The sequence below is a fragment of the Martes martes genome, assembly GCF_963455335.1.
Source record: "Martes martes genome assembly, chromosome: 2".
Classification (NCBI taxonomy): domain Eukaryota; kingdom Metazoa; phylum Chordata; class Mammalia; order Carnivora; family Mustelidae; genus Martes; species Martes martes.
Genome location: NC_137889.1, coordinates 177752239 through 177874134, shown reverse-complemented (window position 1 = coordinate 177874134; position 121896 = coordinate 177752239). Strand labels below are relative to the sequence as shown.

General features: G+C 36.8%; 1 protein-coding gene across 2 annotated transcripts; it reads left to right on the top strand.

Moving 5' to 3' along the window:
- The first annotated feature begins 6423 nt into the window (after positions 1-6423).
- On the top strand, positions 6424-73021 carry GABRA4 (gamma-aminobutyric acid type A receptor subunit alpha4). 2 transcript variants are annotated; one of them, XM_080796394.1, is made up of 9 exons: positions 6424-6687; positions 7096-7214; positions 22026-22093; positions 23107-23327; positions 23504-23586; positions 26156-26299; positions 27145-27297; positions 33759-34018; positions 72381-73021. In XM_080796394.1, the coding sequence occupies exons 1-9, from the start codon at positions 6602-6604 to the stop codon at positions 72897-72899; spliced, it is 1653 nt and encodes a 550-aa protein (XP_080652520.1). In that variant the 5' UTR covers positions 6424-6601; the 3' UTR covers positions 72900-73021. The 2 variants fall into 2 exon arrangements, with proteins under 2 accessions (XP_080652520.1, XP_080652521.1); XM_080796395.1 differs by lacking the exon at positions 72381-73021 and adding an exon at positions 34451-34709 and having other exon boundaries at positions 6457-6687.
- Positions 73022-121896: the final 48875 nt, after the last annotated feature.

The window sequence follows — 121896 nt, the reverse complement described above, 5'->3', positions numbered from 1 at the left end:
AGTTCCTTTGACTCTCTTTTAAAATTACATTTAATGCCACTCCATGCAGTAGCCACCAGATGGTAATGAAGAGCAGTCTGGCTTCATAGTCTTCTGAGGACCAAATATATCACCACTGTGTCCCGCGGAGCTTCACGGGTTTGTATGGAAAATTCAGTTCCAAACATTGTGTTGGTCTCATAGCAGGCCACTGTGATATTTCGACAATTTACTTTGTGCGAACCTTATTCGTGTGTTAAGTTCTGTATTAAGGATTTTAAAGTACTAAAAAAGACATGTAGATACATTATATACTGTTCTTTAAAGGTTTTTGCTTTTCTTTATGTTTTTTTAAAAAAAGGTTTCTGTTATTTAAAAAATTTGAAAGGCCAGAATATTTGTGTCTACAATTAGTGAAAATTAATATATTTTTAGGCTTACTTTTTTCTTCTGTTTATTAACATATTTGAAGCAGGAATCTCTTTATATCACTAGTAAAAAAATTGATAAAATTAAAGTGTCCAATGTAAATATATGAAACAAAATTACATGAAATATACAATATGTTTTACATCTTTGCCTTTTGGGCTTATTTAATTGCTAAATATGTTAACTCTCTATCATTTTTTCCCACACTTATAAAGCAAATGTGATATTTCTTCAAAGGCTAAGCGTTTAAAAAAAAAAGAGTTTAAAAGTGGTTTATTTTAATCATTGTACTGCATATAACTTGCTTTTTTTTTGCTATATTGTTTTGTAGTCTTCAAAATTTCTATAATAAGCATGCATTATTTGGCTGATTAAAAAATCAAAACAATAAGTTTTAATACAGTGATTAATTTAGAACTGAAATTATGGCTCATGTATGTTCAACATTTATAAATGTTTACATGTCATGAGTCTTTACTTGTGTCACAAAAATCTAAAAAGCATCCTAAAAGCAATAATGACAATAAGTTGTAACATATGATTCAGGATTCTATTATAATTTCATACCACTTTTTTCAGAAGAATTCAATCTCATTTGAAAGGCAAGAAAACTTTTAACTTATTACTTAAATAATTGAAGTAGCCAATTCCCTTTCCCTATTCCATTCCTCTTTCTTCCTCTCCAGCAATACTATTCCATTACCTTTAATTTGGTGTTTATTTTTTCATGTGGGTTACATATCACTGCATATATACCCATAAACAATGTACAATATTTTTCATGTTTTAAATTTTATATGGATAATATTTTACTGAAGCTATTATTCTGCCCCTTGCTTATTTTGTCTTACATTCTTGACATATACTTGATTTCCTTAATTTTAATTACTTCATAGTACCCCATTTATGCCATAATACAGTATATCCATTTCCCTGTTAAAGGACAATTAATTTGTTACAGTTTTCCACTATTACAAATAATATGTTTTCAGTTGCCTCCTTGCAAATATGTTTAAGGGGCTATAATACAGGCATGAGATGGCTTGATCATAGGGCATAATCAGGTTCAACTTTAATAATTGCCAAATGGCTTTCCAAGTTAGTTTTACGAGTCCTGTATAACTCTTGAAACAAAACAACATAGATAGAAAAAGATAAATACTGAATGAACTCACTGATACGTGGAATCTAAAAAAAGTTGAACTCATAGAAACAGAATAGATAGGTTGTTGCCAGGGGCTGAAGGTGGGAGAAATGGGTGATGTTGACCAAAAGGTATAAACTGTCAATTGTTTGTAAGATGAATAAGTCCCAGAGATTTAAAGTATAGCATGTTGGCTGTAATCAACAATTCTGTATTATGTACTTGAATTTTGCTAAAAAAGTAGATCTTTTTTTGTTGTTATTTGTTCTTATTTATTTATATGACAGAGAGAGAGCAAGAGCACAAGCAGGGGGAGCAGGAGAGAGAGAAGCAGGCTCCCCCTGAGCAGGGAGCCCATGGTGGGGGGGGGCTCGATCTCAGGACCCTCAGATCAGGGCCTGAGCCAAAGATAGAAGATTAATGTGGAGACTGAGTCACCCAGGTGCCTCAAGAGAGTAGCTCTTAAATGTTTTCACCACACATACAAAAGAAGGTAACCATGTGAGGTGATTGATGTATTAACTAATATTACTGTGGTGATCACTTCAGAATGTATGTATATGTCAAATAAAACAACAACAACAACAAAATTACATTTTATTTAAATAATTCTCCAGGGAAATAGAATAAAATCTTGACCTCCTTAATTTTTGGTCCATCATGAACAAATCACTTAACATATTTAATCTTCAGTTTATTTATAAAAAGAGAAAAATAATATCTAACCATAAATATTTCTTCTGAAGATTCAAATGAAAATAACTATTAATAAAGGATAATTGCTAATATTATACTAAAGATTATTATCATCATTGTCGTCATTATTACTACTGATATAAGCATGTCAAAAATGCCTTTATGGTTTAAGGAATTTTAAAACTCATTGCATGTATATTACTTTAATTTTGTTTTAAATATAGCTGAAGGAAGATCATCACAGTTATGTACGAAATTGTGCCTCCCCTCCCAACCAAAATCTTAAGTTGAAGTCATAACTCCCAGAACCTCAGAATGTGACCGTATTTGGAAATAGGGATTTTTAAAATGTCATTAAGTTATAATGAGGTTTTTAGGATGACCCCTGACCCAATGACTGCTGTCCTTATGAGGAAACTTGAACACAATCATGCATGCATACAGAGAAAAGACCATGAGAAGGCAGTGAGAAGATGGCCATCAATTTGCCTAGGAGACAGGTCTCAGATAAAGCAACCCAGCTGACACCCTGATCCTGGACTTCAAGCCTCCAGTGTGAGAAAATTAACTTAGGGTATTTAAGGGGGAAAAATACATATGTGTGTGTATATATACATACATATATATTTATATTTATATTTAAGGGGGAAAATATATATGTGTGTGTGTGTGTGTGTATATATATATTTATATTTATCATAAGATAGACACTTGGCAGCAAATTTAACAAGTTTAATTTGGAGCACTATTGGTAACCATAAATTTCCCTTCCTAAGCATTACTATTAGATGCTGAAAAAAAAAATCTGTCACTTGATGGTAGTATTCAGTTACTTGTAGAGCATAGGGAATAACATGGAGGACATTAGGAGAAGGAGAGGAAAAGTGAATTGGGGTAAATTGGAGGGGGAGACAAACCATGAGAGACTGTGGACTCTGAGAAACAAACTGAGGGTTTTGGAGGGGAGGGATGGGGGTTGGGTGAGCCTGGTGGTGGGTATTAAGGAGGGCACGTATTGTATGGAGCTGTGGGTGTGGTGCATAAACAATGAATCGTGGAACACTGAAAAAATAAGATAAAATAAAAAATATATATATAAAGAAAATACACACATGTACACAAATACAATTAAAGGAAATAATTACTAGAAACAAAGAAAAACAGGTTGAATTATTTCAAATTCGTTTTCTTGCCACCCCAAACTTTTGTGTATCAAGCTAGCTGGAGGTTTGATAAATTGACAATAAATGCCTTCAGTAAGTGCCTTGATGGGAGACTCAAGATCTATGTAATCATCTATGGAAACTGGCAATGAATAAGGTTATCAAACAGGATAGAGATTTTTTTTTACACTTTAGTTACAAATGTTTTTCACCTGTTTGATTGATTGTGCTATTATCTATGTCATCTTTTATATTAAACCATTAGTGTGTACTACAGTTGTCCATAGCCTTTGAAAATCTGATGAAAATTATGAAAAGCCTCACAGAAAAGTGTGCATTGTTCCCTGAATATAAAGTTTGATATTAATTTTTAGGGCATTTCATAGGCACGTGAACTCTGAAGTGCCCACCCTAAGACTTTAGGAGCAGGGAAATCTATGTTATTTGCTTCTCCCCATAGCAGAGATGAGGCTTTGTGATGAGTTTAGAATATGTGGCTGGCTTAACATAATGATGTTTGGGGGTTGTGCGCTTGAACCCAGTTCAAAGTCTATTAAACATAGCAATGAAAGACTTCTATTAACTTTAAATAAGGAAGCAATAGGTATAATTTAATACATTCATATTTCTGTACCGTTATATACGGGCAATCAGAAGAATTCACTGTCAATCTGAGTCATAATGGATGGAAGTTTATACAAAAAATAATAGCATACTTGATAACATTGGTAACCTCAGTAAGTGGTAATTTTTTTATGTTGGAGTTATGTTACATTCATAGTTACAAAAATACATTTTTGTTAAAGATTTCAGACGGCAACACCCAACGTATAACTTCTTTAAGTAATATGAAGGATGACATCATTGAAAAGCTGTGAAATAAAGTAAAATGATATGGCTCCACTATTATCTTCAGTTGACCTTGAGTACTATACACCAGTTAACAAAAATATAATTGGAAGTACCTACACTGAAGGGTGGAATCTTCTTTTTATATCTTTGAAGGTATTAGTTTCACATATTTAAAATTAGAATTTTAAAAATAACTTATCTTTGACAATATAAAACCTCTTTTCCCAAAGCCATTAATTTTTTGAGATACACACACACACACACATTTAGATGTATATATTATATATACATATATATTGGGATGTATATATTATATATACATTTATAATATTTTAAATGGATATTGTAAGAAAAATAGAAAATTCTGGTTTGGGTCTTAGAAAGTATAGGAAAGCATTAATAATGGGTTTAATAATATAATGTGATATAATCATAATAATACGATGTATTATCAGCCTTTCTGTAGAGACTCTATGGAAACAAATGTTCTCCTGGCATATATGGGAGTACACTAATATTTTCACTTTTTTTTTCCCCAAGAGAGTAAGCTTGAATTTCATCCAAATTAATTAAGATGGATTTGGAAGTAAGCAATTCATTAATTTGTTTAATTGTTCATTCAATAAATATTTATTATCTTTATACTATGTGCCATGTAGTTTAATAAGAGAAAAAATAAATACTGATAAATAATAATTACCCAGTCCAGACCCTCAAAGGATCGTTTAGAGAAGAATGATATGTATGGAATTAAGAAGAAGTATAACAGACACTATGAAGGAAACAGTACAGAATATCATGGAAGTGCATACCTCTCCTATTACTTCCGGCAATCAGAAAAGCTTCCCCTTTATGAAGAAAATTTTAATCAGGATATTGAAACAAACAAAAATAAACAAACAAAATCCTAAAATTCCCTTGGTTTGATTGTTCTCATATCAAATCAGCACACCAGTCAACAAAATTTGAAAAACTATCAAAGTTCTAAACAGAAATAGTTATTGGTGGTGATAGTTTCCGGGGAACTAACTTAATTACTTAGGTCATTGGTCCATCACGTGCAACTTCCCAAGTGCATCCCTATTAATGTGAAAGACACCTTTCCCCCCGGGAATCAATAATTAACGTTTTAAAAAGGTCTGTTGAAAGTGCTTATCTCTGTTCAACAACACGCTAAAGATGTAGTGCTTAGTGTCCCCTTTCAAGTCATTAGTGAACTGAGAGGTATTCCCCCCCATTTTACCTTCCCAACCCTCCCCTACCCCAAACACACCTCACATTTTGTCTTTCTTCTGTCTCTCTTTCCCCAGCCATCCTTCCCTCCTTCCCAGAGTGGTCAACCTTTGGAAATCAGTGAGCTCCATTATAAAAGAAGAGCATCAAGTGTCACAAAACGAGAAAGTGATTTAGACCAGATGATCCCTGTCTTCACCTTTCTTTTCTTCTCCAGCAATGGATGCAGCAGCGAAGCTGGGAGTGTGTAAGCCAGGTAGGAGCACCCACAGTAAAGGAATTCGGTATTTTTACAGCAACAGCTTGGCAGATGTGTTGACCCCAGATGAAGCTCCAGGCCACTTTCTCGGTTTCTCACTTTCCCAGGGAATCGCAACCCCTCTTACCAGGAAGAATCCTCTTTGCTTTCCTGTTCCCCCTCCCCAAATTACCTGAAAGGGAGAGTCCCAAAGTTTGTTTCTGTCCATACTTGATCCCTGGTCCTCACCATGGTCTCCCATCCTCATGCCCAGCCGTTCCAGTCATCCAGCTCCTTCTCCACCTCCAGCCTCGAAAATGGGTACAAAGCAGGGCCTGGAACAACCAGCCTAAGGAGAGAGAGAAGCTTCATTGGTGAATTCCAAATCCCAGCAGGAAGGGGGGTGGGGAGTCAGGAGGGAAAAAGTGGAGGCAAAGCAATGCTGCGGGCAGGGACCCATTTGGGGTTGGGGATGGCAGTCGTGAGGAGGGGCGGAAAACCGGAGTTAAAGGTTGGAAAGAACTTGCTCAGCCTTTCGGTGCAAGCGCGCCAATGTTAACCTCGGAAGCTTCCCGGTGCGGGCACGAAAGGGTGTTGAGCGGTATACATAGCTCTCCATACACATTGGGAGCTCAGCGAGAAAAGGAGGGGGCGATGGCAGGCAGGTTCCGCCTCCCCCTGGCCCGCGTGCACACACGCGCCCACCGCGGCTCGGGCTGGCTGAGCGCGGGCGAGTGTGAGCGCGGGCGAGTGTGAGCGCGAGTGTGCGCACGCCGCGGAGAGCCTCTGCCCTCGCCTCGCACCCTGCTCAGGGCATCTTGAGAGCCTGGAAACGTGAACAGGCTTAAAGTATGGCATGTTGCAAAGATGGTTTCTGCCAAGAAGGTACCCGCGATCGCTACGTCCTCCCGGGTCAGTTTCGCCCTCCTGCACTTCCTGTGCCTGGCGGCTTGGTGAGTTCCCTGGGGTCCTGAGGCGCAGGGGTGGAGAGGTGGCCAGCTCCGGGCCCCCGCTGGCCGCCGCCCCTCCCAGGGCAAAGCAGACCCTCCGGTCTCGACTGTAAGGTCAGGGGCCACAGCTGGGCTTTTCTGTGCCCAAGTGGACGCGGAAAGCAGAAGGGGCACCGGGTGCAAGAAGAGTGTGGGTTTGGGGGTGCGTGTGTACTGGGTGCGCCTTTCTTGACCATTTCTCTGTCCCCCATCCTTCAGATCTGCCTCTTTCAGCTTGGGGCAAGAGACTCTTTCCCTAGAAGATAAACCTGTTTCCACCTGTTCTGTGATCGATTCTTAAAACAACCCCTTCTGCCGTTTTTTTTTTTTTTTTTTTTTTCTTCCTTTTTCCCCCACCCCTTGCGTTTGCAGTTTGAACGAATCCCCAGGACAGAACCAAAAGGAGGAGAAATTATGCCCGGAAAATTTTACCCGCATCCTGGACAGCTTACTCGATGGTTATGACAACAGGCTGCGTCCTGGATTTGGGGGTATGAACGATTTCAAACGCTCACGTGTGTCCTGTCTGTCCCTCTCTCGGTCTGCCTGTCTGTGTATCATTAGGTATGCCTCGAGTGGAAAAATGAAAAATCTCTCTCTCAGTCTCTCTCTGTCTCTCCCTCCCTCCCCACCCCCCTTCCCCTTGATGAGACCTCTGACAAGAAGACCGCCCCCACCAGTACTTTCCCATCTCCCTGCCGCCTCAGAAGCTTTGCCTCTCCCCCACACTAATTACCTTCCGGGACCTAACTGCTGGGTGGGGGAGGTTGGAGGGAAAGAGTCAAAAATGGGAACTTGGGGCTCGGCTGCCCAGCTGCGCTGCACCCTGAGAATGGACTTCCCCTGCACCTGGCCACTTTGCTCAGAGCAGGTTGCACTTGAGGCAACTGATCCCAAGTCCCTTGTCCTCCCACGTGGTATCTGTCCCTCTGCCAAAACCTCACCACCGTGTTCTACCTAGGACATGAATCTGGGGCACGAAGCTACCCGCTCTGCTAGAGAACCCAGTCCTTTGCTGTTCTCCTCCACAGTGGGATGAATTTTTACTTTATTTGGGGAGATGGCATTTACTTCCCTCCTAAGACTTTGGAGTCAGAGGTGTTTCAGCTTTATTTCTTCCTTAAGTATTTATAATGACTATAATAGAGGCACATCTATTAACTGTACTGTTGCTCTCTTGCATGTTCATATTCTGTTCGCTTATATAATGAGAATCTATGTGGCAAGCATTGTGCTAGGCACTGTGTTCGCAGAATCTCAAGATATAATTCTGACCCCCAAACACCCGTTCAGTCCCTCAGTCCCCAGTTCAGAGAGAACATATGACTTTACTCCAAGTGTCAGCTCAGGTCTTCTGACCACCAAGTCCCTGTTCTTTCCAATTGCACGGAGCTAGTTATGCACTGGGAAGTGAGCTGAAGAAGAAACAAGCTCTATCTTAAAGGAACCTCTTAGTAGTAGTAGCAGTAATAAAAGTAATAACCACTAATATTGTATTTATTTATTTGAATTTTCATATATACCAGGCATTTTATAGGCATTACTGAGAGTAAGTTCTTACTATCCCCATTTTACAGATGAAGAAATTGAGGCTTGGGAAGTTAAGTAACCAGTTCAAGTTCACAGCTGGTAAGTGGCATGGGTAGGATGTGAACCCAGGTCAGGTTGTATATTTAAGAGACAAACCCATGAAGACTGAGAGGATATCAGAGGCTATGTGGCAAGCATCACATGATATTAGCAGCACAGGGCACATTAAGCTTCCTGACTTGAGTGTGTGGAGAAAGTGAAAGGGAGCAGGACATTCCTGTGATAGAGGACAGAATTAGACATGGTCTCAGGTTTGAAAGAATTATCAGAAGTAAAATAGAATTGGAGAGAGCGGAGCTGGATGATTTTTTGGAGTCTGATGAGTCTGGTTCTTCTCATTTAACAAACGAGGACACTGAAGATTAGAAATGGAAAGTGATTTATACAGGGACACAGAGCATATTAATGGTTGGCTGGAATCAGATCTTCTGATCCCAAACTTTTTTTCTGGATTTTATTGAGAAGGTTATAGGGGGTCGTTGAGGATATTAATTGAGTTTTTGCATGTTGACAGTGATGGATCTGGATGAGAAGGATGAAAGATTCTCCTAGTTCTTCTCACATTGCCTCTCCAGGAGTAGGATATTCAGCCCTGCTTTTGCCGTCATGCAAATCTGAAAAGAGCCTTCCTTGCAGAAGTGAATCATTTATCAATGCACAATCTTTCACAAGTGACTGGGAAATTATCACTTTATATCCAAAAAAGAATTTTGTGGGGAATATTTCAGATGATATGATATCACTGAAGACTATATTATATCAATAAAAGAAGTTTTATCGGCCCATAAAGGTTTTAAAACATGACATTTTAAGTAAGGAAAAAAAATAACAGAAATACCAAATCACATGAGTTTAAGTATTTATTAGAGAATTGATGTGCCTGAACATAAAGTGAAAAATTATAACTGAAATAATATGGTTTTATTATTAAATGGCGGAAGTTGAAATAATATCTGCCCAATTGGTTATAATACAAGTATAACTCAAAAAGAAGGAACCTATCGTAGATGTGTCCCTTACACCAACCACCTTGTCCTGTAATATTGTGTAGACAATAAAATGAATGAAATCAATCTATGTAAGCCATTGCTAGATTCTGGCTAGCTACAGTATTGCTGAACTGTCTCAAGGGCATTATTAGTCATCTCACTTGTCACTGCCAAGTGATCTGCATTACCCACCTGGAGATACTTTCATAGCTTTATGGGAAGAGGTTGAATTCACCTTACTTCAAGTGTTAGCAGTTACTTAATGATTAAAAATTTTACTATATTGCACAATTTTTTTGGCTGTGCTCATAAATATTTGGGTAAATGTGATTAATTTTTTTTGGAAATGGGTCATTCTCTGTAAAGGCATAGCATACCAAATGTGACAGGGGAATCGTAATTCTCACCTGCCCAAACCATGTAATCTGTTTACAGGATGTTGTAAATGAGCATCACCGAAAATAATAAGAAAATACTCATTCTTAGCACAGACTCTTGGATACTGCAAGTTTGGTCCCTTCTTTGACATTTCAGTACTTTGTGGAAAGTTTGGCATTTTAAAAATAAAATGAAAACAATTCAGACTTTGGTCAGTTTGCTATAAATACAGATTTACTTCCTGGTCCCTTTAATCCTACTTCTGCTCTTTGTAGAGCATTTACTTTATATCTGTTTATACAACTTAGCTGTGTTCCATTTAAAATAAAGCTAAAAGCAAAGATTTGAATTGAAATTGGATGGTTTGTGATTGTTCAGTAGGCCGGCAGGGGTTGGAATAGATTTGGAAACTAAATTACATATTTTTAACTCAGCGGCACAGCTTGCAACAGGGAAGTAAAAGGAACTGAAATCGTTCTCTTCTTTTCATCCCTCCAGGGTCTCCTCTCCCTTGTCTCCCACATTCTCCCATTGGAGAAGAAAAGGGGAAAAGGTGAGAAGAGAAGGAAGGAGGCATGGTGAGAGAAACCAGATTGGGACTTTTGAAGGGGTGTAGTTCTTCTGGCCTCTGACAAATCAGTCTGCTGTCATCTTGGAGTAGCTTGCACCGCTTAGAAGTGGCATGCAAGTGTACCCTTCCATAAAGGAGCTAGAAAGTCATTCCCCTAAGCTCTTAGCTGCTTTCAGCACTGCTCTGCGCCATCTTAAAAATGCATAGCTAAGGTATTAACCTCCAGGGGATAGCTTAGGAAGCCAGCCCCTAACCACTTACATATATTGAAGGATTACACGACCATTGTACATTTCAGTCTTTTGAGGCACATGATCTGGAGTAATAAATACTTCGACTAACGATAATTGCCTTGGATCATCTTCCACAACCTCCCTGAAATGGGAACAGACCATCAGGTCAGTTTTGCAAGGTTGCTCGCTAGCCTAGCTGGACTTCACGTTAGTGAGGTCCTCTACAGTTTGGAAACCTTTTTGCATACAATATTTAATGAGATTCTCATAACAACACAAAGAGGTAAGCAGGGTGGGCATCCTCCCTATGTTAGAGGGGAGGCTGGGAAGAGTTCCAATGAATTGCTCAAGAACCCTAAAACTACTAATGGACCACCAACAGACCAGGCAGCTGGTCTATTGCTACATCCACTTCTAAAGCTTTCTTACATCCTTCTGCTTACCAAGAGTGAAATTTTCATTAACATACCTTCTTGCTCCTAAGTAGGTTATTAAAATAAGCAAAACTGCATTTTCCCCAAAGGAGCGAAATGAGAACTTTTATTCTAAAGCTTTAATAACATTTTAAAATGGAAAAGCAAATATGGAGAAGTATATATACTTAGGTAAATTTGGAATAATTTCCCCCACACAAATAAAAATATTCTTGCAATGTTTTCAAATGATCTGTATCCTAGCCAAAAGGCACTAACCATGTGCTAGCCTTACTAATTGAATGTCTACAGAGAATAGACTTTTAAAAATATGTAGACAAAAAGAACACCTCAAATCCCCAGGGCAGCAGAAAAATAAAGCTTAATTCTCTTTTGATTTGTCACTGTCATTTAACATCCATTTGTTGAACCAATAGATATTGAGATCACTATGTATCAGGAACAATGTGAGGTCATAAAGGTATTATTCTGAATCAGGCACAGGCTCTTGTGAACTTTAGAGCTAAACGGTGTAGAGAGATAAAAATAACAAAGAAACAAATAACAAAATATTAAAGATAATGCTGTGGAACAGTCTAAAAGCATGCTAAGATAGAGAATTAACTGGGTAAGGGATCTTTTTCAGATACATTTTCAGATGGTGAAGAGTAATTTGTAAGTTGAGCCCTAAAGGTGGTGGATATGGAAAAGGTAAGCAAAATCTGTTCTCAGGCAGGAAAGAAAGAAAGAAAGAAAGAGAAGGAGTGTAAGGATTCTAAGGTAGATGATAAGTTAGTGTGATTCAGACAGTGAAGGGAGTTTGGTGAAAGGAATTCCGGGAAGGTAGTAACAAAACAAGAAAAAGAATCTCACAGGTCTAGCTCCTTGTGGTAAGCAGAGGCCAGAGCAGGCAAGGCTCTTTGTAAAAAAGAGTTTTCATCCTTTTTTAGTGAACCTGGAAGCCACTGGAGTTTTTTCGGTGGAGGGAATGACCTGATATGACTCAGACTGTAATGTGATCCCTTTGGCTGCTGCATAATAAAAAGAAAAACTTAGATACAGAGGTTGGGCAGTATTGGAACAAGGAGACCAACAAAGAAGTTTTTTCTGGGGTTTGGGGGGAGGTTCTTTTCGTTAAGTTAATGGTGGCTTGGTATACAGCAGTAGATAGTAAAGATAGATTTAAGTGGAAAAATTGAGGTACATTTTGGAGGTATAATTCAACAGATAATTGGAGATGGATTTCATATGGGTGGTAAAGGAGAGGGAGAAGTAAAAAAATGACTCCTGGATTTTTATTTTGAGAAAGTGGGTAGAGGATGGTGCTTTTTAAATTAGGGAGGAGGGAAGGAGGAAGAAGAGAGGTGGGGGTGAAATCAAGAAATCAGGTGCAGATATGTGATGAATGTTAGAATAAATATGTGGAGTCCTGTGGTTGTACATATTTGGATATCACACAAGAGTTTTAACTGCAGATACACAAGAGTGTCACCAGCATACAACACTGTGAGAATAGATCCCGAAACAAGAGTATAGAAAGGGCAAGGAGACCAGAACCAAGCCTCAAAGAACACTAACAATTGAGGAAGGGCAGAAAACCTAGAATTGTCAGAGGAGGATGACTGTGATATAGGTGGGCACTCAGAGCCTGTGAAATTCTAGAAGTAAAGAGAATGGAATGTCTCAGGGAGGAAGGATGAGAAGCCTCTCAAATTCTTTTAAGATTAAGTAAGATAAGGCTAAACACATGGACATGTTTCATTTCATTCACTTTTCATCAACTCCTTATTAATCATATGATATGTGTCAGGCACTGTTCTAGGATGGCACCGAGAAATGCATTCGCAAACAAAAGAAATGCAGTTCCCTGCCTTCACAATTTAGTGAAAGAGACAGAAAATGAGCAACAGAAATAAGTAAAATATAGTGTCCGAAGTCGATAACTGCTATGGAATATTAAAAAGCAGGGGAAGGGCTGTAGTTTTAATGAAAGTAGTAGGAAAAACTTCAATGAGAAGGTGATATTTTGAACAATGATCTTAAGTGGGTAAAAGAAGAAGCCCCATTTGGGTTAGAAGAAACACTATGTGTGAAACCACCAAGCATGCAAGTTAAAGTTGCCGTAGTCATGTTTAACAGGACTGAGGAGTAAGAAGGGGGTGGTATGATACAAAAATGAGGTTGTGTAAAGCTTTGCAAGCTGATAAATACTTTGGTGTTACTTTGAGTCAGATCACAAGTGATTAGAGGGATTCCAACAGGGGCAAGTCCTAAACTGCCCAATTTTCAAAGACTCACGTTGGTTGCTGTAGTGACAAAAGCTGCTTAGGGTCAAGGGCAAATGCATAGATGTTTTCATTATTAACTAGGTGAGAGATGATGGATGTATTGAGCAAGCCAGAGGCATGAAGCTTGTAAAGTGGGAAGAAATGATCTGGTTCTGGCTAGGTTTCAAAGCGTTGGTCCACTAATGACAGCTAGAATGTATAGTGTAAGAAAAAAGGAGGTGTCTGACACCAAAGTTTTTGACTTGAACACCTAAAAAATAGAGTTGCCAACACTGTGGCAGAAGCAGATGAGGGGTGTGAATGAACAATTTGTATGTGGATATGTTAAGTCAAGATGCCTATTGGACATTAAGTGAAGATGAATCTGGAAAGCAGGATGATTGGTATGTCAATATATATGGTACTTAAAGCCATAAGACTATATGGACCATCAAGAGATTAAGGATGAGGGGTGCCTGGGTGGCTCAGTGGGTTAAAGCCTCTGCTATCGACTCAGGTCATGATCCCAGGGCCCTGGGATCAAGCCCCGCATCGGGCTCTCTGCTCAGCTGGGAGCCTGCTTCCCTTCCTCTCTCTCTCTGCCTGCCTCTGCCTACTTGTGATCTCTGTCTGTCAAATAAATCTTAAAAAGAGAGAGAGAGAGAGAGAGATTAAGGATGATATGGAAGAGGCACAGGTATAGAATTCTGAAGTCTCCAGTGTTAAGAGGTGGGGAGTTCACAAGAAACTCTGTCCCAAGAAGACTGAGGAGGGGGGCCTTTGACATAGGAGGAAAATGTCAGAGTATGCACACTGGATGGTGAGTAAAAAGAGGAGGTGTGATTGATCATTTACTTCTTCTTCTTCTTCTTCTTCTTTTTTTTTTTGATCATTCACTTCTTAATGCTCCTGATAGATTGAGAAAGAACAGAACATAAAATTGTTCACTGCTTTTAGCAATATCTAGCTCTTCACTGATTTTGACAGAGCAGCTTCAGTGGTGTGGTGGATGTAAAAATCTGATTGGGGGGGATGGGAGGAGCCTCTGGATATTTGAACAGGGGAGCAGAGAAATGGGGTGGTTAAGTGGAGGGAGAAGTTGGATCAAAAGAGCTTCTTTAAAAATGGGAGAAATTAAATTATTTTTTTAAGTCCATGGAAACAATGCTGTAGATAGGGAAAACTAGATACTGATGAAAGGAAGTTAAGTGACTCCGGAGCATGAAAACCAGGTTACAAAAGATGACAGAGTAAAAAGAAAGGGAAGAACTCGAGGCAGTGTGTGTGGATTTTTTTTTTTTTTCTGGAAATTCAAAATGTGAAGGGGAAGAGAAAGAGGGAAGGTTGCCTTCTTTTAAGATTAGAAATATCAGAATACATCTGTGTACTACTGGTATAATCTAGTAGGGGATAATGTAATATCACAGTGGAGGGAAGGGATAACCAAAAGAAAGACGCCCTTGAGATGATAAGAGACTACAGAACCCAGAACACAAATTTACTTTGTTATTTACTTGGTATAGCAAAAAAGATGTACCACCACTATCGTATATTTGCATTTTCTTTAGGGCAAGGGTATTTGGTGTTTCCCCAAAAAGGCACTGTAAAATCTAGATATAGGCTATTAGTAACTTTATGGAGACGTAAATAATATTTCACTGGGCTGTTTGTTTTCTTTTAGGTGAAAAATACATCAACGTTCATTTTATTATTTTCTAGGCCTTTTAATTGTGCTTCTTTTTAAAAGCTTCTTGTATACAGAACTGGTTTCTGAATTAAGAATACTTGTTTAACAATTACTCTCATTATCTGTCCGTATGTGACCTTCTTTTGATCTGCCCACCCATCCACTCTGTCATTCATTGTACTGTCATAAACACAGAGGTTCAGTCATTGTACTGCACAACGGTGACAACTTTCATCCTGCTAGGGAGTCTCCCTCATCCTCTCCTCCTGTCTGCCCCAACCACAGTTTCCACCATTCTGAGTCCTTTTTAAATTATTTCATAGTTTTCCTTTGAATATTACTTTAACTCAACTTTTATTTAAATTTCAACTACAAAAATTTAGTGGTTTTGAACGTGTTCTATATTAGCTTTTGGTGTGTTGGTTTCCCCCCCGCCCCCCACTTAATCATGTATTGCTAAGATTCTTTCTTGCTGTTGCATATTGCTATAGATCATTCATTGGACTGCTGTGTGATATTTCCACTTCATAGGAACCAGTTTATTCATCTTCTCTGTTGGCAGTAGGCATTTTGCTTATTTCCAAGATTGTGTTGCTGTGAATATTCTGGCCCAAATTTCCTGCTGTAAATGTGCAAAAGTTTCTTTTGCATATATATCCAGGAATGGATTTTTCTGGATCTTCATGTAAGTGGGAGTTCAACTTGATGAGATAATGCCAAACTGTTTTCTGTGGTGGTTTTACAAATTCAAACTCTCATTTACAATGAATATGAGATTCAGGATCCACAAAACCTTCAACCATATACATATACATACATATACATACATATATATGTATGTGTATGTGCATATATATATACATATATATACACATATATTTATACTTGAAATGGCATTGGATTGTGAAATAATTAGAATTTTCTGATTTTGAATATGGTCTAACATCTTTCAAACCTTTATTGCCTGTAAGAATTTTCCTTCTGTGAAGAGCATTTTCGTCTTTTGCTCATATTTCATTGTTTTTTAAAATGTTCTTCTTATGTATTTAAGTACTTTAGTCATTTAAAAAGTTGACCTGGATTGATAGAAGGATCATAGGACATAGGAAGCACTAATCTTTAATGTCATCTAAGTAAAACTTGATAGCTCCGTTTTTCCTGTGTTATCAATGGATATCTCTTCTTTGTTTATTCTGTAAGAAGGCTAGCATTTCTGTATTTTTAGTGACAAACAAAATTAGTTATTTCTTTAAATATATCACTCAAGATTCCTTGTTGTTATTATATGTCCTAAGTACTTGATTTTTAGAAACACATCAGCTGTGTTTTGTAAGATGTAGCTGGATGCATGAACTTAGGTGGCTGAAAAACCAGAAATATGTCCTCAAGTGGGTAACTGGGGACACACTAGGAATAAAGATCGACATGTTTCAGTATTAGCAAAAGATCTGAGGTCTTTCTCCTAGTGTTACAGCAAATTGGATACTGTTATTGGTGGAAAAAATTAAATCGTTATACCCTTTGACCAAGTCTATACAGCTGAAGTAAAGTTAGCAGTGGAAAATCATCTGACACATTGTGAATTGTTTTTCTACTGCCCACCCAAGTTCGACTCATTAATAAGATGGGAATATTCCTCTGCATTTCATCTTGGTAGTTTTGGCTCTTTCTTTCAGACCCTACTGAAGATCACTTTGTTTGCCTTATAAAATGCCAACTATATTTTGGGGATTAAAAAACATTCCCCTATTACCAAAGAAGTAGGATTTTTAAAATAAAATATGTCTTTGATGTTATACAAATGCATATAACATTTATGAGAAGTCCTTCCAAGCCCCAAATTATCTGGTTTCTATGTAATTATGCTCTTAGTAAGGTTGATTTGAACGTCCTAAACGGTAGTGTTAGGGGAAGCGTCTCTAAGAATTATTCTTAATTACATAGCGACCATTATTCATAGAAAACTGATTTATTGGAAACCCATTACATTGTGGCCTGAGATTAGTTCTGGGAAAGGATACAAATATAAATAAGACACATTTTCTGCTTTAATCAGGAAATATTTTTAGCTTAACTAGTATAACAAATGAATCCAAGTAATTTTTCTTTTTGGGAAGTTTTAAATCACTGGTGGGATGATATTAAGAACACAGACATGTAGTTATTCACCACCTAGTATGTGCAAAGCACTGTGCTAGTTGAGAAGTTCAAAAGAGGATTAAGATTTCGTCTTTGTTGTTAAGGGAAGAAAGACCTAAACAGGCTATAATAAGATAAGAACAAAGGCATGGAAAGAGCTGCAAGAACATAGCTCAGAAATTAGGCATAAACAAAATTTAGGAAATTTAGATATGGCGTGTTATGTAATAGGACATTACATAAGCAATTAACTATTGATTTATTATTTAATTATATCATTAACATAGTAAAGCTAGTATGTACTTGGGAAATCAATACAAGGGGGTTATAATTCTGGCTCTGGCATATGATATTTAAACTCTGCGAGCTCAGTTTCCAGATCCATAAAATTCTCATGATAATATCACCCTTGGAGTGTGTTGTGAGAATTAAATGAAATAATGTATGGAAAGAGGCTAGTAGCCCTCCTGGCACATGGTAGGCCTTCAATAAATAGAATTATTATATCTCTGCTCTTTGCTCTTTGGGGAAAAATCCTTTTCCCTGTGAGCAGTGACACACCAGCATGCCCCGTGATCTGTTAACCTTCATCCTTGTTGCTGCATTCCTAGTGTAGGCCATCATCATTTCTCAACTGGGCTGGTATGGCAGCCTTTTATAAAAGCCCTTCCTCTACACTTGCTCCTCTATAATTTACTGTTCATACAATTGCCAGAGTGATTTTTTAAAGAATATAATTCAAATCATATAATTTCCTTACTTCAAACTCTTGATGACCTTCCAATGATTAAGGGATAAAAATCAAACTTCCTCATAGCCCAAGGCAGAGCTGAACTGAATATCAGAGGGAGAAAACTTTGGGAAAGAGCAGAAGAAAAGTGTTTCTTTTGTATTTCTGTATGCTTTTGCTAGGGAGGCCATTATAAAATGCCACAGACAGAGTAGCTTAAACAATAGCAATATCAAGGTGTCGGCAGGCATGGTTTTCTCTAAGTCTGCTCCTTTGTTGTGGATGGCTGTCTTCTGTCTTCACATGGTCTTTCTACTGTGTGGTTCTGTGTCCTAATCTCCTATTCTTTTAAGGGTACCGGTCACATTGGATTCGAGTCCATCCTAAAGACCTCATTTTAACCTAATTTCCTTTTTTAAAGACCCTAATTCCAAATACAGTCATATTCTGAGGTACTGGGTGTTAGGACTTCAACATATGAATTTGGGAAGAACATAATTCAGCCTATAACAACCTCTCCATGTGTGGCCTGTCACCAGGATTTCTACAAGTTCTTTTCCATGTAGTTTTAACAACTGTCACTAGAACATGTATTTTAAGTATGTTACTTAAAAGATGCTCCTTTAGGGGACACCTGGGTGGTTCAGTGGGTTAAGACTCTGCCTTCGGCTCAGGTCATGATCTCAGGGTCCTGAGATCGAGCCCCACATCCAGCTCTCTGCTCTGCGGAGAGCCTGCTTTCTCCCCTCTCTCTGCCTGCCTCTCTGCCTACTTGTGATCTCTCTCTCTCAGTCAAATAAATAAATAAAATCTTTTTTAAAAATGCCCTTTTAGAATATAGACTCAGGAGTAGGTCTCTGCCCACTGACTGGTTTTCATTCTGTTTATGTGACTTTCATTTCTTATCATTCTCTTCCTTACCTGTTTTGTGCCAGCTTCACTGGCCTCTTTTCTAGTCCCTGAACACAGTAAGGTCTCTCCTGACTCTGAGCTTTTACCCTGAAGTACTTTATGCTTGGAATGACAATTCCCTCTGTTCTTCCACTGGCTCATGTTTACCCTCCAGGTCTCAGTTTAAAAGTTTCCACTTTGAAGAGTGGCTCAAAAATCTAGGCTTTCCCAGCCTCTTACTCCATTACCAGCCTGTTTTGTACCTCTTATGAATAAAAAGATTCTTCCATTCAATTTATTTCTTTATTATTTACACTCAGACTCTTCTAATAGCATGTTAACTCCCCGAAGCAGGGAATTTATTTATTTATTTATTGTGTTTAAAGTTATTTTATGTTTCAAATTTTTATTTAAATTCTAGTTAGTTAACATGTAGTGTAATATTGGTTTTAGGAGTAGAATTTAGTGATTCATTACCTACATAGAACACCCAGTGAGATAGGGAACTCCTAAGTCTTGGTTACCACTCTAGCACCAGGGCCTAGTACAGAACCTGATACTCAGCAGGTGCTCACTCAGTGAATGTTTATTGAGTGAGTGTCCAAATGAAATCACTCTTCCAATCACATATTTTTAGAATCTCACTTAATCTCAAAGACCTATATGATCATGTAAAACAAATACTGAATAATGTCACAAACTAAACAATATGAAGATTGTAATTCCGGACATAAATATTTTTCCAAGAATCATTAAGAAAGTATTATATAAGAATTGGAAAATACCCATTATTATCATGGAATCACTGTACTACAAGCCTTAGCATAACCTCGCACACCTTAAAGTAAATTTGTAAGTAAAAATATCATTGTCCTAATTCCTTTCCTATACTTCCCTTACTCCCATTGAACACTTACAGTAATAATATTTTACAGGACATAATTGGGTAAATACTATTCTAGAAATCAGAAGAACACTGTCTGTAAACTAGAATAAAATGAACTGTATCGCCTAAGGAGTTGCTAGAAATGCAAATTGCCAGGCTCCACCTTAGACCTACTCAATCAGCAGGGCTAGGGTGGGGGCCCAGCATTGCTGCTTTAACAAACCTTTGGGTGATTCTGATCCAGTGAAAGTTTGAAAACTACTGCCCTAAATTCATCTTTAAAGTAATTTTTGGTTCTGAAATTCCAAACAAAGCAGAAGATCTTGAAGGAAGAGAGGAAAAAATGAAACAAGAGGAAATCAGAGAAGGAGACAAACCATAAGAGCCTCTTAATCTCAGAAAACAAACTGAGGCTTGTTGGAGGGGAGGGAGGTGGGAGGGATAGGGTGGCTGGGTGACGGTCACTGGGGAGGGTATATGCTATGGTGAGAGCTGAGAATTGTGTAAGACTGATGATTCACAGACCTGTACCCCTGAAAACAGTAATACATTGTATGTTAACAAAAAAATTAAAAAAAATATATATATATATGAATAAAAAAATAAAGTAACTTTTGAATTCTCAAGAATCTTATCAAACAAATGGTTCAGTTGTCAGGACATATGCAACCTTAATTATTTTAAGTAACTTACCTCTCTTTGCTCTTACTTGCAATAACTTAATGCTTTTAATAATTGTTTGTAAAAAACTAGCAGAGTGATTTGTCCTACTCTTGACCCCCTTTGAGTTAAAGCTCTGTCTTCTAAAGTTCAACACATATTGCCACCTTCTTGGATTGCCTATCTATTCCTGAAACATTTTGGTTTGATGTGTTTATTACTACCATATTTTTATTGTTATTTATAATTGCTCATTCAAATAAAGAGTCAATTAACTTCTCACACTTATTTTCTCTGTTTTCCAAAGGTGTTATTATTATTTTTTTTAATGAAAGCTCATGATGGATCAATTTAATCTATGACTTTTCTTTCAGTATAGTTACAAAGGATATATTTTTCTTAGGATACTTATTTAAGAAAGAATTTTCTCATTCTTCTCCAAACTATTTTTCTTCCTGCAGCTCAGTCTTTGTCCTATACAGTGAGAGATATTCTGATTCATTTTATGAGCACAAGTTTAAACCTAGGGCATTAAGCTATACCAACTACTCTTTCTCTCCCCCCGTCCCCGGCATAAATCCAACTGCCCAACCAGTATCCAAAGGAAATAATCCATCTTGATAACAGATGTTATTCTTTCCAGTATGGATTATCTAGCTTCTGGCCAAACAATGGTATAAACTATCATTTAAATGGTGTCCAAGAGGGCAACAATTTTTTTTCTTTTTATTAGTAATAAAAAAGTTATATACAATAACTATTATCATTATTGAGTGCATTATATTCTAGAGACTGGGACAAGTCATTTACATTTATAATTTCAGTTAATACTCATTAAAACCTTTACCTCTCAGGATTCATGGCTTGACTAAGATTGTATTTAAAAAATGTTAGAGCCAAATTTAAATTCCACAGTTCCTGATTTTAAGCACCATGCTAAACCCAGATTGTGGAAATCTTCCTTTGTCTAAAACCTGTGTCACCCCCATGGTCATGATGCCCCCACCTTTTTCTTCTGCCAAACACACCTATGTGTTTGTTTCTGAACCAGCCTTATTTAGGCCTAGGAAAGAATCTCAGTAGTGGCCATTATCAGAAGCAAAGAGAAACTACCACTTAATAAGTACTCTTGTAAGAGAGTCACTGTATTCAGGGTTTCGTATGAGAAATTTCATTTGATCCCTATCAACAGTCTTGCCTGTATCTGAAGTTGCTGCTTCTGAGAGGTTCAATAGCCTGCCCAAGATGAAATGGCTAGTAGGTGGCAAGAAGTGAATAGGTCTGACTTGTAGGAGAGTTTATCTTTGATCTCAGTCACCAGTGGATGGTCTACTGATTGTTAAAAGTGACCTGAATCATTTCTGTGCTTAAGTTATTTCCCAGAATTGTCAGCTCTCCAAAGATGCATCCCTTACAACTCTTACAGTTTGTCTCCTCACTCTCCTAGCTACATTTCCACTTTTTAACAGCTCAATGGCCAATCAGATGATAGACTATAAAAAATTACAAAGGCTGAAAGCTTTTTTTCCCCCTGCACTGCCTGTCATAACAGTACCCGGAGGAGATGTGTTTTTGAAGAAGCAAGGTTCCCCTAAGTAACTAGGGTGGTGTTTTTTGTTTGTTTGCTTGTTTGTTTTGCCTATAAATAAACACTGCTTTCTGGTTCTGTTGTTCTTTTGTCTACATTTTTTTTTCATTTTTGGAGAGATGCATCATCTCACTGAAAATTTAAGATGATATATGATATGATATGATGATATGATATGATAAGATGATATGATATGATATATCATATCTGTATTTACTCTTTATCCTCCTTGCCTATAAAATTGGTAATTTTTTTCACTCATTTACTTTATACCTACTAGGTCCTGTTACAGAAGTAAAAACTGATATATATGTCACCAGCTTTGGACCGGTCTCTGATGTTGAAATGGTAGGTACTTAGGAAATTTAATGTACCTCTTGAGGTTTGAAGAAAACATTCAGAAGAGAGGGCAATTTATATTTTAATATTTATTTTGTCATTAATCACACACAGCTAGCAAGTCAAAGAACCACCTAGTTTCAAAAGTTTATAAGGAGTAAGTCATTTAATTTGCATTTCGGCTCTAACATTTAACTATTTTTTGATTTAGAGTTATTCTCACAAAGAAAAGAACTTTCCTATTACTAGTCTCCATGGCACAACCTTTTATGTAGTAATTTTTTCCCTTAGAAAATTATTGAAGAGGAGAAAATTGAAGAGTGTAATTAGTTTTTGTATGAAACTATACTGTACCCCTAATCACGTTTAGTATTCCATGTTGGCCCAATTGCTCACTCCCTGCCCCCTCCCCAGCTCCTTCTCCTCCTGCCTCTCTCTTAGGCTTCAAGAAGTTAGAACACCAAACACTGATCAGGATGAATTCATCCATTCAGTTCTGCCTCTAATAGTAAATATATGCAGTTTAAAGGTCAGAGAGCCAGCTTGACCTTTCTTTCTTGACCTGAAGCTCTTAGGTTAACTTTAATAAATTCTGTTAATATGTAACTGGTTTTTAAAAGTTTTACTTTGTCTTAGAGATGCCTACAATTTTATGATGGATTATGCCATGATATTTGTTACATTTTTACTAATTTTGCTACCTGGTCTAAAGTACAACTGTAATTACCTGGTGCTGGCGGTTCTATTAAATTATGGTAATTAATCTTGAATGATTCATGTGTATGGTAATTTACTTATCTAATAAAGTAGAAGATTAAGGTATCAAGATGGACATAACATGCTTTAATTGCTGAGGATCTTTTAGCTCCATTGACTTAAGAAAATTTCTGCTCCTATTAATTTAGTTTTTATTTGGGTAGTTTTTTTTTTTTTTTTTGATGAGTGGGAAGGAGGCTAGAATTTAATGCATATTTATGTGTAGTCATCTGTGATTTGAATATGTCAAAAACTAATTTCCCTAGGAATACACAATGGATGTGTTCTTCAGACAGACATGGATTGACAAAAGACTAAAATATGATGGCCCCATTGAAATTTTGAGATTGAACAATATGATGGTAACAAAAGTATGGACCCCTGATACTTTCTTCAGGAATGGAAAGAAATCGGTTTCACATAATATGACAGCTCCAAATAAGCTTTTTAGAATTATGAGAAATGGCACTATTTTATACACAATGAGGTAGTCATTTTTTTTTCTTTTTCCTTCTTCCTTTTTAATCCTTTTTTCCTATTCTTTCCTCCTTCCCTTCCCCTCTTTTTCTGTTCTTCCTTCCTTCTTTCCATCCTTCTCATTTTAGGTGTCATAAAATCATTTGTAAAGTGAGAGTTAATTTTAATTGCATTTTTCCACTATAGACTCACCATAAGTGCAGAGTGTCCCATGAGATTGGTGGATTTCCCTATGGATGGTCATGCATGCCCTTTGAAATTTGGAAGTTGTAAGTTACAATACAAATATTGTTAGAATTTATTTTTATCTAATGCAAGCTGATATTTATATATGTGCATGATTTCCCATAATCCATTTCAATCATTGTTCATGATAACTCTCTAAGATTTGACTTTTAGGAGACTATTTCAACCTCATATCCAAAAACCAAAAACTGTTTGTACAGATGGCCTAGGCAGACTGACTCATAATAATAGTTTGGTAATCAGTGGTGAAATTTAGGGACCTCTGAAATCCATGTGTTGGTGGTGTAACGAAGAAAGTACAAAGGATTTTTAGTGGGGAGGGGAGCAAATGAACAACAGTGCCTGTTACAAGCAGACTTCTTTATGGCAGATTTGAAAAAGGGCCAGAGAAGATTCAGGGTTTCTTGAAACGACAAGGGTGAGAATAATATCAACAATGCTGTTAGTATCAAAGAAGCTGAAGCATAATGAAAGCATAGTAGGAGATGTGGTCTGATATATAGACAGAGCCAGGTAATATACCATGTTATAGACCACATTAAGGAGTTTGAATTCTATTGGAAATGCTATGGAAAGCCCCTGGAAGATTTTACTAGGGGATTTGACATTCTTTGACATTTTACAATTTCATTTCAGCTTTTTTATGGAGAATGGATTGTAGGGAGGTTAGAGTAGAAGCAGAGAAAAGTTGGAGGCTATTGCTCTCTCTAGTACCATCAAAGATGGCGGTGGCTTAGACAAGGATGGCGCTGGAGGAGAATCTGTGAGGTAGACGAATTGGGCATACTTTGAGGAGGTGAAGGCAAGAAGGTGAAATGAGTGGGGAGAAAAGAATATGGAATTCTTTTTCCCCAAGCTTCCTTCTCTGAGATGGCAGAAAAATGAGATTGCCTTTCCTAATGTCTGCCACAAATATTTGATTCAGTCAGAATCTACCACAAATAGGCGCTGGCTTTTATTATTGCTTCATATCCTTAGTGCACTGATTGTGAAACTGTTGCCTGCTATTACCATTGCTCATTGCTTAATAATGAGAACTGGCCGTCACCCTTCTTTTACAACCCCTAGTAATCACAGTATTCCAGCATTCAGTGAGCTAAGTTAATGCTAGAGAGAGTCATTTGCTCCCTGACCAGTGACTTAATGAGAGAAGATGAAGAAAAGAAAAGGACCATCTCCCTGGGAGCAGAATTAAAGCCCGTTGGTATTACAATAACTTAAATTTCCTCCCAAGATAGTTCTTATCTATGGGAAGTTCTTTCCCACGCAGCCCCCTCTAGTTCCGGTACACAGCACTCTTTGGAGTGACTTAAACATCGTTGATATTCAATCAGGGTTTGTACTAAATAAGGAAATCACCCTTTGGAAGTTGATTTTTTGGATTAGCAATTAAAAAAAGAGTAACCTTTTGATTGCCTGCACCCATTTTGCCCACATCCCTAGGTCCTGCCTGAAAATGTTGAATCATTAAGAGAAAGGTTATTCTATCAAGGTAAGAGAGTCAAGAGAAGGATAACTGCTTTAGAATATCAAGGGCAGGAAAATAGTATTTGGTGTCTTTTTAAATGTATGATGTAGCATGAATATACTTCAGGCGAGAAATGTTGACACATTAACTGTCTACTGCTAACTGGCAACACAAACCTCAGAATTTGTTTTGTGAAATCAAAAAAATCATTTGTAAAAAATAGTCTCCCTAGGTATCAACTCCTTTGTAGAATTAAGCGATTTCACGGAGACCTACTGTGCTCTAGCCATTTTAGGAAGGTTTGTGGAGGGAACCAACTCATCATGGTTCTTTTGAGCTTCTTTGGGTGTGAGCCAAGCTATCTGTTGTGGGTAGACTGGTAAAGCTAGCAGCTGGTTTCCGTTCGCATTGAACACCGAATAATAGAAAATGGGCTTAAATTGCCACTGGGAGGGATTTGTTGAAGACAGAAGGGAAAATGTCCTGATTGTAGTTTAAAGGTAGTGGAACCAGTTGTGTAATTATTTTCCCTGGAGGGCTTTACAAGCAGCAGAGCCGGTTGTCACTGCGGGATGGTTCCCAAACAGCATGGGTGTTGCCCAGAGGCGGTCTGGAATACGTGACCCCTGGAGAGCTCTCCCAACAGTAGGATTTGTTTTGTTGTTGTTGTTGTATTATTATTATAGGCAGCATCTGGTACATTTCTAATTGGCAGAACTGCCTTAGGATGGAAGGAGTCAGTCTCGGTCGAGCACTGGACGTGGGTTGGAATGGAAGAAGTACTTTCTCGGTGGCGGAGCATTATTTCTGTTTTTCAACTGCTTATCCTAGGAGTATGGAAGCACATCCAAGTGCATTGATGCATATATAACGTTGAAGTTGCTTAGTTTTAGTTGCTCCTTCTCCAATTCTTTGACATAAAAACAAGAAATATGCTGAGTTGCAAGGCTGTTCATTTAATCTCAACGGTTTTCTAAATCTTAAGCATGTTTGAATAAATCATAATGATTACTGTTTCCTTTTATTCCATCTTTCTTGAACATGTGTCATATTCTTAAGCGTTGACCATCAGTCCTGCTGAAAAAGGACCACTGACTCTAATCACATTCTGGGCTCTCATTTAGATGCATATCCAAAGAGTGAGATGATTTATACGTGGACAAAAGGTCCCGAGAAATCAGTGGAAGTTCCGAAGGAGTCTTCGAGCTTAGTCCAATATGACTTGGTTGGGCAAACTGTATCAAGTGAAACTATCAAGTCCATTACGGGTGAGATGCTTAACGATTGAAGTCAGTATGCTGCTTGGCATTAATTTTCCAGCCTGCAAGTGGGATTGAAAAACACATTTGGGGATTTGAGTCTTCTGAATATCGGGCCTCACAGTCTGAGAATGAGGCCACGGCTTTCCTAAGTCACTTTAATTTGTCACTTTCAGATGTCACATTATAAATACTTATCAACAGCTACCAGAAATCTTATAATTTGTTTCCCTAATTAGCTTTTTAGATTTTTGTCTAAATGCCCACAAAAGATGCTTGAACTCAGAGATATTATATATGGCTCGATGTTACACGTTTCGCTTTGTAGTTTTCTTCATATGTGTAACATTTAGAGACACATCTCTTCCCTAAAACTGAGACAGTAAGACAGCCTCTTCCAAAGCATATATGTATATATAACGTAAATCTGTGTATTTCAATTCTTTCCAAAATTAAGCTTTAGATTTTCAAGTGCGCATTTCCATTTTTTGTAGTGATTTTCCATAAAAGTGAGGTCTAAATTCTGCTCTTAGAAAATGCTGAAATTGAAGGCTAACTGCTTTCGCTGTACCAGGCCTTGAAAATAGAAAGCACTGCAAGTATTTTTAAAAAAGTTGTAGCTTAATTTATTAAATCACTTAACCATTATATAGAACAAAAGTGTTTTTCTGTGTAATGATGTTCAATATCATTTCCTCCCTAGTTAGGAACTATATATTTCTCAGTTTGCTTGCTATGCACAACAGATCGTTCTTTGTCTAAAATACTATTTGTTAGTCTGAAATATGATTATGAAGTCATTGACTGATTGCCTGCATAACCAATAATACATTTTCTTCGTGTTTTATTTGTAGGTGAATATGTTGTTATGACAGTTTATTTCCACCTCAGACGGAAGATGGGTTACTTTATGATTCAAACATACATTCCGTGTATAATGACAGTGATTCTTTCCCAAGTTTCGTTCTGGATAAACAAGGAATCAGTTCCAGCAAGGACTGTATTCGGTAAGTGCCATTCATTTCTTGGGTATTTTTGTTCGTGTTGTATTTTGATCATGATTCACGGGAATAGTTCTTAAAACATCATTTTTTTTCCCTCTAAGAAAATACTAAACAGTAATATATCAAGCTGTATTGAGAAAAGAATCATATGGCTTTGTTTCTTTTTTCTTTTTTCCTTTTCATAGGCTTTCACTTTTACTCAGCCAATACAAATAAGGTTTGGGGGGATATAGGTAGGCCGTCCTTTCCTTTGGGGTCTCATCTTATTTGCCTTATTGAGACCAGACAGATGGGACCAAGAGTGGCTCTGGATATGATTTCACTTTTCATGATATTCTTGGGCTCCTACCTTAAAGCTGTATAATTGAATTAAAATCATATCAAGGTGTTAAAATGAAATGCACTGGGAACTAAAAATAAAACAAATAAAAGTCATGGCTGAATGAATATGAAAGCCTTAGCATAATTTGCTTTTTAATGACGAGGAACAAAATGCATGTGGTTTCAGTGCATTGAGTTGGATGGTATTATATGCTTAGTTTATTAGCTCATTGTTATGTTCTATCTGTATCTTTTCTCTTCGAACACAAGCATATTTTCTTCTTTTTGCTTTTATAGTGGCTTCCTATATATCATATTCTTAACTTTACGAGGTCCAGAACACACCAGTTTTAAATTTTTATTGCTGTGAATAAGCCTCCTGTATATCAGCTATGCTTTTAAGTAATACAATTAGTTATAATGATATCTATTTAATATAACATATTTCTCTATTCTTTTTCTATTGATTGTGAATGGTAAAAGTATTTAGTAGTAGGATAAGAAGGAAAATGTTCACAGGTTCTCTGGACTGGAGGTGCAGTCCTCAGAGGAGATGTCATCCTTCCTTTGCTTTTTCTAGTTGGTAAGATCAAAGCCATGGTATATTATCCCTTATCACACAACAGCAAGAGGGACGCTGGTGAGAAGAAACTGGGGGAAGTAGGAGCTTCTCATCCCACTTCTCCATCCGTACAGAGAACTGATCAGGTGCCTTAGTGTCCTCAACGCATCTGAATGTGAGGAAATTTTTCACAGACACCTGCACCCCCTTTTAAACTTAGGTTTAACACAAGAACCCTACTAGGGAAACTATTACAGAACGGCTAGTGCGGGGAGCAGGGTATGACCCCAGGAGGCCAGTGAGCAAGTATTGTGGCACTACCTACATCACAGAGTTGTGAGGTTCAATTAAATAATAACTGCACATTGCAAGTGTGGAGTATATTTTACCTATTAAACAAACAGGGTTGCCGCGGGGAGGGGAATAGGGGGAGAGTGGTTGGGTTATGGACATTGGGGAAGGTATGTGCTATGGTGAGTGCTGTGAAGTGTGTAAACCTGGCGATTCACAGACCTGTACCCCTCGGGCTAATAATACATTATATGTTAATAAAAAATAAAATAAAAATAAAAAATAGGTGTAAGAATGAAAGAGAAAATAACAAATCTAAGCTTTGGACTACAGTAGATTGGGGCTTGAAACTAGAATCTGGCGCTTATTTTCTCCATCCATATACATCTCCATCTAATGCCTCTCTCCTTCATGGACTGGTAAGGATTCAGAGTGATGTTTAGTACTCCTCCCAGGGCATATGATGCACCTATTACATATTTGTTACTCTCCCTCATACTTCTCTCACACAGAGGACACTTATTTTGTGGGGACTTGGTTTTCTTGATTTTTAATTGCTTTTCCAGAAAATATTTATTGTTTTTGTGTAATACCAGGCATGCTGTTAGGTCCTTTATGCTCCTTAACTTATGTAGTGTGCGGAGTAGACTTGGGTCTTTGCATATCATGTTCAGAGTCAGCCTGACTGGGCAGGAAGTACCTGCAGAGGCTGAGCACAGACCAAACTCCCTTAACTTTCCCTGGCATAAATCATACCAATGTTTTAGGAATTATTATCAGAAAATAAAAATAAAATCACCTGAACACATATTATCATCTCTTTTCTGTGATCTTAAAGAACATCTAGAGCAGAAAATAGGGACCCGTCCTTTGTATATCTGATGAAGAGGCAATAGTGTCTTAACACAGATTCTGCCTCCAGGCAGCCTCGGTTCTAACCACAAGGTCTATCACTGATTTGCTGTAAACTGCCAATGAGTTACTTCTGCTCGTATCCTCGCATGTTACAACAGGATGAAGGGTTGTACTTACTTCATAGGGTTGTTATGAGGGTTAAATGAATTAATTTGGATAAAGAACTTGGAACAAAGCCTATCATAGAATACATTTTATTTAAGTGTTTGTTATTATAACAGTCCACACTGCCATCTACCTCATTTAGGAATCAATACTTGATACTCTAATATGAATGTCCTCTGTATTTTAGAGTTACCGTGATTGTTCGATAAGCTTTGAAAGCTTTTTTGGTTGAACACAAACTGGTAGCCACTGTACTGTCCTGTCTCCCTTGTCCCCAAACAATAGAAATTTCCAGTGATGTGGAGAAGGATAACACTGATTACAGTGGTACCCACCAACATTTCCAACACATAAGACACTGTAAGGAAATTAAGTGGCATGCAGTAAGGATACTGGTAATACTAATAACAATGATGATAAGATTTGCCATCTTATGTAATCTTCACAATAACTCAGCAAGGTAGGTCGTATTAATTATTCATAGATGAGGAGAATAACTCAAAGAAATCAAGAAACTTGTATAAAGTCACATACTTATAAGTGATGGACCCAGGACAATTTCTGTCTAACTTTGAGAACCCTGCCATTTCTACTCTGCCATTCTGTCTTCACAGGAAGTATAAGGATGTGGGCGTTTGTGGAGTATTCAAGAGCTTCTGAGTGAGATTGTATAGATGTGTGCTGAAGATAATTTGTGGGTAGCTTTTTCCATTTGAACTGTGACATTTGCCTGTCTTGTGCTTGTGTGCCAAGATGTTGGTTTTGATTGACCAGGGAAATTATGCACAATAATTAAGTCTTCAAAGACCTAAGATGTATCAGAATGGTAATTATTAAACTGTTCATTGAGGCACTGAGATGGCATTTTCCTAAGGAAGTTAAGTTTTAAGTGTTTGGGGAGCATAAGCAATCTATTTCATATGAGACTGAAGTAAAAAATTAATTCTGGACTAGTATTTCTGTTCCCTAATTTTCATTTCCCTCTCCACTCAGGGAGAGAATATGCTGGATCAGACATGTCACCAGAGATCATGGAAAAATAGACTCTCCTCCCCCCCCAAAAAAATTAATTAGTGTAAATATGAGAAGCAGAGCATGCTAAATTCTCTCCAAAGACCTTCTATCTGCAACATTGTATGCCTTTAAGTCTTCTCATTATTCCAGTATAGTAAAATGTTAAACCAGAGTAAATGCCAGCTGGCATGTCTAAATCATTACTAGTTCATTTCCTTGGAGTGGCCAGCCAAAAATTTACTCTTGTGCACAGTCTTAGCTTACTCTTACACGTCCTCTCCCAGCTCCTGGGCCAGCCAATATGGTACATATTCAGCATTATAAAAGCAGGTACTGGCATCAATATTCGAACGTGTCAAAAAAAATTCTATGGTTGTTGAAATGTTTTCAGGGTAGATGCCAGCTAAGCCATTGAGAGCAGATGCACTGTCTTCCTAGAGGCAGAGGAAGCATGTCTTCTTATCTGAAGGGTTGGCTTCTGTTTGCTACTCTTTTGGTGTTTATTAAACCAAATGCTCTAAAACAGCTGTAAGAAACACATTCCTGACATGCTAGCGCTTTCTTTAAGTTTGACCACAAGGCAGAGAAAACTTCTTGTCTAAAAGGAAGGCAACTTCAAACACTTAGCCAATTGTTTATACAGGTTACTTCCCTAACTTTGCCAACAGTCATAAGATATGAACCATAATATTCACAATATTCTACAAACTTTCAATCAAATTGACTCAAACCAGTGAAAGAGAAATGGAAAGTAGCCACATATGTTTTGCATTTATGTCCACAGCATCGTTTAACATTTTCAGGAACTGGTGATCGGAAAGTAATTTTGGAATTCAAGGCTCAATAATTTCATTAATATCCTGCCTACTTAGCATTAATGAGGGATTTTCTTCCCCTGACAGCAGGAGAAGATGAAGACCATTACTGCAGGTCTGCAGGAGAAATTGTTCTGGTATCAAAAAAAAACAAAAACAAAACAACAACAAAAAACAAAACATGTTCAAAGCCACCTGGGAAATCCTAAATCACTTATATTTGAGTTTGAGTTTTCCTTTTTGGTTATCACATTATGTTCTATAGAATTTTCTAGTTCTGAGTAGTATTCTTATTTAGGCTGCACTGTTCATATGTTATTTCCAAGTGCTTTCAGCATAATTGCTGTGATAGTAGAGGAAATATACACAAGGAATTTGTATAACATTTTTGAATTCTTAATAGGCCATTAAACTTAAATTTTTATGAATAAGAAGAAAAACTTTGATTTATCTTCAAACTTTGTAGCTGAAATTTTCAAAGTTAATTTACATCTCACAGGCAGCATGGGAATGTTGCCATTTTTCTGAGATCAAATGGAGGCCTAAAAGTTCTAGGGTTTCTTTCTGAAATGAAGTACAAAAAATTCACAGTACTCCATTTTCATAGCTATTTCAATATCTCCATATTTGACCCAGCAAACATTTAAAAATCTGTTTTAGATGAATAAAATTCTAAAAAAAAAAAAAAAATCACACTTTTTTTCTTTAAAGAGGGAATACAACCAAATCCTCAAGTTTCTTTCTCTATAGAGTTTGTGGAATATTTTAAAAAGATCTATAGCTTATACACTACACTGTCACTCTAATTTTGATGTTCTAAACATTGATAATTCAGACAGGACTGGAGAAAAAAACGCCTTGGTGAGGTGGTGAAAAAATGAGTTTTTATTCATTACGCACTTATGTATCTGGCATTATATGAAGTATGACAAATACTGAAGCAGTATTAGGTATTTCTGCCCTCAAGAAGGCTACACTAAATTAGGTTGGTGGAGACAGGCCTATGTTCATGGAACAATTAGGGAACAAGGCAGAATATAATTAAATGCTGAGTTGAGGAGACAATATACATTCTCCCTAATTTCAGTTATTATTATTCCATTACTGTTGCATGGGGCTCACTATCTCTTTAGTTTAACATGTTATTATTTGGCTTTTGGTGAAGGATTGACATGGATTGGAATATATAGTTTAGGTGCCTTTTTCATTATCATCATCACCCCCAATTCAGGAACTATTCTGAACATTATATAGAATGAGTTTAATATTTATTTATTTGAGAGAGAGAAAGAATGTGCACACAAGCAAGGGAAACAGCAAAGGGAGAGGCATACTCCTCACTAAGCAGGGAGTCCAGTGCAGGGTTCCATCACAAGACTCCAGGATCAAGACCTGAGCTGAAGGCAGATGCTTAACCGACTAAGTCACCCAGGCACCCTTTGAATGAGTTTAAATGGGTATAGTAAATTCTCACAGGAATCTCCAAGCTTGACTAGATAACATAGATGATATATGCAGATAAAGATACAAAAAGAGACAACTATTAGCATCCTTAAATAGCACATTTCTGGATAGCTCCAGTGACAAGTGGACTTTTTCCACTGAGAATGGGGACTAACATTTTTTTGCAGGCCGCGGAGAAGGCTTCCCTGGAGATGATATTCTTCAGAAACCTATTAATGAAAGAGAAGTACCTCTATTCTTGTTGCAAAGATTTTCCTGCTTACCACAAACTGATGCATGGTAGATGTCCACTATTTTTTAAAACTAAATTATTCTAGAAATCTATTTTTCCAGAAATATACCTCTTTTGCTTTTTATAAATTAAGCTTTTTTGCAACTAGATTATTATTTCATTATTATCTTAATTCAGTAGATAATACTCAGTTTTAAGTATCTGTAATTCATGATTTTTCTGGTCATGATTCTCCATAGCAATGGGCATGCTTATCCCAGAAATTCTGATGCTCCAAATTACAATGCTATCAACTTCTCACTCCTGGTTGAGAATCAGTGCTTCAACAGGAAGTAACTTCAACAGGAAGTTACACCTAACTTCCTGCTAGGTGTATGTGTCTACTTGCTCAGTTATGTTGGCTCAGATACTAATACCAGCCCAATATATGATAGGTGCAGTATATAGTTGTAATCTTTATAGCAAACCCAATCGGTAAGTATCAAATGAAGCCCAGTGAGTTTTCCTCACTTAATCCGAGTCACACTGAGCCAATAAGCAGAAGAGCCAGGTTTTCAATGATACCTGTCTCTTACTTGAAAACCTATGCTAATTTCACTGAGCCACTAGGATTTGAGTCTCCCAAAAGAGATGGCTTGAGATATTGTAAGCTTTGTTACCCCTCTCCCACCAAGTTCCCAAGGTTTGTTGGTTTGTTTGCATAGTAGTAATGGTATTTTGTCTCTTTGCTCTTTTGCTTCTGAAGGAATAACCACAGTCCTCACCATGACCACACTGAGCATCAGTGCACGGCATTCTTTGCCCAAAGTGTCCTATGCTACCGCCATGGATTGGTTCATAGCTGTCTGCTTTGCTTTCGTATTTTCTGCCCTTATTGAGTTTGCTGCTGTCAATTATTTTACCAATGTTCAAATGGAAAAAGCCAAAAGGAAGTCATCAAAAGCCCTCCAGGAAATACCGGCTGCTCCAGTGCAGAGAGAAAAGCCTCCTGAAGCACCTCTGCAGGTATTTGACTTAATCTCCTTCAGTTTAAGATTTCAGCTCTTTGGTCAGATTTACATTGAATCCAGGGGGAAAACTGAGAATTTGAAAATCCCAGTAACAATTTGGAAGTCATTTAAATTCCAGGAAAACGGAAAAGGGTAGTTGTAAATGTAAACTTTAAAACTGTGATTAATGGCTTAAAAATTAAACAGGTCTGGATGAGCTACATTTATCTGGAGCTAGTTGTTTGAAAACTCCTGTCAGAATTAAAAGTTTTTGACTGGGGCAAAATCTCATGTCTACTCTTAAGAGGAACATGATGTCTACTATTAAGAGGAACCTGTGGATATCTTTGAATGGGTTGATCGATCATTTCAGTAGAGTTCATTGAACAAAGTAAAGCAGCCGTTCTTTTTTTATTTTTTTTAAAGATTTTATTTATTTATTTGACAGACAGAGATCACAAGAGGCAGAGAGGCGGACAAAGAGAGAGAGGAGGAAGCAGGCTCCCTGCTTCCTCCCTCGATCCCAGGACCCTGAGATCATGACCTGAGCCAAAGGCAGAGGTTTAACCCACTGAGCCACCCAGGCGCCCAAAGCAGCCATTCTTGATGTGATCCCAGATTAGAACTATCCCATGGGGTCTGGTGGGGTCTGTGCCCTTGTATTGAACAAGAAAATAAAACCAATAAACAAGATGACCCATAGTTGTAGCTGATGTGCACCAAAGATGAAGAATTATTGACCTAAAGGGACAGACTTAAAAGGATGTAAACATCTAAGACCTACTGTAATTTACATGAGGCACTTCAGTGATTCTGTGATTGAAAAAAAAAAAAGTTTTAAAGTAATGTTTTCCTCAGGACTCCAGTTGTACAAAAACAGCTAGATCTTCATGAAGACCGGTAAGCAAACAGGCAGCTCCTCTTCCTCTTCCTACTCTTCTCCTTCCATCTCCCTCTCCCCCTTCAAGATCTATTTCTTTCTTAATCTCTACTAAGGTTCCTCTTGAATCAGCAGACAAGTTTCTGCGCTCACTTACTCACAGCCTTATTGTAGTTGCCACAAGTGGTGGTCTAACACTCTTTTTCCCAAATCAAAAGTATATATAAATGATCAATTACATTGTCTGTAGATAATAACTCATTCCCTTTTCTGTTAAATCATTCATTAATTCCTTTATTATTATTTTTTAGCTCATTCAACAAATCCACCTCCAATGCCAGCCATGCGACAAACTTTGTTTATGGTCTGGGAATCAACAGTGTACATACCCCCATTCCCCACCTCCCACTTAGTCTCCCCAGCCGCCCCCCCCATCCACCCCCCACCAAATATCCTGCTCTGTGGAGCTTTCATTTAAGTGTGTAGGATGGGAAACAGGAGACAGATGATTTAAGGAACGTAACTAATAAAGCACATAGCTTGTTAGATGGTGACAGTGCTGTGGTAGGGCTGAAACTCTAAGAGGAAGGACCCACGTGCTGTGGCAGTGTGAGAGGGCTGGGATTCCATTCAGAATGCATGTGGTCAGGGAAGTCCTCCCTGAGAAGATGGCGGCAGAACAAATTAGGTTCTGTGCTCACCCCCGCGAGGATTAATGGGTCAGAGTTCAGCAGTCTATAGCTCCTACAGAACTCTGGGCATTGGTTCTCTAAGAAGGACATGTGAGCAGGTTGAGAAATTATTGCTTTTCTGATTAAGTCAGTTTTGATAGTTTACCTTTTTTTCCAGAAGAACCCGTTTCACAAGATTTTCAAAATCATTAGGAAGGATTTTGTACACTCTTCAGTGAAAAAAAAAGGTTATCTGCAGTTTTAGTCCTTTCCCATTCCCTATGGATAAGTTTATGCCCTCTCTGCCTCTGATTGTTGTTTTAATTGCTTTGCTCTGTTGTCTTGAAGGCTTGGTAGAAATATTCTACTTACTATTCCTTTCCCCCCCCCAAAAAAAAATTTTAAATAAATAAATAAGTCTTGGGTATTTATTTATTTTACTGCTTCTGTTTTCCAATTATTGATTTGTGATTTATTTTATTTCTATATTTCTGCAGGTTAGTTATGTTACTCTTTTTCTAGTTTCTTGAGTTTAGTTCCTCTAATTTGTTTTCACTGTTTCTTATTTAATAATAAAGATTCCTTTATTGCAGTGAGCTGTACTACATACAGCCTTGGCCATAAGTCATAAGTTTTGATATATATTATAATTATTTGCTAAATGTTCTACAATTACATGGCTGTTTTTCTCTATAAGCTAAGAATTATTTGGAAGATAATATTAAAATTTCCAAAGTGGATTTGTTAATTTAACTCTACTGTTTATTTCTAGCTGTATCACATTATATTCAGAAATGTTACCCGCACAAATGTAAATGTTATTCATACTTTCCTTGTGCTCTGAATTATGTTAAAAGCTTGTAAATATTTGATGGCAATTTGAAAGAAGTTGATTTGTAGCTGTTAAATCAATTTTACTTAAAACATTATTATTTCATCCATCTAATAAATCACCTCCTCTTCTTGATCTTTCAAACACCAAGAAAGATACAAACAGTTTTCCCACTGATAGACTTGTGTTAATTTTTTTTAACATTTGACTTTTTTTGTTTTCTACACTTTGATGCTCTGATATGCACCATGTAAAGATTCATAACTGCTGTATTTTCATATCAGTCCATATATTTAATCATAAAATAACCCTTTTTTGTCCCATGTAATACCTTTTCCTTTAAATTCTATTTGGTCTGATTTTAATATTTTTCATATTCTTTGTTAATAATAATTTTTATAGTGTATTTTTACTACTAAATTTCTTATTCTTCATTTTCTCATGGACTTTAGAAGCTATATATCATATCTTTATGTCACTAGTGATTAACTTTTAAATTTTAAGACAACATATCTCTACTAATGATTTTCTAAAAATGTTGAAAGTATAAAACATACCGCCTCTCCAATGTAGCTATTAACTTCTCCGAACCCCAGGATTGCTTAAGTCCAGAGATTCTGGATTTGGAGACTTTTTTTTTAAGAGTCTCATGCTCTACCGACTGAGCTAGCTGGGCGCTGAGACTTTTTTTAAAAAGATTTTATTTAGTTATCTGAGAGAGAGAGAGCGCGCGCATGAAAGAAGGGAGGGTCAGAGGAAGAAGCAGACTCTCTGCTGATCAGGGAGCCCGATACGGGACTCGATTCTGGGTCTCTGGGATCATAACCCGAGCCAATGGCAGTTGCTTAACTAACGGAGTCACACAGGCACCCCATGGAGACATATTTTATATACATATTATTTTCTATTTATAATGAGCCAGTATAGTTCTCTTTCATTTTCTCCAAAGTGAACTTGCATTAGTGCTGTAACGGATTACTATAAATACTTAAAAGTACCACTTCATCAGAATAAACCTAATGTCCAAAGGTGGGAAGAGGACCAATAATCTTCCATTCGTTCCTTTAAACATATCTCTTGGCTGGAGCTATTGCTATTGCCAGTAAATCTCAGTTGAACCAATGCAATGGGCTATGTCCCCTCTGATTCAGTAACTCCTCTTAGCAGAATGGGCCACAGCCTGTGTGCAAATGACATAATCAATGTCAAGAAGATTAAATTTGCTTGTGAGGGCATAGATTCATAGTATTTAAGGGTGGGAAGGAAATCTAGTCAAAGTATAAGTCATAGGCTTCATGTCCTCTACAGTGTTTGACTATGTCTGTATAATAACTCAGATCTCCACAGCAGTTTACTTGAAGAATATCTGTGTTCTAAAGACAGTGATTAATAGGTGAGACCACCCATCCTCCTAACTCCAGATTCCTGCCAGAGCATAGCTGGCTTTGGAGAGTCAGTTATCATTGAATGGCTTCAGTATCACATTCGACTTTGAAGGTTGAGAACACATTGAAATTGAGAGAGGGAGGGAGGAGGTGGGGAGAGGGACACACAGAGAGAGAGAAAGAGAGAGAGAAGGAAATTTAGAAGGAGAAAGTTTGTGTTAAGAGAAAAACTTTAGGGGTGCCTGGGTGGCTCAATTGTTAAATATCTGCCTTAGGTTTGGGTCCTGATTCCAGGGTCCTGGATCAAGCCGGCATCAGGCTTCCTGCTGAGCGGGAAGCCTGCTTCTCCCTCTTCCACTCCCTCTGCTTCTATTACCTCTCTAGCTGTCTCTCTCTCTGTCAAATAAATAAATACAATCTTTTTTAAAAAAGGAAAATTTTAAAACACATTATTGGAAGGAAATATTCTCAGAATATATCAGGTTTGAGTTTCAGTAGAAATTCTAACCGGACAGCTGAAATTTGCTTATTCAAATATGTATTCTAACTTGTATGGCTGTTGACTTATTTGAGTGATGCTGCCTTTGTTTAAAATGTGCTTAAACTCCTTATTTGGAATTTCCCTGAGAGTCTACATGACATTTGGTAATTCAACAGTCCTTTGGGTAATGTCACTAGTGGTTTGATTCATTGTCACCATATGTGACCTATGGACTGTTAATGGCCTGGCAGAGGTTTATGGTGACCATTTCTATTCTTTGGGAATTGGAATGCATATGGTTTATGGAATATTCATGAAGTAAGAAGAAAAGGCGGATTGGCAGAATCTAAGGGCAGCTGTGGGCAGCCTGACTATGTCTTTGGGCATCTCAAGAGGCAGAGCAGCTGTTTTGCTTCTCTGTTCAGCATTACCTTAATTCTGCCTTTGATTCTGTCCTTCCAATATTTGAGTTGTGTTTCATTGTTTTGGCTGTATCTTTCCATATCCTTACTACTTTTGAGAGTATCTGTTCTCTCACTGATGCAGGTGATTTGGATTAATAGGGCAGTTTAGAAAATAAATAACTATAAAATAAGGGAAGATTTCTTAAAATCCTATTTTAAAAAAATCATTTGAAAGTATATCTTATAGTCCTTGCTCAGTTAGAAAGAATGCATTTATGAGTGTATGTTGTATCTTGTGAAAAAAATTCAATGATATAATGACTAAAATTAGTTGTTTTCTTAAGCTGTATCAGGTACTATGTGATATGCTTTACATGCATTACTTAATTTCAAGGTCATGATAACTGTCTTACAGATGAAGAAGCTGAGGCTTGCAGTTGTTAAGTGATGTACCCAAGAAATGGTAAACCCCGTATTCAAATTAATTCAGCTCTAGCTGAATGCACAACTCATTCTCTTTTACTAAAACTCTGTTTTATAGTATTTAATTTATGATATACCTATAAAGAATAGACAGTAGAACATATATATTATATACATGCATAAAATGATCATCCCAACAGTCTTGTTCATATTTCTATAAATAAATAACAATAGTGAAACATTCTGAATGCTCTTTACATGTCAGTAACAAGAACTTTTATAGACATTCGAGCCTTAATGACAGATTAGACATGTTGAGTGTTGGAAATGGAGGATGAGTTGGAGGTGGCATCATTCACTAGAATAGAGAAGAGCAGTGAACTACCTTTAATGAAGAAGACAATTACTTCAAGCTTAGATAATGGCAATTTCCATAGCATGACATTTTCTCCCTTCCTACAGTAAGGGAGTAAGTAAGTAAGTAAGAATGATTTTCTTTTTTCTAATGTCAAATGCATACTTCTCCACAGCATAGCTTTCTTTTCTACCCAATTTCTTTCCAATCTACCCAATTTCTTTGTTTCCTTTTCACTGTAACTATTCTTAATGAACTTCTAAATTTTAAAGTGTTTGTAGATTCTCACAAGGATATTTGTAAAAATAAAGAGCTACTTGCCCTACTTAGAGTCTTAAGGCAAAGATGATATAAAATATATAAATAATTCAAGGTGGCTCCTGGATTCAATAATTTAAGTGCACACATGAGAATCTCATTTTTTACTATCCATTCTTCAAAGTCAAACTCAAGCCTTATTTCCCATAAGTGTCTCGTTCTGACTGAGTTTAAGGATCTCCAGGACATGGTCCTAGGGATCCACATCTACAAAGTGGGGGTGATAATAGAAAGGGTTAAAGAACATCATACATGTCAAGTACATAGTACAAGTATAATGCCCAGGAAATAATTGTGTGATTATCATTATCCTTTATTTCTTGAAGCATCTTCAACATTTAACATGCATTTAACATATGTATCACAAAATTTATCATTTGTAATACTGAAGTATTTTGCATAAGTAAATTGTTTCATATATGACTGCTATATCCACCTTAGCTTAGGTGGAGAACTTCTTAATAACATTGATAATGGCTTAATTTTTTTCCTCACACAGCACATTGCATGGTGTTTAATAGTTACAGTTTATTGATGGAGTGTAATTAGTCAACTCTAGGAAGCATGACAATGGAAATGTGGTGCTTCTGAAATTATATAAATATCAACTATGTCCAAATGTGTTTGTATTTCATGTAAAATTCTTTCTTATCAAAGTAAATGTGAACATCAAATAGATGTTAAGTAGTGAGGTAGAGCTGGGCCACTGGGAGCATCTAGAACAAGAGACATTCAGTTTTAGCATTCTGAGACACACTTGTCACCAGGTGGACTTAGCTTGTGGGCAGCAATAGAGCGCAGAAAGGGATGCTTTGAAAAAATAAAACAAAACAAAAATCTCAGTACATCACAAGTGCAACTGTGCATTAGGAGGAAAGCATCATTTGTTGTCCTTTGGTCCTTTTAATCACATCACTTACACAGATGTCAATGACTATTCTCAACATCAGTGTTAAATACGATGATTTCCGGGCAGTTGGTAATATACAAGCTTCATTCCATCACAACAGGGTGTACAAACTAGGTCAGTTTCAGATTTTCATTTTAATCATTCTCCAAACTCCTCTTAGAAATGCTGTTCTTTAAATAGTTTAAGCTAACATGTAGGAAACTTTCAATTTTCCATTTGTCCTTATTTCTTTCATTTCTTAACTTAGTTTAAAAATCTCTTTCCTTGGCAGTTTGAAAAAGGACCTGGAGCAGTGCTGTCAGTTCATTTGACATTTACGTGTGTTTGTGACAGTAGTTTAATGACATTCTTTAAATCTTGTATAAATTGTACTTCCCCAAGCCCATACCTTGTTCAGCACAGAATGTTCTGTAGTTAGTAATGCTCTTTAGGCAATGAGTAGTTGCTTAATTGCACAATTATTAAACAGTACGATTTATGTCAAGAATAACAGAATTATTGTGTCATTTTCAGCCATATTTTTTATCTTTCAGTTTTGTTACGTGTCTTGTGCAGATTCATGAGGAATTGTCATGCTGCTAATCCATGAGAGCAAATCTAGTCATTTAACAAGTGTTTACCAAGCAACTGCTATGCACCCATCACCACTCAGGGCACTGACTGGAAGATGAAGTTTAGGAGCATGGTCTAGTGAAGGATTGAGGCTAGTAGTCTTGTGAGTTAGTAGTATATTTAGTATATAGAAGTGTGGCTTGAGTCCTGGTCTTAGATTAACACAAGCATACTTTTACTAGTGGGAAATTACTCTCAAATCTTCATGGCTACCTCAGATCTACCTGCTGAAATACCAACCTCTATATTCAATTGCATATTGGGAATCTATTATATTTATTAACATATTTATGAAATAACTATTGTCAGTGTTCTGGGAATACTGTTCTCACTCCCTTCATAGATATTAGGATAGTAGGAGGACCAACATTCAATGATTCATTTCAAATAATTAAGTAATGATTAATGTGCAAAATGCTGAGGAGAAGCAGAGAGGGTAATGATAAGTTATATGACAGAGAATTAGGCTTACACTGAGACTTCAGGTTATTTTTTTGAAATGCATAAAGTGACAATTTAGGGGACATCACTCAAAGTGACAAAAGGAGAGGAAGCAATAAGTTTTATAGCTTATCAAAACCATATTGTGCATATTTGGGTAGTTATTGGTAATAATATTGCATGGGAAGAAAAATGCCAACATTAGCATCATAATGAGATATGTAGTCTATTTCTTCCTCTAGAATGGGAAATGCTGCAATTTTGATGCTGCATTAGGAAGGCTAGATATATTAGCCAGTGCTTAAAGGAAGAGTAAGGCATCTTATAAACCTTGGTTTATAAGGGTAGGGTGTATGTGTGTGTGTGGTATAGATATAGATTAATAGTAAATCCATTCTTTTATTTTCATGTGTTCTGTGTTTATAAATATCATGGCAAAGGGAGAAGCTGTGAAATGTATTTATGTGGTACATGGAATTTGGGTACGTAGCATGTCATTACCATCATTATCATTGTTTTTACTGTCTACTATGTACCATATAGATGTGTGTGTGTATATATACATGTATATGTGTGTGTATATATATATGCATATATATATATTTAGCATATACATGCATGTATATGTATATAATATACAGTGCTAGTTGCTTCATATGCCATCTAATTTTTACAATGAGTCTCAGGATGAATTGTGTTGTTACACACATAATTTTATGGTTGAGGACAATAAGACTTGGTGAAGTGTTTTGAAGACTTTCAGATACATGGTGCTGCCATTCACTAGAGAAAACAAGGAGGCATCAAGGGATTGTGTTTCTACTCTCAGTTCTCCAGTGTAGCTTTAATCACACAACCCAATATTTGGGTTTGCATTCCTCTGTTAGATGATGAAGTTAGGCAAGATTATATCTAAATTTCCTTCTAATTTTTAAAAAAGATTTTATTTATTTATTTGGGAAAGAGAGAGAGAATGGGCAAGGGAAGGGGCAGAGGGAGAAGCAGATTTGCACTGAGCAAGGACTCCCAGTGCAGGACTCGGTGCCAGGGCCCTGAGATCATGACCTGAGCTGAAGGCAGATGCTTAACTGACTGAGCCACCCAGGCACCCCTAAATTTCCTTCTAATTAAAAAAATCTGCATTACTACAAACTCATTTACTCTCTATAAATAATGCCAGATTGCTTTATATTCTTTAACATGTGCTTACTTTAGTAAAACGGATTAGAAGGAGGGTGGTTCTTTTTGGGTTCACAGAGTCAGATCAAAATAAATATTCAGGTTATTTTATACTCACCTACATAGTAAAGATCATACAGCTCCAATAACAATAAGAACATCAACTGATACTATGTTACCAAATACCAGAGAGTATTTTAAGCATTTCACATTATATTAACACATATAAGTGCCACAGCAGTCCTATCCTATCTTCAACCTAGCTGACAGATGAGGAGATTGAAGCACAGAGAGACCCAAGTGATTTGTCCAGGATCATGTGGCTGCTAAGTAACAGAGCCAAGATTTAAACCCAGGTAATCGGATCCAAAGTTTAGGCTTATAACTGCTAGGAATCACTGCCCCACAGTTATAAACTGCTTCCAGCACTACTGACCCTCTGCTGTGCCTTACCACTACATACTCATTCCCCATCCCAATTTCAGGTTTCCTGAAGGCTGTATCACTGTTCACATTGTTGAAAGTGTAAGCCCTATTTTGAAACTGGGTCCTGTTTATAAATAAGCCCTATCCATTAGCTAGTAGTTTAGTTTACACAGAAGCCAAAATCACAGAAAATTAGTCACACTTCCCAAATCTCCAGCTTTGCATAAAACACATGGGCATTTTGTCAAGGCTAAAAATTATAAATTGATTTAACACAGTCATTTCAGCAGACTATACAGTAGTCCCTAGTTTTTGGCATTTGGGGCATTTTAAACATTTAAAGAAATCATTCAAGAGTATTACTATTATTTTTTTTATTTGAAATAACCTGTCCTCCATGTGTTGATGTTGTTTAATTAACAATATTTACTTAGAACATGTGTTCAGAAGAATTGTTTTGAAGGTTGTAGGGAAAACTTTAAAGATGTTCAAGAGATAGTTTTTGCCCTAAATGAATTTGTACTGTCAGGTGGCAGAGTATAGGGATATTAGTCATCAAGAGGAGCAAATATTCTGTAGGGACCAAGGAAAGTTGTGAAAAAACATCCAGAACTTTGAGAAGGGGTAGGAGAACTCAGCCTGGAAGCGAGGTGTATTTTTACCAATGGGCAGCAGATGCGGGAGAATGGCAAGGAAGTGAGCTAGCTCATTACCATAAATACCATTAGTTTGGTTTGTGATATTCATGAATCAGCCTGAGGATCATTCTAGCATTGCTATATGATTAATAAACTATTGCTATATTAATGGAATTTTTATTACATCTCCATTTACTCCATTATTTCTCCAGCACTTCTGGCCCAAATTTGCTAAGAACCTAGCAAGTGCTCAAGAACTAATTATTATTGATTTCATTCCTCATACCACTGAGATATAGGCTCAGTTGCTAGGGATAGGAATATATGAAGGAACCACATAGTTCCAACAGTGAAATTTTATTGAAAGTTTTTTTTTAAATGGTGTTTCCAATTTTTATTAATTTCATGATCTTTTTCCATCTATGTTAGTAATGTGAGTGAACCAGCCCTTCTTTTAAGAATGAAAAAAAAAATCAGCTTCAAAAATTACAGCTGCTTGAAACAAATTCCCTCAATGTTTAGCTACATTTTCCAGCAAATTCTCTTCCCTAAGCTACTATGTAAGATTATTCATTCCTTCTGGTTTATTTGGCTAAGCTGCCAATTTCCCTTTTGCTATTTTGAGGGACTAATTTCTCACAACATAATATACATAGCTAAATCTCTAGCTTTTCACTCAGCCTCAGATGTTTTAGAAGTTTCAAGAATTATCAGTTTGCGTATTACTTATTTCATTTCACTTAAATGAATTAGATGATATTATGCATAAAAATACCTCTGGTAGAAGATTATTATGTGTTTTGGTCAATTTAAGGAGAGGGCACTTTCCACTCAGATTGTATGGCATGATATGGTTTTCTGTGTTCTAGAATTTCAGATTTCACAAGACTCTTATGCCGTCTAGTTTTGTTGCCTGGATAACACATCTTATTCTCTCACAAAGCCTCTTTTATAGCGATCCCGAGTTTTCATATTCCTCTTATTTACTCTGCAAGGTGCTATTTTTTTTCTCCTCAGTTTTTCTCTCTCTTATACTTTGACTTCAATTTTTATAACTCCAACATGGTCATAGAGATGACTACTAGCATGAAGACTTACTTATTCTAAGTCTCATGACTCCCAACCATGTAGTCCACTGAATTTGTCATCTTTCTCAAACACTCTCTCTCTTTTGGGGGAAATCTGACTAAAACAAACTTTTTAAAAAATTACTTTTACTTGCTTTTTGTTTGACTAATGGAAAACAGTTGTGGGCTCCATAGTCAGAGAAAAGGCTGTCTTTCAGAGATTCAAAGAAAGGAATTGGAGTGTGAGGATGAGGGTGTGGTTTAGTTTTTCTGTGAGCACTTCCTATCTTTACCTCCTGAAAAGGCTTATTTAAGCCAAAGCAGTTTAATGGGGACAGTCAGGGGTCCCCTGAAAGTGAAAAATTATACTATTAAAATAAAAGGAGATATGAAGGAAGAAGGATCCCCATCATTTCGTGCATCTGTACTTTCTCTTCAGCTACATCTTTTGCACTTGAGGGTTGACATTTTCCAAAGAGAATTTGGCAAAAGAGGGTATGGACTCTGTATCCAAGGAGTGGAAAGCCAACTCTTCACATATAAAATGGGCATACTGTTGTTTCAGCTTAACTAACTATGAACACTTGTGAACATCCGGATAGACTTTTTAAATTAAATTTAATTTTATTACTTTTTATTTATTTATTTGACACAGAGAGAGAGAGATCACAAATAGACAGAGACAGGCAGAGAGAGGGGGGGGAAAGCAGGCTCCCTGCTGAGCAGAGAGTCCAATGTGGGTCTCGATCCCAGGACCCTAGGATCATGACCTGAGATGAAGTCAGAGGCTTTTTAACCCATTAAGCCACCCAGGTGCCCCTAGATTTTTTTTTTTTTTTAAGTCTCTAAGAATATGAACTTCAGGACGAATATTTAGCACAGAACTTGGTACCTAGGAAATGCCTGTTCAATATTTGTTGACTGAGTCAATGGATCAAAGAATGAATGAATGCAATGTGATCTCCATAAAATATTAATAATAATAATAGTGACAGGAAAGAGAAGTCCTAGATGACAACAAAAATGGAGAAAACTCCCATATGTCCATTCCAATGTTGCTTTTTTACTTTTCAAGGCCCACACTGAGTTTGGGGATTTCTGGAGGAAATCTGCATGACTTTTTTCTTGAGCTGAAACCACCTGGTTTCTTTGGAAATATCTCATATGAAGCAGTTATGATCCTTGCCCTTTCATTGGCTGTTCCTGTGACTTGGTCTTATTTGGGTTACTCTGGCTCCTGATGTAGACAGGCTACTAGATGGAAGTGACAGTGATGTTCAACTATGTGTGCTGTTCAGGCTACGCCTGGAACACAAGGAAATGTTGCTTGATTGTATGTGAAAAAAGGATATAATTGATACCCCTTGGGGAACTGGTTTGAATGGAGAAGCATTGAGAAGGGCATCTTGCCTGGAAAGTGAGGAAAGGAGGCCTCGTGGAGCTTAAAAGTTCCTTCCACAGAAAGCAAGCAAGAGCTAGACAACCATATAGTAATTTCTATAGCCATATAGAATATAGTTATATTCTTAGAGCAGATTCATCACTAAAAAAGGGTGGACTGCAGTGATGAATGAAGAGCATGACTGAGCACTTGACCTTCACTGGCCCCCCCTTCCATGGCCAAATGAACCTGTGATTTGTCTTGACAAAAGCCAGTTTTGTGTGTATGTGTATTTTTTATTTATTTATTTATTTATTTATTTTTAATTTTTTAATTTTTTATTTATTTTTTTAAAGATTTTATTTATTTATTTGACAGACAGAGACCACGAGTAGGCAGAGAGGCAGGCAGAGAGACAGGGGGAAACAGGCTCCCCGCCGAGCAGAGAGCCCGATGCAGGGCTCGATCCCAGGACCCTGGGATCATGACCTGAGCCGAAAGCAGAGGCCTTAACACGCTGAGGCACCCAGGCGCCCCAATTTTTTATTTTTTAAATTACTTTTCAGTGTACTAGAATTCATTGTTTATGCACCACACCAAGTGCTCCATGCAATACGTGCCCTCCACAATACCCACCACCAGGCTGGCCCAACTTCCCACCCCCCACCCTTCAAAACCCTCAGATTGTTTTTCAGAGTCCATAGTCTCTCATGGTTCATCTCCCCCTCCAATTTCCCTCAACTCCCTTCTCCTCTCCATCTCCCCATGTCCTCCGTGTTATTTCTTATGCTCCACAAATAAGTGAAACCATATGATAATTGACTCTCTCTGCTTGACTTATTTCACTCAGCATAATCTCTTCCAGTCCCGTCCATGTTGATACAAAAGTTGGGTATTTATCCTTTCTGATGGAGGCATAATACTCCATAGTGTATATGGACCACATCTTCCTTATCCATTCATCCGTTGAAGGGCATCTTGGTTCTTTCCACAGTTTGGCGACCGTGGCCATTGCTGCTATGAACATTGGGGTACAAGTGGCTCTTCCAAAAGCCAGTTTTTATTATTTTGAACTATATGAAAATACCATTTATACTGGTCAAAAATGGTTTTAAAAAGTCAAAAACAATCTTTTAAAATGAAGATGAGGCCTAGATCTGCCATTTCCTTTATCATCTGTTTCTTTTCGACAACAAAGCAGGTAATTAGAAATAAATTGTCCTAGTGATTATACTCGTTAGCATTTTAAAAATTTATTGGTTTGTTTTCAAGACAAAAATTAAGGTTGGAGCTGAGAATGTCAAAACCTTGGGCCTGTACTCAGTGTGCCTGGGGCTGATGGGAACATATCCTCTCAGAAGGATTGTTTTTTTAGTTTATTTATTTTATTTTGACTTGAAGCACTTGAGGCTTGTACAGACATAGAGCACCAACAGGCACTCTCCCTTGTGGTTAGCTCCACTATTGCTGCCTCTGCAAGCAAGAAACCCACTTTGCTAAAGGCTTAGCTGATCCTGAAAAGTGTTAACATGCTTTCTGCTTAATGTTTGCCGATGGGCTGAACTAAAAATGGCGATGAGGAGGTTACCTATTATCTACAGAACAAGAATACATTTTGGGACTGAAATAGATTATGGTCAATGGGGACTTGATCTGCTGACAGAAAGTTATATTAGTAGCCCTGAGTGATTCATAAAAATAGAATTAGATTTTATGTGGTGAATCCTGTTTGTTTTTGGTTAATTAAAAAAATGAATCTCTCTTTTTAGTACTCCCAATATTTAAGTTCTTTTTCTCTGAGACTTATTTTCCCATGGTGTTTTTTAATGAAATACACTCATCTTTCAAAATTATGGAAATCATCCATTTTTGCACATTTGCAATGGATAATATCCTTTGCACCATCGCCAAATTTATTTTATCAAATTCATTACTAAAAATACGTTAAAGAAGTGTTTTGAAGCACCATTGAGATAGACTATAGAAAGACTTAAAATCTATATTGAATGAAACAAACATTTTTTTTTTCCTCTGTGATCTTCAAAATCCCAGCAAATTGGAAACTTTTATTATTATTTTTTTTAATTAATGTATAACGGGTAGGTTGAATTTGTCCTTGGTTGCCTGTTTCCCTTGTGGTCTACCTAATTTAAGATTTGTTTGGGACAAAAATGTCCTGCCTTGACCAATAGACTAGATAGTCACCCTAACAATGGAGCAAATGTAAAAAGCAGTTTTCCAGCAATGAAAATTTGCTGAAGGATTTAAGTGAAGTATGTCAAATTATAATCTAGATATATATGATTTTAATAGACATCTTGTAATAGGGTTACTGGTCAAAATTACAATCAATAGGGGATTTCAGAATTTTATGAAACAATTCAAAGTAATTGGTTACAATTAACCTCCTGGTTACTATCCAGTCATCCTCAGCCAGTAAGTGCAACTAACTACTCACAGTACTAGTATTCATAGCATTATGAAGCTTCTACGTTCCAAGACACATAAAATTGAAGTAAAAAGGATCACACATCCACATTGTGGGACAGTGTTGGTATAAGGTACAGGTCAATTTTTCTTTAATGTAAGACAGATCAATACTGTTGCTTTATTCTCAGGAATTTTGTTATTAGATGGTCTTCCTCATGGTGGAAAAACAAAACAAAACCAAGATACAGGGAGAGGTAAAATTTGGAGCTGAAACACGTGGGGTGAAATCAGAAGACTGAAAATAAGAAAAGAAGTACTGGATAAGATGTTCTTTCTTCCATGCCCTTGCTATCATTGCCTTGTGTGTTACCTAAGCAGTTCAATTTTTTTTTTCTTTCTGTCAAGCCCTAATAGAGGATATCCTAAGATTTCATCTAATGTGTTGGTCTGAATTAGAGTATATGTCAGACTTGTATTAGGAAGAAAGAAAGAACTCTGTTAATACTTGGGATTTTTTTTCAATTTAATATAATTTAATTTAATTTTTTTTCAGTGCTCCAAAATTCTTTGTTTATGCACCACACCCAGTGCTCCATGCAATACGTGCCCTCCTTAATACCCACCACCAGGCTCACCCAACCCCCCACTCCCTCCCCTCCAAAACCCTTAGTTTGTTTCTCAGAGTCCACAGTCTCTCATGGTTTGTCTCCCCCTTCGATTTCCCCCAACTCACTACTCTGCTTGGTAGAACTGGTTTCACACTGTGTAGTACAGCCCAATTCATGATAGAGCTGATCATTTCAGAAAGAGCTGCATTAAATATGTACATTATATATGTTTATTCCAGACCAATTTCCTAGCACAGTAGAGTAAGCACAATCATACACTCTCAGCAGTTGTAAGCAATGAAACAGATTTTGTTGCTTTTTCACTAACTCACCATAATGTTCTTCCCCAGTTTGAATGTGCTCCACAATCTGATCATGATGTTTACTCCATGGTGTTCTTTCTTCATGTCATTACTATCTTATTTCCTCTTTATTTATGATGATAGCTTGCTTGATTTCCAGAGGATAAATAAATGTGATTATTTTAATGGTTAAAATACAAATTGGATGGTCATTGGAGGGCTTATGGCTGTTTTGGAGCACCAGGAGGATGTCATGGTGTAGGCCTCGGTAGGTTCATTATTCAAACAATTTTAAAGAGTACTAAGAAGATAAAGACATGCCAGAATCCTTCTGATAAATTCATGGTAGGTGATAGATTAAGATGACAAGGACATAGCTCCATATAGACTATGTCATCCTTTGTAACAGCCATGCATGTGGTGTTACTATTTCCACATATGCCTGCCCCGTGTTGAGCAGGTAAAACCCATAATTAGTGTAAGAAATTCCCATTTATTGAAGTACAAAAAGATAATTAGATTAAAAAATTAGATAAAGTACAAAAAGCTAAATTAGATAAAAGCACTTTTTGGTATTTCTATATAGTGTTAACTTATGTATGAATATGCCGCAATGTAATTTTAGTGTAGAGTTAGTTTTTATGATAACCAAATGCTTTGAAAATTGACAACGGATGAGTAAAAAGGGATTCTGCTAAGCACACAAAAAAATTAATCAGAAACTCATTCCAAAGTTTAATTTCAATGTTCAGTTTTTTTCACAATTCATCAAGCTGACATTAAAAGTTGCTCCACTCCTTTTAAAACTGAGCATTTTAACTGTTCCCTCCCCAGTTACTCCACTAGCTAGATAAAGAAAGCCTTTAAAGCCTGGATCTCAGGCTTGAGGAATTTGAGTACTGCAAAAAATATATTGTAATAGAAAACAGTTTTCGAGGTGGTTGTGATAAGACCTCCTCCCCCACTGGTCGTCTGCCATGCATTTCTTACAGTGTGAGGTGGAGTCTGTGTTCCCTCACACTTGAATCTGGTTGGAGAAGGGGGCTTGTGAGCCCAATAGAATGTGCTATGTGACATTGAGCCTGGCTTTCCTGAGACCCCTTACTGGGACCCAGCCCTCATGTGGCAAGGAAGCAGGTTACATGGAGAGACCACAGGGAAGATATTTCAGCTGACAGCCCCATTATCAACTCCCAGAAATGTGAATGAGGATGCCTTCAAGGTGGCTCCAGTCCCAGCCACTCTAACTAAAACCACGTAAGAGACACTGAGTGAGAGTTGCCAAACTGAGTCCAATCAACTTCCAAAGCCATGAAAGGGACTGTTTGGGATGATTTAATTTGCACTAGATAACTGGAAAGCATATATTTTTTAAAAGATCAGATATACTCACATTCAAATACTGAGTCAACCTTTTGCTAGTGAGATGATGTCAGCCAAGATCTTTAATTTCTCTCATTCTGGTTATCTTATAGATGTTTAATCTGGAATACTGTAGGTGCTCAGTAAATATGTTTTCCTGCTTTCTTCCCACTGTTCTGCCTTCCCTCTCTCCTTTCCTTTCTTTCCTTCTTTCCATCCATCTTTCCCTCCCTTGCGGTAACTTTTCCTTCTTTCCCTTCCCATGTAAATTCAACTGAGTGCAGCTGCTTTTGTGGTAGACCATTTCAAACTGGAATATGTTAGTGCCAGGTGTGGATTTAATTGAACCTTTACTTAGAATGCAAGCAGACAGAATTCAGGATGCATTTTTTTTTCCCCCAGCAAAAACTGCTGAATCACTGGTTCCAAAATCGGCATAGAATATGCTCAGACCTTTCACAGACAGCATGTGTGATGTTATCAAGTGTCTTGGGGGAATGGGGTAAACATATTTTTTAAAAAGTAATGTTTGCATCAGTTCACAGTGAACGTTATCTGAATTCGTTCAGGCAAAGAATATCTTTAAAAGCTAGATAAAGGAAATGAAGGCGTGAGCAACATGTTATTTGTAGGAATGACATACATTATCTCCTTGGCAACTGCAGGGTGGCATGCAATTTGGCAATCTATGTTGTGTCATCTCGGATGCCTGGAAGTCACTGTTTCCTATGGAAACAAAGGAAAGAACAACATGAGAAAAAAGTTCTGATTTTAGTACGCTGGAAAATTATTTTAAAACCAAGGGACCAGCAGGTTTCCATGGCATAACAAAAACTCAAAATGGCATTAGATTTTCTTTTTTTTTGTCTTTTTAAAAAATTTAATTTAATTTAATTTTTGTGTGTGTGTTCCAAAATTCATTGTTAATGCACCACACCCAGTGTTCCATGCAATACGTGCCCTCCTTAATACCCACAACCAGGCTCACCCAACCCACTCCCTCCCTCCCCTCCAAAACCCTCAGTTTGTTTCTCAGAGTCCATAGTCTCTCATGGTTTTTCTCCCCCCTCCGATTTCCCCCAACTCACTTCTCTCCATCTCCCAATGTCCTCCATGTTGTTCCTTATGCTCCACAAGTAAGTGAAACCATATGATAATTGATTCTCTCTGCTTGACTTATTTCACTCAGCATAATCGCCTCCAGTTCCATCCATGTTGATACAAAAGTTCCTTATTCATCCTTTCTGATGGAGGCATAATACTCCATTGTATATGCGGACCATATCTTTACCCATTCGTCCATTGAAGGGCATCTTGGCTCTTTCCACAGTTTGGCGACTGTGGCCATTGCTGCTATGAACATTGGGATACAGGTGGCCCTTCTTTCCACTATATCTGTATCTTTGGGGTAAATACCCTGTAGTGCAATTACAGGGTCATAGGGAAGCTCTATTTTTAATTTTTAAAAGGAATCTCCTAACTGCTTTCCAAACAGTGGTTGCACCAACTTGCATTCCCACCAACAGTGTAAGAGGGTTCCCCTTTCTCCACATCCTCTCCAACACTTGTTGTTTACTGTAGTGTTGATTTTGGCCATTCTAACTGGTATAAGGTGGTATCTCAATGTGATTTTGATTTGAATCTCCCTGATGGCTAGTGATGATGAACATGTTTTCATGTGTCTGTTAGCCATTTGTATGTATTCTTTGGAGAAGTGTCTGTTCATGTCTTCTGCCCATTTTTTGACAGGATTATCTATTTTGTGTATGTTGAGTTTGAGGAGTTCTTTATGGATCTTGGATATGAGCCCTTTGTCTGTAGTGTCATTTGCAAATATCTTCTCCCATTCCATGGGTTGCCTCTTTGTTTTGTTGACTGTTTCCTTTGCTGTGCAGAAACTTTTGATCTTGATGAAGTCCCAAAAGTTCATTTTCACTTTTGTTTCCTTTGCCTTTGGGGACATGTCTTGAAAGAAGTTGCTGTGGCCAATATCAAAGAGGTTACTCCCTATGTTCTCCTCTGTGATTTTGACAGATTCCTGCCTCACATTGAGATCTTTTATCCATTTTGAGTTTATCTTTGTGTATAGTGTAAGAGAACAAGACAAAGTGCCCACCAAAAAAGAGAATTTCAGACCAATATCCCTGATGAATATAAATTTTCATCTATTGATTCCATAATGCTTTAGAATATGGACTAGATCCAAATTTCCTTTGCCCCTGCTGAGCTTTTTATTCATGCTTTATTTCCAGATGATGACTCAAGACATTTGTATGGAACTTTCAATATACTGGTATTTAGTAAGTCTTTCTTAAACATCAGGATCTCAGCTTATGCACATACATTCATCTGTTTATTCAACGGATCATTGTCAAGTGTTAACTTGTTCAGGAATCGTGCTAGGTGTTGAGGCTTGCACCTTTTGCCTTATGTCTTATAATCATGCTGGCATATTCAGAGGATAGGATGGCATTTCCTTATTTGAAGTGAATCCACAATTTAGCAAGCATTCCTTGGCCGTGGTCCGAAGATCCTATTATATTGGGAGTTAAGAGATAGCAGATGTGAGCCACAGGGCCACACGACACTCGATGGGACACCGAACAATTCTCATCATGGCTTTTCTTTGGTGGGTGATTTCAGTGAATTTTCTTGTGTATAGTATCAGCTGGTTTTCATCAAGAACCTCCAAACGAATGGCTCTAAAATATTTCTAATAGTGACTCGTGCTCGATATAATTTCCTTTGGTAGGTAATTTGATGAAATTGAATGTCTTCAGTGAGGGAACCTCAGATTGCAACATAGCTGGCTGGAGTCTGCAAGCTTCCGCTATGATGAAATTCAAAGAGGTATCAGCATTATAAAATGCTATAAAGGCAGTCAGAATGCTTGCAGTGGGGCTGCTTGACCACAGCAGAAGAATGATACGGTTGGTAATGTGAAATTAAAGTGTGGCATCAGTGGTGCCAGGCTCACCAGTGGGGCACTGAGAATTCTTTCACAATGGCATGGCAGGGAAGGACTTGAGATTTACTGCGGAACACGAACTTGGGTTCAGGAGTCGGTAATTTCCAAGCATGATCTTGCCTCCCATTGGCTGGTTTAGTGTCTCCAAACCATTGCCTTTACTGCTTATTCTACATCTTCTTCCAGCCCCACTACAGCAAGAGGTGGGACATTTATCCACATTGTGAGGCGTATTAAAGAACGAGTGTGAGACAGAATGCTACTGTCCACTGAAGAGTCTCACAAAAGAACCTTCTAAGCTGACCTTCCAAATAGTCATTTCAAGTGTTCTTCTAGCTTGGAGGAGTAGAAGCCATATGCCTGATTTTATCTTTTCAATATTAAAATTAACGACCAGATTTCACTTCCTGGATTTTTCTCCCATAGGGTCTTATTTTACTATGTCCTTTCTAAGAGCAGTATTTCAGCTTAGAATTTTCTTGGGTTTGTGGATATATTCATGGAAGATTTAAATAGCATTGCAGCTGTACAGAAAAGCTGTTCTAGTGTGTGCTTTGAAAATCAGCTTTTCAATAACTGATAGCTTTAGAACTATGATTGAGAGGAAAAATCCAGTCCTTGTTAAATAAGCTATTTCAGCCCTTGGCTACATGTTTCAACTGGTTTCAAGGAGAGAATCACGTTTCCCATCGCTTTGCTCCTGCAGAAGCAGGTTGGTGCCTGTGTGCCTCATGCCTTTCCTGTGTAGCAGCAGAAGGGGAGGGGAAGGGGAAGGTTGATCCAGGAGGGGATGCTCTTCTGCTCAATAGCAATCATCCAGTCATACTTTTAAACAAGCAGATGTATAAAATGGGAGAGGAAAGGCGTTTAATTCTGGTTATCAGTTAATATTCCAGGATTGACTCATTAAACAGTTCATTAACTACTGTAGTGGCCCAGGAAGTATAATCTGGAGAGAATAAATGACTGTCATCTGGTTTCCAAGTGGATTTAAATGCACTGCTTTTGGCTATATAGCTTTGCCAACTACTTATCTCCTGAGACACATTGTATGAGGCTCATTTTTGCTCTTCCGAGGGTACAGGAGGGAAGGATTTTGTTGCTGATTTATTTCAATACACTTTGCTCATCATTTATTTATTATTCATTCGACTTGTTTTTACTGACTATCTCTTTGTGCTTGGTACTGTGCTAGTTAGTGGGAAAGGGAAAACACAAGAACCCTGTCGCCTCAAGGAATCCATAGTTGGAAGGGGCACTCACACAGTATGCCACATGCTAGGCCAGAAAGAAATCTAGAATGCTGTGTGAAGATACAACAGTTCAGATTAGCATCTCTGTGGTGGGGTATTCTGATGGTGGTGGTAGATATGTCACATTGAATTTCTCAAAGGAATCCACAGCTAAGTACTACCTTTGAAAAGATAAAAGGGAGACAAAGAAGATGGAGGAAAGAAGGCAGTTGAGGAGTATGTGCAAAGATCCAGAAGCAAGACAATACAACTGATATTTGTAGAACTAAATGAAGGCATTCTGCTATAATCCAGGTGTTTTAATGAGGTTTCCCCAAAAGCAGAACGCTATTGCAAGGATTTGTGTGTAAGCACTTTATTTTTTGAGGTGATCCCAAGAAGCACTGTGAGGAAATTAGATGGAAAGGAAGAAAATCCAGTAAAGTATGATTAATGAGCAGATTTTCCACTGTGTACCCATCATCTAGGGATTCTCTCAGAGTATGTATGGAACATACCTCACAACCCACTGGTTGACAAAGAAGTGAGATACTTACCAACTCTTGTCTCTTATTAATTAGGATTACTCAAGGGAGGTTAACCTTCTTGAACTTTTGGTCAAATCCTCTCCCCCAGATCAAACTCCTATAGACAGGGTACACTTAAGTCAGAGAAAGGCAGTAAGCCATCATCTTGTCTGGAGTAATGTCCTGGGTAAACCAAATAAAAACAGATGAGGCACTAATAGCATATGCTACACTAGGGTAACTGGGGTAGTTATGAGGAGGGTTTGAGAATAATACAGAAGATGAGACTGGACTGGGACGCAGGGCACAGATCATGTAGAGTGTTAAGTTATGTAAGTATTTTAAGTTTTTTTCTTGAAAACAACAGAGTACTAACTGAAAGAATATAAGCAAGGAAGTAATGTGATCAGATTTACAAGGCATCAATATTTTAGTGGAGAGTAGAGAGAGGGAAGATTCATAATCATGTTAGGTCCTAGAATGTTAATAGCCTGTGCAGTAGCCAAGTGTGAAATGTTGATTGCCTCTACAAAGACTGTGAAGAGGACTAGATATATCGGAAAAATATTGAGAAAGTTAGACAGAAAAGAGTAAGGCAGAAGTGGGTAAGAATAGTTGAAGTTTGTGGCTTGTATAGCTAGCTGAATAGTGGACCAGTCTTTAAGATCTAGAATATAAGGGCCCCTGTGTGGCTCAGTGGTTTAAAGCCTCTGCCTTCGGCCCAGGTCATGATGTCAGGGTCCTGGGATCGAGCCCGCATCGGGCTCCCTGCTTGGCGGGGAGCCTTCTTCCTCCTCTCTCCCTCTCTGCCTGCCTCTCTGCCTACTTGTGATCTCTGTCTGTCAAATCAATAAATAAAATCTTTAAAGAAAAAAAAGATCTAGAATATAGCAGGAGGCATATATTTGTAAGGATAAATACCTTGGATTTATTAGATAATATATTTGTATGTAGATTTGACTTTAGATAAAAATGTTATTTCTGCAAAGGTAAGAATTTGGGGCCTTCCCTCCACTTTTGTTTCACCAGAGCCAAGAACAGTGCCTGACATATAAATAAACACTCAATAAAGATGTGTTGAATAATTAGATGAATAAGTGAGTGGATGTATGAATGAACGAATTAAATTTTTAGTATTCTTCTAGTGTATCTGAATGATATCCTTCTGGATATATGGGTCTTCAGGTTGGAGAAAAATTTGGGAGGTAGACATTGATTTTATAATATTGATATAAAAATGGTAATCCAAGTCCTTGGACAGGTTTATTTACCCAAAGATTGAGAAAATTGGGATGTCTGAGAGTTGAACCCTATGGAAAGATAGCATTTTAGAATTAGGCAGAGGAAGAGCATCCCACATCGGAGACTGAGAAAGGTAAGGGGACTAAACTGTGGAGTTTATGGGAAAAATTTAAAGAAGGAAGAAGTGATCAACAGTTTTAGATGCTGCTGAGATAATAGGTAAGACACAGATTTTTTAAAAAAATGATAGAGGACAAGGGTAGATGGAGAGGAGAAGGGAGTTGAGGGAAATTGGAAGGGGAGGTGAACCATGAGAGACTATGGACTCTGAAAACCAACCTGAGGGTTTTGAAGGGGCGAGGGGTGGGAGGTTGGGGGAACCAGGTGGTGGGTATTAGGGAGGGCACAGATTGCATGGAGCACTGGGTGTGGTGAAAAAACAATGAATACTGTTACGCTGAAAATAAATAAAAAATTTAATTAAAAAAAAAGAAAAAAGAAAAAAAAACACATGGAACACTGAAAAAAAAAATGCCTGTTGAAATAATCCACAAAGAGTTTTAAGAGAAAGCTAGGAGAGGATATAAAATAATAATGGGTTGAAGAGTAAATGACAGATGAAGAATCAGAATCAGGAATAGTAAATGTAGACATTTTTCCCTAAACCGGCCGTGATAGAAAGAACAGTAGCTGCAAGGGGTAAAAAGCTTTAGGAATTGAGGGAGTTGATATTTTCATTTGCTTCTTTATAATCTAAGAGAAATATTAGCATGTTTTATGTTGAGAGAGTGTGACTATTTTTTTAATTGCTAATATAATTAAGTAGAACAAAATCACAGGATTCCTGATTTTATGTCTCCCTTCAAACATCCATCAGCCCAGAAAGAAACCTTTTAAAGAGGAGCCTTTAATTATCTCTTCCTGCAATTGACAGATCTGGGCAAGTTGGGTTTTAGCTAGTTCTTAGCATTGCTCCAAGGAACGGAGCTGATTATCTCTATCTAGAAATAGGAAATAAGATGAATTTTGAGCAGAGCACAGAATGTAGTTCTCATATCTTTCCAACGTTTTCTGGGGTGTACAGTATTCATTTACCATTTAGTTCTATTGAAAAATACAGGGAATATCTAAGGATAGAAATAATGGAAATTCATATTGTAATATTTTACCACATAGGGACTTTTCACATTTTTGCCTTAGAATATGAAATGATAACAATATAATATTAATATTTAACAAGTACTGATTGCTTACTGTTTTCTAAGTAGGGTGTTAAGCATCTTATGGATACTACCCCATCAGTAACTCTAAGTGTTATTGTTATTGTCCTTATTTTACCCAGGAGAAAACTAAAGAACAGAGAGGCTAAATAACTTCTCCCAAAGTCATATAGCTAGTATTTAGCAGAATCTGAAACTTGAATCTACCTGATTTCAGAACCTCCGGTTCTGATTTTGGTTTTTAACTCCTAATATCCTGCCAATAAGAATGATAATAAAGATAGATATTTGGTAACTTTTGGCTTTAAGATTCATTTTATAGATGTTTGTAGAGGGCACATCTTTCTTGCTTCCTACCAGATTTTGGGGCCATCTAGTTTCTGGCCTGCTTGGCTGAAGTGGTTGTCTTAGTGGTATTCATTAATGTGCTGATGAGCCATTTACCATAAATTGCAACTCAGCTACTGGTTCAATTCATGCTAAATTTGCAATCTGCCTTTACTGAAGTACAAAATTGTCTTTCTTGTCATAAAGTGGTAGAACATGCAAAATAGTCTAATACCTTATTTTCTAGCTCAAGTAAAATGATCTAGGCTCAGTTTTAAAATTTTCACTTTGGATGAACAGCTGTTTCAGTGTGAGAGCCTTGTTAAATGTTGAATGGTTTTGATAATGCCCCATTGGAAACTATGGCTGATAGCATGGTACTTACTCTTCAGGACAAGTCAAATTATTTCCTGGAGAAAATCTAAATGGCTTCAGCAAATTGGGGGGTCATCTGTTTGACAACGTAAGAACTACGAAGTGGTGTCATGGTAGACCGTCAATTTGTTCCAACTTAATACGCTGTTTTACTGTAGATGGAGTAGATTTGTAATGAATTATGTTAAAAGAATAATTCAACATATGCTTTACGACCAATTGGCTGTGCTTCCATTCGTAAAGACTAGGGAAAGGGATTGGTTTTGGAAATACAAGAGCATACAGAATAGGTGGCTTAATGAGTCCTCTTCTACTAGACACACATATGTATATGCATTAACTTTATACATAATTTGGCACATGGATTGATGAACTTCATTAACTTTAATTACTTGTAGATAATTACATGTTTGAAGAATCATTCTCAAGTCAGAAACTAGAGCTACTGCTTATGTTGATACCTTCTCTGGGTTACAATTAAAGTTGAAATTACAGTGTTTTATGCACCAGGGGGAGAAATGTTTCAGCTTTACCATATCATATACTTGAATGGTAAATTTTTGAACATCTTTTGAAAGTGCTATATTCTAACTTAAGAGAAAGTTTGTGGAAGAAAGTTGGGGCACAGCTTCCCTCTTGCAGAAGATCATCATAAAAATATTTTCATCATATAGAAGATACAGATTTTGAGTGGTAGTGTTGATTCATTTTTAGAACAGTTTAAAATGTACAGGATAGCTGAGATACAAAGTAATGTCTATAAGCGTGTTATGACAACCGAGTACCAAAGGAGTAGTAAGAATATAAAGAAGAATGGGAGAAAGACGAATATGTTAAAACTCGAGAAGAATTTTCGCATATACTGGAAAGGAAGGATTAATCAGAGAAAGATTTTTTGTGAGTCAAAGCATATGTTTAGCTTATGCTAGAAACCAAATAAATGTAAATAAAATCAATTCTGAAGGGCTGAGCCATTTATAGTTGTTACTCCCCTGGTTTGGATTTTGGGGACATATTTCAGGTAAATTCTTTTCTGCTATCTTTCAGTCTTATTACCATATGTATTTGCTATTGTAGGCAGCATCCTAAAGTGGTTAACAGTGTGTGTTTGGGATTCAAATCAGACCTCTGACCCATTTTAATTGTCTGACCTTGGCCTCTGACACTAGGTTTTACTGTCCTCATTGGAAAAACCGAGAATGTTAATACTAGCTCCCAGGTGGTTTGCAGGAGATATGTGAGGTTATTTGTGAAAACCATTTAGTGTAGTGCTTGTTATTATTATTATTATTATTATTATTATTAGTAGTAGTAGTAGTAGTAGTAGTAAGTACTTAATACACTGTAGAAATGTTGGTGGAGATTCATGGTCTCTGCCTGACAAGTGCTAGTATAGGACATTAATTATGTGAGAGTAGCCCTGAATATAAAGCCTTGCCTTAATTGCCCATCTCAAAACGATTTAAGAGGAAGAAAAGAAAAGGAAGATTTTAGAGCATCTTCAAGGGATCTCAAATTTTAACTGACAAGGAAGTTTCTCAGACTTCCTTATCCTTATGCTACTGAGAGAAATCTTCAGAATTTGTTTCCACTACCATAAGGCACTTCCTTCCTTTCCTCCACAGTCCCTCCTTTACCTGGTTTAAGCCTTACTCATCCCTAGTTTCACTCACTTCCTCAAAGAGGTTTTCTCAGCAATCAGGCCAGGTAATGTACTCCCTAATTTCTTTAATTTTCCTTTATAGCATTTATTGGTTATTATATTTTTTTATAATTCCTGAGAGAAGTTGCCAAGACTGTATTTTTTTTCACTTCTGTACTCCCAATGTTCAGCAAAATAACTTGAAAAATTAGGCACTCAATACATGTATGTTGGATAAATTAATAATAGGGTGAATAGTGCCTTTAAGAAGTCTTTTATTGCTTATGAGCTTAATTGTGGACCTTCCAACAAGAGATGAAACATGGCACTTGAGTTCTTTTTCCTAAAAATAAATCTATTGGAGCTATTATAAATGTTTAGATTCAGTAGGCAAACATTGTCTAATATTGTAAAGAGACTCAGCCTGTTTTAGGTAAGGTTCTTGGCTCACCAAAGTCTTTCTTACACTACATAGCTATGATTTCGTAAAGGGATGTGACTGATAATGTTTGAGCTTTGAAACGTTTCCTTTCAGAAGAAGTATACTGCAAATCTGGTCTTGATAAATTATGGCTTTTTGGATAGTGCTCCTGTTGCCTTTGCTGATGCAGATAAAATTATTACTCAGACTATTTGATATACCAGCCTCCTGTGTTTTTGGCAGGAACCTGAGTCCTTCTGGGTGGGTATTTATCGTAGCACAATTTTATTATGATCAAATTGTATCAAGTCTATAATAAGAAAAAAAAGCCTGGAAGCTTCTTAAAGTAAGAAAAAAAAAAGTATGAATGTTTTCTAAGTTCAAATGTAATTTTCTGAATATTTTAAAGCTGAAGCAAATCATTTCCATAAGATGATGTACATGATTTGAAAATGAATTCATTTGGCCACCCAAGTTAGGGATTTAAAAATTTGGTAAGATTTCTCTTGCAATGTTTAATCAGATATCTATATATATTAACTCTACTTTTAAGGATGAGAAAATCTTAATATAAAATGTGGAAAAGTTATAAATTATGTTATTAATGACATTTTCCCAATATTTAAATAAATAAATGCCCTGAAATTCACAACACACACAGAGAGAGATAGAGAGAGAGAGAGAGAGTCAGACATTAGAGTCATTATAGGAAAGGGGGCAAAAATATTTAGGGAAAAGTATGCAGTTGTTAAGAAGGATCTGGAGCTAAGTCCAAACTAGAAGGGTAAATAAAAGCCCCAGTTAATCAAATTCCTCTGATTTGAGTGAAGAAAAGATGAAAGGAGCTCAAAAGTTATCCTGAAGGAATCTTCTATCTAGGCAATTTGGACAGTTTGGAAAGAGAATGTAGATGCTCCCTGGTATATATGAAAGTATTTTTATTCATCGAGAACAACTAACAATATTACAAAGAGATCAATGCTTAATTCCTGTCAAAGGCATCTCTATTTCTCTGCACGTCTTGTATCTTAACTCTGTCCAGGATTTGGGGATATCAGAAAGGTATACCCACTCGGTAGAGAAGAGAGAGAACAGACTAGAAACAAAGAAAAAAAACCTGAAAAGAGAGAGCTGCAAGTTTGTTTAGATTTTGTTTATTTTTTTCCTCTGGGGCTAGTTAATATTCACTATTTTAAAAGTCTTAAACTAAATGTGCCTTCAATTTAATTTTATTGATGTTAGAGAATTGTTTCAGTCACCTCGGGCTGCCATAACAAAAATAACGTGGATTGGATGACTTAAACAACAGAAATGTGTTCTCTCATGGTTCTAAAGGCTAGAAAATCCAAGATCAAGATTCTGGCAGGGTTGGTTTCTGGTGAGAGTTCTCTTTCTGTCTTGCGGATGGCTGCCTTCTCGTGGTATCCTCTTTCAACACAGAGAAAGAGCTCTGTGGTGTTTCTTCTTCCTTTATAAGGATACCAGTTTGATCTGATCAGGCCTCCATTATTATGACCTAATTCAGCCTTAATCGCTTCCTTAAAGATCTATCTCCAATACACTCACACCACACAGTGGGGGGTTAGAACTTTAATACATGAATTTGAAGCGGGGAAACAGTTCAGTCCATAGTAATGATTAAAACCTCTTAATGTTTTTATTACTTTACCTTCTTTGACATTCGTTGCCTTCTACTATTCCCAAGTCTAGTGCTTTCACTGCTCCATTTCCTTCATCCAACTTTAGTGTGAAAAAAGTCCTTTTGACTTCTGTAATTGAAATGAGATAAAAGAGAGTGATACTATAGTGCCAGAACAATATATCTACAGATACAATTCTTTTTAATATTCCATTATATTTAGAAAGTGGGCCAGCCAAACTAGGTTGCCAAAGTGCTCATTCTGAGCCGATGTTCTACGTCTGTCTTTTTGTGGCATAGTGTGCTGTGAATGTCCTCCTCGAGACTGAATTACATCAATTCCTCCAGTCTTTGTGCTTTCCCTGATGACTAGTTTCTAGACTTAACTACTAGTTGGAAAGTTCCCGAAAGAGACCAGTGATCTCATATAATACATGAGATTCCTTTTTTATATAACCCACATCATTTTTGGACATTGAAATACTCGTGGCTGTAGTTTTTCCTACATGGAGCGTGACATATGGTTGTGGCAGCTAATTAGTTAAAAGCATGTTAGTGAAGTGACAGTCGCAGAAGAACCACTCAGCAAAAGTTAACCATTGTTCTTTTCCTAGAAGAGATTTTTATGTTTCTCTTACATGACAAGTTATAGGATTTACTACAGTGCTAATTCTCCCATTACTGTGTTCAATATGCATTCTAATTTTGTATTTCCTCATATTTATTTCTCATTTCAGACAGAAACATGTTTTTCATGGCTGGCTTCCTTTTATACCACAGCCTGTCCCTTGCTTCAGTGTTCCTCCACCTTTCTGATTATTAGAAATGAAGACCATAGTTTTATAGAAATCCAGAAAGTATCTTCTAAAAGTTTATTTACCGGGGCGCCTGGGTGGCTCAATGGGTTAAGTCTCTGCCTTTGGCTCGTCTCAGGGTCCTGGGATCAAGCCCTGCATCGGGCTCTCTGCTCAGCAGGGAGCCTGCTTCCCCCTCTCTCTCTGCCTGCCTCTCTGCCTACTTGTGATCTCTCTCTATCAAATAAATAAAATCTTTAAAAAAATAAATAAAAGTTTATTTACCATAGTGGGATTTATTTTTGAGTGATATACCTCTTTCTTTTGGGGACAGAATCTCATTATCTGCCTTCTGCTGGGTTATTTCTATATAATGCTGGTTTGATGCCTACTGTGTGCTAGACAATATAAGTACCTTACATGCATTATTTTATTGATTCATTATGAGGAAGGTACCATTAATTATTCCTGTTTTGGCAAGGATTTTGAGGTTTCAAGAGGTTCAAGAACTTGCTAGATATCTCATAGCTGGTAAAAGACAAATTGAATACTCGTGTCCCAGTCTCTCTGATTTGGAGGCATGTAATCCTAATTATTTAGCCAGTGTTTCCCAATTTCTGATCTCTGATGATTGGCAATAATATAGCCAATAAGTAAGTCTTCCTGCAAATAGGCCTGAAGCAGTTTTTAACTAGTTCCCAGGTTATTTTTATTTATTTATTTATTTTTTGTTAAGATTTATCGATTTGAGAGAGAACAAGAGAGCATGTGCACATGTGAGCAGGGGAGGGGCAGAGGGAGAGGAAGAGGAAGAGAATCTCAAGCAGACTCCCTGCTGAGCTCAGAGCCCATCATGGGGCTCAGTTTCAGGACCCTGAGATCATGACCTGAGCCAAAACCAAGAGTCAGATTCTTACACGGAGGTCATGGGGAGATGGAGAGGAGAAGGAAGTTGAGGGAAATTGGAAGGGGAGGAGAACCATGAGAGACTATGGACACTGAAAAACAACCTGAGGGTTTTGAAGGGGCGGGAGGTGGGAGGTTGGGGGAACCAGGTGGTGGGTATTATGGAGAGCGTGTATTGCATGGAGCACTGGGTGTGGTGCAAAAACAATGAATACTGTTACACTGAAAAGAAATTAAAAAAAAAAAAAAGAGTCATATTCTTAACCAACTGAGCTACCTAGGCACCCCCCACCCCAGGTCATTCTTATAAACACTTAGAATGACTATAATGCTGCTTTTCCTTAGTAAGCAAGAAGAGATTCATCCAGGTTAGTGTTTGCATTTGGATAAAATGAGTGGAGTGTCCTTTGCCCTCTACTCTCTCCTGGGTTATGTTGGGAGGATTGGTGAATGCAACTCCTGGAACAACTGCAGGTAACATTCTGGTCAAGTTCACTTGATCATACTGAGAGCTTCTGCTCTGACTACTGAAAGCTCTGGCGAAGAGATTTCCTCTGCTAGAGCCATATATTTAATATACAAAGCATTGGCAAATAAAAAGAAGCACTAGGAATCACTATGAAACAAAATTAACCACCACATTGCATGTCTTCAAGAAATCCTAATATTTTAAACTTTCAGCTTCTAAACCTGTGAAGACAAAATGGATAAATTCTGTAAGGCCTTGTTCTGTGGTAATTTCAAATTGAAAACATAAATTTTTTTATCCCAGTGCCTGATATTGAAAGTAGTATTTTCATAGCTTATGGAAATACAAACATCGAATTAAATGCTAACATTGGGAGAAAATGAAATACAATAAATAGAGAACTGAGCATTTTCATTTCTACATTTTGTTGTTCAATGTGTGATTGAGTCCCCTGGTAACTATTTATGAAATATTTAGCGTATTTATTTGGAGGGGATGTTTTTCATTTCTATGTGGTAGCATTTTCTAAAAACACTACTGATAGTTCTCAGTAAATCATTACCTTGGAGTTTAGTTTCAGCTGCTCTACTGTACTTGTTTATTTCCTTATTAAATAAGATGTGTTTGAAGTCCTGTCAGAATGGGCTGGAATAAATGTCTTTACGTTATTGGATTTTTTTAATATGTGACTCACTGATATTCTAGAAGATAAACCTGTTCATTATTAGCCTTGTTTGTTTTTAATTTAGAAGGGTTAAATTACATTTTATTAAACTTCGTTAGCTTCTCAAGCAAGCAATATGAATGTAGCATGTATTCTGCAAAGCTCGTCTTAGCCACTTTATCTCAGTGCTGCTAGAGTAATAAGTGGAGATGAATATTCTTTTTGTAGTTAATAACACTTCTTTGGAAATTGTGTCAGATCACAGTCATGATTGACGAATTGCTTGGATGTGCTCCTGTTTGCCCGTTGCTGCTTTAATTTGTTGGGAATGTTTGAGTCTGCCTCCTCGCATCTCTATCCCACCAGTTTCCTTGCTTTGGGCTATTGTGACTAATGACAAAATGATTTCAAACTAAGTCATTTTTCAGAATTCAAATGAAGCTTAGGTGCTTTCCTTGTTTGTAATCACTGAGTATCTGCTGAATACTGATGTTGCCACTCAAATCTCAACATTGCCTCACTCTGACACAAAATTCCAAATTTCCAAAATTCAGGGGCCCCATGAATAGTATTCCTAGTCAATCTTGTGCGAGCTAAGTCAGCAGATTTTTCAATCCATTTGTGGTTTTTCACCATGGAAAATGACAACTACTTTTTACATAGTAGTCCTTGGACATCAGTACAAATAACTTGAGTATCATTTGGCTGCTTGGCAGTAAGTAAAGTTTTAAGCCCCAAAAAGTCTAATTCTGCTTTCCTTTGTGTGGGGGTTGATATATAGAGCATTGAGACTCCTAAAGCATTCTTAGACTTGGGATTGCATCAAGGTAACATACACCATGGGCACTACCTGTAATATTCTAGAACTCTGCCCCATCAACAAAAGATTGGTAATCTGGAGGCCAGATAGAACATTTTTGACACTTCCTTTTCATTTTTTTTATTTGAAAGGACCTTGATTCCAAAATATATCCATTTCAATAAAATATATTAAAAAATGAAGTAGGTGCCTGTTGTGTGCATTCTCCTACAGTGATTAATAAGATAGTCTTTATACTCTAGAAGCTTACTAATAGTTTTAACCAAGAATAAAAAGATTTGATCTTTGCTTTGGAGTGATAATCCTAGTGGCACACTTCATACCACTCCCTCCATTTTCATAAAGTCTCTTGTTTCTTTGACTCTTTTTTTCAAATCACCTTCGATGGATCCTACCTCTTTGGCTTGGGGTCACTTTCTTTCTCCGGGTGTATTCTTCAAGTCTATCCTTGATTTCTCTGCTATTTATAGCTTGTCTAATAGTAGATATTGTGAGAATGTAATAGTATATCCAGTCAGAATATAATTTTCAAACCATCAAAAAGAGAATTCATATAAATGTAAAATGGATATCAAAGTATTATCCGGCTCGTTAATTAATGAGGGAAACACATAAATGGTAAAACTGGTTCAAAATCTTTTTAATGATTATAAATGGCCATTTAAAGAAATGGAGTACTACAATAAATACTAGGTTAGATATAGAAGTGATTACTATCCTATGGGGCAACAAAACCATAACATAACCTTTGGTGATCTTTTCTGATGGACAGGAATCTACAAGTTAACACGTAACTTCACAGTGTTTGCACTCAAATCCAATAGTAAATAGCAGAATCAAATTCAAGTAAGTTCCCCTACAAGCTTAATGATCCTTGGGTGGACTTGTTAAACCAATGCTCCACTGTGACATTAAAAGGACATACTATACTCTTTTCTGATTTCCAAGTCTTTAGTCAGTTTCTAACAATGTACCTGACTATTGCAAATACTTAACTGTCTCAAACAGATAGGTGTTGTTTATTAAGTTCTTTAATATCTCCTCCACATTTGTCTATCGAGAGGCTGTAAAACATGGCAAAGCATTCTGTAAGTAACTCGCTGTATGACTTCAAGTCAGTCATAACCTCTCTGTTCTTACTTTCTTCTACACCTAAAATGAGGAACTGGAATTTTAGAATTTCTCTCCGTTTTAAAATACTGTTATTCTTTAAGAATGGAATTATAAAGGGCAAACTATCTTGGTCCTTTAGCTAGTATGTGGCGTTAGGCAATAGGGCCCCCTAATGGTCTTTGATGAATTCTGGGCAGGTCAGCCTTCTTATCTCAGAATGTTTGAGAACTTCCTGCTCACAAGAAGTTTGGCAACACCTTCTTAAGACCCTTGATTTAATTGGACTTCTACAGTCCAATGTTATCTACTGTCACAGTAATACTGCATAACAAACAAGTACAAAGTTTCAGTGGCATACAATAAACATTTACTTCTGCTTTCAAGTCTATGGGTTAATTGGGAAGTTCTGTTGATCTTGATTAAGCTTGGCAGGGCAGTTCATCCTCTCTTAGCTGGGACAAATTCATGTGTCTAGTGATCAGCTAGCTGTTGGGTGACCTAGGAGAGCCTCACTGGGGTGACCGGCTCTCCTCCAAAAGATCTTTTTACCAGTTTAGTCCTACCTTGTTCTAGTAGTGTTGATGGCAGTGTTTTGAAGGAGAGTGGAAGCAAGGAAGAACTCTTAAGGCCAAGACAAAAATGACATACCCATCACTTTCACCACATACTGTTGGCCGGAGGAAGTTACAAGGAAGCCTGTGGGGAAATAAACTTCTTCCCTTGATGGGGGAGGAGTGGGACATTCATATCACAAGAGGGCATGAATATGAAGAAAGATGAAAATTTGTTGCAATTTTCGTATTTAATCAACGATATAGTACATGATTCACAGTTGGGATTTCAGGAAGTTGTGGAAAGTTGCGGACCTAGAGGGAAAGAAGACAGACTCCTGTAAATATTCTTGTGCTTTCTTCTGGAGCCCACCTAAGTCACTTAGAGTTAATTTTCATTCTTTCAGGTCTTATTTTTAAAATTTGTTCAGCAGGACTAGAGCTGTGTTTAGAGCTAATTATCTCATATTACTGAAGCAAGGTCATTCTTAGTACTCTACCAAACGTTACACGAATGGTGAGATTTTACAGTCTGGCTGGTGCAAACATGCATTATTCCTGGTTTTGTGTGTTCCAGGTACTGTTTCTTCCAATCCTTTTATGGGGTTCTTTTTGCAGCCTTGGGTAATACTTCCTACTCATAAACTGATCTGTCCTTAGCAGAGTAGTCAATCAATGGGGACTCTCTCAGAGTTTTGGAGTTCTCGCTCACTTTTTTTTTTTTTTTTTTTTAGCATATACTTCTCTGTTATTTTTTCCTATGAACTCTAGCTACCTTGACTTCCTCAGATTATCAGCTCATGTCCTCAATTCAGGGAATCTGGCATATTTCTCCTGGATTCTCCTTTCCTGTTCTGCTGCGTGGAACCCCTTTCAAGTTTGTTTCTTCTTTCTCAAGGATTATAGTTCTATGTTGTCAAATGTTCAGTGTCATCAAAAAACAATTGCTTCACATATTCTGTCCAGCTTTTATTTTTCTTGTCATTTCATACAGGATCATAATTCAATCCCTTTTACTCCAGTCTGGTCAGAAGTGGAAGCTTTTGATTCTTAGAATTTAGTTTTAGGAAAAATATGGGTTTCTAAAGATTATGGGCAATGTAAATTCCTGAGGAAGAAAGCAGTATGCAAGTTTCAGATTATATTTGAAAACGTGTTTCTTTCCTGCTTATTTTAATTGGTCTGCTATTCCTCTCTTCCCTTCTCTTAATACATTCAGCTTTTTGCTACAGTTTGACCTTCACTATACTTTACCTTTTGTTATATTTTTGGCTGCATCATGTGTGTGGGTATGCATCTTGTCAATGATAGTGTAAGCTCTCTAAATGTGGATATGCCATATTCTTTATATTCTTCACTGTGGATACGACATTTTAAAATTAATATTAATTGATTCACTATTATTCCATTCTGTAAAAAGGGACTCAAAATCTGAGGATTAATTGACATTTACAATGTGTTTCGTAGAGGAAAAGTTCAGGGTAAATAATGGTATCTTTAGCTTTTATGTTGGTGTCAATTTTGTTTTTAATTGTCTCCACCAGAATTAGGTGCCATGTGTTAGACTATAATTTCTCATGAGTTCAGCTGAGCCTGCTTAGAAGACTACTCCAGACTGACGTGAAGAATACTTTCTAAACCTCTCAGAACTTACTTTGGCTCTATATTTTGTGAGGCTTTTATTCTTTCTCTACTTAACAAATTTGAAGTCATAATCTACAAATACATTAGATATGGATTAAATACTTTCAGCCTACTTGATGGGCCTGGTTTTGAAAAAGGATTATATTTGTAGATTAGACATGTCTCTATAAAATGATCTGTCAGTTCATTGTGTATGATTTTAGCTGTGATATTCCTGCAGGCTGTCTCCTTCTAACCACCCACTTGTAAGTTGGTCTTCTTCCTCTCCTTCCTCACCTCCTCATTTACCTTCTATTTCATAGAATGGTAAGAGGAGAGGGTATAGAAGGCAATTGCAATATCCCCCCTTAATGTAGCTTAAAATAAACATAATTAGGAAGGAATTTTTTACAAAAAAGTCATTGTATGTTCTAAAGACAGACGTGACCAGTTTGGGAATCATTTGAGCATTGTTTTCCTTCATTAGCATAGGCAATCTGTAGTTGGCTATACAGTTACTTATCGTGCCTGTCAGAATATAAGGAGAATTAATTTTAATCTTTATCATGCAACTGTATTCAAGTATAGTCTTGTCCTACACATGAAATCATTTGATGGGGGGGGCAGGACGCCTGGGTGGCTCAGTCGGTTAAGCGTCTGCCTTCGGATCAGGTCATGATCCCAGGGTCCTGGGACTGAGACCCACATCCGGCTCCTTCCTCAGTGGGGAGCCTGCTTCTCCCTCTCCCTCTGCCTGCCTGCCATTCCCCTGCTTGTGCTCTGTCTCTCACTATTTCTGTGTGTCAAATAAATAAATAAATAAATAATCTTACAAAGAATAATTTGATGGAAAATAGAGAGTTCCATTTTGATTTAAAACATCCTTTCTTGGTAAACAGTTTGAGTTCAGATATTTGCACAATGGTATGATGATGCTGTTTATACGTCTAATATAATATAATATAATTTAAAATTAATGCTCCTTTGTATTTTTATTATTATGGTGACAATGTAAAGTGCATTAGGATCTCCAGATTTTATAATAATATGTATGATTGCCTATGTAAGATTACGAAAGTAAATTTCAGGGTTTTGGAAATTTAAGCTTTTTTAAAAATTTTTTTAAATTTATGTATTTATACTCTAAACTCACTGCCTTAGAAAATCCTAGAAAGTACAATACACAGTACATAATTTATTTATTTATTTATTTATTTTTTGAAGATTTTATTTATTCATTTGACAGACAGACACCACACGTAGGCAGAGAGGCAGATAGAGAGAGAGAGAGAGAGAGGGAAGCAGGCTCCCTACTGAGCAGAGAGCCCCATGCAGGGCTTGATCCCAGGACCCTGGGATCATGACCTGAGCCGAAGGCAGAGGCTTTAACCCACTGAGCCACCCAGGCGCCCCCCACAGTACACAATTTATTAGCTGTTAAAGCAATGATGTCATCACATGTCACTGTAGCCTTTGGGAAACTACTGTTCACTCATGAGAGTAAAAGTGAAAAAGACAAATAACATCTTCATATTATGAATAGCTTTAACCTTGTGGACCCTATAAAAGAACCTCAGGAATCTCTCTTCCCCAGACATCCTCAGGCAATAATTTGAGAACTACTGCACAAGTTAGTTAATGGTGCTATGAAAATTGGCTCTGTCCACAGGAGGTGAAAATCAGAACCTTAATTCACACTATACAAAAATAAATAAATGTCAAATGTCAAATGAATTAAAGGTGGGTGGGGGGTGTCTGGGTGGCTGAGTCAGTTAAGTGTCTGCCTTCAGCCCAGGTCATGATCCCTGGGTCCTGGGATCAAGTCCCACATCAGGCTCCCTGCTCAGCAGGGAGTCTGCTTCTCCCTCTGCGTCTGCTCCTTCCCATGCTCATTCATTCTCTCTCTCTCTCTGTCAAATAAATAAATAAAATCTTTTTTAAAATGAATTAAAGGTCTAAATGTGAATAAGTATAACTTCATTATCTCAGTGTAGATAGCCTGGCGATACCAAGGGGTATCGATGGAGCGATGGCGAGAAACCAGAATTGGCATACAGTCATGGAGCGATGGCGAGAAACCAGAATTTGCATACACTCATGGTGGAAAGTTCAAGTAGTTTTCCTGCTTATTTCAAACATTTATTAAACATATGTAATGTTGAATAAATTCCAAGGGTGCAAATATCCTACAACCCAACAATTCTACTTCAATTTATGTGTCCCAGAGCCTTTGGAGTTTCCTTTTTTTAAGGAATGTCTTGTACGTATGGATGGTTATTAGTGTTACTCTGTGCACAAGAGTAAGTACAGTTCTTCCTGTTTATAAAACAAACGTATATAAAGCTTACTGAAGGGTATACAACCTATCTTAGAATATCATTTACAATAAAACTGAACAGGGAAGTTGTACAGCTATCATCATGAGCTCCTAAACTAAAATCAAGCCTAAGTCTAGTTTACAGTTCTAGAAGCCAAATTTTTCTATAGATTTAAATTCTGATTACTTCTAAGAGTGGACAGTATTTTGAAATAGAAGATTTTTGATTCAGAGTTTCAAATACACTCACGTTCTTATTTAGTTAGGCATTTTTAAACTTTTACATCAAGCTGAGTGGCTATAGCATATTAATAACGGTTTCTTTAATAGAAACAACTGATTTTAATTATTCGATCCCTTTACATTTTGTATAACTCTACCTAAAATGACATAATCAATATAATTTTTAATATACCTTTTCAGAACACAAACGCCAATCTGAACATGAGAAAAAGAACAAATGCCTCGGTTCACTCGGAATCTGACGTTGGCCACAGAACTGAGGTGGGAAACCATTCGAGCAAATCCTCCTCAGTTACTCAAGGATCTTCTGAAGCCACATCGCAGTCTTACTTAGCTTCCAGTCCAAACCCATTCAGCCATGCAAATGCAGCTGAAACGATTTCTGCGGCAAGAGCACCTCTATCTGCTCCTCCTTCTACTCCCGGCAGAACTGGGTATGTGTCCCAGCAGGCTTCCACCCACCGTGTGTTTGGATCAAGACTGGAGCGAATTAAGACCACGGTTAATACCACAGGGGCTCCTGGGAAGTTGTCAGCCACCACTCCCCCCCCTGCTCCACCACCGCCTGGATCTGGCACAAGCAAAATAGACAAATATGCCCGCATTCTCTTTCCAGTAACATTCGGGGCATTTAACATGGTCTACTGGGTTGTTTATTTATCTAAGGACACTATGGAGAAATCAGAAAGTCTAATGTAATTTTGTTGCTAGAATAGTTTCCTAAAAGATGATGAACTTAATGCAGAATGCCTTTTTAAATGTTTTTAAAGATAAACCATTGTTCTTTATTAAAATAAAAAGTCTATGTAATTTTTACATTTAAAAAATTCAAGCCAGTTATTGGGAGAGTTAATTCATTCCTCAGTGAAGAGAGAGTGAGCCATCTTTCGTTGCAGAAAAGTGATTTGAATAGAATCAATTCAGCATTCAAATTACATGAATTGCAGACCATCTTGGAAATTTGGGACAAGAGAAATAGGGCTATTAGAGATACATGGCACATATTTATGCATTGAAATTTGAAAACAGACTATGACATCTTTTCATATACACTATGAATATCAATCAACCACCCTAAATTTCCCAGTGGCACTGCCCTTAATCAGAATTGTTTATTGGATATCATATGAGGTGACCTTTGGAGATCCTGATAGTACCTGCAAGAAAAGGACTTTTCCTTGTTAAATGAAACATTATGAACAGGAAATGGAACAAAGCAAATACTGACCAATGAGTGAAACCTCTGCTGCATCTAAAACAAAAACAGAGACCAGGGAAGATGTGTTCCCTGTCTTACGTTGGCTAAACAGGACTTAACCCTTGACTTGAAAATCTGTGCTTTGAGCCAAAGTTTAACACATTGTATGAATTCTTTTTTACAGTAGTTCATTCAGTTATGTATTATTTAACATATAGTTATTCAGAGCCTACTGTGTTCCAGGCACTATGCTAGACACTGTCTCTCTAGGAAAGCTCTTTCACCTTTACCTACAATATTACTTGAATAGTAGAACAGTCAGTGCATGCTCACGAACCATAAATTAGCAGAAGATGTTGCATTCTTTAATGGAAGAAATTTATTTAAAGCCTGAGAGCAAATTGAAAATATTTCTTTCTCCTATATTATAGAGGGTAACAATTAGCTTCACTAATTGACTTCAAAATATAATGAAAACGTGTGCAGGTTGTTCTCTAAAGGAGCAGCACTGTGTACCTAAGAGTAGAAATCTGGGCACTATAAGATCATATAAATTATTTGTCTCAAATTTGATCAGAATAGTAGGATAGAATTTGATCAGAACCATAGACTCATCAGAATTAGGAACTCAACACAAGGCCTTTTAGATGCTTTTCCCAACATACATCTATATGGCTGGTGAAATGCTAATCGTCAGGATAGTTTTTGTGTCGGTAGTTTTGTATTTCTACTTCTCTGGAAGTTTAGTGTTTGGGGGAAGGACAGTTTTTGTAAAGTTTCATAACAAAGGTGAGTATTTTAAAACTAAAAGGCATGGAGTAAAGAAGAAAAATCATAGCCAAGGGGTAGGATTCTGCTGACTGTGGTAAGCAATTTATCAGAATTTTCATGTACTAACTTTTCTTTTTCATTATGTAGGCTTAACAACTTAATTGAATTTCTTGCAGCTGTCTTATGACACTAAATCTACGTCTAATTTTTTGTTGTGTTGCTTCCAGATTTTTCTTCTGTATTTCTTTCTTCCTGATCAGGGTTGTGTGAATGAATGTGTTCTGGATGCTTGGGGGAACGCTTTGATAAAAATGGCTACCTTCCAAACAGAATCTCTTATTTTTTAGAAAAGAAATCATATTATTTGCCATTGGTTTTTAAGTTGTTGCATTGCCTTGGAATGGTTGTATATGAGAACTGTAAATTGTGAAAATGCCAAATATTAATTGTGAGTCATACCTGAGAATTCCTCTTTGGTTATCACTCCAGGTATATCCTAGAATCACTAACAATTTTAAGGCTGAAAGACGCTTTAAAAATCATCCAATACAAGTCCTCACTTATAAATTGATGCCAGTAATATGAGGCCAAATAAAATTTGTATATGTGTATATATTTAATAAAGAGTACTTGTACAAAAGCTTATCATAAGTGATTTTATGAATGTGAGTAGATTTCTAGCCTTGAGGACAATGCTTGAAATTATTGTTGGAAGCTATGATTGTTTATTATTCCAAGAAATGACCTTATTTCTTTAGTGAGGAATATACTCCTTGTTTATCCATTGGCCTATTCTTAAGAAATATGGCTTCCTTTTTTTTTTTTTTTTTAAAGAAATTCTTCTCCCAGAAATATAACAGATTTTAAAGGGGTAAAAATTAATGATGTTAGAATTGCAGCCCAGGGATCCAGGTGAACCCATATTTTTCTTCTTTGTATATGAAGAAGATTTTAAAATAAATCAGGTAGCCAAATAAAGAGAAAGGGCAAAATTAACTAAGGATTCTTAACTGTTAATGTGAAGAGTAAATTGACCAGAAAGTCTAATCATTAGTATAAAAAGGAATTATTTCACTTGCACATGATGTTTATAATAATAATAATAATAATAATGCATAATTTATTTTCTCTAACTGAATTTCTTTAAATCGAGTCATGGCTACATTTTTTTTTTTATTTTGATCATCATTCCTATCTTCCCAATAACTCAGAGCTATGTTAAACAAAACACTTCTATGAAGAAGCAGTCACTTTTTACCAATAGCAAATCTTACAAGAGTCATTAGGAGAGCTCAAAGTCTTGACAATTTGTGAAGAAGTCTGGCTGAGAATGCTAACTCTGTATATCTTATCTTTTAAAGTTGAAATTCAGAACTGTCTTACTCAGTACCAGTATCTATATCCTAGCTTTCCACTCCAAGTTGGACCTTATACGTAATTACTTCCAATTTACTCCAGGCATGACTAGGTTTAATAGCATACTTAAATGATTAATCTGCAGTTAAGCATGACCTGTATTTGTTCATATACAGAGTATTTGGATAATGTATGTTTTAAATCAGACCCCACAAATCTTGAATTAGAGTTGGCGGAAAGTAGAGCCACTCTCTTACCTACTGATGGAAAAGTGAGGACACAGAGAGGCTGGTGACAAAGACAAAAGCAAGGGACTGGAATTAACTTTGAAAGGTCATTTTTCAGTCACCTCACCTTAACAGTGACCATGTTTCAAGCAATAAGTAAAAAATGTGTTTGTGGTTTATTTTACCCAGGAACTGGTCAATTCTGCCTGACCTAGAAAAAAATCCCCACTCTGTTTTCCAATTGTCTCCTCTTCAAGATTTGTGAATAACCTGCAGTGAAAAACACCAAGTGAAGACACGGATGACCTCATTTCATGTTCTGACTCTATTTTTATTTTAAAGGAGTCACTTAGGGGCACCTGGGTGGCTCAGTCTTTGAGCATCTGCCTTCAGCTCAGGTTTGAACCCAGGGTCCTGAAATCAAATCCCACACCGGGCTCCCTGCTCAGTGGGAAGCCTGCTTCTCCCTCTCTCAGAGCCCCTGCTTGTGTTCCCTCTCTCGCTGTCTCTCTTTTTGTCAAATAAACAAATAAAATCTTTAAAAATGTAATAAAGGAGTTGCTTGACCTTGCTAGGCTTGATTCCTTATTTATAAGAGGATGGGAGGATTAATTATTATCTAAACTTTCTTTTCATTTTAATATTTTCTGATTCTCATAGTAGGCTAAATACAAGCATTTCTTAGAATAGATACACTCAAAACTTTGTGCCACAAATAGATGTTTCTGGGGAAAAGATCCTGATTTTAGATTTACTGTCTAATTACTTATAAGCTCATGACTTGACTCAAGCTAAGGTTCCCTAACCTTAAGAAAACAAAACCAGCTTAAAAATAACCTATGACCCTCGGACCAACTAAGAAAACAAAACTAAAACAAACAAACAAACAAAACATCCACCTCCATTTAGATTAAATGTTTTCTTCCCTGTGGAAGATTTTATTCTGTAAAGAATTTGGGTTTCTCTTTTCTGGGTATTTATTCATCCTTACTAATTGGACTCCTGCTCCATATTGTGTATTATGCTCATTTTTAGGTATATACAGAGAAATAAAACTGGTTTCTTTCCTTTTATGTGGTCCCAGTCTGGTAGTGATAATAGATGTGTAAGCAAGTGACTATAGGGTGAAATAAGTACTTCAGTAGTATCGAGTAGGCTAAGACTAGAGTGGTATGAGTGAACCCTCAACTAAAACACAAAAAAATACAGAAGGGTATCAAAAACCTTAATAATCAAGATAAATAATATTTTGAAAGAATATTTTTTAAAAATCAAAATTCATAAAAAACCTATGATTAACAAAATACCCAAATTTTAAATAAATATTGGATTAGTATTAATATATATTTTTTCTTTTGCATCAAGCTTTACTATTGTTCAGCCTGGCCCTGATCCAGAGGGTGGAAAAGGATGCATGTAATTTTATAACTTTGTTTATGGGGAGGAGAAAAGGTGATGGCAGGGAAGGCTTCACAGAGATGATTTTGAATGGAATTGTGTGAAATAATTTGGAGGTCCAGCTCCTCTGCTGACTTCTGCAAACAAACAAACAAAGAAACAAACAACGAGAGCACATTTTTTATCACCTCCTGAAGCGTGAAGAACTCTTACCACAAACTATAACAAGTGGTAGGAGGTAAGATGAATTCAGGGAAGTGGAAGATAGTGATGTTAGAAAGACCTGCTGGAGCCGGATTAGAGAGTTTTGTGTAAATTACTAAAGAAATTGGATTTGATCCTGGACTAGTGGCAATTTATTAAAAATCTTGCAAGATAATAAGATGAAAATGAATATGCTAGCTTCTGTTTTAGAGAATTCACTTGATTGCTGTATGAGCTATGAAACAGAGAGCGAAGAATCTGGAGATCATACAGGAATCGAGATGTCTCATTTTTCTTTTCTCTCCCAGTTAATCTTGGCATTTCATTTCTTTGTTTGAATTCCAATGACTTCAGTGTCATTTGTGAAAATGATACATAATTGTTAAAAGTGAAGATAGGTATTGCAGAAATTTAAAACAATCTCAAAATCCCACCCCCGAGAAAGTGTTAATATTTCATGAATATCAGGCCAGATACTTCTGCATAAATATGGTTATACAGAAGAGTAGAGTGAGTGAGTGATTAAAAGGCAGTTTTATAAATTTAGGAGCCAAATATTTCATAAACGAATGTTGCTAAATAATTTTTGAACATTGACTCTACCTTTATCTAAAGTTAAGATTAAAAATACTGGGGTAAAACTGGAGAGATTGTTGACATTTAGATAGTTTCGAATAAAGCAAGAGATTCTGGGGACTCTGTGTTTTTATTCCACATTTCAGTTTTTATTTCAGGAAAAGCTTTTTTCCTATAGTGTGTCTAAATAATTTTTCTTTGTAAGTGCTAATTATGTTCAATCTCTTTTGCCTCTGTAACTATTTATAATATTTCTTACAATCACTTTTGTATTTATAAATTCATCGTCAACTTTTGTCAACCATAACCCAAGTGAGTTTTCAGTTGTGTTCATTCTAGTTCGTAACCGCTAATGTAATTTTTAACTGCATAATGGTTTTATTCTTTTCCATTGCTTTCTTGGCCTGTGCCATGTCATATTTTCATTTCTTGCTACTATTTTTAGGATCTATTAAAACATTATCTTTTCTTTGAGCTTCCTATTCTCCGATTAATGAGATCATGTCTATAATTTGAGACTACAAATAACTCTTTATATAAAGTTTTCCTCTGTTTCCTGAAAAAAAAATGTTTTCTCTGGTATGAACTTCCCCTGCATTTTTATTGTGTTTCTGCTTCCTCTCCCTGTGTTTCAGGCTGATTTCTTTCTATTAAGCCCTGAATGAAGCCAGCTATTTACTGAACACTATGTGGGAAGTGGCGGGGAATGAATCAGAACAGCCCACAGAAGCTATTTAAATTTCAGATTTCAAGCCCACCTCCCCAAATCCGTTTTAACTTCTGTCCAGGGACCACACTTTTCTCTATTTTTGACATTTGGTGTTCCATGTGGCTCACGGTGTAAAACTCCCAGTTTTCTTTTCTCAGTGTTGTTAGCACTGTAGTGATTTTCTCCCCTTCTTCCTGTCCCTTGCATTCACGCTAGTCACCTGTTTTACCCAGCACGCTACTTTACAACTATCAAATACAATCTATCAGCCAACTTTTTCCTTATACCCATATTCCACCATTTGGGTTTATGTAACTGGAATTCTATAAAGACAGATTTTGTTTCTCTCTTGCCTGTCCACTGTCCATCTCATGGTGGGTTCGAAGAGTCTTTGAAGAATGTCTCAGGACCATGACCCTGAGTGAAATCTAGATCCTATCCAAGATATGTGCCAGTGAAGGTCCTTTCTTCCATCTGTGCAAAATGTGTTCCTGTTGGAAAGCTATTTATCAGTTTGTTGCTGATTCCTTATAATTACAGATGTGGTTTCTTTCTTTCTTTTTTTTTTTTTTTTTCAATTTTTCATTATTTATTTTTGGAAGGATTTCCTAGGAAAACAGTGAATTGTAAATGCTTTTATTTCACTATCTTCAACTGAATCACCATCTATCATTTGTATTTCTTTTTGGCCGGGGGGTTGACCAGAGTATCTTTTCTAACAACAGAGCTCTGTGGTTTTTCCCTTTTGTATATCAGGTGTTGCTGGAATCAGGGAAGAAAACTGGATTAAATCTGTGACAACACAGTTGATAGAATATACTTCCCTTTAAGGGGAGAAAAAGAAATTACAATAGTAGGAAATAAATATTATTACAATTAACCTTTGACTGACATATCCTTTTTCACTCTTGTATTTGTGAATGGTATGGTGTATTCCATCCTTGGAGATGTTTGCTGATAGAGTGGGGTACGTTTGTAATCATTTTACTGATTATGTATACCGTTTCCTACTTCAAATATACAATAAATCAGAACTTTCATTTTTCTAGGTATGTAAAATTATTGTTGGTTGATGAAGTAGGGTTTTATAATTCTAAGGGAGTTTTATCCAAAAAATGAATCAAAATCCAGTTTTCAGCTAAAGCCATATTTTATGCTATAAGACATTGAATGGCCATAGTAAATAAGAACTTAAATTTTCCACTGGTTTCTCCTTTAATGATGAAAACTCCTTAACAATTTTATGCTAGAAATGTTGAGAATTGAAGAAGGAATAAAGTATTCTGTTAGGTTTTTCAATTGTAGTGTTGCACAAACTGAGGAATAAAAACTTACCTGCCTACTCTTTGAACAATTTTAAATTGTTTGTTTAATTGTACAATTAAAACTATTCCTCATTATGAGAGTAAAGAAAAATATTAATGCATATTTCATCATATCATGAAAATTAAATTTGTTATCCTTTGAGTTTTACTATTCTTGCTCAATCAGAATAGCAAATAATAAAGCACTTTATTTTAAACAGTATAAAATTTGGAGGGGACACAAGTGTTTTGATTTCATGGGAAGACAGTTTTCCTACAAAGTAGACACTTCCTGAGCTTATACAAATAATATTTGATCCCCTGAAAATGATGACTTTTTTATTTAATATTATTGTCACAATATATTACAGTAAAGAATACACAGTCATGCTTTTCTTTTTGCAAATTTGTTTTTTCATCATTTTACTTACTTTTCCATCATGATAAGTATACTCTTTAATCCCCATGTTTTTGCAATTTGTTTTAAAAAAAGAGGGAAATACTGGTTTAGGATTTTATTTTTTTTTTAAGATTTTATTTATTTATTTGACAGACAGAGATCACAAGTAGGCAGAGAGGCAGACAGAGAGAGAGGAAGGGAAGCAGGCTCCCCGCTGAGCAGAGAGCCCAATGCGGAGCTCAATGTGGGGCTCGATTCCAGGACCCTGGGATCATGACCTGAGCCGAAGGCAGAGGCTTTAACCCACTGAGCCACCCAGGTACCCCAATACTGGTTTAGTATTTTAAAATAATTCATCAGAAAATGATTTTTTAATGCCTTAAAGCAAACTTCTCTTGCTTTCAAAGCTAAACTTATTTATGATAATAAACTTCCTTTGCTTCTTAAAAAATTACATATGTGTGTGTGTGTGTGTGTGTGTGTGTGTGTATACATATATATGAGCATAACATTCTGGAGTAATTCAAGTTTCAGTTCTTCATTAATGGATGATTATTTATTTATTTATTTATTTTAAAAATATTTTATTTATTTATTTGACAGAAAGGGAGAGAGACAACGAGAGAGGGAATACCAGTGGGGGAATGAGAGAGGGAAAAACCAGGCTTCCTGCTGAGCAGGGAGTCTGATGTGGGCCTCGATCCCAGGACTCTGGGATCATGATCTGAGCCGAAGGCAGACACTTAACAATTGAGCCACCCAGGCACCCCTGTGGATGAGTATTTAAAATAAAAAGGACTTAAATTTCTATAAAATTTTATCATAGATACTTATATTTTAAGATTAATGTGTTGGAGCTAAACTCTAGAATTATTAAAATACAAATATTGTATTTAGTGAATTTTTTTTCTATTTAAATTTAAAACAATAAACAAATATCTTTGGAATTTTTTTAGTTTAAGAACATTTTTTTGTTTATAAATATATTTCCTTTAAATTGGTCACAGTATTGTTTTGGATATGATATTTCACTTATTTTTTTAAAAAGTATCTTACTTATTGACTGTGGACTTTGAGAAACAAACTGAGGGTTTTAAAGGGGAGGGGTGTGGGGGATGGGTGAACCTGGTGGTGGGTAGTAAGGAGGGCACGTGTTGCATGGAGCACTGGGTGTGGTTCATACACAATGAAGCTTGGAACACTAAAAAATAAAAAAAAGAATAAATTGGTCACAGTATTGTTTGGACATGATATTTCACTTCTTTAAAAAAAAATTGTTTTACTTATTTATTTGGTGGGGGCAAAGGGAAAAGGAGAGAGAGAATTTCAAGCCAATTCCCCACTGAGCATGAAGCCAGATAAGGGGCTCAATCTCACGGCCTTGAGATCATGACCCAAGCCGAAGCCAAGAGTCAGAGGCTTAACCAACTGAGCCATCCAGGCATCCCTGGTATTTCACTTTTGAAGCCTTGCCTCATTCATTAGTATTCATAGTTTTCCCTTACTCTCATTCCCCACATGACCAATACCTTCATCTGGATTATAGTTTTGCCAAGTTTTTATGGTCAGGAAAATTCTCTGTGGGTGATATGGATGAAGTAAAGTGATAGGACCCATTATATTTGATGTGGTACAATGAAAACGTTACATATGTGATTTTGCTTGATCAAAGGGGTATCAAATGTATATGCATGTCTTTTTTTTTTATTCTGATGCATCAAAATGGATAATGTAGAGCAATCTATGACTTAATTCTAACTTGTGAGACCAAAGTAAATGTCTGAGAAAGTCAATGAGGTTAACTTATAAAAATATGTGAGTTTATGCTTTTCAACATCCAGTTCAGCATAGTAGCTGTATTTATTTTGTTGAGATGAAGGGTTTTGAACACTCTGACGCCTTTAATTAAAGTTTTGATTTTGTTTTTTTTTAGTTTAGTTTTGTTTTTATATTTTATAATGTATCGTGAAATGTTTTGAATGTAACCCTCCTTGTTCTGAAACAACTGTTCTCTGAAGAAAAATTCAGGCTTGTGATTTGTACCTTTTAAAAAAGAGAATGTACCTGAGAGAAAAAAAAATTGATCACAGATTTTTCCATAACACACACATATAGACACAGACATTCTTGTATAAATACATACTAGCAAAATACATAGTACATGCAGTATTCTTTTATGACATATTAATTAAGTCCTTCCATATTTAACTCTATTTGGTCATTTATATCCTGAATGTTTGTATTTCCCCAACATGTGTATGTTGAAATCCTACCCCCATGTTATGGTATGAAGAAATGGGGCCTTTGGGAGATAATTAGGATTAGGTGAGGTCATGAGGGTGGAGCCCTCATGAATAGGACTAGTGCCCTTTTAAGAGTCACTAGAGCTTGCTTCCTCTCTCTGCTCTGTGCCAAGTGAAGATACACTGATTAAGAGTCTCATGCTCTACCGACTGAGCTAGCTGGGCAGTTGATATGAAGATACACTGAGAAGTTAACAGTCTGCAACCTGGGAGAACCTGACCACCCTGGCACCCCACTCTAAGACGTCCAGCCTCCAGAACTGTGATAAATACATTTCTGTCATTTAAACCACCTACTCTATGGTATTCTGTTATAGCAGGGCAAACTAAAGCTAATTCCTTACTCTTGTGAGAACATTTCTATTAAAATATTAATATTTAAAATGCATAGCACCTTTGTTGTGTAGTGATTTCTGCTTTTTTAATTTCTTTTTTAAATATTTTATTTATTTACTTGAGATAGAGTGAGAGAGAGAGAGAGTGAGCACAAGCATGGGAGCAGCAAGCAGAGGGAGAAGCAGGCTCTCCATTGAACAGGGATCCTGATTCAGTGCCTGATTCCAGGACTCTGAGATCATGACCCAAGCTGAAGGAAGATGCTTAACTGACTGAGCCACCCAGGAATCCCCTCACCTTTTTTTTTTTTTCTTTTTTTAAATTTCTATAGGTCTCACTGATGACCAGATCCTGTTTCCTGAATACTAGGTAGAAAGTGTCTGCCTTTTATTTTCAATATTGGTAATAGAGAATTAGAATAATGTAGGAGAAAGAGGAAGTCAAAACAAAACAAAACAAAACAAAACTATTTTCAAATACAAGTATCAATAGAGAAGTAGGAAAAATAAGGTACTGGAACACGTAGAGGTATATGACTTTCCAAACTAGGTTACTTCAATTTTTTATATGATGCTAATTTCATTTGTTTTAATCATTGGTGAATAATTTCTGCATGGCTCATTTTTGAAGTAGAATAGTTAGTAGTTAATTTTCTTTTTGACTAATTGGAAGCCAGAGATCACTGCTGACTGAATGATTATGAAAAACACTGAGGTGGTTCAATAATCATGAACTTGTTTATAATGTTACCTAACCTATATTATAGAGCCCTGTGCATTCTGAAAATTAATTTCTCGCACAAGGAAAATTGCATGTAAGTCTTACCATTACATCCGACTATGTTTTTCTTTTTTTTTCTTTTTTTTTTTTTTTAATTTGAGAGAGAATGAGTGAGAGAGAGCATGAGAGAGGAGAAGGTCAGAGGGAGAAGCAGACCCCCCAAGGAGCTGGGAGCCTGATGTGGGACTCGATCCTGGAAGTCCGGGATCATGACCTGAGCAGAAGGCAGTCGCTCAACCAACTGAGCCACCCAGGCGCCCCCGACTATGTTTTTCTTAAAGTCAAATATGCATCAATCCTGTGAGTACTTAAATGGTATCCCTCTCTTTTTATTCTGGAAAATGTAAAATAATCTCACTAGTTAACATTGGTTTGGATAATGTTCTCATTTGAAAACTCTTTAGGGTAACATTCCTCAGCTTGATATTCTACTCAAACAGATTCATGAATCTGTATCATTAGTGTTAAGATAAATGCTAATTAGTGGCATCATTTATTAAGTAAGGACCATATGTCTGCTGTGGAATAATATTGTCAAGATGCCCTATGTGGGTTTATCATTTGAAAACTAAACAGGCTGATACATGCACTGGAGGAAGATATCTCAACTGGCACATTACTCCAAAATTTTGATACATTTTTATTTCTTCCTTGGCTTCAGTTATTTGTATTTTGCCTACTAGTCCTTGTATGGTATCAAAACTCCTTCCCTCACGGTTTATGGTATCCTTACCAGTGCCACGGAGAGAACACAACTCCCTTTCTCTCTTGTCTGCAAAATGGAAAAGGTAAAGGCATCATTCTATTTTTGCATATATTTCTTATTTTTTACATTTTCACATACAAAATTTTCTGAGTACATCGTGTAATGTATGATAGTCTTCCATAAATGCAAACAATATTTTTTTCACTCATAAGACTAGGTCTAGTGTTTCCTTTAGCAGAAAAGCAAATATGAGGTAAAAAGCTATTACTCTTTATTTTGGAAAAGGTTGCATTGTGAATAGAATAATACCTCTGGCTACTCTAAGAATAAACCATACACATAATTGAAAATGCCCTGTAGAGATTGTGCTAACTGAATTATTCAAATACATTCCTCAAAGCGCAGATCTAAAATGCTGGCATTCCTCGTAAAAGTTGAGTGATATGTAATTCATTTTCCATTACACAATTACTCCTTGCATTTCTGCTCAAGTGGTGGCCTTATTTCCAGCACCTTGGTCTCATCTCTCCAGCCCCATCCATTCTACACGCGGATGTCATAATATTTCTGTGCATTTCACACTTGCCTTAGCATCTCTATTGGCTCTCCAACACTTCTGGGATAAAAAAGGAATTCCTTACCATGACATTCAGGGCCTAACACAATCCAACTATAATGTCACCTTTATCCTTTCCTTCCCTCTGTTTTATGATCTAGCCACCCAGAAGTACATGAAATTCTCTGAATAATCTCTGAAATTCTCTTTGTGCTTTTTCAAGCTAATCCTTTGCCTCACTTGCCTTTTTCCTGTTCTTGTTTTGTGATTTCTTATAAATCATTGCACTAATATTTCCACTAACTGAGGCCATCTCCGATTTTCCTTAACAGAATTAATCCATGGCAATTTCCCATTTCTCCTATCACTCTTTTGTAGTATCTTTTATATGAAATTATGGTAACAGATCTGGTTTTTTATTTGTAAAATAAATAAAAATATGTGTGAATATATTTGGGCAAAAATGAATAGACTATCCTCTTTGATCAAAAGTTCACAGTTTTGAGACACCTGGGTATCTCAGTCAGTTAAGTATATGTCTTTGGTTCACGTCATAATCTCAGGGTTCTGGGATGGAATCCCCTGTCACGCTCCTTGCTCAGTGGGGAGCCTGCTTCTTTGTCCCTCTGCCTGCCACTCCCCTTGCTTGTGTTCTCTTTCTGAGAAATAAATAAATAAATAAATAAATCTTTTATTCACAGTTTTATCTTATACATTTGAGAAGATTAAAGTAAGATTAAGCCCAGGGGCACCTGGGTGGCTCAGTGGGTTAAGCCTCTGCCTTCGGTCCAGGTCGTGATCTTGGGGTCCTGGGATCGAGACCCACATCGGGCTCTCTGCTCATCGGGGAGCCTGCTCCTCCCCTCTCTCTGCCTGCCTCTCTGCCTACTTGTGATCTCTCTCTCTCTCTCTCTGTGTCAAATAAATAAATAAAATCTTTAAAATAAATAAATAAATAAATAAGCCCATTGTCTGACGACAAACTGAAGTTCCTAACATAATGCTTATCAATTTGTAGGTTGATTTTCTTTTATTATTTATTTATTTATTTTAGAGAGGGAGAGAGGGGAGAAGGGGAGGGACAAAAGGAGAGGGAGAGAGAGAATCTTAAGCAGGCTCCATGCCCAGCACAGAGTCTGATGCAGGGCTTGTTATCATGACCCTGAGATCACATGTGGGTTAAGTTTATTGGGTAATTTGAATTTACTTGAGTGCCAAAGAGGACAGGTATGCCAGCAATAATGTGCAGTTTATTTCTGCATTTGGTAAAATAATATTTAATTGTTTAAAAGGAGTAGGCAAAACAAATAACATTGTACAATTCGAATTTAAGATTGTGTACTATGGCCAAAACAACAATTTTTAATGCTTTTAACTGAAGGTATTATTATGGCTCTACAATCGTACTTCTGTCATTTACTTGATAGAAATGGAGGGGGATTCAGATGTATATATTTCAAAGTTGTTGTAAGATTGTATATATTTTATTAAATAATAAATACAGCTTTACCGATCTTGACTCTTTTCCTCACATACCCCCTGATAAGAGAATAGAGAGAGAGAAAATAAAAAGGTTCAGCTTCACAGCATAGCATGGTTGAAAACACCTCTTTATACCCCTGAGAAATTCCATCATTTAAGTCTTCAAATAAATTTGTCATTCTTTGACAATAATCATGCTTTGAATTACAAAACATGACTTATTCAGACCATACAGATTGTTTTGAAATAAATGCTCAGATAAGTAATTGTGGGATAGAATTGATTCCACTAGTTTCAGAATTGACATTACATTGTTGTTCTGTGAAAATCTTATTTTTGGTAATAGTATAGTAGTGCACTGCTAATGGCACGCTGTACCAAACTCCCACCTATAGTAAGAGTAGGAAGAAAAACATGATATCAAGGAAATAAAAGGGTGAGAAAAAAATGAAACAATGGTAAAAAGTATTTTCAACAAAGTTCCACAGTGATTTTTAAAATTGGCAAGGAATACTATGAAATGAAATACTTCACAAAGCAGGGATGCCATTCCGCTATTTCTAGATCAATTTTCAAATTTGTACGACCCTAAGTTAACTTTGGGACACAGAAAAAAATGGAGAGGACAGAATGGTGAGTCTTTTTCAATTAATATATGTGATATATATTTAAGCTTGTTGTTGTTATTTCTTAATGGTTTGCACAGAAACATAGATACTTAGTATAATTCTATTGTGTACATAAATTCTATTGTGTACATAAATAGCCACCTCTACAGAGGGTTGTTGGTTTTCTGGATATAAATACAAAACTAAAACCATTTCTCTTACCTTATGACTGATTGGCAAGAAATGACTTCCTTTGAATGCAAATTGATCTTTATAAGTCAAACAGAGAAAGTCAAGTATCATATGGTTTCACTTATTGGTGGAGCATAACAAATAATATAGAGGACAAGGGTAGAGGGAAAGGAGAAGGGAGTTGAGGGAAAGTGGAAGGGGAGGTGAACCATGAGAGACTATGGACTCTGAAAAACAACCTGAGGGTTTTGAAGGGGCGGGGTGGGAGGGTGGGGGAACCAGGTGGTGGGTATTAGGGAGGGCACAGATTGCATGGAGCACTGGGTGTGGTGAAAAAACAATGAATACTGTTACGCTGAAAATAAATAAAAAATTTAATTAAAAAAAAAAGAATAATTGAAAGATAGAAAGGAAGCTGTGGAAGTAAAAATAGAGAAAGGGCAGAAATTCTCTGAAGGTATAAAACATATAAAAGCAAAATGAATACTTCCAATTTTGTATCTCTTGTATTAACATCCCTTCTCTTTGGGAATTCCTAACTATTCCTGGTAATAAACACTTCAGGAACAGATTACACATAATCTAGTATTTTATTTTATCTTTAATGTTTCCATGTTACTCTTAAAACTACATGATGTATGCTGGTAATACTGTATGGATAGGAGATTCTATACCAGTTGAATCTTATTTAAGAGTTAGTATTTCTTCATTTTTCTCTTTTGAGGGAGGAAATGTGTCTGATAGTGCTTAACAAACTTCCTCAAGTTTTGGTGGCTTAGAACAACAATTTATTTGTTTGTTTATTTCATTGTTCTGTTGGCTCATCTGAGTGACTCTCTCTTGGAGTCTCTTATGTAGTTGCAGTCAAATAGCAGGTGAGGAGGAGTCATAGGAATTGCTTTCACTCATGAGCCTGATGCCTGGACTGAGAGGGCTGCAATCATGGTGGTTACCTCAGGATGTGTTTTCTTTATGTGGCTATCCTGGGATTTCTCATGGCATGAAGTCTCATCAGTCAGATTTCTTACAGGGCAGCTGGTTTTCCCCAGGGCAAATGTTTTAAGAGATAGGAAGTGGAAATAGTAAGTCTTTCAATGCCCATCCTACAAATGGGCACAAATATGGCCCTTGTGCCAAATTCTATAGGTCACAATAGTTGCAGAGTCTCTCAGATTCAAGTAGGGGTAGCATAGACTTAACCTCTCAATAGGCGGAATGTCAAAGAATTGTAGCCATCTTTAATCTGCACTTGTATTAACATTACTAGTGGCCCTATTTAGTGAGCGTCAACATTTCGTGCCTTCTTAAGAGCTGAAAACCTCTATGGAATTAAGCTATACCAGTCCTAGATTATCCACAGTGAGATATTAAAAAAGGTCTTGGCATAATCTGCTTATAATCAATACGGAGTTTCAGTAGATGAAAAATAGTTCAAGTTATTAGTCCTTTTCACCGGATATTTGGTGTGTTGTTGTGTGTACTGTTACTTCCTAATAGTCAAACACCAATCCAGAAGAGAAGGTGAGGAGAAGATTCATTTATCCTTCAAAAAAATCTATAGAGAATATATATCTCTACATTTATAACACATAAAACAAAACTCTGAGAGAACAGGGTCACATATGTTTCTGTCAGCAGGGTATAAGAATTAGAGGTCATTCAGGTTCCAGGGAAAAGAATTGCCAGCATAGACCAGCTTCTTCCTAAAACTTAGCTAAAAACAGCAACACAATTAAGTAATGGGACTCTGAGCTTTGGGATTGTGACAATGAAGATATTGTAGCCTTCTGCTAAATATTACACCATCCCATTTATTGTCTCTTCATTTAGCTAATTTAGTTCAGGCTTGAGAGTGAGCTGGCCATCGAGCCAATTAAGTGGAAATTGAAAACAAGGAAAATTTTAATTTTGGGGGTGCAATTTCACAAATTCAGTCAGTCAATATAAACAAGTTCTTAGAAATAAATGGAGATGTCAGTTCTGTCAAATACCCTGAAAACCATTAGTTTAAAAAGGAAACAAAACCAAAAATTTGCCAGGAAGCATAAAGTAGAGCCTCTCAGAAATCATGAAGTTGGTCAAGTTGTAGGGATGTGTAGGCTGGTATCACAGAGCAAACATGTTGTATAAGTGCTAATACAGTCAGATAATTATTTTAGACTTGAACCATTTCTTGATCAGGACATATAATTTTATGAAACTTTGTCCTAAATTCCACTGGTGGTTGTTTTTACCCTATTGAAATCATAGGGTTACAGTATGGTGGTCAGCATCTAAAAGCAATGAAAAATCAACTTCCAAGTAGATAAATTAATTTAAAAACTATGAAGTATATTCATATAATATAAACACTTTTTAAAAAGATTTTATTTATTTATTTGAGAGAGAGAGTGAGAGAGAGATCACAAGCAGGGGGAAAAGGTAGAAGGAGAAGCAACTCTCCACTGAGCAGGGAGCCCGATGTGGGACTTGATCCCAAGACCCTGGGATCATGATCTGAGCTGAATGCAGACACTTAACTGACTGAGCTACCCAGGTGCCCCATAATACAAACACTTCTTAACACCACTTCCTTCTATGTCCTTGTCCATTTCCCCATGTTCCACTATTACTTCCATATCCCTGCTTCCAAAAGTCTTCATAAATGCCTCCCTGAACCCTGTACCATGTACCTCTCATCTTTTTTACCTCTACTGCTTTTCTTTTTCTCAAGTTCAATTTTTCATCATATTCCATTATTAAGAAAAGAACTAATCTGGCAACTGACAAAGTCTTCTTAAGAGGGTTCCAATCTTCCCTTCTCCCCAATTTGGATTTCTGAGTGGTATCTAAACTAAGAAGTTGTGGGGAGATGTCACTATACAGAGATAGAGAAGACAGAATTCTGAGAGAAGAAGAAAGTTTAGCACACTGTGTCCCTTCTCACTTCTAAGATGAAGCTCTGTGAATGAACAAAACAAGATATGTGTAGTTAGATGCAGCAACAACGGGAGGGAAGTAAACAAAACAAATGCAGTTAGGTTACAGAAGATTGTCTTAGAAGGAACTTGCTTCCAATCATCTAGAGAGTTCTGATTGTGTCAGGCTCACAGAAGCATTCCAGACAAAATAATGTATATCCTTTTCCTGGCATTTTGTCCAGTACAGTAGCTCAGATACTTAATTTTTGTTGAAAAACTGGTTTTTATGTTTATATTAAAATATGTCAGGGTGAGTTTCTAAGATCTTGACCACCTATTTCTGGCTTCTGCCATGATCTCATTTAGAAATGCATGAATAGTGTGTAGTAAACAAAATTTTGGTATTATCTGTTGGTTAAACCTAAAAGACAACCAATGGTAGTTATCTCTGGTCCTGATATTTCCGGATCCAACTTAACCAGCATTTTCCTATTGTGGATATTATACAAGGCAATTACTAATAAGGCAAAGATGATCTGGATCACTAGCAACTCAGGATAGCTTGGAAAGATAACTTTTGATCTTAGAAGGGCCAGAGGCATAACATCTGCTGCTGTTCCCCCTGCTGTTGACTTGGGGTACCATCCAATTGTGGTCTGGTCCATGTACAGGCCTTTCAGATGTAAGGGGCCTTTAGGCCTAAGATGCCAAAAGGAAAATGTTAATGAGATTTTATGTACAAAATCTCTGTTTTCAAGAAAGTTGATAAGTAAGATATAAAAAGTGTCAATATTTATCATCACCATGAGAACATTAGTGTTATAGCTATGAAAACCAGAAGACATAGACCTGCAGAAGAATCATCAGCATCTATTGCCAAGGTTAGTAGTTATTTTAAGAGGACTGTGTGGAGAGATAAGAAATTAATCCATGGCTGCAGAAAGTGCATGTATATATAACACTGTGAAACAAAGTTTTCTTTTAGAATAAATTAATATTTATCTCATTAGTTTTTCTTGATTTCAATCCCAAGTTTTTCAGTGCATGTACGTTCTGTCATGATGGCTGTTATGTAAGGCCAGCTTTCTATGATTGTTATCTAATACTTCACATAGTAAATCAATTAAATAACTTATAATGTTTTTATATTTTTGTGTTCAATTCATGGAATCAAATTGAAGCTTGGAAATTCATTTTTCAAAAGTAAAATATCTGCTATTACTGTGAATATTATTCATTAGCACTTCGTTAGAGGATTATATTTAAAATAAAACTATTCACAGTTTAAGAGGAATTTAAATTGGATAGAGTCTAAGGTCATAGTAAAAAATAAAAAATTCTTATTTAATTAAGAAAATTATGGAATAACTATATCCTTGAAATTGGCTGTGTTGTACATATAATTCATAAATGCAACCAACTACAATTGATGTAGAAACTATAATAATGAAACTTCAAAATGAAACAAGATGGGATCTGGAGGGAGACAAACCATAAGAGACTCTTAATCTCACAAAACAAACTGAGGGTTGCTGGGGGGAGGGGTGTCGGGAGAGGGGGGTGAGGTTATGGACATTGGGGAGGGTATGTGCTATGGTGAGTGCTGTGAAGTGTGTAAACCTGGTGATTCACAGACCTGTACCCCTGGGGCTAATAATACATTATATGTTTATAAAAAAATTTAAAAAATTAAAAAAATAATGAAAATTCATAAAATTGTTACATATAACAGCTTGATAAATCAAAATGCAATTTTTTAGTGATAAAACCAGAATTGAGTACCAACAATAACAAAACAATCTTCTCAAACATAACAGCGTGTATTTTCTCTCTTCATTGCTCCTAAATAGAATTGGGAAAGTATTCATTTTTTAAAAAACACACTTTGTAAATAAATTTAAATGCTCTACAAAGGTACTAAACTTTTTATAAACAAAATTTAGAAAATGTTTCATTGTGTTAAAAATCATTCAGAAATTTTTAATTGAACGATTCAAATATTTTATGCTGATAAAATTCAGATTTCAAGGCTTTTGCAGATTAAATAGTTATTTAAAAAAAAAGTGCAACACAGAAAGACACTTAAATTTACTCCTATGAAATCAAGGAATAACCTTAACAAATTCAGTTGGACTTTAGATGATTAATGTAAGGTTTAACCTTGAAATTCTGCAATTATACCTTAGAATATTTTAACCCATATGAAAAATTTTTTGATGTATCTCCCAATATAATTGTATAAATTTACATTTATAGAGAAATAAAATTAAATTTAAAAGGCTCCTAATTTGCATCACCTAAATTTGACAAAACCATCAAAAGAGTCATAAATAACAGAAAACTTATTTGATGAAGCTTGTGTCAAATATTTGCTGAAGACTGGTGCTCTGAATAGAGGCAAAAATGGCAGTACTTGTGAAAATATTTGGGCTGAGAAATTTATACATCAATATGACAAAGTAGAAGTGATATTTTCTGTTTAATTTCTTAGCTTATTTTCTTAATATAAAATAGAATCTACAGGGAAGAGCAAATTGAAGGTGTCAAAATTTCCCATGTATCAAACATAAAGTACATATTTGAGAAAACAATTAAAAATGAAAAACAACATTGCCATATTAAAAATGTAGTCTTCAGAAAAATATTAGTGACCCAGTATTATAGACAATTAAGACTGAAACTCTAGTTAAAGTACATTAATATGTGCCAAGAATTAACATTCCATTATTTTCAGTGTTCATATTAACAATACAAAGGCATTTTTAAAGTTTTTGCTTGAATGTACTTATTTTAATTTTTAGAAGTAATCTCATTTTACGAAATGAATTTTGAATTGTACTCTAAATCCACCAATACAAAATTTGTAACTTTAATTAATTTTATTTTCAACTAGTTGCCTAGTTTGGACAATGTATTCTATGGTTACTATATAACATATCGTCCACACATATGGTTGGCATCTTGAGGAGGTGAGGTACACCACAACAGACTTGTAGATCGCTTTGGGGTTACATGCAACTCAAAGCCCGCTTGTGACCAACTGGGATGAAGATGTAACTAGCCAGTGAGCTTGTCAAAGATTGCTGTGACATGGAAGTTAAAGATCTCTACATGAGAGATTGCATTACATTGAAGGGTGGGAACACCTAACTCCCAAAGCCGTTTCCTCCACTATGGAGCCACATATATGAGACCAACGCACCTAATGATTCTGTCTCTTCTTCCGGTGGTGGTGGCAATCAGTGATGTGATTGGTTGATATGGAAAGCGAGCGTTATCGTTGTGACCCGCCCCTTCCCTTTCTCTTAGGGAGGAGTGGCCCAGAGGAAGTGCCCACTTAGCTCCGCCCCTCCAGGCTGTACGTTGCCTGGACGGATTTACCTGTGCGCGGTCGTCCGTTGGGTGCCATCTGTGGCGTCGTTGGGAAGTCTAAGGCTGGGGTAAGCCGTGGTCTTCAGTATTTTCTTTAGCAGTGATATAGGGATGTTTTGGTTTGCCTGCCGCTTCGCTCCTATTTCTCTCAGGATAAAAGACGTTATGAGTCGGACTCTCTTCACACCTCAGCATCCGGGATATAGGGTGGGAGCAAAGAGAAAGTGAGAAAGAGGAATTCTGTGTTGTAGAGTGTGGAGAAGGCTTCGTGTGGGCATGCTTCTGGCATGGCTAAAGTGGGAGATGTTAAACTTTGATGATGTTGGACGAGGCACTAACCACGTATTTTCGGTGGTGGTGGATTGTTAGGCAGCTTACGGCCGGCCGTTTTTCCACGGGAGGGTGGCCGGTTTTATAAAGGTAAGCACCCTTTGTATGGAGGCAAGTGTGCATGCTTTCGGCAGTAAGCAAAGGCAGGCAGCCTTTGGGGGACTCAGACTAGCAGTGCTGAGACATCCTTATGAAAGAATCCTAGTCAAACAGTTGCTACTGCTTGACCTTAAATTCTGAATACATAATTTTTTCCTAAGTAGCCTTGTCAGAGACAAAGTTTCGGTTATAAAGCAAGTGTTTTCAAGTACCAGCCTTTTTTTAGGTGTCAGTGTTTCTACTATATCCAGCCGTGCCTGCTGGAAGTATTTAGTGCCAGGCCTAGGCTGGTGGCCTAGAAATTTCTTCTTCCATCCACTGTTATGTTGTTTTGAGCACCCCTCCACCCCCCTCTCCCCCATCCCCCCCCCCTTCAGAGTCAAGGGAAGGAGTCTGGGAAGGACAGATCTAGGGGTCATATGACTTGTCTACAGGTTTAAAAGTTGCTCTTAACTTTTGATTTCAGGTTGCTCTGAATTTGATAATTCTGTATGGTCTGACAGTGATTTTTGATTGCTGAGATTCAGACTTATAGTAGGAGGTTGATGGATATTAAATTAAAGAAGGTTGGGCCCTTTCTGTAAAGAGCATATACCTTCTTAAATTGAGAATGAAAACAAGTTAATAAAATATTGCAAAATCAGTGGCTTAGAAAACAAAAAAAGGCTTGTTCTTGGAATGCTCTGGCTCTAATCATTGATACTGCTTCTGAGTTTAAGGTGTTAAGGTAGTTTAAAACTTGTGCTTCAGGTTCATACAGAGTTATGGAAGACTGGAAACAAAAGAAAAAAATTTGCTGGAGGAAATAAAACTCTTTTAGAAAAGAGCTAGAGAAACTAGGGGACGAACTTGACAAAGGTGACAGAAAATAATTCAAAGTTCAGGTAGACATCTGTGAGAGAGAAATGGGAATTCAAGGGGATCTAAATTCTCTTCAACAGAGTATTGGAAAAGGGAGAGGTGTTCAGTTGTTATTAGATTGAAATAAGGGCCTAGGTCTAAAATTAATTAAAAAGAGAAGGGGGCAGGATCTCAAATGGAATGATTCCTTCAAAAAGAGTCAGGAAACAGGAAACTAATGAGAGGTCACAGATAAGGGGTGATATAAAAGGCATTAGAAGAGCATCTTAGAAATTGGGAAAGACTAAGTAGATCTGTAGAATACACAAAGTATCATTAGGTGATTTAAAAAAAAATGTTCATTTATTTATTTTAGAGAGAGAGTGCTTGCATGCCAGTGTGGAGGGGTGGGGGCCAAGGGAGAGGGACGGAATCCTCAAGCAGACTCCTGGCTGAGCACGGAGCCCAACCCAGGGGCTCCATTCCGTGACCCTGAGATCATGACCTGACCTGAAATTAGAGGAGTTGCGTGCTTACCCGAGTGAGCTACCCCAGAGTCCCTCACTAGTTGACTTTTGAAGTAATACAGTAAGACGCATAGTTTGTGCTTAGAAGGAACATGCCCAAGAATTTGGACTCAAGACAAGACAGCAAAATGGGGCATACTGAAAGGAGCCAGGCAAAAGGATAACTTGGGTCCAAGCTTGGGTGGGCTTGATGCTTATCTGATGGGAGAAAAGTTCCTGTGTGGAATTACGCATCCCAGGGGAATGGAGGAGAAAAATAATTTTTTTTTTTTTTTTTTTAAGGAGTAGATGCTTTAAGTAAACTCAGAATTGAGTGATTTCATTATTGTAGATAGAGATGATTCTGGAATTTAAGAAATAGAGGAATATTTTAGGAAAAAAACCCTAATGTCCAAAAGAGATAAAAAGGAAGGCAAGTACTCAGTTCTAGCAATCAACAATAATCCTCTATGTTTTGGAGAAGAGACCAAATTAATAATAGGTTAAGCAGTTAGACTTAACCTATTTAACTTTCTAAACAGATTAAATAGTTAAAAAATTAGAACTTGCTGAAAAGTGTAGAACAGAAGAAAATAAAAACTAGAGGCAGAGTTCATTGCTACAGAAAAATAGGTAGCAGAAAAAAAATGCTATTCAAGGTCTGAACAATTCAGTGATGAAAGACAGTGTCTGGAGGAGCACATGGAAGAGGTATTAGTTCTTATTGGGCCTCTAGGGGCTCGGGCTTCAAGAAGCATCAATTGCAGCTTCAGTTCAGGAATCTGAACTGAGAGTGATTTGCCAGCCGAGACAAATGGGATAAGAGAGAAACCCTCTCTTAAGATGCAGGCTTCACTAGCTTTGCAATTCCATAACGAGGTGGTGGAAAGAGCCACTTGTGGCATAGGATTGAAAATACCTGCTTCCGGAAGATAGTAGCCCCTATTTCACAAGATAGAGTCTACTTCAGCAGCACCAGAGTGCCAGAAACTGGGGTTAAAGGAGGGAATGGAGATGCAGAGATTTTTAAAATATGTTGCAGAGGAAAATATTGTACTCCAGGTAAAATTTGGTGATTCTGGTTGTATTTTTTAAAACTTTTCTGGAAGGCAGGGATGTTTTAAGTGTTATTCTGTGAGAGAAACAGGAGTATGCTAAGTGCATTTCGTTCCTAGATATGATGAATCTATAGTGTCAGAATTAATGTTTTAATAGAAATTTTCTGTAGTCTGCTACTCACACAAACTGACAAGCATCCTAGTGAAGCTGAAACTAACAGTATTTCGAGGTCCTTTATTCCTTTAGATGCCATTCAATTCTGGTTTCTAAGAACAGTGTCTTGGGGAATAACTAATCTAAGATCTGATAATGGCTTTTATTTAAACTTTGTGGGTGTGGGGCCAATTTTGTTAAGTTTGTATACTCATTTACTATTGTTTTTGAACCATAGATCCAAAACTCAAGAACTAATAGTTCAAAAACTGAAGTGATATTAAAAAAATTGTACATTGACAAATCTTCTGTCTACTTCACGTTTAACTTATTTAACAAATTTTACTTATTCTGTAGTACTTAATAAGCGCCCAGTACTGTCCTGTGTATTTTGCAAATGTTAACTCATTTATTTTCTGTATCAGCCCTGTTATGTAAGAATTCCTATAATACCCATTTTATAGACAGGCCCAAAGAGGTTAATTGATTTATAAGTGGCAGAGACCAAACCCAGGCAGACTGGCTCAAGTTAGACTAGTTACGTAAATTATTTAGTAGGTCCTATACTATATACGCCTCTTGTGTCATTTTTTAAAATGCAAATGAATGCAAATATGAATATATTTTCTTAATTTTTTCCCTTTCTCTACAAAAGAAAGCAAACTTTATACACTGTCTGCATCTTGGTTAGTTTTTGTTTTGTTTTGTTGTGTTGTGTTTTTTACTTAACTGCATATTCTGGACATATTTTCATACCAGTATATAAAGAGCTTCTCATTCTTTTTGACAGCTGCATGGTATTAATAGTGTTATGTGAATGTGTCACAGTTTACTTAAACAGTCTCCTGTTGGTGGACACTTGGGTGACTTCTATTTTTCTGCAGTTAGAAATAGTGTGGTAATAAACATATATATACTTGTTATTCTTGGCAGTTGTATCTGTAGCATAAATTCTTAGAAGTTGAACTGCTGAATCAAAGATATGAATGCATATGTAGTATTGTTTCTATATTGCCGAATTTCATAAGTCTCTTACCATTTCTCATTCTGCCTCATCATAGCCTCATCAACAGAAATGTTTAGGTTTTTGCCAGTCTGATAGATGAAAAATGGTTTTTTTTTCAGTGTTGTTTTAATTTTTATTTATTATTTAACAATAAGATATGAATGAGTTGAATATCTTTTCATTTGTTGGAGGGCCATTTGAATTTCTTTTTATGTGAATTGGCTCTCGTGTTCTTTGCTTATTTTCTAGGGAGCTTTTAGTGTTTTATTTCTGTTAGATATCTTCATATTTATTTTATTTTGAAAGCACACATGAGGTGCTTTGTATCACTGACAGATTTTCTTTAATAATAGAAGCACCACCTTCCTTACCTCTGGCCTTACCTTTGTGGTGACACCATGAGAGCTAAATCAGTTGTTCTACTCACTAGGTGAAGAATGTGAAAAAACAATTTTTCTCTGCTTATTATGGTGAGGGAGGCAGCTGTTTTCTCCCTTCCTGAAAAAGTCTCTTTGGAATATTATGGGCCTGATTCCTAACTATAACACTTTGGTCTGTAAGTAATATCTCCCCAGAAGTCTGATAGCTCTGTATGTCTTACATCTAGAGATGTCTCTTAAGTTCTGGGTCTCATTCCTTCCTGAAATGTAAATACCTAGAAATAGTCTATCTAGTACTTTAACCCAGAACCAAGCTACCTATCCCCGAATGTAACCTTTTGTCTTTGGGGAAGGTAAGTTGTATTATCCTTTTGGATCAGAGCAGTTAGCACTCTAATTTGGGGAAGAAATGGCTACAGATTTAGTCCTATAATGTATGAAAATATTTTCTAGGTAACTTTAAATACATTTTCATGTTTCAGGAGGCTTGGACTTTTGATAGGAACAATACAAAATCCAGGAATGTTTCATTTTCCTACACATAGATGATATAATTTTTATCATTTCTGCTGAATAAAACATTAATACTATACCTGGGGAATAGCAAATAATCTGCAAATGATCCCCATTGTAATAATAATCATGCTTATTATTTTAAGATATTAAAAATGCCTGTATCCATGTTGCAGAAAGAATAAAATGGAAATTACTTTTATATTTATTTATTTCACTTTTGAAATGAATCTGTTTCTAAGATTTAGATTGGATGGTGTCTGTCATGAGCTTTGAAATCTACAGAGAGGAGTCTGCATTTTCCTCATGGAAGGCTATTTAGCTCACAAATTATTTACCTTCCTTGATAAAAGAGTACCCCCCCACACACATACGTATATGTACATATATCACATATACATATGTGCTTTGGGTTTCTATTTTCTCCAGAGCCTTATAAAAATGGATTTTCTCTAAGTCTCTGCTAAGGCATAGAGACTTCATTCTCTACTCCTAGCTAAACCTAGTAGTTGGGAGATAACTTATTTGCTGCCTTTTGTAACTCATCTTTTAGATTCTATTTGTAAGGATTCAGATTCCTTTAAATTTCTGTTTAAAACTCTGATGGTTTTTCAAATATGGTACTGTAATATCTAGCTGGAAAGACAAAGCTACTTCAGATAAAGTACAATGTAGAATGTTGTGGATCTGTAGTAGTTGAAAAAGAAGGATCAGTATAGGTTGAAGTATTGATAATATTTAGTGGAGGATATGGTACGTGAGTTGGACCTTTTTATATGAAATAAAGAGAGAAGATAACGTATCAGGTATGGAAACTAACATGAATTTAGGTTGTTTCTTGAATACGTGTTAACTTTTTTCTTCTAGTGGCATATATCAATCAATAAGAAGCAATGGAACAACCCTTCTTCATGATTTTATAAGATAATTTTAAAGTACACTGTGATTCATTAGTTATGTCTGTAATTAGGGAACAGAAGGAGATATGCCACCAGCAATGAACCTATCAGGTTAGAACAAAGAGTTTAAGATAATACGCTATGGGCAATGTAGAATCATCACAGTTTTTAAACAGGAAAGCAAAATAATGAGAAACAGTATTTTAGGAAAATTGGTCATTGGTAAATTGAATGGAAAGAGATTTATGTCAGGAAGACCAATTAGGAAAATACAGGAATAACCTAAGCAATAAATGATGAGAACATATAATTTAATTTTGGCCTTTGGAACAGAGAATCCAAAAGAAGGATTAACAGTTTTTCTAGACTTAATTTATGAATGGAAGGAATAGGTAATTTAGAGGTAACTTCGGGATTTGGAAGAAAAAGAATATAAATTTGGAAAGGAAGGCAGCAAATTATTTTTTATGCATATTTGGGTGTTGGCCAGTGACTGTATCCAGAAGAAAAAAATCTCTATATAGACATTGAATATGTATTACTGGAATTCTAGTTAAGAGATAAAGGTTTAGAATTCATCAGTCTAAAGGTGATAGCTGTTACTGGAGTGAGTAAACCTTCTGAGTTATAAGTCTAAAGAGTAGATTTTAGAGAAATAGCTCAAAGAGAGTTAGGAGGGAAAACAGAGAGATGAGGATCAGAGAACATAGCCAATATAGTTAGGGAAGCTGAAGAAATAGCAGTGTCAAATTATGGTGGTATATGCCAGTCACAGCCTATCAATAACCAGGGTTGCGGCTACACTGGCCCTTGTGGTTCTTATTATGGTTGCAAGATGTGCTCTCTGCAGTAACCATCAGGAAGCTTTGAAAAAAGGTTTATTACTTACAAGTCTTGTAAATTGCATGGCACACTTGGGGCTGCACAGCAAGGTCAAGCTGGGGGAGGGGAAGGAGGGAGAGTAGAAGGAAGGGAAGGAAGAAGATGGCTTGGGCCTGGGGTTCTGCTTTTATTGGGATTGAGGGTGGGGGTTATAGGTTGGAGCTGCTTGGTGGTGAATTTACAATATATGAGTGAGAATTAAAGTGCAGGAAGAGAAAAACCAAGCAGCCCTAATGAACAGTTACTGAAATCAGCCCAGATCTCTGAAACGAAGAACCCTAGGGCATGGTCTGGCTCTTTATCTACTTTTGTGGCTGACAGTGTGTTTGCTCAAAATCATCTTCAAAGGGGATGGTTCTTTGAAGCCTGTGCCTCAGCAATGAGAACTTAAGTCAGGCACTTGAATTACAAAAAAACAGAAAACCCAACTGTCAGGGCTTTATACAACATGTTAGCTATATCAGATTTTGATGTGAGGTAAAAGAAAATGAGGTCTGAGGAATCCTCATTCATCTCTTGGTTTAAAGTATTATCCAGGATGGGGTGGGGTATGAAATTGGGAAGCTTGAACTCTTATATCCATGTAAATTTGCACATTAAACCCCTATCACCCATTATTGCAGAGTGATTTGTCAGATAAATTGTGAATAAACTATTAAATTTGAGCAGTGGAGGGGGGAGGGTAGGAGTGTGTGTGGTGATGGGAGAGCAGTGCTGAGTTGGCAGCCATAGGATTTATCCTTGAGGAGACAGAATATTTGAGAAGGGACAAAAATGGGCTGGTTCCTAAATTACGTCTTCTGCTACTGCAGACAGTTACTACTCTGTTCCTTAGCAGAAGCACAGGTGATGTTTGTCTGTTGAGTGGGCATCAAATAAAAGTAACACCAAGAAATACAGCTTTTCCTAAATGGGAGGGTGAATGCTCAGCCTTCTGTTACAGACACCAACTGAGATGGCATTGGATTGATAGTGTTAACGAGGATGAAAATGAGAAGAAATATGGAGAGATATTAATTCCTTTTCTTACTAAAGACTTGAAATAAGAGTTGGTGGTAGGGGAGGGCAGGGGATAAGGAAGTTGGAACCTTAATTTTTTTTTTTATTTTAAAGATTTTATTTATTTATTTGACAGAAAGAGAGATCACAAGTAGGCAGAGAGGTAGGCAGAGGGGTGGGGGGAGCAGGCTCCCTGCTGAGCAGAGAGCCCAATGCTGGGCTTGATCCCAGGATCCTGAGACCATGACCTGAGCCAAAGGCAGAGGCTTAATGCACTGAGCCACCCAGGCACCCTGGAACCTTAATTTTACAAAGGAGCTAGCAGTTCATGGTGGGGCCCACAGTCTGAGCCACCCTGTATTTCCAGACACTTGGCCCTGTCTTGACCCTGTTTGTTTCTAGTTCTGTTGTCTGTGCCCCTGGGGTGAAGCTAAGGACAAAGGACAATTGGGAAGCCAGCTCCGGCCTACAAAAATAAGCCTTCAGTTGTCATTTTAACGGGTGTACCATTTTACCTTAATTTAATTTTCCTACCTCTAAGAATATATCTTGTTTTGTAAGTTCACAAGCTGACACATCATCCAGAGGGACTATTTATTTTCCCTATATTCTTCACACAAAGGCTGAGATTATTCTTGCAATAGTAATCAAGAGCTTCTGTCTTTGGGTTGCAAAGAAAATGCATTCAACTGTACTTGAAAGAGAAAATTGAAATTTGGCTGCAAATGATAAAGCACTTTCAGTTCTTTCAATTCTGTCTGTTCATATCAGCTGAGCTGCATTAATAAAAGCAAAAAGGTGCCTGTTGCTTGCTATTGGCAAAAAATACAATGTTCAATTGCCCTAACTGTGTATTAGGTGTGTTGAAGTTTACTCCTATTATAGAACCTTGTGCTTTTAGTCCATTTTTTTCTTTGTCAGTGCTAGCATGGTATGAAATGAATTAGGAAAATAGTCCCCAGAGGAAGGCTTTTCCACCAGCTTTAATAGTGGAGCTACTGTGAATCTTCCAAAAAAAAAAAAAAAGAAAAAAGAAAAAGAAAATAAAATCTCAAGTATAATTGGCTTGTCTATCTGCCTTTTGTAACCTTTTTACATTACAGGTGTAATTGTTTTGGAAATAATCTTGTAGCCCTATTAGCATACTTAATGCTAGTTTCAATTATTTATTTTATTAATTAGGGATGTAAGTCATGAAATTGCTACTGGATACATTTACCAGTAGCACAACCACCACAATAATACAAGGCATCCAAAAATAAAAGTAGGTTGGTGCCTCTGAGATGATTTTCATAAACAAAGGGTATACTTTTTTCTTTTTCTCAATCAGACAGTCACATGGGCATGCCAACTGTGAGACCATAGTCAAATTTTAGAAATGCAAGGGTAAGGACAAGATAAAAGTTTATACTGTTGTAGACTTGATGAGTAGTTCTTTTAGCCAGCCCTATAACATGAGACTAATAGCACACATCTAGGCAAAATTGTGAAGTGGGAGTAGGTTATCTTTAGGTACTTGTAGCCTCTCTTTTATGCCTAATAATATCCTTATCTCCGAAATCCTCATTGACTTCCTTTCCTTTTCAAAATTACTTATTTTCAAGAGAAGATGAAATTCATTTGCACTGAGGTTTAAATGATGAAGGTGGTAATGGTGCTATATAGAAAGAACTCTTTGAGCCCAAACAGCCCTAGCTTCAAAGTCCACATATAATCATTTTCCAGCTATGAGATTTTAATGAATACATTATACCTCAGGGAACTGACGGTTTGGTACAGACTGGGGTATATAAAATTTGGGGGACCCTTTATAAAAAATACAAAGCTATGTGTACAGATTGAGGTAAGAATATAAATATTTATAATTACACATTGAAAATGATGAACACCACAAAATTTAGAAAAATAAATTTATCCATTCCCCAACCTTATTTACCCATGAAAAACTTATTTCTGCTACAACAATAAAATCTTACCATAAAAGATATTGGTCTGGGAATATAGTAATCTGTTTTGGTCCTTATTTTCTGAAGATGTGGGAGCAACTTTGATTTCTATCTCCTTCTTATGAGTCGTTTTTTCGAAACTGGGTATGAGGAAGAAGGCCAAGGTTTGGGGTGAAGGAGTCAGGCACCGTTCAGTAAATCACCTCTTTAAGTGCACTGAGCTCTATCTTCCATACAGACTGATGACAGGTCCCCCACATAACTCATATAGAATGAATGCATGCCCTTGTGTGCTTCAGTTTCTCTATCCTGGCCAAGCCAGTAAATACCTATTATAAGATGCATCATAAATTCCATCGTGAAATAAAGATACATGATACTGATTTAAAAGGTGTACACTTGTATTGTCTACCTATATTAACTCATGTGACATTCCTGATAGATTTGTCCCACTAACATTATCAATACTATCAGTGAAGTCTGATAAGGAACACTTGTGATACTGCTCTTTTTAGTCTATATTATAATCTGTAACAGTAATACCAATAATCCCTGCAGTCAATACTAAAGTCAGGAAGACTCACAAGCTACTGGAGTTAGCAAGAGAGAATTTGATTCTCCTAGGAGTAAAGGTGCTTTTTCTTTGACATTGATGTGTTTAGTAGGCTGTTCTTTGGAACCTTTGGGTTGTACTCGATTATAGTCCTTAGTATTTGCCTCTCCTGAATGATGTCCAACAATAGCTAAAAATAAATTTAACTGAATAGGGTGAAAGAATAAGGAAATAAACAAATACAGAAGAGGTCCTTTGCACAGAGCTGGAACAAAAGAGACCTACTTACATGTGAGACTCATTTTCTCTTCACTGCATCATAATAACATGCCTACAACTTAATTTTGTATTACCATGCTCACAATCAAACTCAGCTTTCAGGATGTGTGACTGAAAAATCTCTGGTCTCTCTAGCTTGTACTTAATCCAGTGTCATTTGCTAGTGACACAGACTGGAGAAGGGGAAGAAGCAAGAGGGCTAAACAAGCTAACCCATAATGGGTGGCATGATACTCACTAGTCTACTACGTACATTTGAAAGGAATGGGACAGCTTAAATTGGGTATAAGCTAATGTCTTTCCTGCTGGGCTCTGAGATCATAGAGAAGACAAGGAAACTTTGCATAGTTGTAGTATTCACAGTGCATTCTCTTAGATACTTTGTTCAGTTGGGTTTGAAGACATGTTTTTTCCTGATCTCTCTCTTATTGCTGCTGCCTTTCAGTCCTCTCTTGTTCTGACCCTAAATGTTGAAGTACCCCAAGACTCTGACCCTGGACATTTCCTTTTCTTCAGATACATTCACTTTATAGGTGGTCTTTGAATCACCATCCTTACATTAAAGTTTCCCCAGGTTCTGTGACCTGAATCTCTCCCCTGAACTTCAGACCCATATCTGTGTCCTAAACCCGACATATCCAGGCTTGAATTCTTGATTTTTCTATACCAGATCTGTTTCTAACACAGCGTATCTCTTCAAGTAAATGGTAACAGGTCAAAAATTTTGTTGTCACCCCGTCAGTCCTCCTTTCACATCCCATGTCAGCAAAACTGTTGCTTTTACACTTTGAAATTTATTCTGAATCTGACTACGTCTCTCCATTTCTATTGTCATCAGCTTTCATTCAAGCCATCCTCGTTTCTAGCCTGGACTGTTACTTTGTCCTTCTACCCATGTGTCTGTTCTTGTTTCCATTTAGCTATACTTCACACGTGGTCGAAAGGACCCATTTAAAGTGTAAAAATGCAGTTACCCTCTGAATAAAATCCTCTAATGATTTCCCATCATACTCAATAAAATAAAAAATCCTCACTGTAGCCTAAAGGCCTTACATTATCTGATTCCAGACTAACTAGTTTCTATCCCTAGTCACTATTCTCTAGCTGTTCTGCTTTCAGCAGTGGAAGGACTCCATCCCGGTGTTCGAACTACTGTTCCCTCTGTCCATAGTGATCTTTATTCAAAGGTTCATGTGATTTACTATTGAACTTCTTTCAGTTTCTGTTTAAGTGTCAGTTTTTCAGAGAAAACTTCACTGCCTGTCTTGTTCAAAGTAGCACCCTTCTTCATTTTTCTTTATCTCTTGGTTTATTGCCTCTATCTCCAAGTAGAATGTAAGGGACGTGGGACATGACATGGTCCGATTTTTCTTCTTTTATATTCCCAGAGCCTAAAATGTCCTGGCATGGGGTAGTCATTGAGTAAATGAATGAATGAATAAGGCATCATTAATGTTCTACAGTCTCCATTTGCTTTAGAGCAGCAACCTTCTGTTGGGATAGGTACAGGGAGTATATCCATGGTCTGGTTCATTTTAGTTTCAAGCCCGTTGCCAGACCCTTTTAGCAGCTAATCTGTACTAGAATAAAAGCCATGTCCCTGTGATTATGAAAATATACTACATATTAAGGAAGGCCTAGACGTAGGCTGCTTTCCTACTCAAACACATCACGCTAACATAAAGCTTCAGGATTCATTCCGCATTCTGTGTAGTGGGGGCTTAAGTCCGCTGTCCTACTGCCTTCAGCTAGATCATTATTTCTAGAGCTGAGCTCAGCTGACTGTGCAGGTTAGAGGTTTTCATGCTCAGGTGAATTTCTTAGCATTGATGCTGCTGGCATTTTTTCCTTTGTATTAGTCATTTTTTCTAGTAACATGTACTAGATTAATGAGGAAATATTGGAAAAACAACAGTTGCAGAAAAAAGCAGAAAAATAGTTTTTTAAAATGTTACTCCTCAGAAAATCCATTATTAACATTATGATATCAGTTTTATTTTAGTGTGTGTGTATGCGTATGTGCTTACACAGTTGGGGTAAGCCAGTGATACTTATTGAGTAGTATTTATGTTCAGAGACTTTTGTTCCTGTCCTAAGTACCTTAATAAAGAAAGATGAGGGGATTTGACTTTTTGTCCTCATTAACTACTCCTTAGAAGGCATTGTTTTCACATAAAATTAGACTTCACTCTATGTTACCATTACCTTGTACTTGAATGTACCTTTGTCCTTTAGTCTCTCTGTTTCTTTCTCATACACACACACACACACACACACGCACACACACAGTACTTAGCCTGCTCGGATGCCTCAAATCAACATTGGAAAACAGAATTCAGTCAGTAAAGCAAGAGAGTTAAAGTGTCTGTAAGTATCACTGACTTAAAGAAGAGTGACATAGTACTGTGGTGTTAGGTCTGGTAACTATGGGGAAGAATTCAAAGCTAAGACCGTGTGTGACAGAGCACAAATCTAGGTAGCAAGTGGCAGTCTCTTTCAGGACCACACTTTTTATCCAAGGCCAGACCTAACAAGCACAAATCTAGGTAGCAAGTGGCAGTCTCTTTCAGGACCACACTTTTTATCCAAGGCCAGACCTAACAAAGAGAAGGTAGATAATAAGCATAGTTGGTGATGCAAATAGGGGGAATTTTTATAAGGATGGTTTAACTAACTAATTCTACCAAAGCACTTTCCCCCTGGGTTTGTTGAACTAATACATGATCATTATGGGAACACTAGAAAGTACAGATAAGTAGCTGCCCACTTACCTTAAAAAAAACCTGTTGGTGCTTGCTTTGTGGTATTGGTGGTACTGAGGGTGAGGGGCTGCGGGAAGAGATAGAATTGGGAATTGAAGGAAGTATAAACAAGAGATGAATAGGGACGATGTATCTCTGTAGTTTAATTTTTCAAGAAGAAATGTAGTAATGTGTCCTCTTTAGAAATATAATAATCCATCCATCACTGTGACTTGACTTGTTATGTATTTTTGTGATTTGAAACAAATCTGTTATTTAAAAATAATACTTAAATTCTTACATTGGCATTAACAAGCTGGAAATAGACCAGGATTTAAATGTGGCTTGTTTCCAGTCAGGAAATGACAGGTGTTGGCGAGGATGTGGAGAAAGGGGAACCCTCCTACACTGTTAGTGAGAATGCAAGCTGGTGCAGCCACTCTGGAAAACGGTATGGAGGTTCCTCAAAAAGTTGAAATAGAGCTACCCAGTGGCCTAGCAATTGCATTACTGGGTATTTACCCTAAAGATACAAATGTAGTGATCAGAAGGGGCACATGCGCCTGAATGTTTATAGCAGCAATGTCCACAATAGCCAAACTATGGAAAGAGCCCAGATGTCCATCGACAGATGAATGGGTAAAGAAGAGTTGGCAGAGATATATGATGGAATATTACTCAGTCATCAAAAAATGAAATCTTGCCATTTGTGATGATATGGATGGAACTAGAGGGTATTATGTTAAGCGAAATTAGTCAATCAGAGAAAAACAATTATCATATGATCTCACTGATATGAGGAATTTTGAGAAAAAAGGCAGAGGATCATAGGTGAAGGGAGGGAAAAATGAAACAAGACAAAACCAGAGATGGAGACAAACCATAAGAAACTCTTAATCTCAGGAAACAAACTGAGGGTTGCTGGAGTGGAGGGGGGTGGGAAGGATGGAGTGGCTGGGTAATGGACGTTGGGGAGGGTGTGTGCCATGGTGAGCACGGTGAATTGTCTAAGACTGATGAATCATAGACCTGTACCCCTGAAACAAATAATACATTCTATGTTAATTAAAAACATAATGTGTCTTGTTTCCTGTAATTCTAAAGGAATTCATTGAAGTTTGGTGGGATGCAGTGTCTCTTACCTGAAGGCACCCCTCTGAGAACCAAAGTCTTTGCCTCAAAGCGAAGCACTAAATTCTGGTGGCACCTGCTAAGGGACATCACTTTGCTACTCCCGTTGTGCTCCTAATGCACAGTACTCAGCATGTGAGTTATTGCTTATCAGGGAAGTTCTGAGAGTCACTGTGAAATGTTGTTTCCCAGATGTTTGAATCATTAAGTGTAGTGTCAGCACAGCGAGCAGGCCTTCCGCTCTGAGCATCAATGCCTTCAGCAGGGGTTGGCAGCCTACTGGCTCTGGCCTGATAAATAGCTCCTGGTAGGACTGAGAATTGTCCAGGAGGTGGCAGAGGAATCCCGGGGCCAGGCCAAGTCCTGCCTTTATTTTCATTCTCCAAGCCTCCTGCAGAGTGCAGTCTCCTAATTCTCTGGGGGTGAGGCAATTGGGAAAGACTGCTTGCCTACTTGGTATGAATTATCAGATAAAGCTTCATTGCCTTATACCTTATGGGATATTTACTTTGTAAAGTTTTCCGTAAGTGATCTTAGAGGAAACTTTTGAGTCCTAGATAGTAGATTGTGTGCAGATGAAGGATATAAGGCAGCCTTTCATGGTTTTCCCATGCATCAAACTGGCTAGGACTAGAATGAAATTTTGCATCTTAAATGAGTCTGTTTGCTTTTTGTTTGGTTGGCTTTTGTTTGTTTTGTTAATACCCTTAGGCTAGGCAATGTAGTATGTCTGGAAAAGCATTGGAAGATCTGTCTCCTAAAATGTTTCTCAGGAAAAAAAATGAACAAGGTGAAACAGGATGATTAGGAAGAGATGGGATTCATTCCTTGCCTCCTTCTTTTCCTTTCTTCCTTCCTTTCAGTTGGATTTGTATTAAGTCCTTCTAGATGTGGGGCACACTGAGTGGTTCCTGCCTCCTATTAGAATCATAATGCTAATTGTTAAAAAAAAAATGTTTTCATGTTGCTAAGATTTCTGCCTAGAGTATAAAACACCTGTTTGTGATTTTTTTTTCCATATCAATTAACAGTTCTGTCCAGTAAGTGGACTCCTTCATGTTCACAGAGGAGTTTTCTTTATTTTTTAATCAAATGTTCCTTAAATCTGTGAAAAGGTTTTTCTTCATATTGAACTTTTGGTTTCACCAGTTTATTATCTGAGGCTGAAAATAGTTCTGGGATACTGCCTATTCCTGTTTGAGAAATAACTTCGTTTTTAGTTACTTTTTTTTTAAGATTTAATTTTAGAGAGAGAGAGAGAACACACATGCGATGGGGGAGGGGTGGGAGAGAGAGAGAAAACAAGAGAGAGAATCTCAAGCAGATTCACTACTGAGCAGGGAGCCTAATGCAGGGTCCATCTCATAACCCTGAGATCATGACCTGAGCCAAAATCAAGAGTCAGACACCTGACTGAGCCACCCAGGTGCCCCTAGTTACTTTTTTTCTTTTCTTTTCGTTTTAGTATGTTTCTTGACATTTTAATTTATAAATCAGGGTTCCTTTTCAGATTTACCAAATCAGACAAACTTTTGACAAAGTTTTACAAAAACAAACTGCATTTCTGAGCTTATATTCATTGTACTATACAAATATGTGAATAATTATAATTTATATAAGACACCAAGGACTGGTAATTATATTTGTTGTGAGAAGAGATCTTTTCATAGTCTCCATGGTTGTTTTCTTCATATCATTCTGTAGTAAATGATTTTTATAATGCATTATAACAAAGAATCTGGCACGTGGGTCATTTGTAAGCCAGTCCTTGCTACTTATAGTATTCAATTCCCTAAGCTCACCTGGAGTCGGGTAGTGTTTTGGCAATTTCTCTGTGGTCCCTGGGACAAGTGCAGATTCTCATTCTATGTTACCAGTCTACCTTTGTCCCTAAATCATTACCCTTAATCTTTGAAAATCTTATTTTACTATGGACTTACAGAAACTGAGACATTGTCTGATTGACAAAAATTTCAGTGGTTGATTCAATACATTTATTCCAATATGAAAAACAACTCTTCACCTGGAACCCGATTTAGGAAAAGCCTCATATAGATGACCTTTTTGTGCTGTTTTTCTGTGACTAGGCCAATGATTATAGCATGTTACTTGAAATCAAATTTCCCTAACAATTCATCGTCTTCTGATATAGTACAGGTTCTACTTCCAGTGGAAGATTTAAATATGGAGATAAGTGGAGGGGAAAAAAAAGGGCAATCTCTTTTCTGAATTATCAAGCCCAGTTTTGGTGATTTTATTCTAGATTATAGATTTGTTGAAAGAATTGTATCTTACATTGTCCTACTGTCTGATATCAAACATGAAGGCATAGCCGAACAGAATGTATTCAGTACTTCAAAAATTGGGATGACTTGGATTAGAACCTTCTATTAAACAGAATAATTAAGGGTGTCATTATAGAACAAAAAATTATAAAAACCCACATGCAGGCATTTAGGACAGGTAGATACAGTTTTGAATCATAACTGTTTTATTAACTTTCCGACCTTGGGCAAATTACTAAACCTCTTTGAGCTTCAGGTTTCTCAGTTTCTAAAATGGGAATAGCAGTACTTAAAAGCAATTGAGGACAAGATACTATATAATTTATCCAGTAGTGTGTTTTGAAAACTGAAGGCTCAAACACAGCTCTTCTGGTTTCTACTGTATAATAACTGAAATTGCCATTTTATACTTTAGATACTTACAGAGCAAGGACAGGAATTAGAACTCTCTATATTAGTCATGACCCATCCCCTTCCAGGATGATACAGGAAGAGAAAAAAGAGAGTGCTTGAAACCTCATTCTGGAAGCTAATTAAATTTTGAGATCTTGCTATTTGGTCTGATTGTTAACATCCCTTCCACATTCGTATGTTAAAATCCTAATGCTAAATGAGAAGGTATTAGGCGGTGGGGCCTGTGGAGGATTCTTAAGTCATCAGAGTGGAGCCTTCATGAATTAGATTAATTGCTTTTATAAAGGAGATGCCACGATGCTCCCTAGACCGTTTGGTCACATGAGGATACAGAAGTCTGCAACCCAGAAGAGAGCTTTCTTCCACTTGACTGCTCTGGCATTCTGAACTTGGACTTCAACTTCCAGAACTATGAGAAATAAATGTTTATTGTTTATAAGCCACCCAGTTTATGGTGTTCTGTTGTAGAAGCCCAACTGGATGCAGACAGACCCTGACAAAAATTTTAAATTGATGTTCAGACAGTATAATTAAATGTTTAATATAATATCAGTTGGCAGATAAGAATTAATTTTAGAGAAAATTTTCATGCCAAAAATAATGTGCAAAGATAGGGGATCCTGAAAAGGACCAAACTGGAGAGATTATTTTCTAAACTAAGTCAAATGGTCAAACCATATATCAAAATACCAAATTTACAAAATAGTTTAAGAAAGCATAAAGAAAATAAACAAATAGATTTAAAAAATGGATTTTTTTTTTAAATTTAAATTTTACTCATTTAACATGCAGTGCAATATTGGTTTCTGGAGTACAGTTCAGTGATTTATCACTTACATATAGCACCCAGTCCTTTTCACAAAAAGTGCCCTTGTTAATCCCCTTCACCCATATATGCCATCTCCCCACCCACCTCCCTCCATCAACCCTCAGTTTGTTCTCTAAGAGTCTCTTAAGATTTATTTCCTTCCCCTCTGCACCTTCCCATATGTACATCTGTTTTCTTTCGCAGATTCCATATATGAGTGAAACCATATATTTGTCTTTTCTCTGACTGAGTTATTTCACTTAGCATAATATACTCCAACTCCATCCATTACATTGCAAATGGCAAGATATCATTCTTTTTGATGGCTGAGTAATATTTCATTGTATATACATATACACCACATCTTTACCCATCCATCATTCGATGGACGTTTGGGCTCTCTCCCTAGTTTGGCTGTTGTTGATAATGTTGGTATAAGCATTGGGTGCACCCCTTCAAATCTGTATTTTTGTATCCTTTGGGAAAATGCCTACTAGTGCAATTTCTGGATCATAAGGTAGTTCTATTTTTAACTTGTTGAGCAACCTCCATACTGTTTTTCCAGAGTGGCTGTACCAGTTTGCATTCCCAACAATAATACATGAGGGTTCCCCTTTTCCTGTATCCCCCCCAACGTCTGTTGTTTCTTGTGTTGCTAGTTTTACCCTTCTGACAGGTTGAGGTGGTATCTCATCACGGTTTTGATTTGTATTTTTCTGATGATTAGGGATGTTGAGCATCTTCTCATGTGTCCATTAGCCATCTTGAAGTCTTCTTTGGAAAAGTGTCTGTTCATGTCTTCTGCCCATTTCTTAACTGCATTATTTGTTTTTTGGGTGTTGAGTTTGATAAGCTCTTTATAAATTTTGGATGCTAACCTTTTATCCAATATGTACTTTTCAAATATCTTCTCCCATTTCACAGGCTGCCTTTTAATTTTGTTGATTTAAACAATTGGATTTTTTAAAGCAATTGAGCTGATAATGTACTTCATGTGATTAAACATTTTCTTCTACAGTTGAAACATTTAATCCAGATATGATTTTGATTTAATTATGCCCAAAATTGGTACTAATCTTACCTGTGTTTCAGCTTCAAGTATGTAAATATAATGCACCTTGATTTTTTTAATCTAAAGTTGAAGGTGGAACAGGCACATGAAAAGATGTTCAGCATCACTAATTATTTGGGAAATACAAATCAAAACTCTAGTGAGATCACCTCACTAGTTAGAATGGCTGTTATCAAAAAGACAATAACTATTGGAGAGGATATGGGGAAAAGGGAGCACTCATATGCTGTTGGTAGGAATGTAAATTGGTGCAGCCATGATGGAAAACAGCATGGAGATTCCTCAGAAAATTAATAACAACTACTGTAGGATCCAACTATTCCACTTCTGGGTATTATCTGAAGAATCCAAAAATGCTGATTGAGGTGATATATGCACCCCTGTGTTTACTGTGACATCATTTACAATAGATAAGAAATGAAAACAACCTAAATGTCCGTTGATGGATAAATGGATGGAGAAGATATGTTGTATCTACAACGGAATACTGCTTAGCCTTAAAAAGAATGAAATCTTGACATTTTACAACTACATGGGTGGACCTTGAAGGTATTATGCTTAGTGAAATAAGCCCAAAGGAGAAAAGATACCATATAATTTCTCTCATATATGGAATCTAAAAAAACAAAATGAATGAACAAAACAGAACAAAAACAAACTCATGGATACAGAAAGCAGGGGTTTATAAGAGGGGGTGGGCCAAATGGGTGATGGTGGTCAGCTATATGGTGACAGAAAGTAACTAGGCTTACAGTGGTGATCACTTAATGGTGTATATAGATACGAAATTATAATGTTTTATACCTGAAACTTACATAATATTATATACTTAGTATACACCAGTAAACAGACAAAACAAAAAAAAAAAAACCCAAAACAAAAAAAATAAAGTTTAGAGATTTTATTCCCACTGCCTATCAAAAATAAGAAGAACTGAACCTTATTTATATGAAATTGAACCTTCAATTTAAATTACCCAAGAGCCCAAAGTGAAAGATATTAATTAAATGCCTTTTCCCCATTCAGAAATTCATCAGAGGTAATGATGAATAGTACAGATAGGTAGTAATTATGATGGTTGCAGACAGAAAAATAATTAAAAATTCTGACTACAGTACTATTCAAGGAAAGGACCAGAGTCTGTTGATTCTATTTGATTTTTACCCTACACTGCAGGCCACTATATAAAATGGCGTTGAAAGGATCGTTTTCTTTTAGACTTTACATAATATCCTTTCGGGCCTTTGCAAATCGCATGCTACACTGGAAAAACCTTCACTTACAAGATATCCTCTTCTTACGAAAGCAGAGGAAGTAGCAGCCCTAGGCTCCCTGCCTTTGTCAGGACTCCTCTTGAGATATTAATGTAAAAGTTCACTAAACTAAAATTTTAATTATAACCCAGCTTCAGTTGGACCTATTAAAATGATTTATGGTTCAGGGTAATTAATGAGATTTATATATCTGTTGGCATAGTTTATAGTGTCATATAGACCACATACAGGTGTAGTTAAGAAAAAAAAAAATCTTTGTCATTCCTTGGTCTCTTTTTCCTTTGAGATGTGGCAAGAATAGTGGAGAACAGAAGCCTAGCAACCTGGAATCCATTCTTTCTCTTAGAGCGATTTGGGATAAAATTGCAATTCTCACATGGGTGATATTTATACAGAGTTTAGAAAGAAGAGAGCTTTGGTTTTCAAAGAGATATTTTTGCTATTTTGGGATAAATGCATCTAAAATCCTAGAACTTTCAGTAAATATTTTTGTATAAATTTCAATCAGTTGTATTAGCCACTTCTTCAGAACACTTTTTGATCAATAATATCCATGACAGTAGAAGAAAAGGAGAGAAACTTCGATATAGTAGAGTGGAATCTGTTAAGAGATGTCTGGTTAGTGGCCTCAAATTTTCAACTATTCCGTATTTTCTAATATTTATTGTTAGATCAAGAATGCATATATTTATGGTAGTATTTTTATTTATTTAAACATTTTTATAACTCTTCTGGTTAGCAAGGACATAATCAGTCTATCGTATTTGAATTTCAGCCAGTCAGTACTCAGGTAGCCTAACTGCCTATTTGAAATTATTTTTAAGAAATAGATTTGGAACAAGTGGAGTTTCACTATTGTCATCATTTGTATTCAGCCTTAATTAGGTGTAGCAACTTTTCATAATACGAACAATGGTAGATATGTTTTCAGTGTAGCTAACACTATACAGTCTCTTTTGGTACTTGCATCAACCTTACCTGCTTGAGTTTATTTTATATACATGTGGATTTACTTTCACATTTTAGCACCTTTTAATAATTTTAAAAGTTATCTTAATAATTTTCTTATGGAATCCCAAATTTATGGAGAAACTGGAAGCACCGTGCAATGTTTTTTACTTCTGAACCATTTGTGAGTAAGTTGCTGATTTGATTCCCTGTAATTCCCAAATATTTTGGTGTTTAGACCCTACAAACAAGGAGATTCCCCCACATAATTACGATACTACCATCAAAACTAAGAAATCAGCTTTGTTGCATCCAGAGAAATCTCATATTCCAGTCAAGTTTTGCCAGTTATCCCAAATGCATCCTTTATAGCAAAAGGATCCAGCTCAAAATCACATAATGCATTTGGTTGAATTTTGTTTCTTTTCATTTCTTTGGTCGAATATTTTTACAGTTTTTCTTTTGATGCTCATGACCTTGCTTCTCTTGAAGATTGCAAGCTAATTATTTTGTGGAATGTTCCCTCAGTATGAATTTGTCTGGTATTTCTCCATGATTATATTCGGATTAGACATCTTTGCCAGGAAACCATAGAAGAAATGCTGTCTTCTCGTTGTTAAGTGGTGCACAATTTCACTTTGCCCCCTTATTGATGATAGTCACTTTGATTGCTTGATTAAGGTAGTGTCTGCTAGTTTCCTTCACTGTAAAGTAACTCTTTTCTTTGTTGTAATTAATAAAATTTTGTGGGAAAGTACTTTGGAACTGTGTAAATACCCCGTTCCTCATAAATCTGTTTAATTTGTTAATTTTATCTGTATAAACTGAAGGTTTTCTATTTTATTTTTGTGCTCAAATTGTTCTCAAGTTGGCAGGCAATAGCCTACTTAAGCTGGCTTATCTGTGCTTAGGAAATGTATCATTATTTGAGCACTCCTTGCTTTGTGGCTTATCTTTAAAATATTTTTTTCTAGCTTCACTGAAGAATGATTGACAGATAAAAATTGCATGTATTTAAGGTTGTACAGTGTGATGATTTGGTATGTGTAGACTTTGTGGAGTAATTATTATAGTCAGGCTAATCAACGTATTCATCACGTCACAATTCACTTTTTCTCCTGTGGTAAGAAGACTTAGATCTACTCTCTCAGCAAATTTCAAGTATACAATATGTTATTATTAACTATAGTCACCGTTCTGTACATTAGATCACCAGAATTTATTCATCTTAAAACTGAAACTCTAGGGGTGCCTGAGTGGCACCGTTGGTTAAGTATCTGCCTTCAGCTCAGGTCATGATCCTAGGGTTCTGGGATAGAGCCCTGCATTGGACTCGCTGCTCAGTGGGAAGCCCGCTTCTCCCTTTCCCCCTTCCACTCTCCCTGCTTGTGCTCTCTCACTCTTTCTCACTCACTTTTTTGCTGTCTCTCTCAAATAAATAAAATCTTAAGCAAAAAACCCCCAAAAGTCTCTACCCTTTGACCAACATTTCCCCATTTCCCACATCATCAAGTCATAGTAATCTGTCTTCCCCTCTGCTTATATGGATTCAGTTTTTTTAGATTCCACATATAAATGAGATCGTGCAGTATTTCTCTTTCCGTGTCTGGCTTATTTCACTTAGCCACAATGTCCTCCAGGTTCATCTGCGTTGTCACAAATGATGTGATTTCCTTCTTTCTGTGGCTAAATAATATTCCATTGTATGTGTGTATCTTTATATCTGATGTACAAATAATACTTTGAATAATATGATTTATATCTAAAAAGATTTAGAGATATGGATAGATGAAGAAAATGTGATGCATATATAAAATTCTCTGTATCTGTTTGATGGACACTTCAGTTGTTTTCATGTGTTGGCTCTTGTAAATAGTGTTGCAATGAACATGGGATGGTAGATAACTCTTTTGAGATACTGCGTTTAGTTCCTTTTACTATATATCCAGAAGTGGAATTGCTAGATGGTATGGTGTTCTATTTTTAATTTTTTGAGGAATCTCCATACTATTTTCTATATGGCAGTACCAAATTACATTCCCACTATAGTATTCTTTTTCTTTTTTCCGCACATAATCAACAACACTTATCTTTTGACTTTTTGATAGTAGCCATTCTGACATGTTAGATGTGATATCTCATTGTGGTTTTGGTTTGCATTTCCCTGATGAGTAGTGATGCTGAGCACCTTTTCTTATGTCCATTGGCCATTTGTATGTTTTTTGAAAAATGACTAAATGGATTGTTGAGTCTGTTGTTTTTACTATTATTGTTATTATTTTGCTATTAAGTTGTATGAGTTCCTTACATATTTTGTGTATTAATATCCCCATATCAGATCCTTGTAACTTAGCTTACACTTTCTTTGTCTCAGGCCTAGAATTGGCCATTTCTTCAAGTAGCCTGATTTCTTTTAATGGAGAATGGTAGAAGCTAAAACCCCGGAGTTAGGTATATACCATTTGCTTTTGCAGTGTCACTGCTTCCAGGCCTTACAGTGGATAGTTCTAGGGACTATAAATATGTATAATACATGCGCACACGCACACACACACACACACACACACGAAATTATGCCAATAATTATTTCTCTCTCTGTGTTGAAGACCTTACGTTCTCATTAGTACAACTAATAACAGTCCCAAACCAGAGGATTCATTCTAGTTTTCCCCTTTTTGCATGCACAGTTTTCATCTCTGATTTTGAGAAACCTGTCTTCCAGATTTCTCTCAGGAAATATGTTATCCTAATATACCAATATCATGTCTTCCCTTTCAAGTCCTCCCCCACACAGATACCCTCCTTATCCTTTTCCAACTCTTGACTCTCCATGTGTGAATATTCACTTAGGATCCTGTGCACTATCCTAGTACCTCCTCACCCTGTTCGGACTGTGATATCTAGTGTTAGGCTTTCCTCACTTGTAAATGTCCTCTTTGTTCCATTTGGGATCTTGATTCTCCCTGATGGACCAGCCTACATTCCTGAAGATCCTTCTCACCTGCTTGAGCTCTGACACTTCGTAGCAGACCACATCCTGACATGGATGTTCTCCTCATATTGCTTAGGTACTGACATGTGATGTGAGGTCAAGCCACATTTCCACAGGGATCACTACTTCTTCTGCTTGTTTTGAGTACCTCTGTTAGGTTTCTCTTCCTCTCTCTTGCTTAGATGCTTTCCCAACTCCCATCTCACTCCAGTTTGCTCTTCTGAGGATGCCTTTTCACCCTGTTCTGACTTTGATACTCTGTCACAGGAAGCCTTTCTCTGTGAATACCTTTCTCCTCCAATTTGGACTCTAATACTCTTTTTCTGGGTTACTATGGGTACCCTCTCACAGCTGGCAGATACGTCTGGTTTGCTCTCCACTGCCTGTTTTTGTAATTTCTATTTTAGAAAGTCAAAAAGCTTTTTTCTTGAAAGAGCAGGACAGAAACCTGTGCTTGAAACTTTGAAAAGCATCTTATCTTATCTTTATAAAGAGAGTCACCACAAGATTTCTTAAATCTCACTGTTGAGTATATTTATTATTTTAGTTATAAAAATTTGATCTTTAATCTTTTGCATAGCACATAGCTTTGCCCCATTCATATTCTTAGTTACTAGATAATAGTACAAGTAGTGGAATTTCATTTTGTAAACTTTTTTTTTAAATTGTCATTTTGAGTCCACTTTGTGTTTTTGTGTATTTAGTGTGCTCTCAGCAATGAAAAAAGCACAGTGGATAATAGGAAGGAAAGAGAATAGAGAATTCCATGACTTCAAGCAGCTTATGATCTGCTTGGGCTAGCAATAGTCCCAAAACAGAAACAGAAACAATGCAGTGCAGCATGAAAACTTCACTGAGTTACATAGTTGGAGGGTAAATATAATGTAAATTCAGAGACTAATATGACTTGGGGGCTGGAGCCATTGAAATTTTAATAGGATTTATGACACTTCAGTTTGTCCTGGAGGATAGATAGGATTTGGACAGCTAAAGAGTTGGAGGGAAAAGAAGAAATGAACATCAGGAAAATCGCTGAGGCAGACTAAGCAATGGCACATGGAGAATGAAAACGGATTCATCCTTATGGGAGCAACAGTATGTGGGGAAGTCATAGGGGCTTAAATTGATAACTGAAATGTGGTACTGTTTCCTGGTCCTGGAAACCAGTTAGCATAAGAAGTGTGGGTTTTCCCCATAGTTACTAGAATCACAGAAAGACCTTGAACAAGACTGTGACATGATAGAAGTAATATTTTAGTAGTTTAATCTAGAGGACGTTTGTAGTGTGGTTTGGAGGTGGGAAAAACTGTCTTTTAGGCAGTTTGAAAATGAGATGGAAGTGTTCACGGACTAGAATTGGGGTATTATACTGAAGAGTGAAAATATGGAACAACTCAGAGCTCTTTGCAAGGACAACTAAGGACACAGGAAAAAAAAAAAAAAAGTAAAAGGTTAAAAGTGACTCCAGAAGATAGCAGGCAAAATGAGGGCGCAGTACATTCTCTGAAAGAAACATTGAAATTGAGTATTTTGCACTTGCCATTGGATTTAAAATGCCTTTCATTGATTTCCCAGTTCAGTAATTATTTTGTTCTGAGAATCTCCTGAAAATCTAAAAGATGCCCATTAAAAAAGCAAAAGAAAAAAATTAAAAAGAATAATTAGTAATGAATGATTAAAACACATGTGTAGAATGTTTCTCTATATGCTCTATACCAGGTAGCCCATAGGCAGGTATGTGTACTAAGTTAACTTAGGCAGTTTCAGTTCTCAACCATAGTCCTAGAAACAAAGAGAAGATCTGAAATATTTTTATTTATTTATTCATTTATTTATTTATTAAGATTTTGTTTATTTATTTGGCACAGATAGGGAGAGAGAACACAAGCAGGGGGAGCGGCAGGCAGAGGGAGAAGCAGGTTCCCTGCAGAGCAAGGAGCCCATTGTGGGACTCAATACCAGGACCTGGGATCATGACCTGAGCCTAAGGCAGATGCTCAACTGACTGAGCCATCCAGGTGCCCATTAAGTATTTTTTTAAAAGATTTATTTACTTATTTATTTGACAGACAGAGATCACAGGTAGACAGAGAGGCAGGCAGAGAGAGAGGAAGGGAAGCAGGCTCCCCGCCGATCAGAGAGCCCAATGCCGGGCTCAATCCCAGGACGCGGGATCATGACCCAAGCCGAAGGCAGAGACTTTAACCCACTGAGCCACCCAGGCGCCCCCTCCCCCCCGCCATTAAGTATTTTTAATAAACAGTTTTGGGAGACAGAAATAAGCCTGTAATTTTCAGAGAATACTTAGTAGACCAGTAGGTAACTAGAGATATGTTCAGGTAGGGGACATTTCAATTAACCAGTTCTGTAGTTATGTCTGTGTACAAACAAACACATAGCAGAAGAGAGGCGACCAGCATAGAATTACATATGCCAGTCTTAGAAACTACACAAAAAAGTCAATGTTGAGAGAAATTTCCAGAAAACATCTGCTAGTTTTGCAGATACTTGGTCATGTTTACAATTTTCCAGGTATTTTTTAAGCATCATATCGAGGTATACACAGACAAAAAAATTCTATACTTTTATTTTTTTTTAAGATTTTATTTATTTATTTGACAGAGAGAGATCAGAAGTAGGCAGAGAGGCAGAGAGAGAGAGAGGAGGAAGCAGGCTCCCTGCTGAGCAGAGAGCCCGATGCGGGACTCGATCCCAGGATCCTGAGATCATGACCTGAGCTGAAGGCAGAGGCTTAACCCACTGAGCCACCCAGGTGTCCCCCAAATTCTATACTTTTAAAATGCATCAGGGACTATATAAAATTTAGTCCATCAAAGCATAAACTTGATTTTGAAATATGATTGATAATACCTGAGAATATATTCTGCCCTTGGAACAAAAAATATTCATCAAAGAATCAATAGGATGGGCCATATGTTCTTTGGTAGTTGCAGAAATGAAATCTAAAAGGAAGACTAGTTAGCTTTCAGCTTGTTTGTTTTTTAGTTTTGCACATTAGATGTTGCAGTTGAAAAAGTGTATCCCCAGTGAAGATTTCAGTGGTGAAAATGCTAACCAGGTCATTCCTTTGGGATCTTGTCTCCACACTGCAACTAAGAACACTTCAGCTTTAACTTTAGTATATTGTGAGTCTTCAGAGTATCATGAATTTAAGCGAATTCTGACCGTTTCCCCCTCCTAGATATGTTGCTCTTATTTGAATAAAACATAAAATTAAATACTGGATTTTGATCATATATTATAAATTATGCATTGGATTTAGATTTCACAGAAGTCTAAGCCAAATATCCATGCCTTAAACAAAACATAGATCGATAAGCTGAAGTTCAGAGACTAAGAGAAGCCTTGCTTCAATTTGATTCGAGACACAAGGTGAATTGTAATCTGAAAGCAAATATATTTTTCTCTTTATGGTTTATAGTATTTTAATCCATTTACCCACTGGATATCAATTTCAGTCCCCTGATAATTCAACCAACAGAATTGACTGTGGTTTTCAATGAAGGGCATGATAATACCTTTGCTAACAAATAATGGGAAAATTTATTGAGCTGCTATCATATTCTTAATGCTTTCTACTTTATTTAACTTACATTTAATTAACCAAAGTTCTATGGGTTTGGTAGCATTGCTATCCTATCTTAGACACAAAGTCAGTAAATTGTGCAAAGTAACAGCTAGAAAGAGGTGTAGACATGAACTCAGACTCCAACATTCTGACTTCAGTTCATTTCCTTAAACCTCTGCTATGGAACTGCTCTGTTGGCTTAATATGTGAGGAATTGCCTTTCTGAAATAGAAATGAGGAAAAAGGTAGGTATTCCTAAATGTCAGATAGAGGAATTGAAGGTATATATATGTCATTAAACATGTGAAATTTAATTGCTATAGCTGTGAGACAGACCTCTTAGGTTATCATATTTAATTAAATGTCTTTACTTATTTCCCTACCTGAGTACCATTTTCCAGATGAGAAAACTAGAACTCAAAGAAGTTAAAATCTTCTCCAGGACACAAAATTTGTGAATGATGTGATGAGCACTGGGTGTTATATGCAACTGATGAATCACTGAACACTGCGTCAACAATCAATGATGTATACTATATATGTTGGCTAACTGAACATAATAAAAAATAAATATAAAAAAGAACTTATAAATGTCAGATTCAAAATTTGAACACATCTCT

Bases quoted from the DNA above. Each gene is read 5' to 3' on its own strand.
- GABRA4 (XM_080796394.1), top strand. From the start codon at position 6,602: ATGGTTTCTGCCAAGAAGGTACCCGCGATCGCTACGTCCTCCCGGGTC. The intron at 26,300-27,144 runs GTGAGATGCTTA...TTTTATTTGTAG, and splicing joins AACTATCAAGTCCATTACGG to GTGAATATGTTGTTATGACA. The intron at 27,298-33,758 runs GTAAGTGCCATT...TTGCTTCTGAAG, and splicing joins TCCAGCAAGGACTGTATTCG to GAATAACCACAGTCCTCACC.